Below are 132,958 nucleotides of genomic sequence, written 5' to 3' on the forward strand. Positions count from 1 at the left end.
GTTAATACAGATTTCCCACTCTGTCCCCCCAGATTATTAACAGAAGATCCCACTTACAAAATTAAACCTAAGGATTTTTATATACCCACTTAGATAGGACCTTTTTTTCTAGGCATAAAAACTTCTGTCAAATCTGTGCTCAGAATTCCCCAACCTAAATCTGGGTCATGTTTAATCTACCCTCTGACCCCACACTTAGAGACATTGTTTTTGTTGACTATCTCCTTAAGCTTCACATCTGTTGTTATGTTCTATAGAAACATGTATGTTGAAAAATGATTGTGTGCCAGAAAAGCATGTACTCACTGAAGCTATATAATAAACAAACCCCATGCAATGGCAGGACATTGAGTGATGCCTAAGCACAGGTTTGAGCACTCAGTTGTCTCTCATCTCTTATTCACCTGACCACTACATCTAGTCAGAAGGACCCCCCCATACACACTTTGGTAGACCAGGAGTTCAGCTCTCAAAATAAGGGGTATTGCTTGCAACAGATATTCTCACTAAAGGAAATTATTTTTTTCAAAAATCTTATGGAGTTCAACTGTTGGAGTGATGATGGGGAATATCCAGAGGGGATCAGAAGCTACAGAGCTAGAAACCCAACAGAGTTACTTAACCCCTAGAAATCTGAGACGCATTGTAGTATTCATTGCTTTCCAGGACCTCAGTCTGCAAATATGAGTGTAATTGGAAAGAGAAGCCTCAGAGAAGAAGCAGTGATACACCTAGAAGGGACCTTAAAGAAGAGAGTTACCACAAAGAATGTGAAATAAATTGAAAGAGACTTTAGAAATGAGAATATGAGAGCTGGAAAGGATCTTAGAATAGACAATGCTAGAACATAGAAGACAGAATGTTAGAACTACAAGATCACTCCCAAAATGGATTTCCAGAGCCTTTGAAACAAAAACATAAAATGTTAGAACTAGATATAACATGTTGTTGAACCTAAGGAAAGGAAATAGTAGAATAGAATTATTATTGGTTAGAAGATCCCTTTTCTGATAGTGTTGAAATTATATTAAAAATAAAAAGGAATGTCTAGGGTCTCAAGAGGCTAGATGTTAAAGCCTGCCTAACCCCAAATGGAGCTCGAATACAGCGCTAATAAGGCTGATTTAATCCAAAAAAATAATTATTAAGTGCCTACTGTGGGCAGAGCACTTGTCTAGGAACTAAAGATGCAAAAACAAAACAAAACAAAACATTTTTTTAAGATAGGCCCAACCTAATGATTACTAGTTTGAGTGGGATTAACATTAAGAAAGATAAGTAAAATTCAAGGTTGGGTATGAAGGTGACAAACATTTTCTCTTACAGGGAGGTAGGAAGGAGAGGACCAGAGAGGAGAGAATTCACATGAAAATTGGGCAACAGCTAAAGTACTTTGCCTGGAAGAGAGAATATGTGAAGAAGAGAAATGTGAAGTTCAGAGGAAAGGTTTAACTGACTTTTGAGCACCAAATTGAGGGTTCATATTTTATTCTAGCACTTACAGGGAGTTCCCAAGAGTTGTTGGCTGCTATTGTGGTCCCTGTTTTTGCTGTTTTTAATTTAAGGCCAGTTTTCCAATAGGCTCAACTTGGCGGTTTCTAGTGCCTCCTGTCCCTCTTGCTGCCCCCTCCAAAAAAAAAAAAAAAAACTTCTATTTATTTTATGCATATTTATTTCCATTCTATAGGTACCTGTGGTCCCTTTAAAAGAATGTAAGCCCCTTAAGGACAGGGACTTTCACTTTTGTCTTTGTATCTTCAGGATGCCTGGCTACATAGCAGGGTTAATAAATGCTTATTGATCAGTTGATTGTTTGACTGATATGCAGAAGATGGATCAGAGAAAGGAAAAACTAATCCTAGAAAGCAGAAGACTTCTCTGTGACTGCATTGTAGAATTCTAAATCTATTAATAAAAGGGATATCAGAGGCCATCTAATCCAGTCCTTTTATTTTATGGAGAGGGAGACCAGAGGCCCAAATATCTAGTGACTTGTCCAGAGTCACATAGATAATGCCTGAGGTATCCTTTCCCTTCTTCTTGGATCTTAATTCCCAATCATTCCCAGTCTTTCCTTCATCTTATAATTAAGGGAATATTGCCTTAAATCTCTTTGTATATTCAATAAATAGTAAATATCTGTCATCTTATCTCTGGCCCACATGTAGTAGAACTACATAAAATATATTAATATATTATATATTTAATTATGATATGCATTTTATTATATGATATTATATATTTGACATTTTAATTATTTAATTTCATGTATGGATATATATTTGTGTAAATAAATAGATATATGTATATATAGTGTGTATGTGTATGTATTCTATGTGTGCATATGTACACATATGTTATATATAGAAACCTATTCATATATACACACATACACACATATACATGCACATGCACATACATATACATAAACACTTGGGATCCAAATGGAAATCTTAAGTTAGGAGTTTTGTAAGGACCAGCTCCCTGAAAGAAGATTGCATCCCAGACAGCTCAGTCAGTCCATAGGCCTTTTCTCATACTTTAGCAGTTGTGTGCTAATGGGTGGCTGACAGCCTTGGAGAGTTGAGGGGGCTTTTAACTGGTGTTTGGCTCCTGGCTCTCTGTGGCAAATGCTCTTTGGCAAGAGCGCTTTCCTTCTAACCCTTCATAGCTTCTGAAAGTTCTTGACATCCCTTTCTCAGCTGATGAGACATGTCAGTGGTCTTGGGTCCATCCCACAACCCCCCCAAAGGGAAGGATACCAGCAGGACTGCCCAAGATGAAGAGCAAAAAATCTGTGAGGTTTTGTTGGTCACAGCCCTGTTTCAATACATCACTCTACACATATGAACAGCCCTTTGGGGAGCTTTGTCAGACCCAGGGACTGGGGTGGGGGCAAGGTGAAAACAAGAAGACCAGCCAAAGTCAATTTCACTTTATTAATAGATATTTCAATAAATATTTTTTAAGCAGTTGGCTTGGTTAGCCAATGAGAAGACACATAGGATGCATATTTTGCTTGCATGCAACTTTCAATCTGATATCGGGAGTGACTAACAGAACCTGGAGGAAAGTCAGGAGGGAAGATGAAGATGTTGCCCTTTGTAGGTACTTAAGCGATGGGTGTTGAATTTGAGAGTTGTTTCTCTATATTTGGCAATTGAATCTTTGGTAGTTGGTGATATATCCAAGGAAGTGGATAAAAATACTAGATGGTCTAGACTAGAAACTTTAATGCATGTGAAGAATGAAGACATGAGAATAATCAATCAATCATTCAGTCACTGGACACTTATTAAGCACCAACTGAATGCCGAATACAATGCTAAATGCTATAGATATAAAGAAAAACAAAACAAAATGAAACAGTAACTGACCTAAACCTGTTCTCAAGAAGCTTACTGAGGGAAACAAGACATATATCCAAATAGATACAAAGTCTATACAAAGTAAACACAAGGTATTTTGAAGATGGGGTTAAGGATTAGTAGGAGGAAAGATCTCCTCTAGTTGGTGGCAGGGGCTTGACCTTGGAAGAAAAATAGATTCTAAGAAGCAGAGATGGGAAGCATAATTGAGTCATGAGGAAAAAGATGTATCTACAAAGACATGGAGAGTTGGTAACAAAGGAGAAAGGATTGTAGTACTATAATAATAGTAACAGTAATGACTATCATATAGTATTTATTAATAATGATGTGTTATATATTTATACATAATAAAATGTATGTAATAAATAATTATAATTTAATAATGATATAGAAATAATAACTGATTTATTATTTGGTAATAACATATATGTTCACATAATTTGTAAAATAATGTACATAATAATGTCAGTATCTCATTATAATGATATATAATGGTATAATTATAAATCCTAATATATAATTTATTAGTAATGCTAGCATTTATTATTAAGTACCTACTATATACCAAGCACTCTGCTGGTGCTTTATAAATATTAATGTATTTAATTCTCACAATAATCTTTCAAGGTGGGTATTATTATCTCCATTTTGCAGTTTTGAGGAAACTGAGGCAAACAGACATAAATATTTGCCTAGGTTCACATAGCTAGTCAGTATCTGAGGCCAAATTTGAACTCAGATCTTCCTGAATTTATAGTCACTGTTCTCTTCTTTGTGACATCTGGCATCCCCTCAGATCCCTGCAAAGTACTAAAAAATTTGAGAAAAGGTAGACCATATGAAAGGTTCCATGAAGGAAGTGTTAATTGAATTAGACCTTAAGGAAATAATAAATTAGTAGAATTATTTAATTATAATTTTATTCTAATATATAATGCATATCATATTAATAGATGGTTGACATAATGAATATATGTACATATATAAGTTTTGAAAGAATCATTGCAACTCTGTAATTCTGATATATTATTATTGCTTTTTAAGAGATGGGGAAATAGAGGCTTGGCATCATTTACTAGAAGTGAAAGTTCTAGTAACAGACAGAACCAAGAGTAAGCATTTCCAAGCATGGAAACAGTCTGTACAAAGACAGAAGAAATGGAAGGTCAGGAGATATTTGCAGCAAGTAGAGCAGTAACCCTGGATCACAGAATTAAGGCAATAGGTAAAGAAAGCACTGGATTTGCAGTCAAGAACATGAGTTCAAATCTAGCCTCAAGCACTTCCTCACTGTGTGATCCTGGGCAAGTCACTTAACCCTTTTTGCCTTAGTTTCCTCATCTAAAATGAGCTGGAGAAGGAAATGGCAAACCCCTCCAGTATCTTAGCTATGTGACTCTGGGCAAGCCAACCTTGTTGGCCTCAGTTTTCTGATATGTCAAATTATTTGAAGAAGGAAATGAAAAACCACTGTAGGATCTTTGCTAAGAAAACCCCAAATGGATCAGGAAAAGCACTGAATGTTGTCATTTATTCCTTTCAGTAATGCTGAAGTTTCCATGATGCCATTTGAAGCTTTCCTGAAAGAGATACTGAAATGGTTCACCATTTTTTTTCTCAATGTGATTTTATAAGTGAGGCAAATCAGGTTAAGTGACTTGCCCAAGGTTACACAGTATACATATGAGACCATATTTAAACACATGAAGATGAGTCTTCCTAATTCCAAGCCCAGTGCTCTATCTACTATGCCAACTCGCTATATAACTGGACAAATCACTTAATCTCTGCCTCTGTTTCATTTACTATAAGATGGGGATAATAAGAGCACTTACATCTGGGGATTATTAAAAAAAATCAAATGAGGTATTATTTGTAAAGCACTATACAATACTTAAAGCATTATTTTAATGCTTGCGTTTTATTGTTATATATTTGGAAGGTGATTGATAGGTATCTTTCTAGCCTGTCACCCCTCTTGATTGGAGACTGAAGGAATGTCTAGCCTTGTCTACTTCAGATCTTGACCACTGTAAGAGAGGCACACCACCTACAGCTGGCTGCTGGCAGTCCAGGAACATGTGGCTCTCCTTTTCACAGTGGTGAGCCAGACCTCTCAGTTCAGATCTATTCTTGTCAATCGTGAATTATATCTATACATTAAGGCAACTTGTATGCAATATAAACCAATGTACAGTTTCAGTCTCAAGTCTTTGGGGTTTTAAGCATGTTCAGAAGAATGATGAGACTGGCTTTCCATGAATATCTCCTATTCCAAAGTCTTTCTCTCCTCTCTAGAGATTCCTTCCCTCCACCCAATGTCTGTCCTGAAGAAGGCTCTTCCATTGACACATAGGATCACACTTAACTTTCTAACTGTCCATCAAGACCCAGAGTTCCTTCCCCAGAAGCAGCATCATGGAAGATACCCCAGACCCAGTGAGATCTGGGTTACATAATATCAGATGGGGTGCAGGAATGTACAAGTAGCTGAGGAGGATCAGGAGTGATTTTATGGGAATGGAAGCACATCATGCCAAATCTTAAAAGACAGGATTCTATGGTGCAAAGATGAGAAGGAAGCATATCCCAGGCATGTGGAGTAGTCACTGCAGTGACAAAGAGAGAGAAGATCGATTGTCTTACTCAGTGAAGAACAAAAGGAAGGTCAGTGTAGCTAAACAAGATATTATGGAAGGTGCCTTCACTGAAGTTACAGTATTCACAAACTCTATGAGGTGGCAAAATGGCCGTCATCATCTTTTGAGATACATCTAGTGGTCTCTCAGAGGATGAGGATCCTCTGCCCAAGTGTGATAATCCAGTTGAGTAATGGAGATGAGAAGTGCTATGTCCCACATGTGTAGGCATCACATAGCATTCTGCCATCACACAGAGGCTGGTTTATTATATAGATTGGTGATTACATACTTCTTTGGCACACAATCAATTTTCTACATGTATGTTTCCATAGAATTAACAACAGACATGTAGCCTAAGGAGTTAGCAATGAAACATTGTTGCTATAGATGAATGACATAAACTGGGTGATCAAGAGGTTAGTTCTCCCTGACCTAGGAGAATCATTGTTACTTTTGGTCAGCTTTCACAATCAATTACAACAAAGCATTTCGTAGCTAGGTAAATGGTTAGGGGACAATATAATTTCAGACCAGATTTGGGGTTTTCCTCAATTTACAAGTTCTATTTTTCTTTTGTTACTTAAAAGCACCTGGCAATGTTGCCTGGTGTCTGTCTTGAAGGTCATTGATGTTCTTGGCTTGCCTGGCTTGTAATGGGAGTGAATGTAACTCTGTGGAGAGGGAAAGGAGTGGGGTAATGATCTTTAGGTTTTAATTCTGTGAATTTAATCTTTTAGGGTAATGATCCAGGGGAATTAAGGTGGAATATATGTTTATTCTATAATTCTTTGCTCTTATATTATTTATTTTCTGTTGAAGAGGGAACAATAATCATCCATTAGTGAGGGAAGATAGAGAGAGAAGTCACAGAGGGGTATCAGTGGGGGCCTCATTTTCTGGGGGCTCTCCAAACTGTAACTCTGTCAGAAAACAGAGGTGATGGCTTCACACAATCATCCTAGTTTTACAATCATGAAACCAAAACTCAGAGAAGATGAATCATTTTTTCAAGGTTGCATTACAAGTCAGTAGTTGAATTGACAACTAGACTGGTTTTAGTCATCTCACATTATTCCTTAGCCATCTTCTTAACAGTGACCTTTCTCTTACTCCTGTTTTTCATGCCTCCTCATGAAATCATAATCAAATGAATATTGTCACTACTGATATAAAAATTATTGTATTCCATCCCCCCACCATGTCTCCAGTCATGATCACTGTCATTTTCTAGCCCAAAATTTCCCTTTCTAGCTACCACTTCTCTTCATGTGTGGCATTGTTTATTATAATATAATAAATTCAAGAGTTCTGAGGAAGATCATGGGACCTACTTCCAGAACATCATTCACTGTTGCCCCTCTCATTATTCAGAGAAGCAATTCCTGGGAGAAGGGAGTCAACCATCCCACCCTGCTAAATGCAAAATAACTTCCACTTACAAAACCATCTTAGTGGAAGCATCAAGACCCCCCGAGGAAGAGACACGGGGTGGCATATACCGAGCAAATCAAACAACTTGTAATGGGCGTGAATGTAACTCTGTATGTAACATCATCTCACCCATTACTGTAACTCAGAACTCAACAAAGGTAGCCCAAGACCATGAACTCAAGAGCCTTGGAGAGAGAACTGCCACCTTATAATGCTGGCCCTGCTTGCAGACCAAGTCTTGCAGCTATCATTAATGAACAATCACTGACTGAACTGATGTGACCTACTATCTGCCTATGAGGGTGCTATTGTTTCCTTACAGTCACAGCTAATAAAGATCCAAGAAAGAAGGTTTTCATCATCAAAGGCTTTGGAATTGACAAATGGTTTAACATTAGAAACAGCAATGGTTTTATCAGTTGAAATGGCATTAAAGAAGATATAACACTATCTACTTAGCTGTGGTACCCAAAGGACCATGAGACCTTTCCATCTCATCTACAGTTGACTCTTCTGTATGTGTATTGTCTCCCCTGTTAGAATGAGAACAAAGATTGCCTTGCTATCCTGTATGTGGATACAGCTCTGTACATGTCTTTTGTACATGGAAAGTGCATGATAAATTATTTTCATCCATGTATTCATTCCTTCAATGAACCCTCCTGCTACAGTGCTCTTTTCAGTAGACCACATTGTAGTCACACTTTTATGAAAAAGAAATCAGCAAAACTGGCTCTATCCAATTGATTGTCTTTGGCTGTTAGGCCGAAACAAAGAAAACACGGTCACACATATGAACTCACTTCCTGGGAATTCCAAATGTTGCTCTTTTCAGACTGACTAATGAATTTGCACATCTGTGTTAGATAAACTGGCCAGGCAGCCAGCTTCAGGTATGTGTCACGGTTGGAGGGAGACATCTGCTTACTCTTTCTGGAGAAATGAAAAAAAACTTCCCTTGGACCAATCTTCCTCTTACATAATAATAGAATGTTGAAAGTCTGGAATTGAAGGATCTCCAGTTGGTGCATTTGCGGGATAAATAGCCTTTATGGAAATGGGAGTCTCTGGCTAGGTTTCTTTAAGCTTAAGCAAAAGAAGCTCTTTTTAAGCCCTTACCTTCCATCTTAAAATTAACACTGTATATTGGTTCCAAGGCAGAAGAGAGATAAGGCCTAGGGAAAATGGAGGTGAAATGGGGGATGGGGAAGACTTTTCCAGGGCTACACAGCTAGGAAGTGTCTAAGACCAGATTTGGACACAGGACCTTCCATCTCTAGGCCTGACCCTCCATCCACTGGGCCACCTAGCTGTTCCCCAAAAGAGAGAGCAGGGCTCAGAGCCCAGAAAAAAAATATTTCTTTTAGTTTTCTTTCTTAGCTTGAGCCATTAGACTTGGTTTTACCAGCCCAGTATGATAGAATCAGCAACAGCAATACGTAGGCAGGGCATTAACTATGGAGCCAGATCAAAGATTTGAATGCAGAACTGGAAGATTACTACAAATATATAGCAATAGTTATATAATATATATATATATGTATATATATATATACATATATATATATATATATAATAGAATAGAATAGCAACTGGGTAGTCTGACATACATGGAGAGAAGATTAAAGGTTTGTTAGATGATGGAAGGATTGGGATGATTTTACCAGACCCTAGAGAGAAGAGCCAGGAACAATGAGCAGAAGGAGCAAAGAAGCCAACTTGGACTCTATGTCAGCAAAAATTTATTAATGAATCAAATAGTCCAATAGGCTACCAGTTGAAGTGCAGGCTTCCCCCTCCCTGGAGGGTTTCCAGCAGGGACTGGATGGTCCAGGAATAGGTTGAACTAGATACCCTCTAAAGTGTCTTCCTTCCCTAGTAAATTTTGTGACTCTGATTTAGAGGAAGAATAGTTTTTAAGTGATGATGAAGAGCCATATCTAAAAGTGACAGTGAGGATGAAGTAGATGTCTACTCTTCTTCCTTGTTATTGGGGGCACAGAAGAAGGAGCTTTCAGTATTAGAGGACAGCTGGAGATGCATTTATTTCTAGTTGATGATGGAAGGAAGGAAAACTAATTTTCCCTAAAAAAAAAGATAGAGGGACTACAAGGGAAATAGATCTAAGACAAAAAAAGAAGTTGGTTTACAATAGGGGAGAGGTTCTAGAGGGCATAAATTGCCACTTCCTCTAAGAAACCTCTGACTCCTCCAACTCAAAATTTTCTTTTTTCCCCCCTTAACATCCTCATAGTACTTTGCTTCCTCCTTTGTTGCTTTTCAGGCATCCCTTTGTATTCTTATCTGCTCTGCTCTGTGAGCTGAGCTATTCTTTCCTTTTTTTCTTTTCTCTCATATATACACACCTACCACAGTGATAAGAACATAGAATGATTAATAGATGTTTTTGATCAATTTATTGATTGTGCACCCTGCCCACATTAGAATGTAAACTTCTTTGGGGGCAGGAGGCTGTTGTCACACATATCTTTGTATGGCCAGTGATTATCATGGCTTCTGAAAACTAATAATTAACAAATATATTCCTGTTGAATTGAACACGAGTCACCTCCTAGCCCTATTGATGAAGAAACTAAACCTTTGTTCCTTCTCATTTTGAAGAGAGCCAATGACATCAGAGGGTGATGACTTGCCCATTAAATGGATTTAAATGAGACTGAGTTGCACAATGTCATCAGTCTCACTCTTTCTTCCAGAGTCATCCAAATTTAGTGGCAAGATAAAAGTCAAGGTGGCTGGTGATGGTTTGAGATGCAGTGAGTGACCTTGGCTTCTTCAGTATCTGACTAAGCGCTAAGCACTCCACAATCTCTGCTTCAGTTGCCTTCATAGCCATTGGACAAATTGCTCTTATCTGCCCATTCTAATGGAGAAAGTCTTCACATGTCAGGGATAGGCATCCCCTTAGCTCATCAAGTTTGAGGGTTCTCAATTCCCCTCAACCTGGTTTAGCTCATCGACTGATAAGATGGCTTACCAGATTATGGCTGCTGTGCTCAGACCCCAGGGAAGAGTTGGCTGAAAATCTGACCCCAAAGGTGAATGAGCAGCCCTGAAAAGGGCTCAGTAAGCCCTCATGCCAGAGGTGTCAACACCATAGATCCCCCAAAACTCAACTAAACTAAATTGAAACACAGAACCCAGCTTCCTTGATTGTCAGCCCATCACAGAGCTCAAAGTTAGCTCATCACTGTTCAGAATCAACTCTTAACCTTCTATTCATTACTTGCTCCCATAACTTTGGTATTCAGTCTAGCCTGAAGTTCCACAGCATCTCTGCAGTACAGCACCTCTGTCCTTCATTACTGCAGACATAAAATAGCAATTTGCTGAAGGTATAGCATACTGAAAAGGTCATGGTACTTCTCAGCCCTACTACTATATCACCTAAGAAATATGAAGGACTAAAATCCAAATGCAGGAAATGGTCAGAAATTTAACCCATTCACTCTTCCTCTTACATAAAGAAGCATAATGCCTAAGCGATGATTCTAGGTCACTGGAAAGATGATGGTACCTTTGACAATAATAGGAAAATTAGAAAAAAAAAAGAGGGATTGGGGGAAATATACTTTCCTTCTCACCCCCTCCCTTTTTATTCCCCTCTTATTTTTCTTTAAGGTCTATTCAATTTCCTTCCCCCTCTCCCTTTCCCTCCCTTTTTGATACTCCCTGTCCCTCTTCCTGACCTTGGTTTTTCCCTCTCAACTTCTCTGTAGGGTAAGATAGAATTCTATACCTCAATAGATCTAGCTGCACTTCCCTCTCAGAATTTATTCCACTGAGAGTAAGGTTTAAATATTACCTATTGCCATTCTCTTCTTCTCTTTCTTATAATAGTATTCTTCCCTTCCCCCTCCCATGTGCCTTTTTATGAGGTATCATTATCCTATTTTTCTTCTTCCTTCAAGTTTCTCTTGGTGTCACCTTCTATTCTCACTCCCCCCTTTTTACATAACATCTTAAACCACTTAGTACCCCAAACTCTATCAATGAATAATTCTTCTATCTACTATGATACTGAAAAAAGTTTTTGACAGTTACAAAGATCACTTTTCCATATAGGAATACAGACCTTTAACCTTACTGAATCTCTTATTTTTTTTTCTTCCCCTCTTTCTTGTTTACCTTTTCATGTTTCTCTTGAATTTTTTATTTGAACATCAAATTTTCCATTTAGTGCTGGTCTTTTCTTTAGGAATATATGGAAATCCTCTGTTTTGTTAAATGCCCATACTTTACCCTGGTAGTATATAGTCACTTTTGCAGGGTAGGTTATCTTTGATTGTAGACCCAATTCTCTTGCTCTTCTGAATATCATATTCCAAGCTTTGTGGTTCTTTAGTGTGGAGGCCCCCAGATCTGGTGTAATCCTGAGTGGTGCTCCTTGATATCTGAATTGTTTCTTTCTGGCTTCTTACAATATGGTCTCTTTGGCTTGAAAGCTCTTGAATTTGACAATTACATTCCTGGGAATTGTCTTTTGAGTATTTAATGTAGAGAGTCATCTATAGACTCTTTCAATGTCTATTTTACCCTCTTGCTAAAGAATGTCAGGGCAGTTTTCTTGGATAATTTCTTGTAACATGATGTTAAGGCCTCTATTTTTTCCCAGGTTTCCCAGCAGACCAATTATTCTCAAGTTGTCTCTCCTGGATCTGTTCTCTAGGTCAGTTGTTTTTTTTTCAGTGAGATATTTCACGTTTACTTCTATTTTGTCATTCTCTTGACTTTGCTTTATTAATCCTCCCTGTCTTATGAGATCATTACCTTTTACTTGACCAGTTCTAGTCTTTAAAGACTGGTTTTCAGCTATGATCTTTTGATTTTCCTTTTTGGTTTGGTCCATCCTGCTTTTCATGACCTCCAGCATGTCAAATCTGGTCACAAATTTGCTTATTTATTTCATGAGATTTTTGTGCCTCTTTTTCCAAGTGGGAGATTCTGTCTTTTAAACTGTTGTTTTCCTTTTGAATTATTTTTCTTTCTTTCTCCCATTTTTCTTCCCATTGTGCCTCCACCTTTCTTACTTGGTTCTTGAACCCCTTAAGTTCCTTGAAAACTTCTGACCAATTTCCACTTTCTGGAAACTTTGGATGTGTTTGTTTGTTGTTGCTTTTGGCTATCACCTCTGTACTCTGACATTTTTCACCATAGAAGTTCTCCAGGGACAAAGGCTTTTTTGCCTATTATATCTTTCTTTTCTTTTCTTTTCTTTTCCTTTCTTTTTGTACTTGTGGATTATAGTTCTTGAGTGTTGGCAGCTATTGCTATGTTAGTTTCCTCTTCCTTTCCCAGCCAGAAGTCAGAGTGAGGAGGGCAGGTAGCAAGCCATTTTTGTCCTGAGGCTATTTTCCAGCATCCCTATATCTGCTGTAAGCAGCCTGCCTCTGCCCTATCTCTGTGCCTATGTTCCATGCTCTTCAGTCTCGAGGCTGCCAAGGCTTTATCCTTTTGAGATGCTTTGTATCAGCAGGTTGCAAGGAGAAGAAGTACGTTCCTTCTACTCTTCAGCCATCTTAGACCAGAAAATGATTGGAGGGAAATATGATGAGTGCAATTTGGAGCATGTTTAATTTAACATATCTAAAATATCAATTTTAGATAAATGATCAATAGTCAGTTACAGATAGAGATTGTAGTTTTGGTGAGACCTTTTTCATCCATCCAGGACTAGATAAGGAACTGGAAATCATTAGCATAGATTAATTAATTCATAAGAACATAAAAATCACCAAGAAAAATAGTAGAGGTAGAAGAGAAGAGGTCTCAAGACAGAGTCTTGGAGGACACCCATGGTTAAGGGAGTAACCTGGATGAACATAGAGTAAAGACTAGGATGAAGTGGTCAGAGTTAGGAGGAGAACCAGGCAAAAGTAGTCTCATAAGAAACACCATCTCTTGACTCTCTATTATTTTCTATCTGTCCCCTATGTCTAGGAATCTTTCCCTCTTCATCTCTACCCACTGGCTTCCTTGACTTCATGGAATTCCCAAATAAAATTCAATCTACAAGAAACCTTTCCTGATTCCTCTTAATTCTACAGATTTTCCTCTGCTGATTTTTATCATTCAACATATGTAATGTTTATATTATGTACATAATATAATCATATAAAAGTTGTGTGTGTAGTTGTATTGTTGGCACTGAGTTCACATGTCATCTTCCTCATTAGATTGTGAGTTTGAAAGCAGGGACTGCCTTTTGTCTTTCTTTGTATCTCCAATGTCTGGCATTTAATAAATGTGTATTGACTGGCCACTGACTGGTTAACTGATTGATTGTTCAGTTCTTAGTACAATGCCTGGACCAGAGTAAGTACATTATAAATGTATTTTGAATGAATGAGTGATTGACTAAACCTATCTGGAAGTCAAAAACAACAAAAATGTTGGACTGAATATTAGCTGGTGCCAGAAGTTCTCATTTCAGTCCTCACTTCTCAGCATCTAGCACAGTACCTGCCATATAGGTGGCTCTTAATAAATTCTTGTCAATTGTTGGGTGAATTGTTTTAACCTGCCTTTCTCCTACCCATTTCAGGAATACATCCAGCGAATGCTGGCTCTAAGATCTGTTATCAGTGACCCAAGGCAGGCCACACCACCAATTTGAGTCTCAGTTTATTTTTCTAGATGCCAAATGAAGATAGCATTACTTGTTCTGCCCACCTTAGGGCTTCTCCAACATCAATGCATGACAGAAATATGAGTGGTTATAATTAAAAGTGGGGCCGAGGATCACTGTTTTCATGAAGAACAGCGCATGTTTTCCTATTTATGAAGTCTTTTGAAAGGTTAATTACACTCATGGCTGTGGTTCGAACACAATTCTTGGGAAATGCTTTTGTAACAACAGGTTGGCAGAGTATGGGAACCATCTGCTTCGTACAAATGTTAAGGTAGACGCTCAAACTTGTGAGGTTAACGATTACAGATTGCTCCATCTCTGGGTGGAAAGAAAATCCATGTTGTGTTGATGTAAAGTTTCTGACTCTCCTTGACCCTGGGCCTAGAAGGAAAGCTGAATAACACAAAGGATAGCATTTGAAGGCACTGAAACTCTGAACAGCCGTCATCTTTGTTTGCATAGATTCAGGTTATCCAATGAGGCACAGAACACAGGGGAATATGGTATTTATACGGAATGTCTCCTGAGTAAATTAAGCCTCTCTGTCTGCCTCTGGCCTTGACCCATTAATGGGAGCAAGATCATAGAGGCAAGATTTGTTCCTTGCAGAAATATGTCATTTACTCTACAAAGAAACATAAAATGTTGCTCTGTTGACCCTCCATAACAACAAACCACTCTCAGGGATGGCAGTGGGGGCAGTGAGAGATGTTTGGTCATGGAGAATTTCTCTCTGCTCCCTCCTCCCTTGGTACATAGCTGTTGCTCCCTCCTCTTCCACTCTCAGGGAGTTAGATGAAAAGAGCTGAAGGGATGCTTTGGAAGCCAGAGATGTATTACTATAAAGGGAGCTCAGAAAGGGGTGTGCCACTGGGTGAATCATGTGCCTCCATCCAAGAGGAAACAATGGAGGTGTAAACCTTAAAATTTCTTAGACTTATAAATGTTGCAACATTTATAAGTCTAAGAAATTTTAAGGTTTACAGAGGCCAAGTTTTGAGTTCTAAATGGGAAAATGGAATGGGTATGGATAGAGGCACAACTTACCTTTCATGAGAACACAAAGGCATCTCCTGGAGGAGGTGTATGGTGTGTGCAGGGAAGACTAAAACTCCTAGTGTGAGGCCTACTCATCCACTTTTGGGGTCCATCTTTCAGCCAGCTTTTGCCTCTGCCTCCAAGAAGCTAAATCATGGTCAGAGACCACACTCCAATAAAACTGTCTGGCTAAGTAGGCTAAACCAGGCTGAGGGGAACTAACAGAACTCAAACACATCAGGGAGTTACAGGAATACCTACCCCAAGTATGTGAAGACTTTCCACTTCAGAATGGGCAGATGAGAACAATTTATTAAAACAGCTATAAAGGCAGTTGAAACAGGCACTGTGGAATGCTTGGAGCTTGGTCAGAAGTTGAAGACGCCACAGTCATCAGCCACTGTGTCCTGAGCCATTGCCAGTTACCTTGACTTTTGTCTTGCCACTGGATTTGGATGACTCTGGAATGGAGAGTGTGAGGCCAATGACTTTGTATAGCTGATTCACTTAAATCCAGGTTATGCACAAGCCAAGACATCATCCCCTCATGTCATTGGTGTTGCTCAAAAAGGAAGAATCCTCAAGATCAATGTCAATAACTTGAGGCCATATGGTCACAACTATACAAGGACCCTTTAAAACTTCCATAGGAGTGGCAGGTTCTCCCTGGTAATCAGTGCTCCTTCTATTCTGTTTCTGAACTGAATTCATAAACTAACACTTAAGGTCAAGAGTTGGGATGGGAGTTTAGAAGACAGGAAAATCTGGAAGGGGTAGTCTTGGAGGTAGTGAATTCTCACTTACTTGAGGTCTTCAGGCAAGTGATGGGGCATTAGACTTGGTATAAAGATAACCAGGGTTCAAAACCTACCTCAGATGCTTATCAGCTTTTTCTGATTCTCATTTACTTACCTGAGAAAAGGGAATAAGAGCTTTCTAGCACTTATATGTCAAGGATAGTTGGGTGGTGCAATGGATTGAACAGAGAGCCTGGAGTCAGGAATATCTGAATTTAAATATGGCGGAAGGTATGAAATGCTGTGTGACATTGACCAAGTCACTTAATCCCTCTTTGCCTCCATTACTCTTCTGTAAAATGGAGATACATTAGAGAACAAAATGGAAAACCACTCCACTATCTTTGCCAAAAAAACCTCATAGACAGTCTATGTAGTCATGTCCAGTTTGGGTGAGATATAGAGTCATATGGAAAAAGATGCTACTTTCAAGGGGGATTGGATTAGGTCATCTTTGACATTTTCTGTGGAGCTAACATTTAAGGATTCCAGAACTCTATGATCTGAGATATGGGAGAAGGTGCACTCTCACCCTGCAAGTCTGAAGGAGCCTCTGAAAGGTAATCTGGATTCTATGTCTGGCTTAGAGTCAGAAAAACCAGTTCAGATCCCGCTTCAGTCAATCTACAAACTGGGCCACTTTGGGCAAGTGATTAAGCTCTCTCACCTTCAGTGTCCTCATCTGTAAAATGGAGATTAATCATAGTGTGTAATTAGAATTTTCTCCTCCGAAATCTTTTTCCCAGCATCCCATTTGTGTATTTATGCTAACAAACTAACATAGGGAAGATATAAGTTTTGAGTAGCTCCTCCCTCCCACTCTCTTGCTCCTGGGAAGGCATTTTTGGAGGTTGGGTGAGAGTCAGGCAGGAGAATTTTACCCATGTAGCTTTTATTTAGGCTTTCTAATTTTGTTATTTTATTTCTTCTTCTTCAAGTGATTATTCATCAACTTTATAAAATATAATACTTGGGGTTATTGGATATTAATTTAAATTTAACAATAGCAACTACCACTCTGGGTTATTACAAGGATCAAGAGAGACAACAAATTAATAACAAATGGAACAGATCTGTCAACATTTTAATGACCTTCTTCATTAATACAAATGGAATCTACACATTTGGAATGAAACATTCCAGTTCTTGAAGAGAACAATTATTCTGAAAGAGATGAACAAGTGTAGAGGCTAAACAAATTATTACAGAAGAAACACATGCTAAAGAAAATGCAATTTTAAGAGCATCAATTAATCAATTCTTTTTTCATAATATTTCATTTTTATCCTCTATTACTTATAATAACAATTTTTAATCTCCATTTAAAAAAATTGAGCCAAATTCTCTCCCTCTACCTTTCCTTCCTCCATCCCTTCCTCCCTCCCTCTCCTTTCCCCTTCCTGAGATGGCAAGCAATCTGACATAGATTTTACATGTGCAATAATATAAAATATTTTTCTTTATTTCCATAACATCTTTTCATATTATGGAAGGGAACCAAAAAAATGAAAAAAGTAAAATATAGTATATTTCAGTCTGCATCCAGACTATCAGTTCTTTCTTTGGAGGCAGATGGCATATTTCATCATGAGTCCTTGGGGGTTGTCTTAGATCAATATAGTGTTAAGAATAGCTCAGTCATTCACAATTATTCATCACACAATATTGCTGTAACTGTATACAGTGTTCTTTGGTTCTGATGACTTAACTTTGCATCAGTTCAAATAGATATTTTCAGGGTTTTCGGATATCATCCTCATCATTTTTTTTTAGCACAGTAATATTCCATTGCAATCATCTGCCATTCCCCAGTTAGTAGACTTTCTTTGCAAATACAAAAAAAGCCACTATATCTACATATACATATACATGTACATGTATATGTAGAAATATGTCCTTTTCTCATTTTTTTTAATCTCTTTGGGATATAGCCCTAGTAGTGGTATTGCTGGATCTTTACAGTTTTCAAGCCCTTTGGGCATAGTTGCACATCACTCTCCAAAATGACTGGATCAGTTCCCAACTTCACCAACAGTCCATTAGTGCCTCAATTTCCCCACATCCCTTTGAACATTTGTTATTTTCTTGTTCTGTCACATTAGCCAATCTAATAGATATGAGATAGTATGAGGAATCAATTCTTAAGATGTCTGGAATAGAGGAAACTTCCAAATTTTGAAAAATACTTCAGGTATGGAATAAATAGTGAAAAAAGAACTGAAAATCTTCAATAATCTCTGTCCCATATGCTTATTTTCTCATATCTATAAAAACTTCATGAGAAAATCCTTAGAGTTGTTTGTTTCTTTCATGTCTGACTCTTCATGACTCCATTTGGGATTTTTTGCAATGATGCTGGAGCAGTTTATCATTTCCTTCTTGAACTCAATTTACAGATGAGGAAACTGAAGCAAACAGGATAAAGTCACTTACCCAGTGTCACAAAACTTGGAAGATTACAGCACAATTTGGTCGCCTGGAGAAATTCATCAGTCTTGTATACCAGCTGCATGATGGTCTATTTACATGAATTCTGGGTAATGGATGATGATCCTGCACTTTTCCAGTCATTAGTGGAGTGAAGCAGGGCTGTGGGTACTTATTCCCATGCTTTCTTGCATGATGTGTTCAACAATATTGTCAGCCATCTTCCACAAGGACAAAAATAACATCGAGATCAGCTACTAAACTAACAGGAAAGAATTTAACTTGGAAGGGTGACCAAGGAAGACTAAAGTGGAAGGAGGGCTGGTGCGTGATTTTCTGTTCATGGAGAATCGTGCCCTCAACGGGGTCTCTGAGACTGTGATGCAGTGCAGTATGGATTAATTTGCTGCTGCTTGTACCAATGTTGTGCCTAACAATCAATTACAAGAAAGTGGAGGTCCTCCATCAGTTAGCACTGCACCATCCTTACTGGTGAGTTTGTGTATGTAGAGATGCATATGCATACACATATGTATTTGTGTATGTGTATATATATACACACACGTATATACATATATCTATATTTCTCCACTTGTCATAACATATATGTACATAGCATGACACATATGTACATATAACATATGTTATAGCAAGTGGAGAAATTCTGAAAGCCGTAGTTAAGTTCACTTTTCTTGCCATTGTGCTTTCACGTAGAGAATAAGGTTGGCACACGCATTGCCAAAGTCAGCTAAGTGTTTAGGAGACTTTGAAGGAAAGTGTGGTGGGACATGGGCCTCCTGGGGAAATTCTGGAGACCTCCAAGACCTAAAAGGATATGCAATACACCACTTGGCCCCGGACCTCTGGAATGTGGTTTGGCCAGAGAACTGGCCCTGGTGAGACTTAACCACTGGAGTCTACAAAGCAACATTCTGGGAGTACATTTCACTCTTTCATTCTGGGAACCCTGAATGTCAAAAGCTCAGCTATGAGTCAAACTGTTCTCCAAGCCTTAGAATTCAGATCTAACAGACTGAGGAAGAGTCTTACATGCTGCATCACTCTATCGCCCTACCTCGTTATTGATCAGGTTCACCAGAACTGAACCGAGTCTAAATTGCATGCCCAAATTTTAACAGGGAATGAGCTCAGTACCTTTTAGTATCCTCATTACCATTTGTGCCCAACAGTGGTTTCTCAGTGCTAGGAAGCCAAATTGGAGGTGACCCAAAGGTCAAAAGAAAGACATAAAATGGGTACAAAGAGTTTGTGGCGTATTACCAGTGAAGACTTACAACAAAGGAGTGACAAGAAGTTATCTCCAATATGTATGATCAGAATAGGAGCTAGCCCACTCTGACCAAAAGAGGGAAGGATTCCAGAGAGACAGCCCAGGGCTACACTGGAGTTGATATACTCCGGTTTCTTCAGTTATCAAGCACTGATTTTTCTCTCCTTCCAGCCTCTTTGAGGAAAGAAAAAAAGAAAAAAAAAACAGAACTAACAAATCCAGAGAAACAGTCCCTGCCCTAATAGGGGATACCAGACATTTAAGGAAAGGTATTAAGGTCAGGGAAGGCATGGTGAATAGAATGGGGTGGGGCGCGGGGGGTCAATTTTCAATCCTTTTACCTAAGCCAAGATAACATTGATTTGATTATAGCACTTTAAGAGTAGGTTTGAAGATGGCAAGAGAACAGAAATGTTGGAATAAATAGGAGACTCCCTGGTTCTCAAGGGCATTGGTCTAAATAGTGAAACTCTTCTGATCTTTTATCTTCCTTCTCTCCCTCCTTCACTCTGTCCCTCCCTCTGTCCCATCCTTCCTTCATTCCTCCCTCCCTTTTTTCCTTCCTTTCTTCCTCCCTCCCTTTTTCCTTCCTTCTTTCCTTCCTTCCTTCCTTTCTTCTTTCCTTCCTTCTTTCCTTCCTTCCTTCCTTTCTTTCTTTCTTCCTTCCTTCCTACCTTTTTTTCCTTACTTTCTTTTCCATTTGTCTCTGTCTGTCTCTTCCCTTTTAACAAGCTCAGGCAGAATTTACACTCACATCCAGCAAAGCAATGGAAAATTAACTCTTTAAACAAAGCAATCTTACCAACTTCAAATCTCCACCACAAAGAGGTAGTCTTGCTTTGCAAGATCCATGTATAGGGAATGGACTCTAGAGGAAAGAAGAAGAAAAACAAAAACATCTGTCTCAGCAGATGGAGATAAGATGGGGAAGGGGCAGTCTGGGAGGAGTTTACAACCCTACAAGTTTACTAAAGTATTTTGATAAGTGCTTTGTGAATCAGAGGACCTTGGAAAAATCAATGTAGAGTCAGGAAGACCTGAATTCAAGTCCTGCTTCTGGCCCATACTCATTGTTTGACAGTGGATAAGTCATTTAGATTCTCAAGTTCCTCGGGTGTCTCTCCAAGTCTGTAAATTACAGAACAATAATTGATTTCTACTGGTGAGGGACTTTCCTCATTAAGATTTCTCTATACATTTAAAATCTTCTGAGGGGTAAATAAACAAATCTAAATTTAATATGGCCCTAAACAGGATGTATATAGAAATATGATTGAATCTAGATGTAGATAATATACATTCATTTACATGTATATGGGTATAATATTCATACATATGATGGATTATATGTGTATATGTGTATGCATGTATTTATATGTATTATAGAAATGAAACCAAAGTGACAGGAAAAGTCTGAGAGAAGGAAGGAGGCAGGGAATTACCAGATGTGAGAGGTCACTGAAGAATTTCCAGAGTTATTGTCACTTAACATTATCTTTAAAAATATGTTTTGCAGAGGCAGCTGGTTGGCTCAGTGGATTGAGAGCCAAGGCTAGAGGCAAGAGGTACTGGCAAGGGTTTGAATCTAATCTCAGACATTTCCCAGATGTGTGACCCTGGGCAAGTCACTTAACCCCCATTGCCTAGCCCTTACAGTTCCTCTGTCTTGGAACCAATAGACAATATTGATTCTAAGACAGAAGGTAAGGGTTAAAAAAAAAAAAAAGCTTTGCAAGAGAACGATAAAGCAAGATTTAGAAGTAGAGGATTGGAAAAGAATTGCAGGCATAGCAAACAGAGCAAGCACAAATCTGGATGGGGAAAAGTGGAGGATATTTACAAGGGACGTCTACTCATCCAGTCTGGCTGGTGCAAAACTACAGATCATAAAAGTCTCAATTTATAGAGAGCTAGAAGGGATCTTGTAGCCGTTACATCAACCAATAGTCATGGTACTGAGCATAGTGTCAGGAAGACCAGAATTTAAATCTCTACTTTGACACTTACTGGCTGGGTAACCCTAGTCAAGGTATTTAACCGCTATCTGTCTCAGTTTCTACATCTGAAAATGTAGATAATATTACTACCTTCCTCCCAGTATTGTTGTGAGGATCTAATGAGATAATATTTGTAAAGCACTTTGTCAACTTTAAAGCACTGTATAAATGCTAGCTACTGTTATTATTGTAGACCATCATCATCATCATCATCATCATCATCATCATCTCAGAGCCCCAGACAACTTTCTAGAACTACAAGTTAGAGAAGGGAGCCAATCTTCATTTGTTGAGCACCAGTTCAATAAGCAAATACATGAAAATCATTTGCATCACTTACACTTGAAAGCTTAGGCATTCCCACTTTTGAACAACTAATGTATTTTTAAATGAGTTCAGATTTTTTTAAATGATTCTCTTCCTTGATTTTTTTTCTTTCCTCATAAATTGAAACTGACATTTCCTTTCAAAAATGCTTGGCAAGATAGCTTAGGCAGATCATTGTTCACTCAGGGATTCTGGGAAATGGACTTTCAGAGGGAGTAAAATGCATTACGCAATGTGTATCTCCTCAAACCCTGCTTCCACCATGAGATAAAGGGTGATGGGTTCATTCCCTTGTGTGGCAGAGAACGCCACATGATAGCACAGTAATGGCTGCTTCTGGGGTTTGCACAGGGAATATAATCAACTTCCATTTGACTGACAGCCTCAGAATAATTGGATCAATGAAATGTCTGGCCCTTAAGAAACTTTATTCATTTTTCTCATTATGAGAAAATGGACTTCTTCCTTCTTTCCCCATGACACAATGAGGGGAAATAATCACAGAATCCCAGAACTTGAGAGTTAGAAGGACCCTTAGGGGCCACCTAGTTCAGTTCACACTTGAATCCTTCTACAACTAATCATACAAGTAGTTGTCCTGCCCTTTTCCTAAGGATCTCCCAGTAAGGAAGATCCCATTTCCACCCAAGGAAGCCCATCCTACACCAGGATAGCTCTGATTATTATGCCTAAAATTGTGCCTGGAACACAATTGATGCTTAATAAATGTGTTTCAATTCCTTGATTTTGAGTGACTTCTTGATATCAAATATCAATATGATACTTTTGCCCTTCTAGTCATTTTTCCCATTTCCACCCTGATTCTAAGCAGAACAAATTGAATCCCTTTTCTGGGTCACAAAACACCAAATAATTGAAGACAGCTCTAGTATTCCCCAGAGTCTTCTTTTCTCTAAGTCACACACAATCAATTCTTTCTCTTACAGAATGGTTGCCAATTGGAATCTGCCTTAAGTAGTATTTGGTGGGTAGGGGAGATAGAGCAGAGGCTCTCACCCTTCCCCTGTTCATTGGCATGCCAATACGTAGCCATCACAGAGTTACTATCATTTTGGTATTGGGAATTAAGCAAAGTAAAGAGTATCTGCATCATGGAGGACAAGGCCAAGATATTATGGGGAGATGCCCAAAAGGGGGAGATGATGCATGTTTAAGCTTGTAGGACTTTTGAATTTTGGTTACCAGAGACCCAACTATGGTGAGTGAGGGAACTTGACCCATTAAAATGCCATCATGTTTGTCTTTGGTTAGTCAGCTATAAGCAAATGTTCTTATGAGGTAAATTAAACTCTTACGATGTGCCAGGCACTGTGTTAAATGCTGAAGACATAAAGTAAGGTAAAACCATGTTCCCTCCCCTCCAAAGCCCACATTCTAACAGGAGATATAGACACTGTAAGTCAGAAAGGGAGCCAGTTTGAATTAGTGAGTACCAGGAAAGCTTTCCTACAGAAGGTGAGATTTGAACTTAGTCTTGAAGGAAGCCAGAGGATCTTTGAGGTGAGGGTGAGGAGGGAGATCATTCCAGACATGAGGGACAGCCAGTGAAAACACAGGGATCAGGAGGTAGAGTTCCATGGGTGAAGAATAGCCAAGAGGTCAGTGTTGGCAGAGAGCAAAGAGATGTTAGAGGACTGGGAAGATCTGGGGGAAGGGATCAGGTTATAATGGACTTTGAAGCAAAACAGAGGATTTTTATACTTGATCTAGAAGACAGTGAGGGAACACCACAGGGTATTGGTTATGTCCCATTTGGACCTAAGAGCCATACTGGAAGAATTTCAAAGTCACCAATGACCTCCTGATGCATCTACACCAAGTCATACTTGAACAAGAACCTTACCAAGAGCATTCCTAAGCAATGGACATCCAATCTTTGTCGAAAAGCCGATCAGCTCCCAAGGCAACCTATTCTACTTATACACTCTCATTGTTTGGGCATTTCCCTCACAAATCAAATCTAAATTTATTTCTTTGTAGCTTCCAGATATTGTTCCTGTTTCTGCTTCATGGTCTTAGTGGCCCTCAGCAAGGTTGAAGACTCTCAGTCGCTGGTCTAATTTGTGGATTCTCTCTTTTTTTCTACTCCCTATGATCAGGGGACCAGGGGTCCTTCTTATTCACACTGTTATGGACGGAAGACTGATATTGATTGCTTTTACCAAGACAGGGGTGGGGGGTGGAGGTGATGACATAGTGGGCAGGGCATTTGTTGAATCAGGGACATAATTGAGTTAGGACATAGGAATGCTGGTGGATGTGGCTCCTTAAAACGCCATTGCTTTTCAAGATGCTTTTTCAAGATGCTTATGACTTGCTGGACTCTTTTTTAGCACCTCTCACATTTAATTTAAACTTCACTTCACTCTAATCAGACCTGACTCACAACAAACATTGTGGGTGAAGGATGCTGTCTTTATGACCTTGGCAATGGGAGAGTTTTCCATAGAAAGGTCTCAAGGAGTAGAGTAGAGGTCCTTGACCTTTCTTTCTATATGTGTCATGAATGCCTTTGAAGTTTAGTTTAAACCTTTGAACCTCTAAAATAAAATACAAAATATTACAAATGAAACCAATTTTATTGATGTATGAAAATGGATCCAGATCCCAGCTTAAGGACCCCTAGTAGAAAAAATAATATGGAACTGAAATTCAGAAGGCCCAGGATCTAGTCTTGATCATACTACTTAAACTGCCAAGAGACTTTGAGCAAGTCACTGTTCTCAAGAATGGTGCTTCATTTTTTAGTGAGAGGACTGGACTAAATGAGGTCTTTTGCTGTTCTAAACATCTATGACTCTATGATTTAATTTAGAATAATCTAATTTACATGCAACTTTGCAAAAAGACAAATATCCCATACAGGGGAATATACTTCCAAATATTCAATGTGGTTTTTGCTACTCTTGATGCCTCTATTGAAGCAAAATGGAGTTCATCTAAGCTTTCCAGAACATTCCATCAAACTAAAATGAGGCAGGACTATACAATGAGAAGATGGTTGAATTTGAATTACAGGACCTGGATGAAAATTCTGACTCTATTGGTTACTCTCCATGTGACCAGTCCCTTTAACCTTTCTATGCCTCACTTTCTCCATTTGTGAAATGAAGGACTACTAACTCATAAACTCTGTGTGGTCATGCTTTCTAAATCTAATTTTTAAAAATCCTAAATTTCAGTTAAAATTTTCTGGCTTGCAGTAAAGATCAGATGAACCAAATCATTGTTTAATTTCTCCCTCTACTGGCAGAAGCAAAATTTTCTCTTCTTTCTCCCCTTGTATCCCCCATTTCTAGCCTTCTTTCCCCTGGAATGAGGATTACCAAGGTCCAGTTTCAAGCTAGTGTGACAAAAAGCATTTATTCAGTCCTTCCTGCCAGGAATGATGGTAAACTGGATACATGAATGCCAATAGTTAAATGGTCTTCTTCTCGAGGATTTGAAGCGTCCCTACCTCCCAGGGACTGAGCCCTGTACAATTCCTGTTTGTATCATGGTTGGTACTGTTTTTCTTTGACAGGAAATCTAACATCTTGAAGATGTCATATCAGATTCTATAATACCTTTTTCCTCCATCAGCAGATAATATGCTTTCAAAATGTTTTCTCATTTAAAGAGATACTCAACTTGCATCAAGTCATTCAGCCCAAATCATTTACATGTTCCCTTACAAGAAAAGGAGCACATGATTACAAAATGGCGGGTAGTGAAAAGAGTGCTGGATTTGGCATCAAAGGACCTTGGCTCAAATTTTGACTCTACTACTAACTGTCTAGATAATCTTGGACTTCTCACTTTCCCTCTATGAACTTCAGTTAATTCATCTTTAAGCAAGTTGGTTAGATTAGATTTAGGTTCTTAACTTGAGATCCATGGACCCCAAGTGTTTTGTGACTAGATTTTAAGACTATTCATGGATTTGGGGAGGGGAAGACAACATCTTTATTTTTAGTAACTATATAATTGCAACTTAGCATTTGCTTCCATTACAATAAAAAAGCCTCAACAACATTATTCTAAGAAGGTTTTTATAGGCTAAAATTACTATAAAGGGATCTGGATTTCTCTGCTACTAATGGACTGTATGACCTTGGAGAATTTGTTTTACTTCTCTGAACTTCAGTTTACTCCTCTGTAAAGTGAAAAAGGGAACAGTTCATTTTAAACCATGTATTATTAACCCATTATCTGTGGAAAGATTTCAAGGACTCAGTGAAGTTGGATGTAAAAAAAAAAACCTAATTATTTTTACTAATCTCTAACTGAAATTTAGCTTTTTTTAATTATGGATTTTTAAAAAATATTATTGTGAGAAGGGAACCATAGGCTTCATCAGACTACCAGAGGAGTCTGTTATCCCAAAAGGTTAAAAATCTAGTGAATGGATGATTTCCACATTCTTTTTTAGCTCTAAATCTATGATACACCTATAAAGTTGGCCAGGAGGGAGAGGTGTTTAAGATGAAGATGGAATGTGTGAAAGTGGCTCAGAATGATAATCCATCTTTCAGCTTTGACATTCTCTGGTACAGGTCCCCTTCCAGTTCTGACATTCTTTATTTTTCTAGGGTACCTTAAACCCTAGAATTCTGTATTCTAAAGGATCTATAAGCTTGCAAATATACTGTTCTAAGGTCCTGTCTTTCTCAAATGTTCTATGTTCTGATGCCCCATCTCCACCCCAGATCTAATATTTTATAAGCCTATAGTCTCCATGTTGTCTTTGTATCCTCAAATTTGAATGTTGTACTTGGCATACAATAAGGGCTTAATAAATGCTCATTGAATAATGAATGACTACTCAAAATGACCTCTTGATGTCGCTTAGAGCCCCAGGCATTCCTTCATTCCAGACTTTATTTTCATCCTCAGTCAGTAACTACATGGGAAGGTTTGGATCATCCCTGGGTAATGAGACTCTTAGGTGAATGATACAGGAATTGCAAACTACTTAGAAAAAGACAATTTAGTCAGCCATTAATTTCAGCTTAGGCTGCTCTCTAAAAAGGAAATGATCTCAGTAGTAAACATTCCTAATCTTCATTGTTTGGGGGAAACACATGCCTGGTCCCAGCTGATACATTTTCTTTCACACACTTAAAATCAATTGGGAGATGTTACTTTACTATATAAGCATCACATAGATTTTCATGGACTTAAACCGAGACACAAAGCATGAATGGCATAGGCTAGAGAATAGGATATTTATGGGTCTAGTCCTACCTTGTAAAGATTTGATCAACAGAGATGCCAATTGATACTCCATAATATTTTACAACTGCAGTTGCTTTGGTCTATAAAATTTGTTATAATTCTGCAGGAATTGTTGTTCTGAGTGAGAAAATGTCTATTTTACTGCCTTTGAGTGATCTAAAAAAAAGCCTAAAAGTCTGGCAGCTAGAATTCAGGAGTCAGACTTACTGGTCAGAGAATTTGGGTCACAAGGAAATGACCTTAGAGGTAGACCGATAGTGCTGAAAATAAGGTCTTCAGTCTTCTTTCTCTGTATTTTCTGTCCAAACATCCATCATAGTAGAATAGATGTCCCCTGAGAAGAGATGGTTTCATTCATTGTATCTGAATCTCTAATACCTAGCAAAGTATCTGATAGGTAGTAGTCAGTGTTGACCAATTGACCAAGCTTTTGTATTTTCACCCATTTTCAATCCTGGGGACAAAGAAAAATTTATTCTATTTAACACATGACAAAATCTTTTCAACACTTAAAGTTGCTCTGTTACTTTCTCCAAAGTATCCTTTTATGGCAGGATTGCCAGGCTCTTCATTATGATGGATATCCTACCCCAAATGTTCTTTATCTAGTTGATGTCATCCCCAAAATCTAGTACCCCAGAACTCAATGCAATATCACCCAATGCATAGTTTAATCTGGGCAGAAGGGACTCTGGTCCTGAGGAGCATTTTCTTAATCACTAGTAAAATTCTCTGAAAAAATCAGCTCATCTCCAGTGAACTGAAAGGAAAGGATGGAGGGATATCCTGGCAAGGGCAGAGCAATCAATAAAAGGCTAAACATTCCAATGGTCTTAGAGATCAGAATAAAAATAGGACAGGGATAGCCAGGAAAGGTAGCAATTAAAAAATGAAAAAGGAAGAAGATGGTATCTTATTTGGAAAATCAATTTGTTTCCTGAAATGCATTTTCTCATCCTTGACACCATCAAGAGGAAGGAAGGAAGGAAGGAAGGAAGGAAGGAAGGAAGGAAGGAAGGAAGGAAGGAAGAAGGAAGGAAGGAAGGAAGGAAGGAAGGAAGGAAGGAAGGAAGGAAGGAAGGAAGGAAGGAAGGAAGGAAACAGGCAGCTATTGAGTATTTGTTGAATCATTTCAGTCATGTCAGACTCTTCAAGACTCCATTTATAGTTTTCTTGGCAAAGATCTAGAGTAGTTTGCCATATCCTTCTCTATCTCACTTTACAGAGGAGGAAACTGAGGCCAACAAGGTAATTGACTTCTCCAGGGTCACATAGCTTAGAAATGTCTGAGGCTAGATTTGAACTCAGGAAAATGACTCTTTCTAACTCCAGTCCCAGTGTTCTATCCACTGCAGCACTTGGCTTTCTCAAGTACTTATTATTTACTAATAATAAATATGTTCTATATACTTTACAAATATTAGTAGCAGTTGTCTCTCAGTAACTGAGGATGACTATTGTCTTTGTGTGTTTTTGTGCACAAAGACACTTGTACGTGAAGATTTAAGTGGAAAAGTCGATGCACAGAGACAGTGCCACTCTCTCGGCATTGGAAGCCTGGGTCCAGTGGCACAAAAAGTCATTACATCTGGAGACTTCCTCAGCTGCAATGGATGGCCGTGTTGTCTTTTGTGCTCCAACACGCCCTGAGCACTCCACAGTGCTTTGCTGCGTCACCATCTCAGCCGTTGAAACTTCTTATTGGTTTCTTCCGCCTGTTCCGCCGAAGCAGTCTTCACATGCTGGGTGAGCAAAGCCCTGGTTCACCAGGGGTCCACCGACGACCCGATGGCTTCCCTCAGAAGGTTTAGGCCTGTAGAAGCCGTTGCCCGGGGTGTGGCCGCTTCCACATGCTAGCAGCTACTGGGAGCCACAAGTGAGAACTGGGTGTCAGGTGGGGGTCAGAGGCTGGAGAGCTGCCCTAGGAGGGCACAACAAGCCCTCCATACCAGAGATACTACCCCTCCCTGAGCACCCCATACACCCCTTACAAATATTATGTCATTTTATTCTCATCATAATAACCCCTAGAGAAAGGTGATATGATTATTCCTATTTTTCAGTTAAGGAAATTGAGGCAGATAGAAGTTAAATAACTTCCCCAGAGACACACAGGTCTTCCTAACTATAGCCCCTGATCTCTATACACTGTACCACTTAGCTGATCCTAGGAGCAGAACAGGAGCTTGCCCAAGCTATAACCCTGATCCTGCAGAAAGACTTTGGGGATCTTATGTCATGTGGCACATATGGTATATAATGAATAAGAGTGCTGATCTTAAATGCAGGAAGACTCTAGTTCAAATCTTTCCTCAGGAACTTATTAACTATGTAACCCTGGGAAAGTCACTTCCAGCTCTTTGTTACTCCATCTGTAAAATAGGAATTATTATAGTACCTACTTCACAGGATTATTGTCAGAATCAAATGAAATATTTGTAAGGCAATATGAAACCTTAAAGTGCTATATATTGTAATATTTAAAATGGTTGATAGATACAAATTATGCTAGATATAAGAGAGGGTGAGTAAATTTGACCGCTGAAAATATGTTTCACTACAGTGTCTTGTTTTAAATCAAATATAAGGTGGTCGCCAGGGAATAGATTCCCAATTATGAATATACCCAAGTCAACTGGGTTTTATAGAGATTTTAATTAATAATACAATGAGCAATCAAAGAAGGAGAGAGAGAGAAAAAAGTATAAGTATGAAGGGCCTTAAGCCAACATGGCCTAGACCTGAGTCTTAAGAGAGAAATCAGTCAGTATTTTATCACTCACCACAAGATCTGTGTAAGCAAGGATGTCTGGGGAACAGAGTCTCCCGAGAGGGAGTTCCAGCCAGAGTCAGCCTCCCAAGGGACTTCTTCTCAAGAGATCTTCAAAGGGCCTCCTCCAAAAGGATCTATCTCCAAGGACCTTCCAAAAGGAACTATCTTCAAGCTCCTCTCCAAGGATTCTCTCTCCAAGCCCTCTTGCTCAAGAGATACCTTTTCTTATATAGGGGTTTTTTTCCTATGTCACCTCCCCTAAGTTCTTCCATCTACCAATCACCGTTGATGTTTCCTAAAGGACAGCCCATTTGAATTCCAGCTAAGTCAACTAATCTCCTCAGTAAGTCTGAACCAGAGAAAATGTTGCTGTGTTGACTAATCCCCTCAGTAAATCTGAACCAGAGAAAACACAGCTGAGTCGACTAATCTCATTAAGAGAAAACCTGCCTGACCTTTTTTAGGTACCTAGCATCCCATTGTATCAATTCTAAAAACAGCCATAGCTCAAAGAACTCCTTGCCTTTATAAGTATGGTTTTTTAAGTACTTTCATTGTTTAGCAAGGAGTTTTCTCCCCTAAAGCAGTCTTAAGTATGGGTGGAGTAGAAGTCCTCCCATAGCAAGGAGTTTTCACATCAAAATGGGGAATGTTCCCAGTCCAATGGGGAAATTTTTAACATTCACAAGTCTGAGAAATTTCAAGGTTTATAATATGCATTACTTATTATTGCTATCATAGCAATTATATCCATACACACACACACACACACACACACACACACACACACACACACATATATATATAGACCTTTATCAAAGCTTTTATTATTATTACATTCTGGCATTGGTTCTCTGAAATGTGCAATACAAACACCCATCTACAGGTGAGGGAAGAAGGGCAGTAACCAGTAGGAAGAAGGCAGCTTTCGAAGAATAGGGTAGAAGACAATAAAAAAAGGAGTATAGGAATAGAAGGAAGAAGAAGAATATGGGAATAGAAAGAAGAAGGAGAGAATGAGGAAAAGAAGGAAATGAAGAAGAAAAGAGAGAATAGATGAAGAAGAAACCTTGGAGGAGGAGGGTAGAGAATGAGATCATAGGACTGAACAGAAGGGATCTTAGATGTCAATTAATCCAAACCTAATGTTTTACAGATTAGGAAACTGAGGTCTAGGAAAATAAAATGACCTGCCTAAAGGTCACCAAAGTAGTAATGGCAGAGCTGGTACTTGATCATGGTTCTTCCTGACACCAAACTGGTTGTTTTGTTTTCTTATTAAAAAGGAGCAAGAGGAGGCATTGATAGATTAAGTTTATAGATTTTTAAGAAGGTTCTTTGTAGAAATTTTTTATACATATATGTTTTCTCCAGAAACAGAGTTCCTTGAAGACAGGGACTGCTTCATTTCGGGCACCATGCCTGGCATATTCTGACTTTCCAAACTTTTCTACCATGCTTCAGCTGCACCTAGTGTTCTTCTCGTTATAAATCCTTTCCCCAAAAACATCCTTTTTCTGACTAAGGTGAGATATTCCTGAGGCCTCTATTTTGGTTAGGAATTCAGGTTGGCCAAACTTCATTTCTCTATTGTCTCTGCTTTTGATCCTCTGGGCTTCAGCACCTTATCTGTACATAGTACCTCTCCTCAACATCAGCCTTTCTATAACCACTTTGAGGACAAGATTTGTCTCTCTTTTTGTTGGTATTTATTTTCCCAACACTGAGCAGCACAGTACCTAGCAATAAATAAATACTTATTGCCTTATATTATTGAATTATTGATTGACCTTTGTAAATAAAAGTTTCTTAAAACAGCTAGAGTTTACCATGACAAATTGTTAGGAAAAATTGCCCTATATCATTGCTTCTAGGTAGACACAAAAGGCAGAGGAATGCTACTGCAGAAACAAGCCCATAAGGACATACAATGTGGAGCATAATAGTTGGAAAGTCTTCATATATCCTACTCTCCATCCTGAATTAGTGAAGTTGCATCCACGTTGACATCAACTCTTCCTTGGAAGTGAAAACATTACTTGCCATGGTTTAGAAAAAAGCTCCAAACTAACTCTAAATAGTTTGCATAAGGACACCTACAGCAGCAAACTTGCTAATTAAGTCATTCCAGAGATTCCAAACCCTATCTTTAGTGTTTGAATTTGTTCCCAAGTCACTGACTCTACCAAAGAATCTTTGAAAACTAAGCATATTGTTTTCTCATAACTGTTGCTGTAATTCCTTCATTCTTCCATTTTCCCTAGTTTGTAACTTCAGCATCATCCCCTACTCCTCACTTTCTCTCAGGCCAGATGTTCAGTCAGTTGAAAATTTTAACTGTTTTTACCTCTATAGTATCTCTAGTATACAACCTTTTTTTGTTACTTCTTACAACGGCCTTCTAATTGGTCTTTCTCTCTCTATTCCTGTGTATCCTCCACAAAACTACCAGAGTGATGTTCCTAAAGCACAGATCTGGTATCCATCTCTCCAGGAAATCCCAAAGATTCTCTGTTGCCATTAGCTACTGGTGAGCTTCACAACCTGACCTGAAAATTGTTTCTTTTCTTACTTTTTCAAATTTAATGATTTTGGTGAGAAATAGGGATTTTTCATCCCTTCCACTTCCTCCACTAAACAGTTTTAAATGGCAGAAAAAAGTAAAAAACAAAAATCTCCCATGTCCACAAATATATTTTTCATTTTGTATTTTCATCTACCACTTCTCTGGCAGGTCCAAACCTACATTTCTAGGCTTATTATACATTACTACGATTTTCCTGACAAACTTCAACCTTCCATTTTTTGCCTTTGCACTGTCTATTTCCACATGTATGGAATGTTTTCTCTCCTCACCTCTGCCTCATGGAATTCCTCTTTTGAAGACTCAGCTCAAGCATCACTTTTTTTTTTTCATTGAGGCTTTCCTGATCTTCTTAGCTAGCACTGTGACGCTGCCTCAGATCCTTTCTAGCAGGCCTTCCTGATTGAGGTCAATGCTCTCTCTCAACTAAACCACAAATTCACTCAATGGGAGCCTAAATTGTCACCTAATTATAATGCAAATTTAGAGTGTCCTTCTCTAAACTCCCACACTCACAATCAAGTCCAAGGTGCTATATATTGAGATTTCAGGGCCTGCATGTCACATTTCTTTTGGGGAAAAGGACCGGGGCCTGGGAATTAAGCCATATGGATAATTTCCTGGATATGAAAACTCCCTTCTTCATCAGAGGCCAACACCTAAATTTAGTTTTAGAGAACTGTTTAAAATATTAAGAGAATGGAGAAGAATAAATAGGGACAAAAAAAAGAATACACCTTCTTTTCAGCAGCATATGGTATATTCACAAAAATTGACCCATGAACTAAGGCATAAAAACATGGCAAACAAATACAAAAAAATCAGAAATAATAAATGCAACCTTCTCAGATAATAATGCAATAAAAATAATGATTAAAAATTAAAGGAGAAATTAATAAAATGGAAAGTGAAAGAACTATTGAATTAATAAGTAAGACTAGAAGCTGGTATTTTGAAAAAAATCAAATAGATAAAGTAATGGTTAATATAAAAAAAGGAAAGAAGAAAACCAAATTAATAATATCAAAGATGAAAACGGAGACCTCACCTCTAAAGAAGAGGAAATTAAGGTCATTAAAACTACTTTGCTCAATTATATGGAAATAAATATGGCAAGCTAGGTGATATGGATGAATATTTACAGAAATATAAGTTGCCTAGATTAACAGAAGAAGAAATAGAATTCTTTAATCCTATATCAAAAAAGAAATTGAACAAGCCATCAAAGAACTCCCTAAGAAAAAATCCCCAGGGCCTGAAGGATTCACAAGTGAATTCTATCAAACATTCAAAGAACAACTAATCCCAATATTATACAAACTATTTGACAGAATAAGCAAAGAAGGAGTTCTAATTCCTTTTACGAAACAAAACTGGTACAGATTCCAAAGCCAGGCGGGTCAAAAATAAGGAAACAAAACTACAGATCAATCTCCCTAATTAACAAATAGATGCAAAAATCTTAAATAGAATACTAGCGAAAAAATTCCAGCAAGTGATCATGAGGGTTATTCAATATGATAAGATGGGATTCATACCAGGAATACAAGGATGGTTAAATATTAGGAAAACCATCCACATAATTGACCATATCAGCAAGCAAACCAATAAAATCACATGATTATCTCAATAGATGAAGAAAAAGCCTTTGACAAAATAAAAGACTCATTCCTATTGAAAAGACTAGAAAGTATAGGAATAGAAGAGCCTATTCTAAAAATAATAAACTGTATATATCTCAAAATATCAGCCAGCATCATCTGCAATAGGGATAAATTAGAGGCATTCCCAATAAGATCCAGAGTGAAACAAGGATGCTCATTATCACTTCTATTATTTAATATTGTACTAGAAACACTAGCAGTAACAATTATAGAAGAAAAATAAATTGAAGGTCTTAAAGTTGGAAATGAGGAGACGAGGCTATCACTCTTTGTGGATGATATTATAGTCTACTTAAAGAATCCTAGAGAATCCTCTAAAAGGCTAGTGGAAATAATCAACAACTTTAGCAAAGTTGCAGGATACAAAATAAACCCACATACTACATATTTCCAACACATCCTGGCAGTAAGAGTTAGAAAGAGAATTTCCATTTAAAATTGCCCTAGACAATATAAAATGCTTAGGAATCTACCTACCATGACAAACACAGGAATTATATAAACACAGCTACAAAATACTATCCACACAATTAAAACCAGATCTAAACAACTGGAAAAAACATTAATTGCTCATGGTCAGGAAGAGCTAACATAATAGAAATGGCAATTCTACCCAAACTAATTCACTTATTTAATGTCATACCTATTAAACTACCAAGAAGATTCTTTTACTGAATTAAAAAAAAAACTATAGCAAAGTTAATTTGGTAGAACAAAAGATAAAGAATATCAAGGGAAATAATGAAAAAAAATTTGAAGGCTGGGGGCCTAGGAGTACCAGATCTTAAACTGTACTATAAAGCAGTAATCATCAAAACAATATGGTACTTGTTAAGAAACAGAAGGGAGGGTCAGTGGAATAGACTTGGGGTAAATCACGTCAGCAAGACAGTCTATGATATACACAAAGAGCCCAGCTTTTGGGACCAAAATCCACTATTTGACAAAAACTGCTGGGAAAATTGGAAGACAGTATGGGAGAGATTAGGTTCAGAGCAACATCTCACACCCTACACCAAGAAAAACTCAGAATGAGTGAATGACTTGAATATAAATAGGGAAACTATAAGTAAATTAGGTAAACACAGAATAGTATACTTGTCAGATATTTAAGAAAGGAAAGAGTTTAAGATCAAGCAAGAGATAGAAAATATTACAAAATATAAAATAAATAATTGTGATTACATGGAATTAAAAAGGTTTTGTACAAACAAAACCAATGCAACCAAAATTAGAAGGGAAGAAACAAATTGGGAAAAATCTTTATAACAGACCCACTGAAATCAGTTGTACAAAAATGAAGCCATTCCCCAATTGATAAATGGGCCAGGGACATGAATAGGCAATTTTCAGATAAAGAAATCAAAACTATTAATAAGCACATGAAAAGATGTTCTAAATTGCTTATAATTAGATAAATACAAATTAAAACAACTCTGAGGTACCATCTGACACCTAGCACATTGACTAACATGACAGTAAAGTGATAAATGTTGGAAGGGATATGGCAAAATTGGGACATTAATGCATTGCTGGTGGAGTTGTGAATGGATCCAACCATTCTGGAGGGCAGTTTGGAACTATGTCCAAAGGGTGCTAAAAGACTGTCTGCCCTTTGATCCAGCCATAGCACTGCTGCATTTATACCCCAGAGAAAATAAGGAAAAAGATTTGTACAAAAATATTTATAGCTGTGCTTTTTGTGGTGGCAAAAAATTGGAAAATTATGGGATGCCCTTTGATTGGGAAATGGCTGAATAAAATGTGGTATCTGTTGGTGATAGAATACTATTGTGCTCAAAGGAATAATGAATTGAAGGAATTCCATGTGAATGACCTCTAGGAAGTGGTACAGAGTGAAAGGAGCAGAACCAGGAAAACTTCATACACAGAGACAGACACTGTGGCCCAATTAAATGTAATGGACTTCTCTACTAGCAGCAATGCAATGATCCAGGACAATCCAGAAGAACTTATGAGAAAGTATGCTCTTCACATCCAGAGAATGAACTGGGAGTAGAAACACAGAAGAGAAACAAGTGCTTGATCACATGGGTCGATGAGGATATGAATGGGGACATAGACTCTAAACAATCAGTTTAGTACAAATATTAATAATATGTAAATAGGTTTTGATCAACGACACATGTAAAACCCAGTGGAATTGCTTGTTGGCTACAGGAGGGGGGTAGAAGGAGGGGAAAGAAAGAACATGAATCATATGACTATGGAAAATATTCTAGATCAATTAATTAAATAAAAATTTTCAAATCACTAAAAAAAAAAAAGGATGTATTTCTTCCAAAACTAGGCTCTTGGGAAGAAAGCTATTTGCAATCTGAATTTTAACCTTACTATAAAGGAAGCTAAAATACCCAGTATCTCTCTCTACTCTCTCTTATCTCTTCTCTCATATCTCTCTTATCTCTCTTATCTCTTTCTCTCTACTCTCTCTTATCTCTCTTTCTCTCTTATCTTTTCCTCGATCTCCCTTATCTCTCTTATCTCACTCTTTCTCATATCTCTCCCTTATCTCTTGTATCTGTCTTTCACTCTTATATCTTTCTCTTATATCTTTTATCTTTCTCTGTAATCTCTTTCTCTTAACTCTCCCTTATCTCTCTTTCTCTATTTATCTCTTATCTTTCTCTTATCTCTCTCATCTCTCTCTTATCTCATTCCCTCATCTCTCCTTTATCTATCTTTTATCTCTCTTAATCTCTCTTATCTCTTTCTTTTATCTCTCTCCTTATCCCTCTCTTTCTCTTATATTTTATTTCTCTTATCTCTATTTCTCTTATCTCTCCTTTTCTCTCTTTCCCCTCTCTTTCTCTCCCTCTTCCTTCTCTCTCTGTCTCTTTGTCTCTGTCCTCTCTCCCTACCCTCCCCCCTCTGTCTCTTTCCTTCTTCCTGGATCTCTGTCTCTCCCTCTCTCTCTCTCTCTCTCTCTCCCTCTTTCTCCTTTCTCTCTCTCTTTCCCTGACTCTGTCTGTGTGTGTGTCTGATTCTCCCCTGTCCCTCTCTGTCCTTAACCTTACTGAACATTCTCTCCCTCCTCCCCTCCTACCTTCTCCTTCATTCTTGATGACACTGCTTTCTCCTAGTCTTTTTCCTACTCAGCTGACTGACTGCTTCTTTTCAGTTTCCTTTACTAAATTACTATACATAGTCTACCTTCTAACATTGGTGACTCCTTGTAAACATTCTCAAACCCCTTCTTTTCTCTCTACATAGCATTCTCCATGATCTCATCCTGTCCCTTGGGTTCAATTAGGATCTTTAGGCAGATGCATCACATTACTAAATCTCTCTTCTAAATTTCAGCCCTACATTACCAGGATCTATTGGACAGCTCTTAGTGGATTTGACCTTGGCATCTCAAAGTCAACATAACCAAAATGGAACCCATATTTTCTCCATTTAATCTCCCTTTCTTCCAATGGAAACATTATCCTTCTATTTTTCTGGGTTCATAAACTGTGAGTCATCTCCAGCTCTTTACTTTCTCTTATCAATGAGTTGGGAAGTTATGACTCTTCCTCCACACATCTCTCAAATGAACCCATTTCTCTTTACTCACATAGCTACCACGCTAGGTCAACAAATCAAGTATTTGTTAAGTGCTTACTCTATCCCAGGCATTGTGTCAAGCATTGGAAATACAGATACAAACAAAAAGGAAACAATTCTTGCCCTCAAGGAACTTATATCAGAATGGGAAAAAAAACCAACATATATAAGGGAACTGAAAAAGAGAAAGAAGACAGAGAAAAAGAAAGGAAAAGAAAGGGAGATAAGGAAGGAAGCAAGGAAGGAAGGAAGGAGTGAAAGAAGGAAGGAAAGAGGGGAAGAAGCAATACTATATAAACTATTTAACATAATAAGCAAAGAAGGAGTTCTACCAAATTCTTTTAATGACACAAATATGGTACTGATTCCAAAGCCAGGCAGATGAAAATCAGAGAAAAAAATACAGACCAATCTCCTTCCTGAACATAGATGCAAAAATCTTAAATAGACTATTGGCAAAAAGACTCCAGCAAATGATCATGAGGGTTATTCATTATTATCAGATGGGATTTATACCAGGAATGCAAGGATGGTTCAATATTAGGAAAACCATCCACATAATTGACCATATCAGCAAGCAAACCAACCAAAATCACATGATTATCTCAATAGATTCAAAAAAAGCCTTTGACAAAATAAAACACCCATTCCTATTGAAAACACTAGAAAGCATAGGAATAGATGGGCCTTTCCTAAAAATAAAAAAAGAATATATATCTAAACCATCAGCAAACATTTGCAGTGGGGATAAACTAGAAGCCTTCCCAATAAGATCAGGAGTGAAACAAGGATGCCCATTATCACCTCTACTATTTGACATTGTACTAGAAACACTAGCAGTAGCAATTAGAGAAGAAAAAGAAATTGAAGGCATCAAAATAGGCAAGGAGGAGACCAAGTTATCACTCTTTGCAGATGACATGATGGTTTACTTAAAGAATCCTAGAGATTCAACCAAAAAGCTAGTCAAAATTATCAACAACTTTAGCAAAGTTGCAGGATACAAAATAAACCCACATAAGTCATCAGCATTTCTATATATTTCCAACACATCCCAGCAGCAAGAATTAGAAAGAGAATTCCATTTAAAATCACCCGAGACAATATAAAATACTTAGGAATCGATCTCCCAAGACAAACACAGGAACTATATGAACACAACTACAAAACACTCTCCACACAATTAAAACTAGATCTAAACAATTGGAAAAACATCGATTGCTCATGGGTAGGACGTGCTAACATAATAAAAATGACAATCCTACCCAAACTAATTCATTTATTTAGTGCCGTACCCATGGAACTACCAAGAAACATTTTTATTGAGTTAGAAAAAAATTATAACAAAGCTTATTTGGCAGAACAAAAGATCAAGAATATTAAGGGAAATAGTGAAAAAAATGTGAAGGAGGGGGGCCTAGCAATACCAGATCTTAAACTGTAGATCAGAGTATTCCAAGAAGGAACTCCTATTGCCACCTCAGGATTGTGCTTGTTGGCTATTGTAGCTGAGGGGAGTAACTCTGACTAGACTCACTGTTTCAAAATGGCTACCTCCCACTGTCACACAGGCCTTTCTGTGGTGACTAGGCCTTAGCCACCCACTATCTTTTCTTTCCCAAAGTTTGTATAAATAGGTACAAAATCTGGACGGATTCGCCAACTGTTAAAAGGATAAAAAGACCCCCCTAGAAGTTATTGTTTAAGTCTGGTCAAGATGGATTGACTAGTTGACCTCTGGGGGAAACCCCTTCTTTTTGACAGAGAGACAATGGCTGCTCTCTATCCCCATAGAATAGGGTGGAGGCAAAGGGGAAAGAAGAGGTCTGAATCAGCCTAGAGACACCACAGGAATGAGGACTGACTTTCGGTCAGGACTTTGCTTAACCTGAATTTCCCCGAAAGCCCCTTTCTGGTCAAACCCTGCTAGAGGGGGAACAATAAAAGACACCCCAAAATTTGACTGAATTTGGGGTTAAAGAGCGCTCTCTCTCCCCCTAAGAAACCCTTCACTTTTCAAGTCACTTTCACCCTCTTAAATATTATCTGATTGCATTTGGTTTTCAATTCAAAGGTGGTTTAATAAAAATATATCAAGGAAAGGTTTGGGAGAGAGGAAACAGCAGTGTCCTAGTCTAAAACACAGAGTGGTATAGGGTCCCTTTTGCCCTAGGCCAAAAACCGAAAAGGCACTGGCCTGGAATCTTTCTCTGACTTCTTCCCTTCCCTATGCTGCTAACCTAAGCTAGTAATGACAGATTACAAATGTCTTTAGATGCAGCTGGCACACAGAGAGAAAAGTCTATCTTCAGGCCTGGCTCAGCCTGCCTTTCTAGGCAAAACCCCTCAGGAGACTAAAAGTCCAGTCAATCCACTTAATACTCTGCTGTCCACAAGCAACAGGTATAATTCACAAGTCTTGTGATCAAAGGAAAACGTTGGGGAATCCTCAGGGACTGTTGGGATTCAATCCTGAGGTGGCAAGAGGAGCTTTGTTCAATCCATGGTCCAGGAGCAAACTCCTCCCCCAAGCCCACAAGATAGTTTTTTTCCCAGAATTCTCTGCTCTTCAACCTTCCAGCTGTCCTTAGTTGTCACTCATGGCTCTCCTCAACATTCCATCTCATGTCTGTGCAATATCTCGCTTACACTGTACTATAAAGCAATGATCATCAAAACAATATGGCACTGACTAAGAGACAGAAGGGAGGACCAGTGGAACAGACTTGGGGTAGGTGACCTCAGCAAGACAGTCCATGATAAACCCAAAGATCCCAGCTTTTGGGACAAAAATCCATTATTTGATAAAAACTGCTGGGAAAATTAGAAGACAGTATGGGAGAGATTAGGTTCAGAGCAACAACTCATACCCTACACCAAGATAAACTCAGAATGGGTGAATGACCTGAATATAAAGAAGGAAACTATAAGTAAATTAGGTAAACACAGAATAGTATACTTGTCAGATATTTAAGAAAGGAAAGAGTTTAAGATCAAGCAAGAGATAGAAAATATTACAAAATGTAAAATAAATAATTGTGATTACATGGAATTAAAAAAGTTTTGTACAAACAAAACCAATGCAACCAAAATTAGAAGAGAAGCAACAAATTGGGAAAAAATCTTTATAACAGAACCTCTGAAATCAATTGTACAAAAATGAAGTCATTCCCCAATTGATAAATGGGCCAGGGACATGAATAGGCAATTTTCAGATAAAGAAATCAAAATTATTAATAAGCACATAAAAAGTGTTCTAAATCTCTTTTAATCGGAGAGATGCAAATCAAAACAACTCTGAGGTATCACTTCACACCTAGCAGATTGGCCAACATGACAGCAAAGGAAAGTCATGAAAGCTAGAGGGTGTGTGACAAAATCAGGACATTAATGCATTGCTGGTGGAGTTGTGAATAGATCCAACCATTCTGGAGGGAAATTTGGAACTATGCCCAAAGGGTGATAAAAGACTGTCTGCCTTTTGACCCAGCCATAGCACTGCTGGGTTTATTTCCCGAGAAAATAAAGAAAAAGACTCATCCAAAAATATTTATATCTGTTCTCTTTGTGGTGGCAAAAAATTATAAAATGAGGGGATACCCTTTGATTGGGGAATGGCTAACTAAAATTTGGTATCTGTTGGTGATGGAATACTATTGTGCTAAAAGAAATAATGAAATGGAGCAATTCCATGTGAACTGGAACTCAATCTAGGGATTGATGCAAAGTGAAAAGAGAAGAATCAGGAGAAAATTATACACGGAGACAGATACACTGTGGCACAAACAAATTTAATTGACTTCTCTACATGTAGCAATGCAATGATCCAGGACAATTCAAAGGAACTCATGAGAAAAAAAATTGCTATCCACACCGAGAAAAAGAATTGTGGGAGTAGAAACACAGAAGGAAAACAAGTGCTTGATCACATGGGTTGATGGGGATAGGATTGGGGATGGAGACTCTAAACAATCACTTTATTATAAATATTAATAGTATGGAAATAAGTCTTGATCAATGACACATGTAAAACCCAGTGGAATTGCTTGTTGGGTACAGGAGGGGGGTGGGAGGAGGGGAGGGAAAGAACATGAATCATGTGACCATGGAAAATATTCTAGATCAATTAATTAAATAACATTTTCAATTAAAAAAATAAAGTATTGAGAGACTGTCACAGGGCCACACAGCCAGGACATAGCAGAGATATCACTTAAAGTCATCTCTCATTGGACATAATTATATTGCATTTTCTTTCCACTCTGCCATATTGACTTCCCTGGCCTCACTCATCACTTTAAATGAGAGAGAGACAGAGACAGAGAGAAATAGAGAGGCAGAGAGAGAGAGAGGGACGGAAAGAGAGAGATGGATGGATAGATGAATGGATAGGTAGATACATAGATATATAAATATATAGAGATAGATAGATACAGATATTTAGATTGATAGACATAGTTATGTAGAAATCATTAATTTTTATCCTTCCTTTTGAAGAGGATCGATAGCAGCACAGGTTGTCTTGACTTTCAAGTAAACTGGATTTAAGTGGGGCAGAGTGGCACAAAGTAGTCAACCTCACTTTCTCTTTCAGAGTCCTCCAAGTCTAGTGTTAAGGCAAGCAGAAGGAATAAGACATATCCACAAGCAAGTTGACTCTAAGAGAGAGTAACAGAAAGGCATCCAAGAAAGAAGGGCCAGACCACATGATAGGAACATTCTAAGAGAGATCCTGTGAGATGACAAAATCTCCCCTTTACACTAGTGAGCATGCCAAGGAAGGTCTCCCTCCTGGGCTATGATTTTCATTGTCAGAGCGCAGCTGTGAGGCTCTGAGCATCAGCTGCATCGACAAAGCAGACAGCTCTCAAGAGTGAGCACCAATTTGCTCTTCTCTGGGGAGAATAGGAGGCTGATTACAAAAATAAGTAGGTAGGTTCCTTTCATTATGTATTATGGATAAGGAAACTGTAAACATCACTTCTCTCATTTAGAGGAGGCACACACAGCAGATTGGAAAAGCTCAATCTCTAAGCTAACAGGGCAAAAAACCCTTATCTACATATCATGGCCATGAATATACATACCAACAGCATTTTGAATAGAGTTGACAAGTCAAAGGATACCTTTTATAGATGATGCTTTTCTGGAAGGCCAGGAATCCTTTTGAAAAAGACTGTCCTTGAATCACTGATGAGAATACTAGCATTTATGGAGTACTTTAAGGTTTGCAGAGCAATTTTATCTCATTTAATCCTTGCAACAGTTCTGGGAGGTTCCTTCTCTTATTGTCCTTTTATAGAGAAGAAAACTGAACTAGACAGATTAAGTGACCTCAGAATCACATAGTTTGTAAGAATCTAAAACCAGATTTGAACGTAGGTCTTCTTAATTTCAGGCTCAGTGTTTAACCCACTCTGCCACCTTCCATGTCAGACGAAAAGAATTTAGAACTGATTTTTTTAAAGCATTCACATAGAGGAAATAACCACACAAAGAATACACAGAATCATAGAATTTTCAGTTTTACTGAACCAGAAGGAAAATCAGTAGCCACTAATTCCAACCAGTAACTAAAGAAAAATACTCTCCAAATCATCTCTAGGTAAGTTTTGGGGTAATAGATGAGATATGGTCAGTTCCAACATCACCTCTTTAATGAAACATACCCTCATTCTTCCTAATGAATGGAATTTCTACTGTTTTTTCCTCTATTAGTACTTGGTTCTCCTTCTATGTATCAATCAAAATATCTACGTATCCATGTATATACATATCAAATATGGATTGTTTTGACATAAGCATATACATATCTCTTTTGCTCACCTGTGATGAAATTCCCTAAAGACAAAAAAAGTGATTATTTTCCTTTTTTTCAAATATGATGCCCATTTTCTTTTCAGTTTTTAAAAATTATATATTTAATCACCACCACCACTACCAAAACACATTTAAATAAACAAATGCATTAAAAAAGTATGTGAAGATCTTCAAACATCATGTTGTTTACAATTTCTTTAAAATATGTAAATTACATATGTCTGCTAGTATAAGTGTCTTCTACTTTTGAGTTCCCTTTGGATTTGTTTTACTTTACTACTTTTTTCTCTTGATTTTGTGACTGCTATTTTTTGTGATGCAATCATAGTATGTATTATTCTTATTCTCTTTTCTTCTTTATATTTCCAATAGTTGTCATTTCTAATAATATAATCCAATCCATTATATTCAATTACAATCTATTTATACATTTCTCCTAACATTGCATTTGGGTTATTTCCAGCTATTTTGTCATTAGAAACAAAACTTCCATGAATATTTTTATTCATACACAGCTTTTTACCTTCTTAATAATACCCTTAGGGTCTAATCCTAGTAATTGAATCCCCAAGTCACTGAGTTTGAATAGCTTTATAGCTCTTAATGTATATGTCCATCTTGTCTAAAAAAAAATTAAAGCTGCGCCAGCAATGTAATACTAAGCCTGTTTCTCTATGTTCCTATCAGCATTTAATTTGATCAACATAACTAATCTGGTTCTCAATTATTGTATATTACTAGAGCCATATATAGCTAGATTGGTTTTTAAGCAGTAGACACAATCTATTGTCGGGACCATACTCTTTCCATAAATAAGCCTTTCCAGCTTGGTCATACCCAGTGGAACTTTTGTTCCAATGCCACAACCTCTAAGGAATGTAGTATTACCTCCATAATGTGATGAGTCTTAAAGTAAGACTTTTGCAGAATATTTATGTTTTCTAGACCATTGTTTTCCCACCAGAAACTGTTTGGATTATGAGTCTCCTCAAGCTTAGACCTACTATTAAAGTAGCTTCATTCAGTTGTATGGCGGCTTCCCAGAAATCTGTCATAATTAACTCACCTAAGTTTGTTTTCATCTCTTTAACTTCTTTCTTATTTATTTTTTTGGGGGGTTAGATTTTCTAATTCTGAGAGAGAAAAATTAAAGTCCCCTGCTATTATTATTATTTTTTATTTATTTCCATTTGTATCTTTTTTAGCTTTTCCCTTAAAAACCTGGATGCTACAACTCTTGGTGCATACCAGCCCACTATTGATAATGCTTCATTAGCATAGTACCCCACCCCCAACATAATATAGTTACCCTGTTCAGGTCTTCTAATTATTAACTGTTTTGACCTCAGCTCTGTCAGAGAGCATGACTACTACCCCTTTCTTCTCCAGATTAGCTGATTCGTAGTATATTCTGCTCCAGCCTCTCACCTTCACTCTCTGTGTGCCTCTCATTTTTAGAGTGTTTCTTGAAAACAACATTATCAGATTCTGTTTTTTTATTCTTTTTTTTGCTATCCAATTTCTTCCAGTGGGGCAATTCATTCCATTTACACTCAGTGTCCTAGTTAATAGCTGTGTATTTCCATCTACTATGTTCCTCCTCACTGTTTGTCCAGCTCTTCCATTCTTTGCACTATATCTCTCCTCAGATGTCCAATTTCCTTTGATTAATACCTCTTTAACTCACAGCCCTTCCTCCAAATCCTTCCTTATCTGTTCCTCTTGCCCTCCTACTTCCAAACTGGCTCACCTTTTCAAAGATCCTCCCTTACCCCTTCCCCTTTAACTTTTAATTCCTTATTCTATACATATTTCCAAAAAACCCTTTCTTATTTCCTCAGTCATGACTTCCTAATTCCTGATGTGGGTTTGATTCTAAAAATCCCTTTCTTACCTTGCCCCAAGAGTCCTTTCCTTATCCTGTCACCGTACCCCCCCCCCCCCCAGGTATTCTCTTTCCATTCTTTACTTATCCTTGTGTCCTCATTTCCCTTAACCTACCCTTTATTCTTATTCCCATAATCCCCCAAGGGGGCTCCTAGTCCCTCCTTTATCTCATCCCCTCCCCCCCCCTTTCTTTGATCATTAAGATTTTTGTCCCTTCTAATTGTGTATATTGTTCTCTCTTGGTCTGATGAGAGTTTGGTTCTATTACTAGCAGTCCTCCATCCTCTCCTTCCCTTCTCTTTGGCAGTTCTTCCACTCATTCTTCCTCCACATGAGATAACCATTGTACCTCACCTCCTCCCAGTCTATTCCACTACCATTTTGGCTCATTCCATTCCATTCACCTTGACCTTAACTCTTCCATTCATACATACCTCTTCAAAATAATCAGTCAATGATGACATTCCCAGGGCCCAATAGATGGCATTTTCCCATATAGGAATCAAACAATTTGAAATTTTGGGTTGCTTATGATTAGTCTTCCTTTTCTTTTTTGTGTTTCTTATGGATCAAATTTTCTGCAGAATTCTGGGTTTTTCCCAAAGAATAGTTGGAACTCCTTTAGTTCATTAAATATCCATGTTTTACCTTTTATAATTATTTTTATCTTTATATGATATATTATTCTTGGTTGTAATCCTAGTTCTTTTGCACTACAAAATTCTATTTTCCATGTCCTCCTATATTCTTTTATGTTGTGGCTAATAAGTCTTGTGTTATTCTGACTATAGTTCCACAGTATTTTTTTCTTGTTTGTGGTATTTTCTCCTGAACCTGGAAGCTATAGAACTTAGCAATGATGTTCCTGTGCATTTTCATCTTTGGATCTATTTGAAGTGGTGATTGGTGGATTCTTTTTATTTTAATTTTGCCTTCTGATTCTAGAATTTTCCTTTATTTTTTATAGTGTGGTGTCTAAACTCTAATTTTGATTGTATCTTTCCAGGAGTCCAAACTATTCTTATATTGTCTCTCCTTGATCTATTTTCCAGGTAGTGGAGTTTTTTGTGTGATAAGATGCTTTATATTCTCTTCTGTTGTTTTATTCTTTTGTTTTGCTTCATTATTTATGATTGTCTTAGGAAATCATTAGCTTTCCCTGGTCCAATTTTTCCTTAATCTCTCTAATTTGATTTTTGAGGTCTTTTTTAAGCTCTTCCAAAATGTTTTTTTCTTTTTTATGTTGTGGCCATTTATTGTATTTCTTTGCTGTATTTGAAGTTAGGTATTTTTATTTCACTGTCCTCTGAGTTTAAGCCAGGATCTTCTCTGTCCCCATCATAGCTATAAGTAGTTGTTCAATAGTTCTTTTTCCTTTGCTTACTCATTTATTTATTTATTTATTATTTAATTTTAGCAGTCAGGCCAAGAGACTTAATTATTGACTTTTTTTTTTCTGTAATCTCAGTGTTCCTAGTACATTGCCTCAGACTTCAGGAGATTTTTGCATATTTGTTTTTTTTTTCCAGAGTCCTTTTTAATTATTCCAGTTTTTATAGTCCAATGTCAGATATATTCCTGGTTCCCAGGTCAAACCCTAGTCTTGGAATGGCCTCAGGTGCTCCAGCTAGAGTCCTTAGGCAGTTCTGCTACTGCAACTGAAAGTAGATAGTCCACCTCCCCCTGTGGTGGTAGCCAAGGAGTCCACTGTCCAGGGAGTGACCAAAGCTGATGAGGCCCTAGTCCCTTAGCAGTCATATTCACCAATATGTGCTCCTTCCTCAGTTCTCTCTTACTTACATATCGTGGCAAAGAGTAGGTACCTAGTCTGCACTCCTCAGGTTTCCAAAGTTCCTTATTTGTTAGCAGCAACAGCAAAATTTGAGTTTCTGCTCTTAGAGCCTGGTGCCTGTAGACATTGGGGTGTCCACTTCTTCAGTTCAAGCTGTGGGCCAGCAGGGGCATCCAGAGCTGAGGCCAGAGCAGACACAGCTGCTTGTAATGTGCTCCATAGTAGATTCCAGTGGTATCCTCAGGGATCCAAGTTCCTGCTTCAGTAAATAAGGTGAAGTTGCTAGTTGTTGATTCCATTCTGTTTCCTCTGTTCTTGCCCTCAGGGGTTGTGGTGGTTGGACTGAGGCCAGGGAAGTCAGAAACTTGACTCCCTAGTTGTCTCTGGCTATTCAGCTTCACTCTTGACTCCTGTCTGTTGTTTTTTTTTCCAATTTTAGCATTGGCTCTGTGGAGTTATTTTTGTTTGTTTCTGGTAGGAATTAGGAGGACAAGGAAACTTCATGCCTTACTCTGCCATCTTCCCATAATCCCCCAATAAGATGCTTATCTTAAAATAGACATAATACATAACCAATCAATGGTTGTCCATTAATACATAAATAAATATTATCAATAAATAATCTAGGATTTTTAGAAATCAGAAGGACAATAGAAAGAGAATATCAGCCACTGGATCTTAGAAAATAAGATGTCAAAGCTGGGGGAGGTTTTAATCATGGATTGTTAGAACTTGGAGTAACCTTTGAACAGAAGTTGTCAGAATGGGCAAGTACTGTAAAATAGATTAACATATACAAAGCAATATGGCAGAAAACATCAGATTTGGAATAAGAAGATATGGGCTCAACACTGGACTCTGACATTTCTGCTTCTATGATTGTTGATGACAAGTCACTAAACTTCTACAAAATGGACCACGAATTACTAATCTATCAGATAATGAGCATTATTTTGAAGAATTACTGTTTTTCAGGCAAGACTTGAGAATCATAGAGTTAGAGTTGGAATAGACCTTACTGATAATAGGGGCAGTTAGGTGGAACCATAGTGCATAGAGTGTTGGTCCCGAAGTTAGCAAGATTCATCTTTCTGAGTTCAAATCCAGCCTCAGACATTTACTAACTTCATGAGCCTGGGCTCTTAACCTTATTTGTCTCCATTTTCTCATTTGTAAAATGAGTTGGAGAAGGAAATGGTAATGGTAAGAAAAATAGCATTTTTCCCAAGAAAATATCAAATGGGATCATGAAGTCAGACATGACTGACACAACTAAACAATAACATGGATAATCTAATCAAACCCCCTCATTTTACAGATTGGGAAGATCAAGTGAACAAGAATATGGTGACTTACCTAAGTTCAAATAGAAAGTATCAGTGCTGGGATTTGAACTTCAGTTTTTTTTTTTTTAACCTAGATTCAGAATATTAGAGTAGGAAATGACCTTAGAATATCATCTTTCAGAACAGACTATAGGCTTAATTTGGGCATGATTTGATAAGATAGAATGTTAGTCCATAGAAAATAGAACTTTAAGGTTGAAGGAAATGTAGAGAATAATCTTTGGAATCAGCAAGTTATAATGGAATCAGAGGACTTGGGTAAAATACTAGTTCTCCTATTGGCTACACACATGATGTTAGGTAAGCCATTTAAACTATCTTGGGCCTCAGTTTCTTCATTTTGCATGTAATATAGGTTATAGTAAACAGAATGGGTTCTTAGGTCTCTCAGCTCTGAACCTTTGATTCTCATTTAAGCACCTCATTTTAAAGATGAAGGCTCAGAGAGAGGGAAGTCATTTGTTCAAGGTCACATCTACTTAGTGACTGCTCTTATAGAAGAAGGATCTTAGTTTTAATGATGTTCACTCTGCCATTGTCTATATTACCTCCAATAAGTGTGAGCTCCTGTGTTCTGTTTGAGATGGCTCAGTACAACATCTGGGATGATTCCCACTGGATTTCAGAAGATCTTCCATATTAAATACCTCATTTAAAAATACATCTCACAGATTCTTTATAGCTTCCTATTATTAAAAGCCTTCAGAGCTGACATGATGGATGAAACTTGAATACAGAAGCTGATTGCTTCCCTTTTTTTCAGGTCATGTTTCATAACCGATGTGAAATCTCAATGAGGACAGGGTATATTTCTTTGCCCCTTTATTATTGCACTTAGTTTTATTTTTCTTTTATTTGGAAAACTAATAAACCTCAAGCCCCTTGCTGAGTTGGAGTGATGATTCTGTAGAATCTCTCTCTAGTAGCTTGTAATCTAAAGCTACAGAATGTGATGGAGGCCCCTGTAAATATACGGTTCCATTGAAGCAAAAATGTAGTGTGATGTTTCTAAATTAGGTTTACTAGAAACCAGGAGCAAGAGCTCTCACATATATAAGGCTTTATGACAGATTCCAGAAAATAGGATGCTACAGTTCATTAAGAAAGCTGAAGAATGTCATGAGAGCTCTAGATCAGAGGTCAGAAGACCTGGCTTCAGACCACCTCAAATACTTGAAGGCACCCTCTTTGGGCTTTGGTGTCCTTATTTTCAAAATGAGCTGATTGGACTAAATTGAGTATCCTTAATCTTTTTTTTTTTTTGCCATGGATCCTTTTAACAGTCTAATGAACCCTATGGCCATCTCAGAACACCGTTTTTAATGTTTGAAGGAAAAGCCAAATTTCAGTTAGAGATTAGTGAAAACAGATGATTTCTAAAATTACCTAAGTTTATAGAGATCCTGAAATCTATCCATGAACCTCAGATTAGGAATGCCTGGAATCAATAATCTCGATTTCTTTTATTTCTTCACCCAATGAACACAAGAATGTTAAAACCAACCAATCAAACTATCCAAAATTATTCCATGGAGCTAGAAAAAATAATAACAAAATTCATTTAGAAGAACAAAAGGGCAACTGTATTAGGGGAATTAATGAAGAAAAATGTGCACCAGAACTAAAACTGTATTATAAAACAGCAACAATCAAAACAATTTGGTACTTGCTAAGAGTCAAAGTAGTGGATCAATGAAATAATTTAGGCACACAACACGCAGTGGTAAATGAACATAGTAATCTACTATTTGAAAAACTCAAGGATCTAAGCTTTTGGAAGAAAACCACAGAATTAGACAAAAACTACTGGGAAAATTGGAAAATAGCATGGCAGAAACTAGGGCACAGACCAACACATCATGCCTTGCATCAAAATAAATCAAAATACATACGTGTTTTAAAAACAAACAGTGATACCAAAAATAAATTCGTGTAGCATGGAATAGTTTACCTGTTAGATCTATGCAAAAGAGAAAAAAAAAATATGCCCATATAAGATGTGTATAAAGCAGATAACTTTGACTACATTACATTTTAAAAGTTTTTGCATAAACAAAACCAATGAAGTCAAGATGAGAAGAGAAACAAGAAACTGGGGGAAACTTTTATTCTAAGGATTTCTGACAAAGGCATCATTTGTCAAATACAGTCAAAGGATATGAACAGGCAATTCTCAGATGAAGGAATTTAAACTATTTTTGTTTATATGAAAAAGATGCTTCAAATCACTATTAATTAGAGAAACACAAATTAAAACAACTCTGAGATACCATGATAGAAAAGGAAAAATATAAATGTTTGAGGGATGTATGAAAATCGGGACACTAATACACTGTTGGCAGAGCTGTGAACTGATATAGCTATTCTAGAAAACAATTTGGAACCATGTGTACCATAAAACTGGGAGTACCCTTTAACTCAGCAACCCCACTATTAGGTCTTTATCCCAAAGAGATCAAAGATGGGGAAAGACACACTTGTACAAAATATTTATAGCAGTTCTTTTTGTGGTGGCAAAGAACTGGGCATTGAAGAGATATCCATCAGTTGTGGAACAGCTGAACACATTGTGGTATATGATTGTTATGGGATACTATCACACCCCAAGAAATGAGTGGGAGGAGTTTGAATGTAATCTGTTAAATTTGCTGTCTACTTTTTGAGGAAACAAAAGGAATCTGTACCTAATAAAGACTTACAGTTGTTCTTTTTTTTTTATGCAATCCTCTTTTTTTATTCTACCTTGTATATGGAGATGTCCTTTTACATTTTTACTGGGCAGGGGTATTTATTAAGTTCAGAATAAAATTAATCAAATATTTTCAAAAAATAAAGGGATTGGCTTTGTGGTGGCCAAAAATTGGAAAACAAGGGGATGCTCTTCAATTGGGGAATGGCTGAACAAATTGTGGTATATGCTGGTGATGAATACTATTGTGCTCAAAGGAATAATGAAGTGGAGGGATTCCATGGAGACAGGAACAACCTCCAGGAAGTGATGCAGAGTGAGAGGAGCAGAACCAGGAGAACATTGTACACAGAGACTGATACACTGTGGTATAATTGAACGTAATGGACTTCTCCATTAGTGGCAATGCAATGTCCCTGAACAATCTGCAGGGATCTAAAAAACACTATCCACAAGCAGAGGATAAACTGTGGGAGTAAAAACACCAATGAAAAGCAACTGCTTGACTACAGGGGCTGAGGGGAAATGAGTGAGGAGAGCCTCTAAATGAACACTCTAGTGCAAATACCAACAACACGGAAATGGGTTCGAATCAAGAACACATGTGAAACCCAGTGGAATCACACGTCGGCTATGGGGGGGTGGGGGGGAGGAAAAGAAAACGATCTTTGTCTCTAATGAATAATGCTTGGAAATGATCAAATAAAAATTATTAAAAAATAAAATAGAGGGATTGGAATAAACAATCTCTGATGTGCCTGGCAGATTTAGATTTATGATCCTTCAGTAAATCAATTAATGAGCATTCATTGTGCGAATACTGTTGTTTCAGGCATTGTTCTGGACATGGAAGACACCAAGACAAAATTAAGACACTATATCTGTCAATACTTGCCTTTGAGGAACTTCTTTCTACTGGAGGATTGAAATAGTTCATTCAAAAGAAAATATAGAACAGATGCCAAAAAAAAAAAGAAAAATGCAATGTGACTGGGAGTTGTAAGGGAAGGGATGTCAGACTACTCGTAGGGAAACCAAGGAAGGACCCTTAAAGGAAGCAACATTTAATCTTCGAAGGTAGAAGACAGGAATTCCAGGAGGTGTGAGTCAGGAAAGGAAGCTTTCTAAGAGTAGGAGATAGTACATTTGGGGAAAGACTTTGACAACCCAAACTGGCAGCCATTATGATCCTGATATAGATGAGGATGGGCTATTTTTCAATTTCTGTCTGTAGCCCTGGCTCCTAGCCTACGGCTTGACATATATAATAATGAGTTAGACTGGATTGGGTTAAGTTAGGCTGAGAAAATGCTATTTCTATTCTGCTAGGTTTTCTGGTTTCCTTATTCCACCATTGCAATCAATTAATAGATATTTTTAGCTGACCCTCCCTCTCTCTCTCTCTCTTTCTCTCTCTCTCTCTCTCTCTCTCTCTCTCTCTCTCTCTCTCTCTCTCTCTCTCTCTTTCTTCCTCCCTACCCCCCTCTCTGTCTCTGTCTCTGTCTCTGTCTCTGTGTCTCTCTCTTTGTCTCTCTGTCTCTGTCTCTCTGTCTCTTTCTCTCTCTCTCTGTCTCTCTGTCTCTCTGTCTCTGTGTCTCTCTGTCTCTCTGTCTCTGTCTCTCTCTCTGTCTCTCTGTCTCTCTCTGTGTCTGTCTGTCTGTCTCTGTCTATCTCTGTCTGTCTCTGTTTCTCTCTGTCTCTGTCTCTCTCTCTGTCTCTCTCTCTGTCTCTCTCTCTGTCTCTCTCTCTGTCTCTCTCTCTCTCTCTGTCTCTCTCTCTCTCTCTCTCTCTCTCTCTCTCTCTCTCTCTCTCTCTCTCTCTCTCTCTCTCTCTCTCTCTCTCTCTTTCTCTCCACCACTCTTCCCCCTTGGACCTTGAATAAGGATGACTGTTACCCCTCCCCCCATAGAATGAGGCTTCAGAAAGACAATCTCCTAGTCTCCCACCTGGTCAATAGCCAATATGAGCACAGGCTGCCACCACCTCTTTAATTTTTGCTAACTGGAGGAAATAAATAAGCATCATTAATAATCTGCTGTGTCCAGAAAGTGGCCTAATAATTTCAGGAAATCCTGCTATCCCATCAGAGATTTGTCTGGAAAGTCAGAGCTAAATGACAGCAGTAGAAGTGGCCATCTGAAAAATTAAATTATAATCTTGAATAATAAAAATATTATATTTTATGAGGTTTACTAAGGATCATTAGAAACCAAGGAATAAAGACGATACAAAATAAAAACCACATGCCCGTGACTGATTAGCCATTTCAGCCATCCCCACCTTACCACCATACTTGCTGCATCATTGCAAAGGAAGAGAGAGCGTGGGAAGTGTTCTAGTAGTAATAGTCTCTCGGTAACGGCGGATGATGATTGTCTTTGTGAGCTTTCATCTGTGATAGATGAGTGTGCACAAAAACACTTGTGTGTGAAGGAGATTTAAGTGGAAAAGTTGATGCACAGAGACAGTCCCACTCTCTCGGCATTGGAAGCCTGGGTCCAGTGGCACGAAAAGTCATTACACCTGGAGACTTCCTCAGCTGCGCTGGGTGGCCATGTTGTCTTTTGTGCTCCAACACGCCCTAAGCACTCCACAGTGCTTTGCTGCATCGCCCTCTCAGCCGTTGAACCTTCTTATTGGTTTCTTCCGTCTGTTCAGCCGAAGCTGTCTTCATATGCTGGGTGAGCAAAGCCCTGGTTCACCAGGGATCTCCCAGTTAAATACCAATCGTGATCTCACCAATGTGGAGAAGCAGGAGAGATGATAGGGAATTCTGGGAAATACCAAGGACTTCTGGGAAATTAAGTCTAGGGTTCAAAATCTCCATTTATACATTTCCCCAAGATCCTTGGAAGACTAGTCTCTCCAGCGGGTCTTATTAACATACCAGCTGTGAAATTACAATAATCTGAGGATAAGAAGAAAAGAGAGCAAAACCAATGATTGCTAGGAGTATTGACAAAAATCCAGTTAGGGGGCCATCCCCTTTGGCATAAGAGTATATATACAAAACAAATGCATTCCACCCCATACAGTTCAAATTACCACATCCCAAAGTTCACTCTGGATCTTCTGGTGCAGTGTGGGGTCTGTGCATGCATCTTAATGGTGCCTTCTCTGAAGAGTTCACTTTCTGGATTTGGAGAGGTAGCATGTTTCTTATCCTAAAATTAATCCCCAAAAGAATTTAAACTTTTCAATTTAAAATAATAATATTTATACATTCCCCCCTGAAAACAGTGGCCAGTGCTGAGCACAATACCCTGTTCACTGCATCATTTTAATAAATATTTGTATGATGATGTTGTATGATTACTGCTTAGAGTTTTAATTTGTTTTAATTGTTTAAATTAAATTAATAAATTTATGAAATTATAATAAATTTCTAAAATTATAAATTAAGTTTAAATTGTTTTAATGTGGAATAATGTAGAAAATGTTGGACTTAGTCAGGAAGAAACTGCATTCAAATCCTATTTCTAAAGTTTAGTAACTTAGTGACCATGGACAAATCACTTAAGTCTTCTTGGCCTTGGTTTTCCCATCTGTAAAATGACAACACATGAAATGGAGCTGAGGTTCCTTCTGGTTTTAAGTCTATGATCCTATGAATACTCTTACAAGAGTAATCACCTCTGGGTGATCAATGAACAAGTCAGTGCAATGTAGTAGAAAGTAGTTTGTCTCTAGGAGCTTCCTAACATGTATGTTAAAAGGAGGGGTGCTGAATTTGGAATAAACCCTAGTGGCTCCTCATCACCTCTCAGATAAACAATAAAATCCTCTCTTTGGTCTTCAAAACCCTTCCACTCCTCCCTCCCCAACCCTTCCCAGTCTTCTTACACCGGACTCCCCAGCCTATACTCCAGTGATCCAGTGACACTGACTTCCCAACTGTTACTCTCACAAGACATGGCATCACTAGGCTCTGGCCATTTTCTCTGGTTGTTTCTCATGTCTGGAATTCTCTCCCTCCTCATTCCAATTACTGACTTCCTCAGTTTCCTTCAAGTCCCAGCTAAAACCTTGCCTTCTACCAGAAACATTTCCTAATCTTCCTGAACACTCATGCCTTGTCTCTGTTAATTATTTCCTATTTATTCTGATTATAGGTTATTGATTTTATATATAGATATATTATATATACTCATATAAATATACATGCATACATACATATACATATACATATATGTTGACTTGTCTCCCTGACTAAATTATGAGATCCTTTAGATCAGGGACTGACTTTTGCCTTTCTTTAAACCTCAAGCACTTAGCACAGTGCCTTGCATATAGAAGACACTTAAATGTATATTGACTTCAGTGTCAAAAGACCAGAGTTCAAATCCTGCTCTTCAATTTACTGCTTTGTAACTATCAATAATTTATTTTATCCTAATCTATAAAATGTTCTGGGATATTGGACTAGATGATTATTCAGGTATGTTCTTATTGTAAATTCAACAATTTGAGATCTTAAAGGCCATTGACACCACCCCTCTCATTTTAGAAGGAATACAAACTGGGAACTAATTTGACTTGCCCTCACCCAGATGCTAGGAAGCCATTGCGCAGGATCTGGTCAGAATTCATGATTTGTCTCTTCAAGGTAAATACTTTGTTTGCATCCCAAGGGCACGTAATTTTCTAGCTCCAAATTAATACATCTAAAAAATGTCTTTCTTGGGCTTTTAAACAGTCAGTCTCTCTCTCTCTCTGTCTCTGTCTCTGTCTCTGTCTCTCTCTGTCTCTGTCTCTGTCTCTCTGTCTCTCTGTCTCTGTGTCTCTGTCTCTGTGTCTCTGTCTCTCTCTCTGTCTGTCTCTCTCTCCCTCTCTGTCTGTCTGTCTGTCTGTCTGTCTGTCTGTCTCTCTCTCTCTCTCTGTCTCTCTCTCTCTCTCTCTCTCTCGTTAAAACTATCCATTGCTGACCTATAATGTGAATGGGAGAGGCCCACAGAGATTTTGCAGCTTGCTCAGCCAGAGACCATTTATCCTGTGGAAAGAATGACTGGCTTTCTGAACTCATTGACTCCAGAGAGACCAAAAAATCAGAAGGTGACATAGATAGATAGATAGATAGATAGATAGATAGATAGATAGAAAGAGATGAATGGATGGATGGATGGATGGATGGATGGATGGATGGATGGATAGGTAGGTAGATAAATAGAAAGATAGATGGATAAACAGACAGACATAGATAGGTTGATAGATGATAGATTAAATAGATGATTGATATGCATATGTATGTGAATGTGTTTATACAGTCACAAATATATTTACGTATGGAAGTATATATATATATGAGAGAGACAAGCAGAGAAGCAGTCAGAAACCATACCCCCAGACATAGTTGGACAAGAGCACCCAAGGGAGTAGCCAACTTACTCACACGTGCACCAAGTTTTCCTGGCAAAAGGAAGATACACACCAGGAAAAGGCTATAGGGTGAGAGCTTGACTCTGAGGTAGATAAGAATATCCAAAGAAAATCAAAGCCTAGGGAGAGGGGGAGGGGCCCCAATAGAGTCCCTGAGCCAGGTGGCTATTCTGTAGTTGAAGGTAAGAGAAATCAGGAGGGAAGTTCGGAACCTGTTTGCGCAAAGTCAAAGAGTGGGGAACAGAGTTGGGCTTCGAACTCAGCTCTTCTTCTTCAACCCTCCAGCGCCCCTCCCCCTCCACACTTTCTGGGGTGTCGCTTCCCTCTAACAACCTACAGGCTGTTCTCTACCTCCACGTACAGCTCCCCACTGGGGAGAATCTGAGGTGGCCCAAGACTGTCAGGAGGTGCGGATGCAGAATCTTTGAGGAGCTTCCTAGCTCCACAATAGCCTCTATCTGTGACCATCTCAGGAATGGCTTACGGAAATGGGTCTACGTACCCATCCCCTCCCCCTCACCCTCTTTAAATCCCACCTGTGTCACATACTAGCTGTGTGGCCTCGATCAAGTGGCTTAACGTCTCTGGGTCTCAGTTAGAGCCCAGTGAAATGAAGACTAGCTAGCCTGGACCACCACCACCACCACCACCACCACCCATCCCCGTAAGCAAAGGGTTAACCTTGCGCGGACCTCAAGGGGTGGAGAGAGGGGAGGGGTGGGGTAGCTTTAGCCCAGACCAGCTTTGCTCAGCAACGGCGCCCGCGTCCTTAGCAACCTGGAAATAGGGCGGAACCAGGGGCGGTCGCGGATTCTTCCTCTGAATCTATGCACCATATTAGTCTACGTCTCCCCGCCTACGTTAGCCTCCAGGGATCTAGTCCCAGCTAGCGCACCTTCCTACCGGCCTGCAAACTCTCTAGGGGACGCGGGCGGAGCCCCCTCCCCTGTGAGCATCCTGGGTGCCAAGCCCTGCTTAGGTAAGCGCCTGGAGATTCCTGGTACCCCCTTGATACCGGGAAGGAGCCGAGGCTCTGGGCAGTCTCTGTACTTCACTTTTTCAGCGAAGACACCACTTAGGCCAGAGAGTTAGCCAGGGCTGGGGGAGACCTGAGTGCAGATTCAGCCTCTGCCCATGTTGGCTCTGGGACTTTGAGAAAGCCTCTGAAAGCAGTTAGCTCCTACCAGCTCAATTGCTGAGAGGGTTTTCCCAAGAAGAGCAGAGGTCTGTACCCAGAAAACCTTTGAGGAATGACTGAGAGAGGGTCAGCCTCTGGGCCCAGGAGCTTCCTTCACCCCTCCTCCCCCCCTCCTCCCAGAGCAGCTAATACAGTTCTAAATTCCCCTCCCCCCCTTCCCCCCAGGACTAAAGGCATTCTACTTTAGAAGGCGGGCCTCCTGGATGCCCCAGGAAAGAAATATTCCATCCTGGGATCCAGCAATTTTCCCTGGGCTCTTGCCTCTTGCCCTTCCCCACTCTTCCTACTCAACTTCCTGGCTACTTTTAAATTCCAAATAGAAAATCACCTCCTACAGGAAGCCTTCCCCAAACTCTCTGCTCATTACTTCCTGCTTGTTCTGTATATACTTTATTTATATAGATTTCTTTCATTGCCCCCCCCCCCCCATTACACTGGGAGCTCCGGGAGGGCCAGATCTGTTTGTTGCTCTGTATGCCCAGGGCTTAGACAGTGCCAGGAACACAGTAGGTGCTTAATAAATATTGATTGATTGATATTGGACCAGATACTGAGCAAAAGGGGGAGAAGCCGGGAGGAAGGGTAAAAAGAACACACAAATCTCCTCCTTTTGTAACTTAAACAAACAAAATTTTAAAAGATATTTCAAACCAGCTCGGAGAGTTCTAGGGCTTAAGATTGCCCATCTTGAATCATAAGATTTTTAGATTGAAACTTGTGGTCATCTGGGTGGCTCGGAGTCAGGCCTAGAGATGGGAGGTCCTGGGTTCAAATAGGACCTCAGATATTTCCTAGCTGGGTGACCCTGGGCAAGTCACTTAATTCCCATTGTCTAGCCCTTGCCCTTAGTGTTATTCTGCCTTGGAACCAATACATAGTATTAATTCTAAGATGGAAGGTAAGAGTTCCTCCCCTCTTCCCCCCCAAAAAAAAGAAGATTTAAAGATGGAAGGGCCTTTATAAGTCATCTAGTACATGCCTCGCTCTTCACAGAGGGAAGAAACTAAGACCACAGAGGCTATGACTCAGCAAAGTCAATCAGGTAGTAACTGAGAGAGACAGGATTTGAACTCAGACCTTCTGACTTCCAGTGGAAGGTTCTTACCACTATACTCCACCAAGGGAAGTACTCAGTGAATAATGGATGATTTGAAAAATGGGAGGAGCCATATTCAAAAGGAAATAACGCTATGTTTGGAGTCAAAACAGAGCTCTTTGCTGCTCACTCTTTTTGTGACCTTGGGCAAGACCCTTCCCTTTCAAGACCTCAGTTTACACAAGAATGAGATGACCTCAGTAGTCTTTTCCAATTTTAAATCCTGTGACTCTATGATTCGATGTGAGCAATACCTACCTAGCCACAGCTGATATTAACTTTCCTCTAAAGTTTAATTGGGATCAGACATAGGAGATTGATGCATCTTCCTCTGCCCACTCCCCACCTTTCCTGGGTTACAGTCAAAGAACATTAAAATTGGGAGGGACTCTAAAAGTCTGGAAGGGAGTCCCAGAATAGTTATGTCACTCTAGAATAATCAGGACTAGTAGGCAAGCATCAGAGACAAACATTTGAATTTTGATCCTTCTGCCTCTTAGTTCACCTACTTCTTTATCTCACATCAGGCTGCCACTCTGCCTTTCTCAGAGTAATTTATTCATTCATTTATTTTAAATTAATTAATTATATAATATTTATACAATATATTATATAAATAAATTTAATTAATTAAATGAAATTAATCAGGATCATAAATTTAGAGTTGGAAGGGCCCTAACATTGCATCTAGCCCTAGCCTCTCATTTCACATAGGAGGAAGTTAAGATTGAGAAGGAAGTGATTAGCCCAAGGATGGCCCTTCCTGGATTTGAATCCAGCTCCTCTGACCCAAAATACTGATCCTTCTATTCCTAGAAGCTTTGGATCACCCCTAGGCAAAAGAGAGACAGATCTTTATCTTCTAGTTGTGTGATCAACTCTGCTTCCTTAGTTGCAGTGGAGGGAAAGCAGCCCCAAAGTAGCCCTTGGGAAGCCCTGAAGATCCAGACTGCCAGTTTCCAAGGCCAAGACTGCAGGTGTCTGGTGGGAACATTCAAGAAAGTCATGTCTTCTTCCTGGGACACCCCCTATCGGAGAGCAGCAATGCCTGAGACAGTGGTGAAAATTATCGGGAGTAAACATTACCGATTCCTGGTGGAAAAGCCAAAGATGTAAGTTGGGAGTTTGAAATATGCTTCCATTAGTCCTGGGCTGAAGAATCTAGTAATGAGTTATTAAATACTTTGGGGAGATGGAGAAGAAGGCCTCAAATTAAACAGACAGGTATAGACAGACAAGCAGACAGACAGAAAGACAGATACAAAGATAGACAGATGGATAGATGGATAGATAGATGTATGGATGTATGTATGGATGGATGAGTGGATGGATGGATGGATGGATGGATGGATGGGTTCTTAGGAAGGTAGGGAGGCAGATAGAGACTGGAGCTAGAGTTATAGCACTGTGAATCAACTACAGAAAGATTCTCTGACCTCAGAGGACAGGCTTACAAGTCTCTCACGGATTCTACATTCAAATACTCTCCAGTCTAGATTTGTGTCTCAACCTTTTAGACGGTAAGCCTAACTTGGGCAGGATTTCCAGGAGGGTAATAACTAATTCAGATTATAAACAAATAGAATTATAGAGTTAGAGCTCCAGAGGACATCGGTCCTCTTTCACCCCAGCCTCTTCCTGCTACAAGGGGAAAATGTGGTCAAGAGAAGTTAAATGACTTATCTAAGGGCACACAGCTCATATAAGCTTATGATTATTTTTAACCTACAATGATAACTAAAAAAAGTCCTACAAGTTTCCTTGCTTTGCCAATAGTAATTACCTAATAAACTGATTTGACTTCTCATTTTTAAGGTGCTACAATGAAAAAGTGCACCCATATTTTTATTTTCAAGCAAGTATCCTTGCAGGTCATTCCTTTTTTTTGCATATAAGAAACTAAAGAATTGAATATATATATATATATAGTATTTAAGTAATTTCAGAAACTATGACAGTCACATCAATTTGGTCTTTTCTCAATTCCTGTCTTTAATTTTTTTTTCTACCTTGTCATGTGTGGTGTGGGCTTCAGGGCTACTCTCCCAACTCATAATCGACTGGCAACTGGGTTCCCTAGAAGATAATTATCTAGTTATATCCTAAGGGTATAAAGTACCCTTGGGAGGTTAATAGTTTTCTTGTACTATAATTCATGAGCCCCCATTAATGTATTCTTCAGATAATCAAATTATATCAACTAGCCACATAGATAAATGGACAGAATAAGCCCATATCAAGGACTTGTTGATTAAAAAAATAATGTTCTGTGTAATAGAGATACTTGGGGGTGTCTATTGATTATCCTAGATGACTAATGGATCAAGGCTTTCCTACCCTCCTCCCTTTACCTCCCACTTCTTAAGTCTTTCAGCTTCCCCCTCCCCCTTTCCCTTCAGGTCACTCAGGGTAAACTATGAGATTTCAGAGGAAACACTCTTTTCTCTTGATTTCTCCGGTATTAGCTTCTTCTTCACCATCAGCCACAAGTAGCCAAAAAGCTTCCAGCTTCTCCTCCACTCTGTTAGAAGCCAAGAGGATCCAGTTTAGTTCAGCTTAGCTCCAACTGTTTTTCCCAGAATGGACTGTTACCTTTTGATTGAAGGATGATGTCTTTTGCATGCATGCATATTCTCTCTTTTACATCTGGTAGTAGTTTAGGATTAATACCGATTTTCCCAACATTTCTGCTTTCATCATCATGTCAAGTAATTAGATGAAGGACCCTGAAGCACTTTGATCAAGTCAAGTCAACCAGCCTTTATTAATTACCTACTAGATATCAGGCACTGTCCAAAGTGCTGGATATGGAAAGCAGATGGATGGTTAGATAGATAGATTTGCTATATACACTTACATCTGTATGCATGTAGATAAGTCTATATGCATACAAGTATTTCCTCTTTTAAAGAAAGGATGAATATCTGGATTATTTTTTATCCTATCCAGAATACAAGAAAACAGGATCTCAAAACTGAGAATTAAAAGGAACCCCAGGTTCCATCTATTACAATTCATACTCCAAAATGGAATCTTCACCACAGCATTCTGAGAAATCATCATTTGGCCTTCACTTGAAGACCTCCACTGAGGGAGAACTCTCCATCTCTCCCTTTCTATACTCCCCGTCCCCTTTCTATAACCTTTAATTTCTGAGTACTTTTTCCTGACAAAAGTCCTCATTTCCCCTTTCACAACTTCCACCCATGCCTTTTCACCCTTCCTATATGTTGCAATTCGATCCTAATTCTAAGCTTTGGCAGGAATACCCTACTTACTCCAGAAGGCACTGGGAGCATTCGTGGGGACAGTTGGAAATTGGTGGCATAACTATCTGCCAAGGTTGGCAGTCCTGCAAGGTGGCATCTGGTGACCTTTTTGCTGCCCCCATTTAGACTTTTTCAAGTTTTATCTTCAAAGAGGGGGATGGATACAACCCACACTGCAGAGAGGCTGTACTAAAAAGGCCAATTTGTAGGAAGATTTGAGTCAGGCTCAGTGGGCTGGTGAAGAGTTGGGCAGGTCTCCCCTTCTGAATCATCTGACGTCTACGTCATCCTCCTTCATCACTTTCATCATTGGATGGAAGGAGGCCAAGCGAGCTGTCCGTAACCATGTAAGAGTTGGCTACATCTCTGTTTCCAACAGGTCTTGCTGTTTCTTTTTTCATCTTTTGAAACTGTAATCACTACTTTTCATCAAGTTAGACACGAGCATGCAGGCAGCAGCAGTGAGAACTGTGAGCTTGTGAAGAACACTGTGTGGTGTTCTCAAGCTAGTTGTCTTAATGGAAGACACATGCAGTTTCTCAGATGGGAAGGCTTTTGCATGGCACCAGGGCCTCTGCCCCACCTTTATTTTTTAAGAGTTTTATTGTTTTTAAACAGATTTTTATTCTGAAGGGATAAAGGGGTTAACTTCTCTCTCTCTCTCTCTCTCTCTCTCTCTCTCTCTCTCTCTCTCTCTCTCTCTCTCTCTCTCTGTGTGTGTGTGTGGTATTTGAATCACTAAACAGTTCTTTTTTAATTAACATTTAAAAAATTAATTAAGTTAGAATATTTTTCCATGGTTTCATGATTCATGTTCTTTCCTTCCCCTCTTCCAAACCCCTCCCTATAGCCATTGTGCAATTCCACTGGGTTTTACATGTGCCATTTATCAAGACCTATTTCCATAGTATTGACAATTGCAACTAGGGTGATCACTTAGAGTCTACACCCCCAGTCATATCCCCATCAACCCATGTGTAAATAGCTCTCTTTTGGCAGATGGGCCAAATTCTGGCCCATCTATGTCTCAAATTCTGGAGACTAACTTCTCTCCTGAGAGTCTTATTGAGAAATCTTGTTCTGAGGGTGAGAAAAGGTGATAGGACCAAAGATAGTACTTCCATCTCCTTTATTTGACCTGCTGAATTCATGGGCCCTTTACTATGAAAAAAGGAAGTAAAGATGTAAAGCCTTCACACAATTATGACTGGTTTACCATATACGCTCTCTCTACCTCAGAGGGGTTGGAAGGGTATTTCTCTAATGTTAATTAGAGAATTATTAGATAATTAATTAACCCCATTCTGATTTTTTGGGATCTGATATAAACTGCCCATAATTAGTGCCTCAGTTTTATTTAATTAATTAAAAATCAATTTAGGTTTACAAAGGGATATGTAGATACAGCAATGAGAATACTTACATAGGATGTGGAGTCTGGGGACTGGTATTGATCTAAATTATGTCTATGATATTTTCCTATCTAAATGACCTTGGGCAAGAATTTTAACTTCTACTGAGCTAATTTCTTTATATTTAAAAAATGAAAAGACTAAACTAAGTGCCTCTGAAGTCTCTTCTAATTCTTCATCTGTTATGCTGTGACCTGCTAGGCAGAAGGCACTCAAGGCACAATACAACTTAGACAGAATCGCTCTTTCAAAGATCTTTCTGTTCAATAGCCAGGAGAAGACATCCGCATGATTAATGACAACAAGGTTTCTTAAGCTTCCACTCTGTGGCAGGCATTCAAGGTGGAGGAAAAAAAAGCAAAATGAAATCTTCCTGCCCTCAGAGATCTTCCTTTCTGTTGAGGGAGCCAACAGGTACACAAACAAGGGAATATGAAAGAAAAGCCAGATAATGGGAGAGGAGGGATGGATTACTATCTGGTGGGATCAGAAAAGACCTTATTTAGGAAATGTCGTTTGAGCTGTGCTTTGAAGGAAACTGAGAATATTGGCCAGAATGGAGAGGTGAAGAGGGAGGACATTTCTGGCACAAATAACTAGAATAAATATTGGAACCTGAAAGGTATCCTGAAGAGGTCTAGACAATAAAGGAAAAGAAAGTTTGAGATTTGAGAAGAGAGAGATCTCTCCCTACTGTGGGGAGTCAAAGAAAGCCTCTCAGAGGAGGCACCATTGGAGACAGAGCTTGAAGGACAGGTAGAATGTCAATAAGTGGAGTTGGAAGATGAGCTTTCCAGGGGCAGGAAACAACATGGGCAAGCTGTCAACTGTGATCATGCTGAGTAGTGGAGTCACAAAGATGCATAAGACAGGATCCCTTTCAAGAAATTTTACTGATTGAAAAGCAATAATAATAATAATAATAATAATAATAATAGCTAGCACTCATATAGCACCTACTATATACTCTGTACTGTGCTAACAACTTTACAAGTATTTCATTGGACAATCAAAACTACCTTGGGAAGGAAGCTCTATGATTATCCCCATTTTACAGAGGGGGAAACTGAAGCAGTTAGTCAAGTGACTTATTCAGCATTACATATCTAATGTATATATATGAGGCTAGATTTGAACCAGGTCTTCCTTATTTAAATCCCACATTCTAACCTGGGCATCACTTAGCTCCTTATACAAATAACTATTAAACAAATCACATCTGGAAAGCTAATGAGACAGATACTAACCAAGACTGTAGAAAATTTGAGGAGGGAAAGATAGCTTCTATCTGGGAGTAAAGGATGCCTTTATAGATAATCATGAGATTAGTAATTGATTGATAAAATTAGATTAAAATCTTAGAATTTGACAAAACCATAGAGGTGGTTGAGTTCAGCCTCTTTGTTTTATAGGTGGGGAAATAGAGGCTGAGAAAAAAAAGGAGATTATGCTGTTACTAAACAGTGTAGTTAAGATTTGAATCCAGGTTCTTCAACTTCAAATCGAGGGTTCTTACCAATGGACCATACCCTGAATGAGCCTTGAAGGAACAACAGGCTTTAAAAAGTGGAAATGTACAACCTATGTCATATTATCTGCTTTCTTATGAGCCCGGGAAGGGGTGGGAATAATAAGAAAAAATTAAATATAGATTTTGAACATAATCAAGGTGAGAATTTATTTCTCTTATATAATCATCTATATTATAATTTAGTACAGATTTATAACAAATCTTAATTGTTAAATTAACAATTTTAATTTAATTTAAATTAATTTAATTTAATTTTTATTTTAATAATTTTAATAAATTAAAATAATTAAATTTAAAAATTAATAATAATACAATTAACCAAAAAAACCAAAAAAATTGTTATATCGTTAGGTTGCATATTGTTCTATTATGCCATATAGTTAAAAATAAAAATCAATGGTGACAAAAAAAAATAAGCAAAAGGTAAAATGGGTGGATGGAGTCCATTCCAGATAAAAAATAATACATGGGCAAAGTCAAGGAGAGAGCAGGAAGAGAAAAGAGGATCTAAGGATGGCTGTTTCCACCCTGGGTTATTCTGCAGACAAAATAATTATAAGGACTTCAGTGGAGGATGAGCAGGAGGTGGGAGAGGTGACACCTGCAGCTTCCCCAGCTTGAACTGGATTTCCAGGCTTGTGAGAACAGCAATGCAGAAGCAGAGAACAGGGTGAGAAAAGGCAGAAGTGAGCAGAGAGAATGATGGGGGAAGCGGTCCAGCTTGGCTCACATTCACAATATAGGATGCATTAAAAGAGACAGTCTTGAAAGTTTGTAAACTAATGCTGAAATGCAGCAGGCACATATGTGATAAGGCTGGAAAGGTCACATTAATGACAGCAACACTTATATAAGGCACTTTATGGCTTGTAAAGCTCTTTCCGTAATCTCATGTGATGCCTAAAACAGAGAAGGAAGCTTGGTGATTATCCCTATTTTTCAAATGAGGAAATCAAGACTCAGAGAGGTTAAGGGATAAGCCTAGGGTCAAACAACAGGATTCTAATAATAATAACTAGCATTTTTACATGGCACTTTAAGGTGTACAAAGCACTTTACGAATATCATCTAATTTTTATCATTACAATAATCCTGAGAAATTGGCACCATTATTAGCCCTATTTTACAGATGTAGAAACTGAGACAGATAAAGGCAAAGTGACTCGGCCAAGTTCAACAATTAAGTCTGTGGGTCTGGATTGGGCTTCAAGTTTTCCTGACTTGGATTTTTTTTCTCCATGGCACTAAGCTGATCTCCCTGGGTTCAAGACCATTACTCCATCTGTTGTGTCTCTGATCCTGAATATCCTTGAATACTAATTTAGACTTTATTCAATAAGTGACTGCAAGCCAGTGGGATTTTCTGTAAAGAGGAATACCAGACTTCATTCTATATAGAAGGAAAATTAGCCTCACAAAGAAAAAATAGATCTCTCCTGAATCTAGTCCTAACTGAGCTTAAAATTAAAAAAAAAAAGAACACTTGCTGATTGATTAATTGATTTAAAGGTATTCTATTTCTTTTCTTGGGATTTTAAGTTTCACTGCAACAATTCCACTGACATTTAAAATAAACTTTTAAAGTCTGAAAGTGATACTTTTGTTATTTTTAAAGGTTAGCTTCTGTATTTAAATATGCTTTAAAAATATCTTGGGACCGAGGTATTATTATGAGAATATACCTTTGACTTTTTAGTAGGTAACTGTTACATTCAATTTATAGAAATTCATTTCATAATCAATTTTCCCAGAATACACTTTTTATGAAAAGAGGAGTGTTCTGTATTGGTTTACTCATACAGCTTCTGAATCTGATATTGAAAGCACTATAAACAGTAGTTAATAAGAATAAGAATGATTATTATTCTAATAGTTCACATTTATGTAGTACCTAATAGTTTATAAGTCAAAGGTTTGCTTAAGTGAGTTATCTGAACACAGCCCGGTGAATTATTATTATTGGAAGGTAGAATTCCTTTTAAAGAAGGATAAATCCTAACATTTACTTACATTGGTCTTCATAATCAAAAGGTACCTCTGGTCCTAAGGGCTACTCTAGTTTCTCATTTCAACTTGGCAGGAGGAAGACTTGGGAAATGCCTGGCTTGGAAAGTAATAAAGGAAAGACTGGGAAAGGGTCAAGCACCAGTCATCTCTCTTAACTTTTCCCCTTCTCTCATTACAAAAATTGCAAATAACTTCTAGGCTTCTTATGGAGAAATATGATTCCTCTTTAGAAATCTATGTTGTCTGACACCTTACTGGAAGTGACAAGAAACAGGTAACAAGGCTCTCTTCTTTCTTTCTTTCTTCCTTTCTTCCTTTCTTTCTTCCTTCCTTTCTTTCTTTCTTTCTTTCTTTCTTTCTTTCTTTCTTTCTTTCTTTCTTTCTTTCTTTCTTTCTTTCTTTCTTTCTTTCTTTCTTTCTTTCTTTCTTTCTTTCTTTCTTTCTTTCTTTCTTTCTTTCTTTCTTTCTTTCTTTCTTTCTTTCTTTCTTTCTTTCCTTCCTTCATCCCTCCCTTCCTTCATCCCTCCCTTCCTTCATCCCTCCCTCCTTCCCTTCCTTCATCCCTCCCTTCCTTCATCCCTCCCTCCCTTCCTCCCTTCCTTCCTTCCTTCCTTCCTTCCTTCCTTCCTTCCTTCCTTCCTTCCTTCCTTCCTTCCTTCCTTCCTCTTTCCATTTTTCTTTCTTGCTTTCTCTCTTCCTTCCTTCTCTCTTTCCTTTTAATGAACAGAATAGTCCACTATGAGAAGACAGAATTGCAACCACTCTCCAAGTTAAATTGTCCACAGAGTAAATGACAAGAATTGGTTTCCAGAGCTTTCCCCCTCTTCCCTGCCACCAATAACTGCTTCTCCTAGATACTGATATTTCCATTGTCTTCTTCTGGCCAGTGAATACTTTGTGTTTACTTCCTTTTTCAACACTCAATGTCATTGTTGTATTTTCTCAGGCAGGTGAAGGAGAACATAACAGCCAAAGCTCAGCCTGATCTGGGGCCATTGGTTCCCCGTCATGGAAGGCAGTTGGGGGAAAATCCACTAGCTCTCAACAGCTTTGCTGAACCCAAAGTCAAGTTCAACCCTGATTTCAGAGAGCAGAACAAAGTTGGAAACAAAGAAGACAAATCCATCTCTATAGGAGCGGGCAACTCCAGCAGGCTTTTGGGCAGTGGTGTGAGTAATCAGAACAATGATTGCCCTTTTTTACAAAACATTTTCTTCCATCATAGAATCAATACTGCGTATCAGTTCCAAGGCAGAAGAGAGGTAAGGAAGGGCTAGGCAATAGGGGTTAAGTGACTTGCCTAGGGTCACACAGTTAGGAAGAGTCTGAGGCTAGATTTGATCCCAGGACCCCCCTCTCTAGTTCTGGCTTTTAATACACTGAGCCACCCAGCTGTGCCACAATGGTTACCTTTTGACTTGTTTTGGGGCCTTTGACAGGAGAAGAGAAGAGGAAAATGGCAAGATGGCCACAGAAACAAATGTATTCAGATACAGTCATGAGATCACAGGGTTTAAAGCTGGGGAATCTTAGGGAAAATACAAAGACCCTTTATTTTGGAGGTATAAGGAAGTCAAGTGACTTGCACTAGACCAAAAGGTCCTAAATTCAGAGAAAACGAGCTGAGACCCCAACACATCATTTTCTACACAAAGAAGCTGAGACTCAGAGACAAAGGCTGCCTCCCCAAGATCATACTGGAAGGAGTCCAGGCTCACAGATCAAGGGCTGAAAGGGACCTCAAGGGCCAACTAGCTCAGCCTCTCATTTTACAGAGGAGGAAACTGAGACCCATGTAGGATAAGTCATCCAGGTGGTATGGGGAAGAGATTCAATTAGAACCCAGACCTGACTCCAGAGGCAGGACTCTATGGAACATAGCTGGCACATCACTGAAGTCTGGAGAGAGGAGTTGATGTGCTAGATGATGGACAGGTATTTCTCTTCTCTATGATGACCTTCCCAGTACTCAAAGCTTTGGGCTTTGTGCTCAGGTTCTCGGATGCCAAATTTAGCTACTGCCTCACCCTGTCAGGTAGATGATGCTTAACAGAGCTGGGGCTGGAACTCGTATCTTCGAATTCCAAGTTCATCATTCTCTCCCCTAGCCTTCCTTACCAATCGTTCATGGGCATCATCAAAAGAGTTAGTGAGAATGAAAATGTAAAATTGAAAATGAGTTTCTGAGCTATACGGGTCGTCAGGCAACAAGAACTTATTAAGTGTTTACTCTGTGCCAGGCATTGTCCTAAGGGCTAATGATACAAAGAAAGACAAAAAATACGATCGCTGCCCTCAAGGAGTGTATGTTCTAATGGGCAAGTCTCTGTCTCTCAGGGTCACGGATTTTTATCTTGAAATTGGGGGGATGAGACAAATGAGGATATCCTGGAGTTCCCTTCCAGCCTTGAACTCTAGAATTCTAGAATTCTGCATCTCAGGACTGCCCTAAAGATAGGACTAATCAACTTTTAAGTCATTTTTCAAAGACATTTAAGTCATTGTAAGCTTGTCCAACTCTGTGACTCTATTTGGGCTTTTCTTGGCAAAGATTCGGAAGTGGTTTGCCATTTTCTTCTCTAACTTATTTTAATTCATGTGGATGCAGTGGTTAGAGTGCCTGGACTTAGGAAGATTTGAGTTCAAATCTAGCCTTGAATACTGTCTAGTGTGTGAACCTGGGTAAACCACATATCCCTATTTGCATCAGTTTCCTCATCTATCAAATGAGCTGAAGGAAATGGCAGACCACTCCAGTATCTTTGCCAAGAACAGCCCAACTGGGGTCATAAAGAGTTAGATATGGCTAATTGACTAAAAAGCAATCTGCTGACTCCAGGCCTGGAATTCTATCCATTGTGCCAACAAGCAGCACCCTTTCTCTCATTAAGAGATCCTGCACCAATGAAACCTCGGGGCCAGAACCAAAGATAGAGGGGGATGTGTGTGCTTGGTGCCTGGAAACCAGCTTTGGAACCCAGATATCTTGACCCCAAATCTTTTGTTTTAGGTTATAGAGAGTAGGAAAGTTGTGGGGACACCATTGAAATTTGGATCTCTTGCCTTTTGCTACCTGGCATATTCCTTGGCTGTCCCGTATGCCTACATTTTCTCCCTCCTCATCTCTGCCAGCTGGTTTCTCTGGTTTCCTTGAGTCCTAGATAAAATGTCCCTTTCTTTTTCTATATCCCTAGCGCCTTGTCTCTCTTAATTATTTCCTATTTCTCCTGTATTTAGCTTATTTTTATAAATCTATTTGCTTGTTGTCTCCCTTATGGGTATTGGAAACTCCTTGAGAGGAGGGACTCTCTTTTGTATTTTTTTATATTTTCAGGGCTTAGCAGAGTGCCCAGCAAACAGCAAGTGCTTAATAAAGGCTTGATGATTGTTGACTTCCCTATTAGAATGTAAGTTCTTTGAGGGCAGGGATAGAGTCTTGACATCTTTTTTGAACCACCCTACCACCAATGCTTAACACAATGCCCAGCATATAGGAGGTGCTTAATAAATATTTGTTGACTGACTGACCTTTAAGACTTTGGATCAATATTTTAATCTCATCTGAACTTAGTTTTGTCATCTGTAAAATGGGATGGTTGAACTAAATGACCTCAAGGTCCCTCCTAATCATCTGAGCCCATGACTCCAAGAACAGAGGGTCATAGAATCATAGATTTACATTTGAAAAAGTCTAACCCCTATTTAACATGAAGGGAAACTGAGGCTGTGAGAAGTGACTTGTGTAAGGTCACAGAAGTTAGTAATAAAGTCAAGTCCTCTGACTGTTAATTAGACTGGGGGATGACAGTTTTGTAACATTCCAGACAAGGATGAAAAAATACCTAATAGGAGTAAAGATTTTAGGAAATAAGGAATTCCAGAAATATTCCAGATGAGTAGGACTAATCATATGTCTAAACACAGAACCCTGCCAGTCTTCTCCCTCCTGTTCTCCTTAAGACTCTTCTGAAAGATAGCCGGGGGTCAGGTAAGTGACTGACCCATCCTCACACATCTAGAAAGTATCAGTGCATGTCCAGAACCCAGATCTCCTGACTGTGAGGTCCAGAGCTCTCTCTGGGATGCCCTCCTTGTCATTTCGTTTTGTGGACTGAGACAGAGGCTTCTTGCCTCCTCCCACAGAGCCCAGCATGTTTTTGAGCTACAGGGGTCCTTGCACAAGGCTTGGCAGGGCTGACACCAGGCCCTCAGACAAAGCCAGCCTCAGTGTGATGCAGGAGGAACTCACTAATTAGCTTTGTCTGTGGGCAAGCCTGGTGACGGTCCACCAGATGGCAGGCACAGTTGTCTGGGACAGGAGGTGAAGGTATCGGGTGTGGGGCCCTCATTACCAGCACAGGGAAGCAGGAGAAGGCATCCTGCTGTAGTTAGAGATGTGATGAAATCACAGAAAAGCATTCCAAACCAGCTTCCTTCTTGCTTTCTAAATCAGCATCTCCTCTGATGGGATGAGAGTGCTGGGCTCAACCCCTGAATGCTTCAAATAAGGATTATAGATGATGGCTGATCTTCTTTGAAAGGTGGTACCTTGTGAGGCTTTCTGGGATTGAGGAAGGCACTCTGAAGATTCATCGTTACATGGGAAAGCATCATTAGAAATATGCAAAATGATTCATAGGATGTTAAAGCTGGAGGGCATCTTAGAACAGAGGATGTCATAGCTGGGAGCTGAGAGACTTTGGACAGGAAACTCAAAACACAAAATGGAACAGTCATGCTGCTGAAGAAGTTTGCAATTCATTGAGGAGCTGGAGACTCATGACCACAAAATCCCTTCCAATTCCAAATCTCTGATCCTTATGACCTGTAAGATTTGGTGTTTCCCTTGTTTGTACTCCATGCCCCCAATTCCCACAGCCCTCTGCCGGAATGACTAAGGTAAGAAACACAACTGGCATGAAGCTCAGTGCCAAGACTTGTAGGTTGGCAGACAGGAATGTGCATTAAAAAAAAAAAACTCACCTTTTCTCTTCTTCTGTTGTCTTTTCTCTGTCAGATGCTAAAATGGGCAGATGCTCAGTGTAGCTCTGTGCCCTCCGGAGACCAGTCGCTGTCTTTCCTCCATGGCCTCCCCAAACCCAGCCCAATAGACTGGTCTTTGGAACACATGTCTAGAAATGGTCCATGTGGGCTCGAGGTATCTACACTGGAGTGGGCTTATTTTATGGGTATGCAGTGGGAAAGAAAAGACCGAATCCAAGTAAAAATACGTAGAATGATATCTTTTAGACCTGAGAAGCCATCATTTCCTCATTTCTTGCTTGCTTTTGTTATTAAAGTGAGCTTTTATATCATGATCAATTATAGATGGACCCCTTCCTCTCCACTAACCATGACCTTTTTGCTGTTTCTCGGAAAAAAGATGCTCTGTCTCCCAAATCCCTTCATTTTCTCTAAGTGTCCTCCATTCCTGAAATGGCCCCTATCCTTGTATCCTTTGCGAGGCTTCATTCAAGTCTCAGCTCATGTCTAACCTTGTCTTAATGGCCTTTTCCATTTCTTCTCAATGCTTGTGTATATAAAAAACCATGAATTGATGTACTTGTTTCCTAGTTATCTTTTCCATTAGACCGGGAGCTCTTTAAGGACAGGGACTGGCTTTGCCTTCCTTTTTATCGCCAGTATTTAGCAGATTGTTTGGCATGTAGTAAATGCTCAATAATTGGTGACTGACTTGACCCTTCCCTCCCAGAATAGCCTTGTCTTTCCAAACAAACCAACAAAATATTTGAGCAAAACCAACTGATACAGATATGGCAACATTTCGCTTCCTCTATCTCCATCCATTTACACAAGCTCCCTCCTCCCCTGGGAGTCCTACATGCCTAGGATGCCTTCTCCCCTCTTCTTGGAATCACTAGCTTCCTTCAAAGCTCCGCTTAAGTACCTCATCTTCATCTGAGGCTTTTCTTGATCTCTCTAGCTACCAACAGTCCTTACTTTCATCCCCCAAGAAATTGTCTCATATGTCTTTGTTATATATCAAGGATCTCTTTCCCCATTTAAGCAAATCATCCATCCATCAAAAAGTATTGATGAAGTGCTTCCTATTTGCCAGGCTAATTACTGGGTGTACATGCACACATACAAAAGGCAATATTGTCTCCTGCCCTCAAGCAGCTCAGTGTCTGTTCTATTTGCTCAATGGAATGTAAGATCCTTGAGGGCAGCATCTTTATCTTTGTATTCCCAGTACCTAGCATCATGCCCAACACATAATAGGGACTTGACGAATGTGCATTAATTGACTAATTGGTCTTAAGAGTCCATAAACTTCCCCAACTTTCAAATTATGGGCCCAAAGTACTGATAAATATTGCTGCTCAGGTAGATTCTGGTTATTCTCTTTGTAACTGATCAATAAACATTCATTAGCACCTACTGTATACCAGACAGTGTGCTAAATAAGTGCTGTGGATACAAAAAGAGGCATATGATAGCCCCGTTCTTCAAGGAGCTCACCTTCTAGTGGGAGAGACATCATGCAAATAAATATATACAAAGCAAATTTTATTCAGGATGAAGAGGAAATAAAAGAGAGTAGACTAGAATTAAGGCATCGGAGAAGGCTTCCAATAGGATGTTGGGTTTTAGCTGGGGCTTGAAGGAAGCTAAGGAGGCTTACAGTTGAAGCAGAGGAGCGAGAGCAGTCCAGGCATGTGGGGCAGCCAGAGAACACCCAGAGCCGACAGATAAAGTGTGTCTTAACAGAAATAGCCATGAGTCACTGGATCCAAGAGTTGGGGAGTAAGATGTCTGAAGATTGTCTCTGAGTTAGGTGGGTATCAGTGAGCTGTAGACCTGCCTGTATTAGCCAATTGCATGGCTACAGAAAGCACTTGCAATATCCACTCACCAGGCATTCAAGAGTAGGATGCAATCGTATGAGAGCTCGCAAAACTTGGGCTTTCTGGGACTGAGTGTTTTAAAAATTGATGTTCTGTTTTGTTTTTGTCTTACTCAGAGCCTTGGTCTGAGGTCAAGTGAAGATGAGTCTCTTCTGGCCATGGTTGGAAGAGAATTTAAAGTGCACCCCCCAGGTCCCAATTTGCTAGAGATGCTGGAGAAAGAGTTGAAAGTTTTGGATCCCATCTCCTCTGGGCTTCTTCTTCAATCCCAGCTGAGTCGACTGCTAATAAAGCACGAGCTCCCTCTTCAGTTACCCACTGTCAAGTTGCTTTTCCAGAGGTTCACTCAGACCAGATACTCAGAATTGGTATGACTAGCTGCATCTGATGGTGGGACGGGGAAGAAAGGAGTCTTCTTTCACTTCTTAAAGGAAGGGTGCAGTGAACTGTCCTTTCAAAACCTTTTTCAGTTTTTAATTCCAGAGTTTTTCCCTTTAAACCAACCCCAATTTATCTTGTGTAGACCTTGTTTGTATCTACTTGTTTGACTGTTGTCTCTACTATTAGATAGTAAGCTTCTTGAGGGCAGGAAGCATATTTTCCCCTTTCTTTCTATCTCCAGCCTAAGCAGAGTATAAGAAAAGCTCATTGACTCATGAACTACCTGATTTTCTTCCCCTATTATTCCAGTGGAACTGTAGTGTGGACTCAGGTGACTTGCATTCGAATCCTGTACAATACATCCATAGTTCTATAGAGTTAGAGGTAGAAGGAATCTCAGAGGTCATCCTGCCGAAACCCCTTCATTTTAACAGATAATGAAGACAGTGAAGTTAAAGAGTTTCTTTAAGGCAGGGCTTCTTCACCCTTTTTATGACTTGGGACCCTTTGGCAGTTTGGTGGAGCCCCTGGAAGCTTTACCAGAATCAGAGTTTGACTACATAAATTCATATCTCAGTCTCTCTCTGTTTCTGACTCTTTCTGTCTCTCATTGTCTTTCTCTGTGTGTCTGTCTCTGTTTCTCTCTGTGTGTCTCTGTCTCTCTCTCTGTGTCTCTCTTTGTCTCCGTTTCTCTCTCTGTGTCTGTCTCTATCTCTGTTTCTCTGATTCTTTGTGTGTCTCTGTCTCTGTCTCTCTCTGTGTGTCTGTCTCTGTTTCTCTCTCTATCTGTCTCTCTTTGTCTCTCTGACTCTCTCTGTGTCTCTGTCTCTTTGTCTTTCTCTGTGCGTGTGTCTCTGTCTCTGTCTCTCTTTCTGTGTCTCTTTGTCTGCCTCTTTCTATCTATCTCTCTGTCTCTCTGATTCTTTGTGTGTCTCTGTCTCTTTCTGTCTCTCTCTGTCTCTCCCATCTTTAGTAAATACATATATAGATATAGATATCTCTGTCTACGTACACATATAAAATATAAAGGAAACACTGAAAAATAGTCATCAAAATAGCCGGAGAAGTAAGCATTCAGACTGCAGGTTTAGGATATCAAGTTCCATATCTAGTAACAGAGCTAGGATTTCCCACTATCCCCTCTGTTTCCCCAGGATCCCTTCTTAGTTGTGTGACTATGGGCAAGATACTTAATCAGATTACATAAGCATTAGTCTTGGCCTGGAGGAGCTTGGCCATCTACTCCAATGACTTTAGTTAACTGGAGAGGAAAGTAAGATTCTAAGACTTTGTTAAATGAAGAGCTCTAGGTTAAATGGGAGCAGTTTAGAGTCAAGAAGTCATTTAATATTTATTAGGCACATATTATGTGCCAGGTACTCTGCTAAGCTCTAAATGATCATGAGGTAAGATTTGAATTCAGGTCCTCTGGATCTACTGAACCACATTACCTGTGATAACTAACTAATTGTGTTACAATTAGTAACCAATTGTGTTACAATTAGTAACCAATACAAAAAGATACAACCTTAAAGTGCCTATTATATACAAAGGTACATACCAGGCACTGAAGGCCAAGGGGTTCCTTGCCTTTAAGAGCTCATGGTCTACTAGGAGGCCAAGAAAGCTATTAGATGTGCTCTTACATGATAAGTACAAGACAAATTGTAATGGAAAGTCGTCACCAACTGCGGGAAATCAGGGAAGACTTTCTGTAGAAGGTGGCATTTGAGTACACTATTAAAAGGACATTCAAAATTCAGAAAAGCAACTCAAATTCCTGCAGCCCCACTCTTCCCATCTATGAAATGTGGCTTATGATCTACATCTTATTTTCCTTACACGGTTGGAGAAATGAATTTTGTAAGCCTTAATCATATTATGAGTATTTTCTTTAATGATAACAATTGAAAGGCATGAGAAAGATGAAGTCTCCCTGGGAAATGACTTTTGTCATAGGATCATAGATTTAGGGCTGAGGGGGACAGTGGAGGCCATCTAGGTCAACCCCCTGATTTTGTGGATGTTCACAATACTGAAGGATTTGCCCAGGATTTCATAGCTAGCAAGTGTCTGCGCCAGGATTTGAATACAGGTCTTCCTGGCTTGAAATCAGGGCTCTCTGCATTAATCTGTACTGCCTTATTCATCTAGATGCTTGGACCAGTTGCTTTGAGATAGTGTTGCACAAAGATAAGTGGGGACTTGGGGTTCATTTTTGGTTTAGTCCTGGAACTGTCAATGTGGGAAGTCCTGAAAGAAGAACTCAGAACATAATCCTTACACTTAAGGACTTGGGGAACTTGGAGAAATCACAACCTTTCTTTCATTTTCTAATTTTTAAATTCTAAATTCTAGATTTTTCTAGATTCTAATTTCTAAATTCTAGATTCTCTAAAGACATTTTTCCAGTCTCTGAGCCTCTGTCTTCTGCCTGTAACTGAAATGTATATTCATTTTTAGGTCAATTATAAAAAGCTGCTGTGGTTTTTAAGGTTAGCAGTGTCCAGAGAAACTCAAAGGAGTGATCCCCCTGCTGATGACATCCCTGGAAAAAAAGAGAACAGCAACAATCTTGGCCCAAGGTGATACTTTGCTCTCCTTCTTTTGTGCATATGGTCATGTATTCAAGGGATTTCAGAGTTAAATGGAAGCTCAGGGGACTGAGTAGACATTATACCTCTCCTCCAAAGTAGAAGTTCCCTCTAGACTGTCCCCAATGGATGGTCATTCAGCCAAGCTTCTGTACCTCCACTGAGGGGTAAGTCAGTGGGTGTGATTATAGGATTGTGAGCTCATCATTTTTGGAAAAGCCATAGAGGGCACCTCAGGGCATCTCCTGTCCTCTGCAGGAATCTCTTGGCTATTTGGGGGTTGTTTTTTTTCCTTGCTATGCTTTCCTTTATTTTCCTGGGAGGATTTTTGGATAAGCTCTGTCTGTCTGTCTGTCTATCTCCCCTCTTTCTCTTATTCTCTCTTGGTCTTTCAGACTCTCTGTCTATTTTTCCATCTCTGTCCTCTCTCTCTTCTCTTGCTTCTTTCTTTCTTGCTCCCCATCCCTCTCTCTCCTCTCTCTCTGTCTGTCTGTCTGTCTGTCTGCCTGCCTCTTGCCTATGAAGCTGACATAGGGGAAACAAGTGAAACTGATGAGAGTCTATTAAGAGGGATGTTAAGTGCTCCCGAGTTCACGCTGACACTCAGTGAGTGTGAAGAGGGAGGGGCACACCTACGCTGCTGGAGAAGGATGTCAGGTAAACAACAAAACAGGCAGAAAGCAAAGAACATTTAGGGCTTAGCTTGGTTATTTTTCCTTTAAGCAATTTGGGGATTTGAAAGAGATATCAGCTTAGCACAAGACCCAACACATACGATGTAGCTATTAAATGCCTTTAAAATTCGCACACTGAAAACTGAGGCTTTCTAGTCTGGTACAGCAGAGGACTGTATTTTCTACAAGTTTTCTTTGTAGTCCCTCTGTCCAGAGGACACAGGCTTTAGTCTGTCTTGTCAGTACAAAGAGTAGCTTTAATAACTAAAGCACTGCTTAGGACCATCATAGAACCTAGGATCGAATGCATTTCACACTGGAAGGGCCCTCACAGGGTAAACAGTCCAATCCCTCATCTCCTCACTCCACCAAGAGCCAGTTTCTTCATGGAGCGAGTTCATGTCTCTTGAAGAAGCGGCTCCTAGGAAAAGGGTCCTGGAGTTTTCAGAAAAGCTGCTGCCTCTAAAGCCTTCCTGCCAACAGGCAGGATAGTACAGGGACCCACCTCGCACAATACCTGGGGCTTTTGGTTGGTTCATGTATTAATTCCAGAAGACAGACGTCTCTTGGTGTTCAGTTTGGGGAGCCTTCAGTTCAGGAGACCCAGATGTGCTTGACGCTCGCAGCATTGCCATTGGTAGCCAGGTTGGAAGTAGCTCCGCCATCTAAGTTAGACCAGATGGAGCCAGCATCCGGACCTGAGCTTTCTAAGAAAATGCCACAAGCTATAGGAAGTGGGTATGCTTCATATATCCGCCTCTTATTCCCTTGCTGCTGCTGCTGCTGCTGCTGGTGGTCTCAGAGTTGTTCAGAATTCATTGGGGACTGCCTGGTCGCAGACCTAATTCATAAATGGTTAGTGTCAGACTCGGAATCAGGGAGGCTCTTATTTGAACCCTAGCTCAGACATTGGTTATATTAGTAGAGAGAAGAAGACCATTTTGAGAAATATCAAGGAGATAGAATTGATAAGATTCGGGAATGGATTGGATGGATATGGTTGGGAGGTGGAGCTAGAAGAGTTGAAAGTAACATATTGATGGCAAACTGAGGGGCCTGAAAGAATGGTGGGGTGTTTGATGGAAATGGAGGAGCCAATAAGAAAGGAGTTACTAATTCCATGACCATGGGCAAGTCACTTAACATCAGTTACTTCATCAATAAAATGGGGAGTATAATGGCACAAGCTTTATGGAATTGTCATGAAAATCAAATGACAACCTTAAAAAGTTCAATAAATGCCAGATAGTTTTATCATTGTTATTGTTCTTAATCTTACCTGTTTAATGACTGGTTCTTATAAGGATCGTTCCCTAGGGCTGTGCCCCAGATTCCTCCCCTCCTCTTTCTCTCTCCTTTCTCTTGCTTAGTAGTCTTGTTTGCTCCCATGGGTCCAAACAGAATGTCCATGCAGATTGCCAACACCTCTCTATGTTCAACCCTATTATCTCTCCAGAACATACCATTTCTGCATAATCATCTGCCCAATGACCATCCTGTAAGCATCTCAAACTCTACAAGTTCCAAATGGAAAACTAAACTCATGTCCATCCTGCTAACATTCCTATTTCTCTTGAGGAGACCCAAGTTTATTACCCTGGACTCTATGTTTCAACTTTTCCCTCTTTGCCTCATAACCAAACAGCTGCCAAATCTCATAAATGTTATCTCCACCACATTTCTCCCATCCAGTCCCTTCTCTCCATTCTAGTTTAGCCCTCCTCCTCCTCTTGTCTTGTAATTAATTCAGAGCTTCCTGAATCCAAGGCAGCTTTTATACCCCCAAACTATTTAATCTTCAAACACTTTACAAACTTCAGATATGACTATGATACATCAGATGGTTTAGAATTGGTTCACAAAACATGATCCATTAAGATATGTCAAATACACAGTGCTATTCCCATTTCACAGATAAAGAAAGAAGACTCAGAGTGGGAAAGTCATTTTCCATTGAGTGTCAGAAATGGGCCCCCAACTCCACGTTCAGGACTCAATCACATCTCTCTGCCCTTCATTCTCATCCCTCAATTCTACAGCTCATCTTCTGAAGCCACTGATAACATAATCGAGCTTCTCAGGAGTGCCCTGAAGACATCCAAGGATGAACTCAACCTTGAAAACCTTCACCTGAGTTTTCAAAAGGAAGACCAACCATTTTCTGGGCACCTGCCACCCTCCAAGGTAACCAAAGAGTCTCATTCAGATTCTTAGATTTATTTCAATTTGTATCGATGAACTGGTAGGTAGAAAGGAGATCCTGGGGGTAATTTTCTCTTTGGGGTTCCTTCTGTGGATTCCATTATGTAAATAAAAATTCCTGTTATCAGTAGGCAGGTAGATGGCACAGTAGGCAGAATAATGAATGAACCTCGAGTCAAGAAAACTGAGTTCAAATCTGGCTGCGAGTTTCCTAGCTGTGTAACCCAGGACAAGATACATGACCTCTACTTGTCTCAGTTTCTCATCTAGAAAATAGGGCTGATAATAGCACCTGCCTCCCAGAGTCATTGTGAGGAACAGATGACATGATCATTGTAAAGCTCTTAGCCCAGTATCTGGCACGTAGTGAGCACTATATACGTGTTAACTATCATTAGCCATTCTTAGTCTCTAGGAGTTTGGGGAGGGGCAAAAGAGAAAGGATTATAAAACTATTAGAATTAGACTGGAAATATGTCATGTACGACTCTCTCATTAATGTAACAATAAAAAGCTTAATATTATCAAATTAATATTTCCCAGCAGAAAACAAACTTTAGTTCAGAGCACAAATCCCAGTTTCTAAAACTCTCGACTAGCTTCCTCTGAAATTGTGGGAGATTGTTCGATTCCCTCCACTCAGACTAAATGTTTAAAAATGCAACAACAAAAGGATCAAAGACTGAGAGTGACAAGGTGCCACAGAACGTGGGGTATGAGATCTGAGAAGGACCACAGATTATAATAGAGCAGAAAAAAGTCTGACTGTCAGAATTGAGCTGGACATTAGAACATAAAGTGGAGAATGATCAGAGAGAGAAGGGAGCTCAGGATGGAATGCTGGAACATAGAACAAGTAATGTTCAAATTAGAAGGAACATTAGAACTTTAGAATGTTATAGCTAAAAGGTATCTCAGGATATAGAATGTCAGAACATGGAACATGGAATGTCATAGCTCAAAATAACTTAGAACATAATTTTAGAGTAGATCTCTATCTGAAATATTGAACCTAATCATTGGAAAGGATGTTAGAATGTAGAACATTAGCTCTAGGATGAACCTAATCTGTGAGGCAATGTTAGAACTATAAGGAACCTTAGGACATAAGACCTGGAAAAGAATGTAGAACATAGATGTAAGAGCCAACAAAAACCATAGGGCACAGAATCTTAAAATATAAAATGGCAGAATTCGTGGTAGAATCAACTAGTATTTTGTGTTAAAAAATGAGGAAACTGGGAGCAGCTGGGTAGCTTGGTGGATAGAAAGCCAGGCCTAGAGATGGGAGGTCCTGGGTTCAAATCTGGCCTCAGACACTTCCCATCTGTGTGACCCTGGACAAGTCACTTAACCCCAATTGTCTAACCCTAACCGCTCTTCTGCCTTGAAACCAATACTGTATTGATTCCAAGATGGAAGGTAAGGGTTTTATTAAAAAAATAAGGAAACTGAAGTTCAAGAAAGTTAAATGACTTGCCAAAAGCCTCACAATTAGTAGATGGAAAAGCTGAGATTCGAACCTAAGCATTCTGATTCCAAGACCAATCTATATTTCATTATGCCACAGGAATAAATGATGATGTGATGTGATATAATAATGATATGATGATGACAGTGATAATAACTCATATTCATACAGTGCTTTGGAGTTTTCAAATTACTTTGCATACATTATTTCATCTTTTCTCATAATGTCTATATAAGGCTGGGTTTTAATTGTTCCCATTTTACAGATAAGGACCCAGAGGATCAGAGAGTTTTAATAAATCATAGAGGATTCCATAGCTAGTAAGCATTTGCAGCAAGATTCTATTTAGGCTCTTCCCTCTTGCAAGCCCAGTGTTCTATCTATGCCTTCAAAACTCCTGGAATTAAATAGAATGGAAGCCAGCAGGGGACAGGGCTTAGGAAAATCATGTTTGCCTTCATAAAATAGCCTAGAAGAGAAATCTGACCACAGATGTGAGGAGTGAAAGGAGCCCATTCCATAGAGGGAGCAGTTGGTACAGACATGTGTATTTTTATTTTATGTGGTTTTTAGTTTTTAGAAGAAAAGACTTAAGGGGCCAGTGGAGGAAGCATCAGACCTCTGTTCAAATATTTGATGGGCTGTCAGGTGGATGGGGGATTTGCTTTGTTCTCCTTAGTCTCAGAAGGCAGAGTTAGGAATAGTAGGTTGGAGTTGCAAGAAGAAAGATTTAGTTTGGATGTCAGGAAGAACTGCCTCATGTGAGAGCTATCCTAAATTGGGCTGGGCTGGCTGGCTCCAAGTGTCATGCAATTCCCTCCTCCTCCTCTAGATTCTGTTAACCAGATAGCCACTTATGGAGCATGATATAGCGTTGATTCTTGGTTAGCCACAGGTTGAACTCGGTCATTGGTATCCCTTACAACTGGGAGATTCTATGATTAAATGATTCTGTCTGAAGGGTCCAAAACTGAAAACCAACTCCATAATCCTTTATTAAGTGATGATTTATTATATTCCAGGCACATGGTCAGTCTGATAGTCATGGAAAATGGTGCCGAACTTGCCATGAAAACATAGGTTGAGTTCATAGGAAGGAAAATGGGCCATATCAATCAAGAAAGTTCATAAATCATTCAGGTCCAGTCCTGGCAAGGCCACTAAGGTAAGAAGGGTCTAGGCAGGTAGGGTTTAGCATCTAGGAGGCCAATGGAAAAAATATTTGATCTGGAATAGGATGATGTGTTTTCAAATCCTGACTGATAGTTATTACCTATTTGAATGAATCCCTTAACATCTTTAGACTTCAATTTCCCTCTACTCTAGTGCCATTCCTTTTGGATTTTATTGTTGTTGATCAATCATTAATCATTTCAGTTTTGTCCAAATCTTCATGACCTCATTTGGGGTTTTGTTGGCAAAGATACTAAAGTAGTTTGACATTTCCTTTTTTAGCTCATTTTACAGATGAGGAAACTGAAGGAAACAGGGTAACGTGACTTGACAAGGGTCACATGGCTAGGAAGTGTCCGAGTCCAAATTTGATTTCAGAAAGATGAATCTTCAGATGAATCTTCCTGACTCCAGGATCCCAAACTCTATCCATTGTGTCCTCCAGGAGCCTCCTTTCTCTGGTTACCTTATATCTACAGTATACACATCTTGAATATGACTATTCATTTACATGTCATCTCTCCCATCAGATTGTAAGCTCCATGAAGGCAGGAACTCTTTAATTTTGGGCTTTGTGTTTAGCATAGTGCCTGGAACATTATAAAGGTTTAATAAATATTTGTGGATTGATTGATCAGTTGATGGATGACAGTGGTAGACAGAACCTTCTAAGATCTCTTCTAGATTGAAGTCCATGACTCTCCATTGCCATATGCAGAATGCTTCTCTTTTTAGAGTAGCTTGATCTATGCCCATTTATCATCTATGTACCTAGATATTTCTCCTCCATTAAAATATGCTTTCCTTACCATTCATAAAGCAGATTAGTGAAGGGCTAGAATTGGAGTCAGAAAGTGCTGGATTCTTATCTTTCCTTAGACACATTTTCCTTAGAGGGCTATAGAGGGAGGGATGATCAAAAACAAATAATCATAGCTGTGTCCCAGGATTCCCATGCACATGTCTCCAGTTGTAAAAATTGTGTCCAGGGAAAGGAAATTGCTGGCAGGCAGTCACAACAAAGACCCACATGGCTTCCAGGGTGTGTGGAATGACCTGAGGTTGTGAAGGAGCTACTCAGAGAAATTCAAGTGGATCTGCCCAGGTGGAATGATTTATCATGCTTGTTTGAAAACTGAATGCTGAATCTTGACAAAGCTTCTAGTATTCATGTATGATGCATGGAAGTAGGCTTGGAAATGAAGCACCTCAGGAAAGATCCAGGTTCAGCCCCCAGTCAAGTCTCTGCAGGGTCCGAGGAAGGACAACTCACTCCCATCAACAAATAAGAATAAAAATTATCAGTGGCCAGATTGAGAATGGGTGGCAAGCCCCTGTGAAGTTTAGATGGGGCATCCAATAATATTCACAACAACAATGAGATTTATATATCGCTTTAAGGTTTCCAAAGCACTTTATATATCTTATCTCATTTGAGGTACTCTTATTATTACTATTTCATAGATGAGGGAATTGAGGCACACAGAGGTTGAATGACTTACTCAGGGCTACTAGTCCAGCTAGTACATGTCTGAGACTGAATTTGAAGTCCAGATTTCTTGACTCCAAGCCTAGTGCTCAATCCACTGTACCACCTAGCACCTTTCACCTGCCTATGCCTTCTTCAGGTTGGTCTAATAATAATAATTTGGTCTAAGGAATTTTAAGGTTTACACCTTTTAAATAGAATAACATTCAGTTTTGTTCAATTGGAATGAATTCTGACTCCATGATTAAGATGAATGTAAAATCAACCTAGAAAGACAGATTGGAGCCAGTTGATCAATTAAACATTTATGAAGTGCCTACTATGTGCTAAGAGTTTTCTGCTAAAGAGTTTAAGAGGGAGCCTTTGGAAATTCCTGAACAACAGTAAACTGGTGCTTTTTGAGGGAGTGCTCATTTGACTTCTGTATGGAGGATGGTAATTCCAGATTTGTGTTCCATGTCTATGGGAAAACCAGCTAGGCTGGCAAGCCACTTGTTAGCTATCTGGAATCTCTTAAGTGCCTTGGAATGCATTCAAACTACAGTTACTATCTGAAGGGAGGAAAATGATAGGAATTGGGTTCCCTCAGAGTTATAGAAAATTAATGTTCTGAGACATTGTACTGAGAGGACTAGAGCAGCCATACTAAGGACTTTCCTTATTCTGGGATTCCAAGCCTCAAGATGGTGTCAGAAAAAGCTTAAATTACACTAGACAGATACATCCTATATGGGTCAAACATTGGGTCTCCTCGGTAGACTCACATAGGTTTTGGATATTGGAAAATTATTGGAAGAAATCAGAGAGAAAGCTAGTCCTCATTGATATGTAAATTTCAAATGATAGAGAGATGCAAGGGATTTGATTATCATTTTTGTATCATCTTCATCCTTATCATCATCCTCATCTTCACCATTGAACATCATCAGGAAAGATATATTGGACAGACCTAAACTTTCAGACGTAAAACCTTTCACATGTCCAAGTGTTATTTTATTGCTTTTTGATTAAAATCTTTCCCACATGCCTACCTTAGCAAACAGCTAGATTAGTAAAGGTTTTAAAAGTCAAACGTGAGCATCCTCATTTTATTCCTAAAGCCATAAAAAACCACTGAACATAATTTTACTTTTTCTGGATGACTCAGAGTCCTCATTCCTTAAATATGTGTCAACATTTTGGGATCTTCAATCTCACTGATGTTAGTACTCCTCCCATTAGTGAATCAACTTATCACTTTAATACTTTAGAATAAAATAATCAGTGTTAAAGAGATATGGTGGCTAGAGGGTCACACTTCAAGGCAGGAAAACCTGGTTTCAAATCCTATCTCTGACACATATTGACAGACAAGTCACTTTGCCGCTCCAAACATCTCTCTAATAGTTTAATTTAAAGACCAATTCCCATACTAGGAATTCTCTACTTTAAAGACAATGTAAGTTGGGGCCATCATCCCCCCCTCAAGAAAACCAAACTCACAAGTAGATAATACTTAAACATTTATGGAGCCCTTTTCTCACAATTACCCTATAAACAGGTACTGCAAGTACTCTTATACCTATTTTATAGAAAAGGAAACTAAAACTCCAGTAAGGTAAATGCATATAACTTGCTAGTGCCAAAGAGAAGATATACACTTATCCCAGAACCTGAATTCCATGTCCAGAATTCATCTCGCTAAAACATGCTTCCTCTTAAACACTTGTACAATTCTATTTTAGGGGAAATGTCACTTGCTAACACATATAACATGACTCTATGTCTTTCAGTGGTTTACCATGAAGATCTCTTCCATAGATATCTCCTTCCATTTTTCTCTAGATCCCTTCTCATACACTTACCATGATTTCCCTTGTCAGAGGGAAATGCTTATGGTGTATAATTTGGGAGACAAATCAAACAGAAAAGCTTTATTTCTAATGTGGGCTGAGGCAAGGAGAGATTGGTTGGTTGATAGCATCCTTCTATCAGTCAAGGAAACTCAAACTGTACTTTCTTACTGAAAGAGATAGAGATAGATAGATGGATGGATGGATAGATGGATGGATGGATAGATAGATAGATAGATAGATAGATAGATAGATAGATAGATAGATAGATAGATACATGGATGGATAGATATAAGGATGGATGGATGGATAGATAGGTAGATAGATGATAGATGGATGGATAGATAGATAGATAGATAGATGATAGATAGATGGATGGATAGAGGGATAGATAGATAGATAGATAGATAGATAGTAATATGAAAGGAAAATGGAAAACCATTTTCCTGAGTTGACTGGAGAAGGGCAAAAGCTCACTAATCTTGTTTAAAAGAACAGGTTAAAGCAACTTTGTTTTGATTCAGGGTTAGCAATACATGGGCCTAAGGGAAGAGCAAAAATATAAATTTAGGGATGGAGTGGCTCCTCCCTCTTCTGTGACCACATGCCTGTAATTATAATAATTTATATTCATTTTGTATTGCTTCTTGAGATCAGGGACTATATCACATCCATCTTTGAACTTCTAGTATCTAGTAAAATGTCTTGCCCAGAATAGGCATTCAAAAAGTGGTTAATGGATAAATATATGAATTAATTAACATAATATGTGGGGCTTATCTATATAGGTAATATACCACTATATGTTGCAAAGTCTTTAAAATTCTGTCAACTAAATTTTCATAGTTCTTCTTTTATACCCACAGTCCTCAGAGCTATGGTTTTCCCATTCATTTCAGTCAGTGTGGTGACCTGATGGTGACTGTAGAAATGCAAACATCTTAATCAAAGACTGAATTCCTCACTCTGTTCTAGGGACTCCCATTGTAAATGGTGTCCTGATGACTTCTGGGGTGTGCACAGAAACATTATTTGAGGGGAGACAGTAGCCACTCTGGAGCATCTCCTCACTTTGTCAACATTGGACTATTGGGAGAGGGTATAGAGGAAGAGAATGGTTTGTGTTTGCCCTGGACAAACTTGAAATACTTTTTTGATTTTCAGATCAAACCTATTTGTGAGAAACATGGATTGATTTTGTCCCCTTCACTAATGGAGGCTATGGCTAGCCATCAGGATTTGAATATACAAGATGAAATCAAGTAAGTTGAAGACAGAGCCCTATGTTTCTCACCCAGTTTTTCTCTCCAGACTAAGCATCCCCCCTTTTATAAACGATTCTCAATTGGCATAAACATCCTTCACAATAAAGGCCATCCTCTTCTGAATCTTGAGTTTATCAATATCCTTCCTAAATTGTGACCTAGAGAAATAAACCTAAAATGAAATAATTTCTGCCCTTAGGAAGCACAGAGTAGACCAGATGTGGTATGACTAAAAGAGAGGACAGTGGTGATATCTTCTCCCTTGTCTTTAACATTCCAATTTTTACCTTTTTTTCTGTATTTATAGTGCTCAGCCATGTGTGACACATAGTTGGTCCTTAATAGATGCCAAGTCCTGTATCACATTATTGACTCTCATTGAGCTTGGAGTTCACTCGGATCTCCTGATCCTTTATGTGGGTTTGCCCCTATTGGAATGAGCTCTTTGAATATAATATGTTTTATGTATTTTATATTTATGTTATAACTCAGCACATAGTAAATGCTTAGTAAATATCTTTCATTTATTCATTCATCTTCATTTTTTAAATGAAAGAAATCCAGATCCTGCAAATCTTCCCTTCCCTCATCTTATATTTGTGATGCTGAGTTTTTGAACCCAACCATATGGTTTTGCCTTCATCCTTCCTAAATTACATCTGATTAGGGTAAGCTCAAACATGGATTGAATCAAAGGAATCTGGTTTTGTCTCAGAATATTTATGATGGTTTTGAGAAACAAAGATATGGGAGTGAGAATGTTGATAGAAGGTAAAGGCGAGAATCTAAGAATAATCTCTAAAAACCACTCCCTAATGGGGAATCAAGGGGTTGAGATCACCCTGCCTTTCCTAACTACCCTGCACTTTAAAGTTGGCAAGAACAAGATCAATCATTTTTTTCCTGAGTTGTTTCCACACTTCCTCTGTTCCTTAGGAGGGTAAAGCAGTCCTGAGAGTCAGTGAGACTAGCCTCACACCTGAATCTAATATCTCTTTGAAATCAAGGTTATTTTAGCTCTTCTCTTTCATCTGCTTCCCCTCCCTTCTTTTGATGTGTCCACATCAATTTTGCAGGTGGAAGGAGGGAGAGCTAGGTGATGGAATAAGTTCGTATACCTCTTCCCCGACACCTGAAAAATAGGGTCGGTTGCCCATTCAAATAAGCCTTTGATGGAAGGGAAAGTGAAGAAGAGATTTAGTTTTCTGCTGAAGGGTAGGAACTCAGAAAGTAATATGGGAGGTAGGCTTCCAGTACATTTTGAAGTGATTGTATCCTTCTACCTCCTACTTTTTTTTAATCCAGAGAGCTGGGTAAGGCATCGAATTCTAGATTTCTCTGTCCTTCCCCTCTAGGATAGCCAAGGACATCACAACAGTGACCTTCAGCAGGGAATTACTCCCCTATGAGATAAATCTCTTCCACCCTCATCCAGCCACTGGCTAAAGCTTCATCTATTGACATAAACCCATTTTGTTAAGGGCTTTATATTCAGACTTATGTCTTTAAGAGATTAAAAATACAATATAGACACACATGTCAGCAGTGAGATGCATGAATCCCTATTTTAGGGCATATTTTCCATTAATCCTCTGTCCAATCAGGCATCTGTTTGGAAAGCGGCTGCTGGGTAATTAGCAGGATTCCAGCTTGGAGCTACTTCCTGATTAAATATCCTTAAAATCAATAAGACATCAGGAAGGATTAGAGTGATGTGAGATTAGCCCCCATCTCACCAAATAGAAGGAGCTTTCTCCTTCCCCCCATCCAAAACTGTCACTGGGGGAACTAGAGAAGGAAACAACATTCTCTGCCCCATTACTGCTGGATTTTTAACTATGAGCTCTTTTGTTCTTCACATCCTTACAAATGAGGAGAGAATTGAGTGAGTGGCTGCCACAGTGGGGGACTTTACAAGAGACAGAGTGATTTGGACTCATCAGGTCTCCCACTCAGAATTGCCTTTCTGTAAGATGAATTCAGATTGGGTGGATTTGAGTCAAAATTAGATTTCTATTTATCTGTTTCCAATCCCCAATAACTTCATACTTTGATTCCCTATTATAAAAATGTGACCCCAAATTGTTCTTTAAAATAATAAATAAAATATAATACAAGAGTCAGTAATAATTATTTTTAATATCTTTCATTATTATATCACCTTAGTTTCCAAATATACCACTTTTCTCCCCCTCTCCACTTCCCATTGAGAAATAACCCCTCTAATAAAAATTTAGAAAGAGAAAAAATGGTGTTTTGGCAAAATTAATCAACATATCAACTAAAACTTATAGGATTTGCAATGTTATATTGTAATTCCCCACCTCTGCAAAAAGGGGAAGGATATGTTTTTTCTCATTTTTTCTTTGTGACCAAGCTAGCTAATTATACTGATGCTTGGTTTAGTATTTTTGTAGTATTTATTTTATTTTCATTTACATTGTTTTCATCATTGTGCGTATTTTCCCCCTGGTTTTGCTTACTTTGCTTTGTATAGGGTCATGTAAGGCTTCCCATGCTTCCTTATATTCATCGTATCAGATACTATAATTATTAATAAATTATAAGTACATCACCAACTCCAACAATTGTTGGGAGGATAAAATGAGAAAAATATTTTAAAGCACTTTGCAAACTTTAAAGTGCTATACAAATGCTTACCTATTATTATTATCCATATTTTCTTTTTAAAATAGGTTTCATGATATTAACCACAATGTTTAGCAATTCCATAAGCAATAGCTTTATATTCCTTATGTCCATTTTTCACCAAAAATATGTACTGCTATGAATATTTTGGTATATTTGAGAATTATCTTTCTGGCAAGGAGTATATGCCTAATTTTGGCATCTCTGGGTCAAGATTTATAGATGTCTGAGTCACATTCCTTGCAAAATTCCAAATTGCTTTCCATCTTAGACCATTCCATAGACCATTCTACAGATTCACCAACAGAATATCGCTCTCCAACATTGACTGTTTCTATATTTATCCTCTCCTCCTCCTCCTCCTTTTTTTTTTTTTTGAGAATTTCTTGGTTGAGAAGACCCTCTGCTGTTGTTCCTTTGGGGAAAAAAAAAACCTTTACCTTCCATCTTGGAATCAATACTACGTATTGGTTCTAAGGCTATTGATTCCAAGGCAGAAGAGCAGTAAGGAGTAGGAAATGTGAGTTAATGACTTGTCCAAGCTCACACAACTAGGAAGTATCTGAGGTTAGATTTGAACCCAGGACCTCTTGTCTCTAGGCCTGGCTCTTAATCCACTGAGTCACCTAGTTGCCCCACCCCACCAGATCTTCAGTTGTTAAAATATTATGTCTATGGACACACTTTCTGCTGGGTCTTTCGAAACTGGAAATTCTTTAAATACAGATGTTTAGAAGACTGAGTGGGTGTTGGAAGAACCATCTAACTAGTTTAGGGAGTCTAATTACCAGGATGATGACCACCATGTGATAAATGAGGCATAGGGGATCAAGACCTGAGTTTGAAACTCAGCTCTGAGACTTAATGTATGGCTTCTTTTCTCTGGGGACTCAGTTTCCCCATCTTCAAAATGAGGATGTTGGACTAGATGACCTTCCTGTTATAGATCCATGAGCTATGATTATTTTTAGACATGGAAACTCAAGAAAGGGACCCATGCCATAAATAAGTGACATACCACTAGATTCCCAATTCTTGGGAAGGAGGAAGTATTGTTTTGCAGTAAATAGAAGTTTAGGGAATAAGGGAAAGGAGGACATAATGATATAAACCAATAATTTCTTGGGAGGAAATAAAGGCTACAGATAAATGTCACAACCTGAAAGCCAGAGTATATGGGGATGGAGCAAGAGATGCAAAGGAAGAAACGAAGAGTTTGAAGAGTAAAACTGATGTGCTGACATCTTTAACATTTCAGAGCAATGAGTGCAGTTGCCTGGCAGCCACAAGTAGGATTTTGCAGGCACATCTGGCCTCTTATTCTGAATGTGATGGGTAGGAAATTCCTGTTATTCTAATGCCAAGAGCAAGTGGGATGATTTTTGAAGGCAGAGGAAATATTAGGTGCTTAGATTAGCAAATCTCTGATGGAATCAGATGTGGGTTGGCTTAGGTGGAAACCTGGAATAAGGGATTAAAAGACATGTTATGGAATGTCAAGATATTGAAGAAACAGAGAGACAACATGGCTTTAGGAAGAACAAATCTTCTCAGACTAACACATTTCCATTTTTATGCAGTTGCTAAATGATAGATAAGGAGTTCTGCAGATAAATGGAATTGCTCTTAACAAAAACATCACAGTTTAAAGGGACCCAAGACTGTACCAAATAATAGTGCTTTATAATTGTTCGATGAGTGAATATTTTTCTCTAGTAAATTCTTTGATTTGGATTGTTTTCTCCAGTTTTAAATGTTTTCCTCTGGTAATATTATTGGCCACGACTTCAGGTCTTCCTTTCAGTTTTATAATCACTCTGTTTCTATTCTCACATAGGTGGCAAAAGTTGATGGAGTTCTTGGTCAAAGCTTCCTCGGATGGGTCTTCTTCTTTGCCCCAACCTTCAGGTTAGTGCCCTGGTTTTGTTATCCCCATCATACTTGGAAGACATGACAAGCCAGTCCCCTACCCAGCTCCCAGTGTAATCATGCCTGAAAAAGAAAAGGAAGTGATCAGAAAACCCATGGAAACCTGGCTTTGATTCTGATCAGCAAGGAGAACCTAGCTGCGACAGTATAAATGATGTGCAATATGGTCCCAGTGGACTTGTGTTCTGTTCTTATTTCTTCCCTTACCAGTGTGACCTTGGGCAATCCTCCCCCTCTCTCCAAGTCTAAATTTTCTCATCTTTCAATCAAGGCATTGGATAATAGCTTCAGGTTTGAAATCTATGGGCCAAAGAACCTGAAATTCATGTTAAAGGAGAAAAAAGCTGAGCATGCCATGCCACGCCACACACCCATAATCTGGAGAGAGTAGATTTCAGAGGGTTGAGAAGGGGAATAGGTAGGTATCATCTCCTAGACAAAAATTCTTCAGGAAGGTCAGATCATGGAGGAGGGGAACCAGTCAAGAATGGAATTTTGAGGTCACAGAGAGAAATGATTCCATTGAATAGAAAAAAGGGCAAGTTGTCTAGAGAGATGAATATGGATGCTCAGGGAATTCACTAACCAACTTAGGTTTTTAAAAGACTTGCAGAAGCTGAAAGCAAGGGCAGGTAATGGGGGATAAAGGTGCAAGTGTCACATGAAACTGAAAAACAGCGTGAACTGAGCCTTGTAAGAAATGCTAACCACAACATTAAGGGTTATATTAGGGGAAAAGATCAGGATCCAAAAAAGAGAGACATCTACTGCTCAGATTGAATAGAGTGATGAAACTGAAGGGGAACAAGGAGATATAATCAATCATTCTAGCAACATGAATTTATTAAGCACCTACAATGTATCAAGTCAAAAACACCTATTAATCACCTACTATGTGCCAGGCATTCTCTCCTGGGAGAGGGGAGGTGGCAAGGAGGGAGGCTGACAATGAATTCTCCTTTAGACATGTTAAGTCTGAGATTTCTCTGGGACATATAGCCTGAAATTTTCAATAGGCAATTCGTGATGTAGGATTAAAACTCAAGGGAGGGGCTAGGGTTGGATAGATTGGTCTATGCTTCACCTATAGAAAGATAATGGCTAAATTCATGAGAATGGATGAAATCACAAAGAACTAGAGATAAAGAATGGAAGGAGGGAGGGAAGGGAAGTGAATTCTTAGCTTTATTTATATTGGATCATAAATCCAGTGAGTTTGAAGGGGTTTCAGAGGCTATCTAGTTCAACCAATACCCTGTCATCTATTTTACAGAGGAGGAAACTCAGGCCCCCCAAAGTTAAGTGACTTACCCAAGAGCACCCAAATAAAAAAGAACTATAGGTGGGATTTGAACTTATGTCTTTTTACTCTAGACCCATTATTTTTTCTGCTACATGATGCTGTGTGGAGGTTATGCTCCCTGATCTCATATTATTGCCTTTTAATGTCATCACTTCATGCCTGGACTATTGTAATAGTCTGCAAGTTGGTCCCCCAGCCTCAATTCCTCTTCTCATTCCAGTGCATCATCCACTCACTGGCCAAAGTAATCTTCCCTAGCAGATCTGATCTCCCTCCTCAATAAGCTTCCATGGCTTCCTATTACTTCTGGTTCATCAGAACCTAGCATCTTCCTGCCTTTTCAATCTAATTGTGACTTTACTGACCTCCATGTACTCTGTAATCTAATGTCACTGGCTTCCTTGATATTCTTTAAACCTCTCACACAGCCTTTTATGGGCTGCCCCCAAACCCAGAATGCCCTTCATCCTTGACTCTATTTCCTATTTTCCCTTCAGTGCTCAGCTCAGATGACCCCTTCCTCAGGAGACCTTTCCTAGTCTCTACCTGGTACCACCATCACCACCAGCTAGTGCCTTCCCTTGGAGACTCCTTTCCATTTGCTCTGTCTACCTCTTGTCTATTCATCGTTGCTTGCATGTTGTGTCCCCCTCCATTAGAATATGAGCTCCTTGAGGGTAGGAGCAATATTTTTTTAAAAAAACATTTCTGGATATTTCCAACCTTTAGCAGCATACAAGGTGCCTAGTAAGTTGACTCCCTGATTGACTCTTATGGCTAGTCTCTGAGGCTCTTAATAATTCCAGGCATTATGCTTTGGGGAGCAAGTCAGGCAACATGAGACAGTTTGGCTCTGCCCAGAAATGCTCACTAGCTCATTTCCCAGAAAATCTCCTCTCTGATGATTGCAGTCACACTGCCGCAGTGATCACTTTATCACAGCTACAAGAGAGTCAGCCGAGCCAGGCTCCTTCTCATGGTCAGTTGAAAGGGGGCCAGCCAGAGCCCCCAGTGCAGGAGGAGACAAAGAAAGAATAAGGCTTCATAGGAGCCAGGAGAACCCCCATTAGTGCCTGCTCCTCAGGCAATCATGGGCACATTCAAGGATTTTATAAATGAGTGTGATCACACACACACACACACACACACACACACACACACACAACTGGTAATTTTCACACACTGGCAAACTTTTAACCAGTGGAGGTTAAAAAGGGCTATTTAGAGCATTTGGTCCAGGAATTCTGAGCCTTTTTCATGTCCTGGGCCCCTTTGGCAGGTTGGTAAGGTCTGTGGACCCCTTCTGAGATCAATGTTTTAAAATGCATGAAATAAAGGACAAAGAATTACAAAGGAAAACAATTAGGTTGAAGTCTAGCTATCAAAAGAATAGTAAACAGAAGGTCACAGATGACCCCCTCATGGACCCATGTTATAAACCCCTGAGCTGGCCCAGTCTCTCATTTTACAGAGGGAGAAAACGGCATCTAGTGGAAGGAACATTGAATTCAATCAGCCAAATACGAGTTGGAATCCTCCCTCTGCTGCCTCCATCATCATCTTCATCATCATAGATCAGAAACTGTAGTTATAGATATTATTATTATTATTATTATTATTATTATTATGCTGCGGTTGATTTACTCTGAAGTTGAAAAGAACTTTACAGGCATAGCTCATTATGTCCATTCAACAGTCTTATGACAGAGGTGGCCCAGCTATGATTAACCCACTTGAAAGAAGAGAAGACTGAGGTTCAGAGTAGTGGAATGTCTTGCAACTAACAAATATCTATGACAAGATGAACCCAAGCTGCCCTGTCTCAGAGCTTCTTATTTTCTTCCAGGTAGCATATCTGTTATGGCCCCTTAAAGTTTTAAGTAAGTGGTCCCATGCTTTGCTCAAGGTCTCATTTTTTTGTTGATGATAATGATGATGATAATGAGAATTTATACAGGACTTTAAGGTTTGCACCATGCTCTACATTTTTGTCTTGCACAATTATTAAGTGTCTGGGTCTGGGTTTGAACTTAATTCTTCAGGACTCCAGTTCTCTGAACATATGTTGTCCCTTAACAGCTTGTGACTCCACTCTGATCTCCCAAACAAAGGTGTGTAACTTATCCTCCCTCTTAAGCTGATGAATTCTTCATGAGCCCACATTCTTCAAGGCAGTTTCTGACATCTGGGTCAGATTGGTCAGCCCCATTGGAACCTTTGAGTATTATTAGTCACCTCTGGGAAAACATCTGTGTTTGTGAAGTGGTAAGAAATAAAATAAAGAGGGAAAATTTTTGTTTGGCTTCCCACATATTTTAGCATGTCCAAAAATTAGGGTGATCAGGATGGCAGGAGAAAGGGGGACCATGTAATAGGAGAAATTGATTGCAGGAAGTAGGGAAGAACTAACTTGTAGAAAAGAAAAATTGGCATGGGGGGAGAGGTGAGAATGACAGATTTCTTCAAATGAGATATTGGGCTTAACACATATTCCAGTTACTGTTATGATTCATTCAGTCAATAGATGTTTGTCAGACACCCACTCTGTGCTTGTCACTGAAGATAAAAAATTTCCCCCAAAATGAAATAATGAACCTATGTTATACCAAGGGAGACAAAGACATCAAGAACTAGATAGCATCAATATAAAGTCAAACTATCTATACATACAGTGTGTTTGGGAGAGAGGACACTAGCAGTCTGAGAGAAGAATCAGGGCAGGCTTCATCTGCTGTTTGTTATTGCTATTATTCTTAACAGGAATTCAATGGACTTAAGATAAAATGTAGGGACTCTCCTACTACTCTTCTGTCCAACTAGAGCACTGAACCTGAAGTTAGGAAGAGGAGTTCAAATCTGATCTCAGACACTTACTAGCTGTGTGACTGGGCAAGTCACTTAAGCTCTGCTGCCTCAGTTTCCTAATCTGTAAAATGAAGATAATAACAGTACTTACCTCTCAGGGTTGTTTTGGCTATCAAATGAGATATAATTGCAAAGTTACTTAGTAGAGTGCTTGGGACATAGTAGTCCCTATATAAATTCTTATTCTCTTCCCTCATAAAGTATTTTTCAAACCTTAAAGAGCTACTATACATGCTGGCTTTTTTGAGTACATGAGGATATTTTTCCTCTTCCAATGATTTCTTCGGGGTATCTGCCTAGCAATGTGTTATTATTGGGTCAAAGAGTATGCATAGTTTTGTAAATTTGGTGGAATAGTTCAAATTGCTTCCCAGAATGACTGTGCCAATGCCCAGCTCCAATGATAGTACATTAATGTATCTGTTTTCCAATAGCCTCTCCAATATTTTTATTTCTCCTGTTTTGGTCCTTTTTACCAATCAGATGGATATGAGATAGAAACTCGAAATTGTTTTAAATGTGAATTCTTCTAATTTTAGTTACTTTGTGGTTATTGATAGCATGGATTTTGTCCTCTGAGAAGTGTTTGTTCATATTCTTTGACATCAGATTATTTGTCTATTGGGGAATGACTCCTATACTTGTGCATTTGAATCTGTTCCTTTCATGTCTTAGATATGATCCCTTTATTAGAGAAATTTGCTGCAAGGAATCCCCCCCATAACTAGATGTTTCCTTGTTTCTGAAAAGTGTGATACCTTTTCTGCATTTACTGATATGTCATACCTGACCTGAGGATTCTAAATGATAGCCTGATACTTGATCCCCTCAGATCTCTGTAAAAAAAAAGGTGGGGGGAAGAATGCTATAAACATTTGCATTATGGTTTATTGGGAGCAGCTGTTTGGGGTTACACCTTTTCTCCTGACCACACAAGCAGTTAACAAGAGATGTTAGGAGAGATTTGGACCAAGGTGTAACCAGACCTTCTTGAGACAGTGATCCATGGCAGAGCAAAGACAGATGGGGGAGGGAGAGTTTGATATTCACACAGTTGACAAAGTTGGAGTTGGCCATGACCAAGGTCCAACATCCAGGCATGTTTGGGATTCCAAGTCTGGACTTGAACCTCTCACCATCTGGTTGGAGACAAACCAGCTGTCTACTGAACTATAAACATCCTTCATTCATGCTGATTATTCATTTATCTTCCATTGAAAATGTAGACTGCAATCTGTCTTGCTGGCATAAATTACAGGATAACCCTCCTGACAGACATAACAAATCGAAGGCCATTAGGAGGGAGTGAATAAGAATATGCCTTTTGACTGAGGATGAATAGGGGGCAGGATTCCTGGGGTTTTAACCTGTGACAGGTAAAACAATAGAGGGAAGACCTATATTTTAGACACTAGTCTTCTGAGAGGGGAGGGAGAATTATGTCCTAAAATTCTTTCCATTAGTCAACTTACATTATATTGCAAATCCCTTGATGGCAAGGAACTCTTTTGGCTTTTCTTTGCATTCCCAGTGCCTATGATAGTGCTTAGTACATAGTAGTGAATTAATAATTACTTTTTGATTGAAGGATGTGTGGTGGCTAGAACTTTGGGTAAATCCCTTTATCTCCATAGGTCACAGTTTCCTTATTTGTAAAGTGAAGGGGTGAGGGGAGTTAAGAAGTATTACATCATCCTTAAGATATCTTCCCTGGCCTAAATTTATGTCACTATTTTCTAGAGAATATTCTGAAACAAAAATCAAAATTCAACTCAGAAACCCTGAATTTTATCCAGTATAATCAGTTAGATGACAGTGGATAAAGCACAGGGTTTGAAGTCAAGAAGATTTGAATTCAAATCCAGACTTAGATATTTACTAGCTTTGTGACCATGGATAAGTCACTTGCCCTGTTTGCCTTAATCCACTGAAGAAGGGAATGGCAAACCACTCCAGTAACTTTGCCAAGAAAACCTCATGGACTCTATGGTCTATATGGTCCCTCAGAATGAGTGGCTTAACCACTCAGTGTCTTAGGCAGTTCTCTAAAATTCTGTAATTCCCCCAAAAGAAGGTCCTTGTACCAGTGAAATCAAAGTTTCTGGAAACAAATGTATATCTTAAAGGGCTCTAAATGTTAATTCTTATTTATTTTTATTATTAGGAACAGAGAAAGAGGAAGTTCCATTCAGTGTTGCAGCTACTAAAGGTTCAGAGGCAGTTCAAAGCTTGACTGAAGATCTTGTAAGTGTCCATGGGAGTCAGGACCAAGGCCAGGGGTTGGTAATTCTATCTTTCCAAAATCACAATAATAATGATGTGTCACAATTCCATGCCTTTTATTATCTAAACCTTTTAATGCTCCTATTACATGTGATCTTTGCAACATCCCTCAATAGAATGGAAGCACTCTGATGTTAGGGACTATTTGTATTTTGGTCAATGTCCCTAGAGGCTAGCAGAATTCCTTGAATAGAAGGTTCTTAGTAAAAGCTTTTTAGTTAAAGTTGTTTACTATTACTATGGGAATAAAGAGGGCTGGGATTATTATTCTCATTTTATGAGAGGAAACAGGGTGGGGGAAGGAAAAAGTGGAGAGATGAGATTTCACATAGAAGAGGACTTGAGCTAAGTTCTGAAGGAAGCAGAAGAATTCAAAGAGAGAAAGATGAGGAAGAAGGCATGCTTTCAAAGTAAAGCAGACTAGCAGTACAAAGGCATGGAGGTGGGAAAGGCATCATTTATTTGAAAATGCAATAAGACCATTCTGGATAGAGTGTAAAGGGAACAAAAGGGTCAAATATGTGCCAGATCAAGCTGGAAAGGGAAGTCAACCAGAGCTCTACGACCCAAACTGAGAAGCACTGACCTCACAGGGCTGTTATCTGGTTCCACTGAGATAATGGATGGACTAACCTACAAACCTTCAAGCACCATATAACGGGTACTATGAACTTTTTCATCACCATTATTATTACTTACTACCATCATTACTACAACTAATATGATGACAATAACTACCAGTACTTACTACGACTACCATCACCACTACTACCATGACCACTACTATGTTCCAGGCACTATGCTAAGTTCTAAGGATACAAAAAGAGGCAAAATATAATCTGCTCCTCATCTTCCTCCTCCTTCTCTTCCTCCTCTTCTTTCTCCTCTTATTACTGTATAATCACTCCCACCATCACAATCATTATTAATATAACTCTGATTCAAGGTCATAGAGCAATCTGCAGAAATTAAATAAAATCCAGATATTTTGAATCTGGTCCTTTGCTTTTTTCTTTCCAATATTATATGGAACTAGTGCCTAAAACTTAGAAGGGACTTTAGCCATCTACATTTTAGGAATGAGGATATGCAAACTAAAAGAGCTTAACTAAAGTGATCCAAAGCCACACTGCCGAACAAAGCTGTGTCAGGCTTTTAGCCTGGAATTTCATACTACAAATTTGGTGTTTTTAGGAGTACTCGAGGCACTCCACTTCCAGCACCCAAATCCTTTTGCCTCAGTAGTTTCCAAGCTCAATATTGGAGACAAGGAACAGAGCTTCGGAGTCTGAATTCCTTTGGGGTATAACGTGTAGGTAAAGGTTTGTCATTAGCTTGCTTTATTGCAATGAAAAATCTCAGGCCATTCTAACCCCACTCCACATACCCCCCATGCAGACCCTCCCCAAGGGACCTAGACCTATTCTCTAGCTTTGGAGTTTGTCTGCCTTCTGTGGAAGTGTATGAATAATACACAGACTCCTGTCAAAATAAAAAGTGGTTATGAGGTCTCTTTTAACACCGGAAGTCCATCTTCCTAAGGAGCAAGGAGACCTTTTTCACCCACATGTCACCTTTAAGAATGTAATGGGCCTTTTGATGAAGGACCAAAGTTTCTGGCCAGCATTTAAAAGCTCCTCTAATATCTAGAGCTACTTTGTCCTGGGGAGAGGAATGCAAACAGAGGCAAAGAAAAGACTGAGTGTGACTGGTGTGTTTAATACCTCCAGATTAGAAGACTATCATTCATCCTAAAGGGACGGGAGGGCTCTTTACACACTTTACACATTAAAATATCTCAGAAGAAGATAGTACCCATTTTGGCACAGCTCTCTCTCCCTCCCTCCCTCCCTCCCTCCCTCCCTCCCTCCCTCCTCTCTCTCTCTCTCTCTCTCTCTCTCTCTCTCTTCTCTCTCTCTCTCTCTCTCTCTCTCTCTCTCTTCCCCCCCTCTCTCCCTCTCTCTCTTTCCCTCTCTCTCTCTCTGTCTCTCTATGTCTCTCTGTCTCTCTCTCCCTCTTTCTGTCTGTCTCTCTCTGTCTCTCTGTCTCTCTCTCTGTCTCTCTTTCTCTCTCTGTATTTCTCTCTCTCTCTCTCTCCCTCTCTCTGTCTCTCTGTCTCTCTGCCTCTCTTTCTCTCTCTGTCCCTCTCTCTGTCCCTCTCTCTCTCTCTCTCTCTCTCTCTCTCTCTCTCTCTCTCTCTCTCTCTCTCTCTCTCTGTCTTTCTCTCTCTCTCTCTTCTCTCTCTGTGTCTCTCTCTCCCTCTCTGTCTCTGTCTCTCTCTGTCTCTGTCTCTCCCTCTCTCTCTGTCTCTCTCTGTCTCTCTCTCTCTGTCTCTCTCTCTCTTCCCTTCTGTCTCTGTTTCTCTCACTCTGTTTCTGCCTCTTTCTATATGTCTCTGTCTTTGTGTGTGTCTTTTTCTCCCTGTTCCTGTCTCTGCCTCCATCTCTACGTCTGGCTCTGATTCTCCCAGAAACAACAACAAATGCTTTTGAAAGGGAGTCTTAAGTTTGTTTGGGAAACATGTGTGTGTGTGTGTGTGTGTGTGTGTGTTTTTTCTTTCCAGTCTCAGAAAGGCTCTCATCCCCCTTCTTTAGAGAAAGAGAAGATGAGGCAAGCAATTGGGGATTGGCCTTTCTCCCTGTCTCTTAGGAAATGCTTAGTTGAGCACACAAATCCTTGGCTTTTTCTCACTGGTGGATTGAAACAGAGCTGGAAGAGACCCCAGAGGCCATTGATAAGTCCTTGTTTTACATGCAACCCCTCAATCCATCCACACATGCATAGATCATAAGGAGTATTTACCCCTGCTATGTTCCAGGCACTGTGCTGGCACTAGCCATACAGACAGACAAACAAAAGAAACAATTCCTACTTGGAAAGTAACAGAAGCCCAGAGATGTACAGTGAGTCATCACCCAAGGTCAAGCAGGTATTAATTAGCAGATCCAGGATTTCATCACAGGTCCTCTGACTGCACTCATTCTAATGTCATAGATATAGAACTCAAAGAGATCTCAGAGGTCAGTTAGTTACAGAATCAATGGAATTTCAGGGTTGGAAGAGACCCGTCTAGTACAACCTTTACATGAACATCACTTCCCTTGAGAACATTCCTGATGAGTGGTTATCCATTTTCCACTTAAAGATATTCAATGATGACCTAATTTCCTTTTCTTACTGATGAGGAAACTGATGCTCAGACACACTACAGTTTGCAGAAACCCATTCTAACTAACATACTCCTCCTTTTTGGAGTTGATATAACTGAGCCTCAGACCCCCTGCCTCTCTGTGCAACACGTCTCACTTTGGAAAAATCTCCATTTTTTTAGAAATTAAATCTTATTTTGATTCATTGCAACTTCTCCCCATTGTCCCTCCTTCCCTTTAGAGCTAAAAAAAACAAGTATCCTACACTACCTGTGCACCTTTAAACAAGTATAATAACCTCCCTGTGCCTCAAATTTCCCATTGATAAAGTGATAGTATTGAACCAGACAACCTCTAAGGACCCCCTTTTATGCCTTAAGTTTTGAAACTAAGTCAGTTAATGTCTTTAGGTACCTTCCTCATCATCTATAAAAGGAGAGCATTGCATTAGATAATCTCTAATGCCTCTTCCATCTCTAAGTCTATTCTAAGTCATTTCTTCTCCTTGGGCCTCAGTTTCCTCACATTTGTAATAAGGAAGTTGAAGTATATTGCCTCTGTGGTACCTTCCAGATCTAAACTGATGCTCTTAAGTGATTTGCCAAAAATTAAAGAGCAAGAGAGGGACAGAGATGGAATGAATATTAAGAACTGAAATCAGTATTGAGGACTCTAATTCCATCACGCTTTACAATATACCTAGTGGGTAAAGTATACTGGGACAGATATTCGGGTCAAGAAAGGTAACCACATCATGTAGCTTGAAGCCTGAGGAGAAATCAGAGCAGGCATCCTAGAGGTCCTTTGAAGTGATCACTGAAGGCTGTTTTAATTCATTAGTGAAAGACAAGGAAGGAAACACATTGCAGTCACAGAAATCCTCATTAAATTAAGGCAAAAAATACTGTATTTATTAAACCCTTATTATTTGCCAGACATTGTGTTAAGTGCTGGGTATAAATAAAGCAGAAGGAATGGTAGTGGCAGGTAGAAAGTATGGATGAGCCTTCAGGGAGTTTACATTCTGATGGAGAAAAGAGTATTGGAAAGAAATGGAAGGAGCTTGGCAGAACATGGACAGAAAGTGAAGAATTCATACTGGAGATGAATAAAGGATTTGGGCATCCTCTTTGAAAGGGAGGTCCTGGGGGAACCAGCCAATCAGGGATGGAGTTCACCGAGAAGACTGAAGGCATAGTTACAAGGCCATTTTGTTAGGAACAGGGAATTCACAGAAGGGGGCAATATGAGAACAAACTCCAAAGGTCATTACACACCATGCAAACAAATATAAATAAACCAGCTATAAACAAGATAAATTGGAGATAGATAGCAGAAAGAAGGCACTAATAATAAAGGGGACTGGGAAGTCATTTATTATTTTAAATCCCTTCCTCCCTAAGGCTACCTTCCATCTACTTTGTTTTTTTTTCTTCTCTAAATCAATTTATATGCTTCTTGTTTCCCACATTTGTAAAGAAGCTTCTTGAGGGCAGGGACTATTTTCACTAAGTAGGGGAGGAAAATAAAACAAACAAACAAAAAATTCTTTCCTATCATCATAACTGTCTCACGAGGGAAAAGGGCTGCTTGGGAAGGTTAGAGGTTCCCCATAGGACCTCAGTATCCAGAAAGTCCACACTATATCAAACAATGATTCTCACCATAATATATCCAACAAATGGTCTCTCCAACCAACCTCTTACTCAAATGCTCCCCCATAAAAGTGTTGAATCAGAAACTCAGGAACCACTTCTCAGGGATTCCAAAAATTCCTTTCTTAGGTAGGAGTTGTATTTGGAGATCTCCAAGGTTCTAGTTCTGAAAGTCTATGATCTTTTCAGGAAAAGACTTTTGAAATTCTCAACCACCATTTATTATGCACCCACTATGTGCTGAGCACTATGCTAAGAACTCTAGACAGCCACCTCAGCCTCTTAACTCTGCAGTCTTCCTTCAAGAAGCTCAAATCCCACCTTCTGCCAAAGTCCTTTCCTCATCATCTTCACTATTATATTAGTGTCTTTCCTACAAGATTACCTACCATGTACATAAAAAAATAGAAAGATACACTACATATGCATAAGTACATGTAAATATATTTATTTATGATATATTGTATATATATAATATATAATTGTATATATTGTATATATATGTATATATATGTATATAATTGTATATATGTATATATAATGATATATTGTATATATACAATTTTCTGGGCATATAAATGTTTTTGGAATTAAATAATTATTTGCCTATTATCCCCCGCCACCATTATGATGTGAGCTCTTTGAGGGAAAGTGCTGTTTTTGGTTTTGGTTTTTCCTTTTTCTTTATTTCTTTAGAACTTAACAGAGTGCCTGGGATAGAGTTGAGGTACTTGTGAAATTTTTGTTGACTGACTGAAGGAAATGTGAATCTTTAACAGTCTCAGATCATAGGATTTGAGCTAGGAGGGGCCTGATAAATCATCTCTGGTTTCAATTTCTGGTTTCTAAGTCAGACCTCCATTTAATAGGAGAATTGTAAGCTCTTTGAGGGCAGGCAACCATTGATCCTTCTCCCTTCTATCCTCAATGCCTAGCCCTTAGGTTTATTTTTAATTATTTTTTATTTTAATAACAAATTTGCACATGAGTTTTCTAGAGTGATATGATCCATCTTGTCTCACTCCATTCTTCCCTCCTCTGCACCTGGACCTGACAAGCAATTCAATCTGGGTCATACATGTATTTTCACACAAAACATATTTCCATATTATGCATTTTTGTTAGCAAATAAAACCCCAAACATATACCCAAATAAACAAATGATAAATCATATGTTTCTATCTGCATTCCAACTCCAACATTTCTTTCTCTGGAGGTGGAGAACATTCTTTGTCATAAGTCCTCAGAATTATCTTGGATCATTATATTGTTGGTAGTAGCAAGGTCTATTGTATTTGATCACTCCACAATATTGCAGTGATTGAGCACAATGTTGTCCTGGTTCTGCTCGTTTCACTCTGCATCAGTTCATGTTGATCTTCCCAGCTCTTTTTGAAAGCCTCCAGTTCATCATTCCTTACAGCATAATAGTATTCCATCGCCATCACATACCACAATTTGTTCAGCCATTCCCCAACTGAGGGACATCCTCTCAGTTTCCAGTTCTTTGCCACCACAAAAAGAACAGCTGAAAATATTTTTGTACAAAAAGGTCCTTTCCCATTTTTATCTCTTTGGGACACAGATCCAGTAGTGGTCATACTGGATCAAAAGATATGCATTCTTTTGGAGCCCTTTGGCCATAATTCCAAATTGCCCTCCAGAATGGTTGGATCAGTTCACAATTCCATCAGCAATCATTCCTAGCACTTAGTAATCCTTTAATAATAGTTTGTTGCTTTCTTTCCTGACTGACTCTGAGAGTAGGGAGTCCTAGACAGTCTTGAGAGAAGAGCAAGCCACTCCGATGGGCATGTGGGGCCCCAACATTGCCCTGGGGCTTCCCAAAAATGTCAGCTGGAGCCTGTCAGCCCCAGCAAAGAAACACCATCACAGCAACATAAGCGTTCACAAGTGACAGTTCACACCAGCCTCCATTTTTGCCACTGGCAACATTAATTTTTAACTTTTTTCCCACTTAGCCTTTTGTGAAAAATTGGTTTGCAGTTTAGTATCGCACATCCTGGTTAACAAGGAGCTCATCACATTATAAAGTTAGGAAGTTTTTCTCCCTTTTTTCCAGCCAAAATCTGCTACAGTGTGATATTCTCCTAGTTCTCTTGCCCCCTAGGGTCAGGCAGAACAAATCCAATGTGGCTTTCTTCCACATATTAGCTTTTCCAATATTTGAAGACAGTTATCATGAGCCCCCCCCCCCCCCAAAGTGTTCTCTTCTCCAGGCTAACCCTTCCAAGTTCTTTTAGTTCATCTCAGAGGCTGTGGTTTCATAGGGTCATGGGATTTGGAACTGGAAGGGATCTTGGGTATCATTTATCCTAGCCCCCTCATTGTATGGAGGAGGAAACCCAGACCAAATGAAAGGAAATGACTTCCCCAGTGTCATGCAGGTATAAGGAGCAGAGTTTCAATTTAAACCCAGAACCACTGACTCTAAAACCTCCTTTCCCCACTACATCGTAATGTGTCTCTTTAGGGAGGGGGGTTCTTGACATTTCTGTGTATCCTCGATTCCTCTTGCTCCTTGGGGCCATGGCCAACTGGCCACTGTTCGTGCATTAAGACTATCTTCAGGGTACTCCCCCTTCTCCTGTGGACCCAACAGGTACATCTCTGCAAAGTGATTCCTAGAGGCCACATTGAAGGCTTCCCAATTTCTGAAATGACTTTTTAAAAATGTTCTTCAGAAAACCCCCCATGAGACCGAGCTTAAGACAGGATGATGTCCTTCCCTGTTTAATTTAATTTTGAAAAGCCTTCATCTGAGCCGTTCCCATCCAGCAAGAATTGGCAGGCACAATCCTGCAGAGCTGAGGAATTGCAACGTGGTCTCCCTGGCTTTGAGAAACATCGACTTCTCCCTGTTCCTGCTGTCTGGGTGGTCCATCCTTCTGCCAAGGAACCTTGGGATTGTCTGGGTTGCTATCTCATTGTCAAAAAGCTGTTTGGTTTTTGTTGATAGAAGCAGACAGAAGATGGGGAGCCACCACCTGCGAACCCAGCTTTGGAGACAAGGGCCAGCAGGCAGATCCGACCAGCCTCACAGCCATACCTGAGCCAACTTGGGAATGAGGAGACCCAGCGTGAGACATGGATGGACCGGTTCCGAAAGCTAGAAAATGCCCTCTACTTGTGTGATGTGAACCATACAGGTGAAAGTTTAGGCTTGAAACAAGCCCCCTCTCACTGGGCAGCCTGGCAGGCTCCTTGGTGACATCTAGCAAAATCCAGAATGGGGTGGGGGAGAAGAGTCCCTTATTCATTATATTGTTTGTTTATAATTTATGATATTTATTCATTATTCATTTAATTTTATATTTATATTACTTATGCAAATAATCAATATAAATAAATAAAACTTATTTTATTTATTTAAAATTTATTTATATAAATATATAATATATATTTATATAAAATAAATTAAAACTATAAATATTTATTATTATTTATATAGCACTTTAATAATTGCAAAGTTTTTTATATATATTTTCTCTACGATCCTCACAATATTCCTGTGAGGTAGGAATTATTATTCTACCCATTTTCGAGATGAGAAAACTGAACCCAAGTAAGACTAAATGGCTTGCTTGGGGTCTAACAGCTAGGAAGTAGCTGAGGCAGATTTAGCTTTCAGTTCTTGTTGATTCCAAGTCCATGCTCTACCCATTACAACACCTGGCTGCCTTCTCTTTGTTCAAATGCAGGAGTATTTTGAAAAGTACAAGCCATTATTCAAATGCAAGGGGCAATTCCTGCAGGTAAAATTAAATAAACAGAAATGCCATTACAAAAGCAAACTTTATTGAAGTGGAACCATTACAAGATTCCCAAGCTTTAGCTGAGGCTCAGGTATTGAAAGCCATATTTTATAAAACCATATAAATGGTAGAAAACAAAAAGGTGTAGCTGCAGGGGACTCTTAGAATGTAGAAGTAGGGGAGGCCAATCCTTGAGGCAGCCCTTTGGAAACTCCAATGTTATACCTCTTAAGAGTCTTGAGAACCAAGTCTTAGAGCCAATAGAGGGCTAGGTCAGAGATATTAGGTCTGGGGGCACCTTACAATACAGAATATTAGGTCATGGAATTATGGATCTGAAAAGGACTTTAGAACATAGGATGGTAGAACATAGAAGGCTAAAAGCTAGAATCGACTTTGGTACGTAGAATGTTAGAATAGAGAATGTAGACCATTGGAGCTGTATTAGGGCATTAGAACGTAAAACATTAGAATAGAGAGTGTAGGGAATTGGAGCTTGAAGGGGCTTTAGAGTATAGAATATAGAATAGAATGCTGTAACTGGAAGGGGCCGTAGAACATCAAATGGTAGAATATAGAACGCTGGAGCTGGAATGAACCTTAGGACATGGAATGTCAGAATAGAGAACAGTAGAATGATAGAACATAGAATACTAGAACTGTAAATAGCCTTTAGGACATAGAGGCCTCTATAAAATGAGAGTATTAGCTTGGACAGCAATTCTTCTGGAGGAAGCATTGGAGGCGGGAAGAATTATTGCCTCAGATTTTTTCCTGATCTGTAAAAGAAGGAGATTGGACTATACAGACTCTAAGATCCTTTCCAATTCTAGATTTTTTTAGCCCAAGATCTAGAATCCTTTCTTCCTTTTTTTCTGATCTCCATCTCCACAGATCTACCCAAAAAAAGAGGTGGGAGAGAGAGAGAGAAACAGAGACAGTGACAGAGAGACAGAGACAGAGATAGGCAGAGAGACAGAGGGTTAAAAAAGCATCAGAAGAAAATATCAGGAAATGATTCCAGAGGAGGAAGAGATAATTGAGCTGGGCCTTGGAAGAGAATAAAAATTCTGAGAAATGGTGTTGATATCATACATGCCAATTCTGAGATCTAGTTTGTGGAAGTACTTGGGAGCAGGAGATGGAGCACTTAATTTGGAGAAGAGCTGGCACTCCCAGTTTGGGGATAAAGTAGGGTGGTTAAGTTCAAAGGATAAATTAGAACCAAATGGCAGGAGGTGTTCAATGCCAGCTACACACTAATTTCTTTTTAGGAAGATGTTGATAAAAGGGGGAAAACCAGGATGACAAAGATACTTTGAGATCAGACCAAGGGGCAAGAGACTGAAGAAGAGGAGTTAGGGAGATTTCTTCCTATAAGGGGCAATGGTAGGTAGGAAAGAGAAATTTGCCTTGTTCTGCCTGACTCAGGTGACAGAGGGGGACATTGCTAAAGGGTGAATTTAGTCTTGCTGTAGGGTAATAAAGCTATCCACATGTAATTAGAGCTCATGCAAATCGTAGATCTAGGGCTGAAAGAGACCTCAGAGTTCTTTTAGCTCAACCCACTCAAACTAGATATAAGAAAAGGAGGACCAAGGAAAGTTAGTGACTTGCTAAAGGTCACATGTGAAGCCAATCTGAAGCACGTTGGGATTCAGGTTCTCTAACTACAGATCTCAGAGCCTTCCATGCGCCATCTTTGTTTTCCCCTTCCTGGAGGTGATTAAGCAAAGCTGGAAGACTACTCACCAGGCATGTTTTAGAGGAAATTCTTTTCCAAGTATAGACCAACCACCTTGGCCCCCGAGATCCCTCCCAACTCTGAGTTTGTGTGTTTCATTGAATAAGTTCATAGGATAGATGACAAAGGCATAAACAATGGTAATAGCCTTGTAAATGGAAAGAAGGGAAAATAAACAGAAACTAATTGGATCTGATGGGCAAGTAAGAGGAACAAATCAAAAATGACGATTATATTTTCTTCCTGGGTGGTTCACATATTTAGAGTTAGAAAAGTACCTAAGTTGTCTTTTTGAGGCCAAACCCCTCCTTTTTACAGATGAGGGAAGTGAGTGATGGGGTTGTTGGTTTTTTGTTTTTAAGTGATTTGACCAGGGTCAGAGACATTATACAAATATATTGTTGTTATTCAGCATTTCAGTCTTGTTCAACTTTTTGTGATGCCATTTGGGGTTTTCTTGACAAGGGTTGAAGTGGTTTTACATTTCCTTTTCCAGCTCTTGTTATAAATGAGGAAACTGAGGTAAACAGTACTAAGTGACTTGCCCAAAGTCACATGGCTAGTAAGTGTCTGAAGCTGAATTTGAACTCATCTCTTCACTCTAAGCCCAGTGCTCTATCAACTGACCCACCTGGCTGTCCTTGTAATTATCTGAAGCAAGATGGAAACCTAGATCTTCCTAACCCCAAATCCAAGGCCCCATAGACTACCTCACAATAATAAGGAGGATAGGATACATTTAGTACAAGAAGGTGCTGAGTAGAGCTTTGGATGTACCAGGTTTTATGCACTGGTGGGGCACGTGGGGGGAAATACACAATAGGCAGTTTCAGGATGTAAACTAAATCTCAGAAGAGATTAGAAAATGGAATGACTTCAGGAGTCATCTGTCTAGAGGTGATCATAGAACCTGTCAGAGTAGACAAGACATATAGATCAAGCTAGAAGGCACTTGAGAGATGATCTTTCTTACAATTCAAACCCAGATCAGCATAGAGTCCTAGATTTCAATCTGGAAGGGGACCTTGAAGGATATCTAGCTCAATTTCATCATTTTACAAATAAAGAAACTGAGGGCCACTCAAATTAAGAGACTTGTCCAGGGTCACACAGGCAACAAGAAACAGAGAAGGAATTTGAGCCAAGGTGTTCAACCTGTATTTTTGTACTGTACCACACTCCCACAGAAGAGATTGTTACAAGGACCAGGAGAGGGTTTTAGAATAATAATGGCAGAAGGCATTTACTTTCAAAGTTCTTTGTATATGTTGGACCTCACATACAATATGAAGTTGACAACATTGTTATTCCTAACTGAAAAGGAAATGGAGTGTGACCTACCAAAGTCATCAAATGAATAAATATTTGGGTCAGGATTCAAACCCAAGGCTTTGTGACTCAGAGGTCAGATCTCTGTATTTGGGAGGAAGAGGGGGAAGAGGAAGCAAATGAGTGAGTCCTTTCAGGAGACCAAGAAGGAACAGTCTAAGGAGGTCAGAGGAGTGTATGATGAAGTACAGAAAAGTCAAGGAGAAGGAGGCCTGAAGAGGGGCCCATTGGATTTAGCACTTTCTCTGTCATGAGTGACCTTTGTGAGAAAGCCTTACTTGAGTGGTGAAGTCAGAAGCCAGATTGTCTGAGCTTGAAGAGAGCGTGGGTGGAGAGATAGTTGAGAGAGCCTTTTCCAGTGTGTCTCATTTTAATTCTCAGCCCCAATAAACATTTTTAAAGTCTCTGGTCACACATAAAAAATAGGGTAGGGTCAGGTTCATGTCCAAGTTTCACCATTCATTTTGACAGCTTTCCAAGGTGATTTAGATCAGGGAAATGATATGGACAGGATAGACCGGGATTTCTGCAAGGCTTTTGTCCCAGAATTTCAACATATCTTTATGAACTAGCCTGGGCCTCAGAAGACCTTCTAATCCCAATTCTGTCTCTGTCTACCTTTGTGATGGCACAGATCACCACACCTGGAATGAGGAAGACCTGAGTTCAAATCCAGTGTCAATCACTTATTAGCTGTATGATCCTTGGCAAATCATTTAATTCAGTATGCTGCAGTTTACTCATCTATAAAATGAGCTGGAGAAGGAAATGGCAAATCATGCTATTATCTTTGCCAGGAAAACTCCAAATGGAGTCACAAAAAAATCAGACATGAAACAACTGAACAATACCAGCTTTGTGACACTCCCCATGTATGTGTGTGTATATATATATATATGTATGTATTTAAATATTTGACTACATCTATGAATATAACAAATAAATACTATATAATACAACATTTAGATAATATAACTAAAATACATTTACATATTTATATAATTTATATACATATTTATTATATATTTATATTTTATATATTGTATATTTATTATATGTTTGGTATTATATATTTTACTATATTTCTATATTATATATTTTATTATATTTTCTATATTTATATTTTAGTTATTATATATTATAAATTATATTAATTCATATAAATGTGTATATTAATTAGACAATTTATATAATATAATAAAACACATTTATATAATATGTGTATTTCTGCATAGGCATATATACATATACACACACACAGGTACTGTGTACAGAGTACTGGAAGATAGATCCAGCTAGAATAGAGAGCAGTAGAGATCTGTAGAAGGTTTTTGAACTAGGAAGTGGCATGGCAAAGGGTGTACTTTGGGAAGATTGCATGATTGCCATGAGCAAATGGATTGGGAAGGGGCAAGATTAAGTGTATCGGGATTATTAGGAAGCTCACGTAGTTTAGAAGGAAGAGGGGGAGAAATGAGAATTAGGCATGTTCAAGAGGTTGTGACTCACAAGTGAGGTTGTTTCTGAGTTGGAGACAAAAGCTGGAGAATCATACAATGTTCGATCTGAATGGGGACCTTAGATTAGACTGTGTGCCCCATCCTGGTCATTTGATAGAATAATACACTTTGTGGCCCAGAGAAAATGCAGGATTTGCCCCTGGGTGTTTGTGGTAGGACCCAGAGGAGCACCTGAGCTCCCTTTGCTTCCCTGCCCATGCTCATTCCACGCTCAGCATTGTCTTTGAAGGAACTAAACACAATATCATGAGAGGATCAGTTGAATTAAATGGAAACTTACCTGGAGAAGAGGGAGCTCCCAGAAGAAGTCAATAAATACATCTAGTTAGCAAGCATTTATCAAGCATCTACTCTGTGCTAGGCACTGTTCTAATCATTGAAGATATATATATAAAAGGGTAAAAAACAAAGTCCTGCCCTCAAGGAGCTCACAGCCCAAGGGAGGAGACGACATGCAAACATCTAGGTAAAACAAGATGTATAGAGTGGAAATGGTAGGCTGTGTCAGAGAGGAAGGCTCTAGAATTGAAGGACTCCAGGAAAGGCTTCATGTTAATAGAGACTTGAAGGAGACCAGGAAAGGGAAGTGAGGATGGAAAGGATTACAAGTAGACTTAATAACTGGTGGAAATGACTAGAATCAGGAGAAGAGAAGGTTCAATCCTGTTCTGCATGGCCCAGCGAGACAGAACTATCAACAATGGACTTGAAAGAGAACAGATTTCCCTGAAATTAGTGGAACAAGGTCATAATAGAGTGACATGAATGTTCAATAGGTTGACCATGGCAAAAGAATAGAAAGTAGTTTAGAAGGTTCTGGATGCTGATTTTGTGGGAGAAGATTCTAAGTAGAGTTCATCATCTGGGCTGGTATTGGATAACCGGTGAGTCCTCTTTCCAAGCTGAGATTCTGTGATACCATTGTAATGACCTGGTTCTGAGGTGAAGAAGCTTGGGATCTCTCAAGCTTGGGACTGGAAAAATAGTCCCCAAAGAAGAGTAATAAACATAACAGAACTGTTAGGCTTTCTCATGCCACAACCTTGTGAGTTAGGACATGCAAGTAATTCTCCCAATTTGACAGATAAGGAAACTGGGGCACCAAGAGGTCACATGATAGCATGTCATAGCTAGTAAACCCCAGAGCCAACCTTTGAGCCCTGCTTTCTGGACTCTGACCTCAGTGCTGTTTCCTTTCTAGCATGTTCTTTCCAACATAAGAGATAGGTTAGAAAAAACAACCCTCAAAATGCAGTGACTATTGATGGCTACAGCCTCAGTCACTGATCTATGCCTCCCCAAGCTTGGACCTCATTCTTGTGGAGTTTCTGAAGAAACAAGTTCTCTATGGAGTTTTGTTGACCTTGGTAGATGATGGATGTAAATAAATTAAAAGGGCAGATTTGAAATACTTTCCCCATGACTTCTTCATTATTTATTTCTGTTTTTCCCGTTTCCATGAAATGTGTAGAACCACTACAGCCAAAGAATAGGTCAGCAAGAGATGGGAATGTCTGAGGCAAGTTTTAATGAAAAATTAAGATTGTCCAAGGTCAGCATGTTGGCTGACTCATTGGCCACAAACTTAGGAAGGAACCACAGCCTCATAGCAGAAAGAGGACCTACATTATAGAATCACAGAACAGGACTAAATCCTCTCTGACTCTGGCTATTTCTACTGGCTAGTACCTGTACTTATAATCTTCTCCTTCCTCATCTTCCCCTCCTTCAAGGCTAGCTAAACAATTACTTTTTATGTAAAGTCTTTCCTGAATTCCCTCAATTCTAGAGCTTTCCTCTCTGAAATTACTTTCCCTTTACACTCTACACCTCTTGCTTTATATGGATGACCTTAGAACATGGAATATGAGCAGAATAATCTCTAGTTTTAATGATGAAAGAGAACTTAGAAATCATAACATTAATGTTTAGATGGACATTAGAATGGTTGACCTAGAGAGAAGTCTAGATCATAAATATTAAAACTGAAAGAGACCTTGAAACATAGAATATCAGAGGTGGAAGGGATGTAAAGAATTTAATGTCGGAACTTAGAGCATCAACCATGAGAACTTTGGAAAGACATTAGTTCATAAGATGGATCAGAGAAAGACCCCAGAACATAAAAATGTTAGAACAAGGACATGGAATATAGAATGCTAGAGTATGAATATACATAGTCTTGAAAACAGAATGTCAGAGCTGGAAGTGGCCTTAGAACTGAGAATTTCAGAGGCTAAAGGTTAATCTTGGAACATAGATTAGAGCTGGAAGATATCTTTGGACATAGAATGTTAGAACTGGAAGGGACCTTAGAATATAGAATGTCAGAGCTAAGAGGAGACTTTGAACATAGAATATTGGAGATGGGAAGGACCTGAAGTCATCAGTTATTTGGAGCTGGAAAGCACTCTAGATCATAACATCTTAGAACCCAGAGCTGGAAGAAACAGTGTTTAAGTTGGAAGGATCCTTACCACATAGAATGTTAGTGCTTAAAGGTATCAACACGTGCTGTTGAAGCTAGAAGAGAGATTAACATTTACTGAGTCCAATGACTTTGTTTTTACAAATCAGGAATGGTAGTGATATTTCCAAGGTTAGTCAGCTAGTGAATGTAACAACAAGAATTTGGAACCAAGCATCCCTATCTCTAGCTCAAAGGCCCCTGCCCCACACTGTACCAGACTCATATTTCTCCCTTTTGGAAATAGCTATGCTCTCCAATGTTCTGAAAATAGATGAGCCTGGCCATGCTTGATTGGAGATGTAGGCTGTTCACTGCATAAATATTTATTTGGCTTTTCCCATGTACAAGTACATACTGGGATGAACATAGAGTGCATGGAAGGGTCAAAGGACTGATGTGAGGGATTGCCTCAATCAACCAAGGATGGAAAATGATATTTAACAGACAGATTATTTTTTCCTTTGAGGAGGTGGTGGGTTTGTTGCCCTGGTCAGCTCTCTGAAGGAGGGATGGAAAAGTCCTCCCAGCTCCCTACTTCTTGCCTCTGCATGTGTATGTATGGGGTATATATTTGAGTTTTCACAAGAGCAAAAGAGGATGGACTTTAGCACATGATGAGAGATTGAAGGATTGTGGTGAGCAGCTGTTTGGGGAGTCCACTAATGACATGATAGATTAGAATGGGCACACATTTCAACTGATGGAATTTTTAGTTTGACATCAGGATGAATTTCCCAAGCAGTAAAGTTGGGAAGCTTTTAAATCATAGAACACAGAATACTACAGCTGTAAGGGGACTCCGAATCTAGACTATTAGAGCACATATTGTAAGAAATGGTCCAGGGACCTACACAAATAAAATATCCAGGATCGTATGTGGATGAGAAGGTAAAATGTTGGAGCTGGAAGGGACTTTAGGAGATAGGATGTTAAAATGTAGGATATCAGCTTGGCAAGGGACTCCAGAACAAAGAATGTGAGGATTGGGAGGGTCCTAAGGATATGGGATGATAGAGCTTGGAGGGACCTTACAAGAGAAAATGTCAGAGCTGGGAAGAATCTTAAAAGGGGGAATATCAGAGCTGAGAAGGAGCTTAGAACAGGGGGTGTCAGAGCAAGAAGGGGTCTTGGAAGAGAGAAAGTCAGATCAGGAAGGAAGCTTAGAACACAGAACTGGAAGGGTCATTATTACAAAGAATGTTAAAGCAGTGAATGTCAGAGGTGACAGAGGCTCTGGAACATAGAATGTTACAAATTTTTAAAAGTCATAGAATAGACACCTGAAAGGAATCCTAAAACAGAATGAGAGCTTAGCACACAGAATCAGTAGAGACCTCAAAACACTGAAAGCTCAAACAAACAAGAGAATCTTAAAAAATTAAACATAGGGTATTGGAGGAACCTGAGACTAAAAGATGGGAACTCATCTGCAGTGAGATGAGAAGGCAACAGAGTCTGGTCTGGGTATTGCAGTGGTTAAAGCATTGGATTGGCTATGAGGAAGATTTGCATTTGAATCCTGCCTCAGATACTTACTGTGTTACCTTGAGCAAGTTGCTCATCTTCAATCCCAGCTTCTAGGAGATCACTAGGGCTTCCTTTCACCTCCAGATGAGTGATGCCAGAACGTAGGTTTGAATCTAGCCATTTACTAACTTGGGAAAGTTTTTGTGCCTCAATTTCTCATCTATCAAATAAAGATAATAACAGCACCTACCTTAAAGAGTTGTTACAAGAATCAAATAAGATAATATATGCCAAGTACTTTGCAAACCTTAAAATGTTAATTAAATATGTTTATATTATTCTAGAGTTTGATGAGAATGCAGGCTAGGGAATCCAGATACAATGCTTTATGCATATTTGAGAAGGAAAAGGTCAGATATAAGTGAATTCATTTATGAAATCTCTATTAAGCACCTTTGTATGTCCAGTGGGCTACATCAGGTGATGGAGAAGGAAGAAAGAAGACATTGGCCTCCCCTCTCCAGAATCCCAGAATCTCAGTATCTCCCAGACAAAAGGGACTTTTAGGAGACATTGAGTCTAATTCCTAACTGAACCAGCCTCTACTCTATCATGTATCCATTGAGTGGTTGGATCTTCAGGAAGCTTACCATCTGGAAGGGAAGATAAGATGCCAAAAAAGAATACAAAATACATCATGGAGGATAGTGCCATGGGAGGACAGAGGGTAGATAGATGAGTAGGAGAAACTTAGTGACAAAGGAATAATTGAATTCAATCACTTCTAGGTGACCTCAAGTGAATGAGTCTCAGTTTTCTCCGAAGCAGAAAAAAGCATTGGACTTAAAGATACTAAGAGGCTCATTTTGCTCTAGGGTTCTATGAGTCTACAACTTTGGGTAATGACCTTTGGAACCAGGAGCATTTCAATTTAAACCCCACCCTTCTCTAGAACTAGTTTCAGAAAGTTGTCATAGCTACATGAAGCATATCCTTGAACTTCGCCTAGAATTTAGCTGTGGGTTGCAGTAGGAGACGCCTCATAAAGCATGTGTCCACATCTTAGTATTGGCTTTGGTCAGGACTAAGGATTCTTGTGAAGGACCAGTCTTGACAAGACATAGAGAATCCTCTTCTGGAATCCCATTCAATTCAACAAACATTTATTAAACCATTACTATGTGTAAGACATTGCAGAGAGATTAATCTTGTAAATAAGTATCTTTTTATTCTTTCTCTGTTTCTCCATCTCTCTCATTCTGTGTATCTCTTTTCTTTCCCTGTCCATCTGTTTCCTATTCTGCATCTTTCTGTCTTTGTCCATCTGTCTTCTCTTTTTCCTGTTTTCTGTATCTTTTTTTCTTTCAAACTCTATTTCCTTTTTGCCTATTTCTCCATTTGTCTTTTATGTGTCTCTCTGTCTTGATGTGTCTGTCTCTTCCTCTTTCCCTTTCTCTTTCACTATCCCTCTGTTGCTCTGTCTCTGCTCCCATTCTTTCTATCTTTATCTTTCTGTCTGTCTTCCTGCCTCTGAATCTGTCTGTGTTTCCAAATGTCTTTCTGGCTCTGACTGTGTCTGTCTACCTGCCTGTGTCTTTCTTCCTCTCTCCCTCCCTCACTCTCTCTTCCCCTCTCTCCTCTTTTTTCCATGCCCCCTCCCCCCCAAACCTAGGTGTACTGGAGAAGGAGCGAGCCAGGCGTCTCATGCACAACTACAATCTCATTTACAACCTTGCCCTCAGCCCTCTGAAAATTGATCAGGCAGTCCGGAGGTTCCGTGTAGGAGAGAACCTGCTCTTGGAGCCAACACTACGGTACCTGAAGGAGCTGTGACACGTGCCCAGATCATCATGCTAACAGCTGTTGCTGTGTCTCCCTTCTTGTACCCAGGGACACGTTTTTCAGAGTCTGAGGATGGGAGAGATGAAGTGTTCCCAGGGAGGTGCAGTCGGCGTAAGCATCCTGGGCGTACTTCTCATGGCCTTCCTGGCTCAGACCAACCCCCTTTTACCGAATGACATGAAGGCGGGGAGGCTTTATTTGGTTTGGGTGAGAATGTAATCAGGACTGTCACCAACCAGTCCAGCCACTCCCTCAAAGTATGACTTTTAACCTCTTGGCCTCAGTTTTCTCCTTTATAAATGGTGGTGGTGATGATTATGGGAATGTAGACTAGGTAATCTCTTAAAGCACCTTTTATCTATTACACTGTTTATTCAGGATTCCAATTGGCTGGTCCAGGTTCTGACATTCTGTAATATAAATTTCTATGCTCTAACATTCCTTGTTCTAAGTCTCCAATGTTCTCTGTTATAAGTTCTCTCTCAGCTCTGATGTAATATGTTCTAAGGACCCTCCTAGCTCTGACATTCTTTGTTCTAAGGTCTCTGCCAACTCTAACACTTCTATGACTTGAAGCCCCCCCCCCCAGCTCTAACATTCTTTCTTCTGTGTTCTAGTCATCCATATTCAAAGGAGCAGCCAATCTCTCGCTTTTTGTGTCTTAAGATCTCTTTCCCCTCTAACATTCTATGATTTGTTTACCTTCATTCTAAGTTCTAAGGCTCAGTGCAGCTCTAACATGCAGTGCTCTAATATATTTTGTCCTGTGCCCTGTCATTCTAAGGACCCTACCTAACAGTTCAGACACTTTGATTTTGTAGGGGATTTGATGCATTTTCCCAGAATTAGTATATTACCTGACACGCATTAGGTTCTTAATAAATGCTAATTGGTTGATTGATTTATCCTAAGATCCCTTGCAGCTCTGACATGCAATACTCTGTATTCTAAGCATTCTAAGGTCCATATTCTCTTTTTCTGTGAACTTTCCTGCCACTGGACTCAATAGCTATGTCCCTGTGGGCAAGTTATTTCATCTCTCTAAGGATCTATTTCCTCATAAAATGTCCATGATAACATCCGGAGTAGCCCAACTCACAGAGTTGTTAGGCGACTCCAGTGGGATAATGGCCATAAAGTGCTTTGTAAGTTGAAAACCCTCAAGATATGGCTCGAGATATGTTATGATCAGGATGGGGATGCTCTGATATTCTATGTTCTAAGCTTCACTTGAGCTCTCACATTCTGTCTGTGACTTGGTAAGGATCATCAGGGCTTTTGGCCACTTGAGGAATCTCTAGGAGCCAGCTGAGGTCCTATTATGATTAATGGCATTTATTTCTAATTATTATGGATTAAATTATATTATAGGAATCATAGCAATGGGAGAGAGAGGGAGAAAGAAAATTTTTAAGAACTTAGCCTATAAGAGAAAGATGACTTCCATCAGAAAATTAGTCTCCAAGTTGGACAGTTCTTAAGAAACCATCTAATCCAACATACCCCAGCTCAGCCCATGACTCCAATCCTATCACTGTGGAAAGATAAAGTATACCTTAGATGGATGGATATGTATGATTTTACTGGAGAAGTAGGTGGTGTAGTATATAGAGGAACTCAGCTTCTAAGTTACTAGTTGGGTGGCCTAGTCATCCTTGAACCTTTGTTTCCTTAACTTTAAAATGGAGATATCAAGAGCCTATACCTACTCACTGGGTTGTGACAAAGCTCAAATGAAATAAACCATGAGAAGTATTTCATAAGTATTAAAGCAAACAGGAGCTATAATTTCTCCTCATAAAGAGATGGGAGTTATCTATTGTTTGTCCCCTTGTTGGCAGAATAATGAAAGCAAGGGGACTGGAGTTCACCCAAGAATGGAAAGACCAAGTTTCATGCCATCATACTCAATATATTAAAAACATACCCAATAGACATGTCACACTTCACTCTGTCTAAAGCCCCCAAATCTAGTGCCTGCTATGTCCACCAACTCCATCTATTTCAATTCCGGGTGCATTTAAAGGGATTAAATGTTTGTCGAATTTAGAACTAGAAGGGGCCAGTCCAACTCCATCATTTTACAAATGAGCATCCTGAAACCCAAGGGGAGATGTCCTGCCTTAGGTTACAGCTAGCAAATAAGTATGGCAGGGATTGGAAGCCATCTTCCTGGTTACAATATTACCCAGCTGAAAGAAAAATAAAATAAACCATAATTAGTGCTATGTCCTTCTCACCTCCCAAGTTGCCAATCCACTGGTTAAAGCTTCAAGGATCAAGATATTTGAGACCAAAGAGTTCTCATGATTGGTGCAATCTCTGTTACCATGAATTAAGAGGAAGGTAACATGCAGATGCTGGCCATATTCCCATTTTATCTTAACATCTTACTATTCATTCATTAATTCATTCACCAAACACTTTTATATATTTGTATGAGTAACTGTGTTAAAACTAAGGTGAATGATTCTGAACTTAGAGAGCCTGTTTCAAATCCTGTCTCTTATGCATACTGTCTGGCTGACTTTGGACCAGTCACTTAATTTCTATGGGTCCCAATATTCTCATCTTTAAAATAGTTAAGCTAACTATCCTTTGAGGTCCTTTCCAGTGATTAATCTATTTTCATGAGTTACCCATGATTTATTTAGATATTAATTTATTTTACTCTGAATAGACTGCAATAATTTGACTTGTAGAAGAAAAATTAAAATTTGAAAATTCTACTTCAATAATAAAAGAAATGGTCTGCCATTATCCCAGTTTTGGGCCATAATTGTAGAAGGGATCCAACAATCACTGATGTTTGTGGTGTCAATGTAATAAGAGTATTAAGCTTTTGATTGATCTAAAAATCCTCTCCCTTTTTCTTTGTCAATGTTGAGATTTCCTTTCTGAGTATCTCTGGGCACATCTAGTATCTCATGATGGTTTATAGTTGCTGTGAAACCTGAATAAAAACTTGCTAACTCATCATCCCTGGTGTGTGATGTGATTTCATCCAAGATCCCATTTTGGAATGCATTTCTCCCAGCTTGGGACTGGTTGGTTGCCTTCAAAGACTCCTCAAAGTGGGACTGATTATTATGGAGCCTTATTTACAATGGGTGCCATCAATTTGACTTGGACAAGACCACAATCAACTTCTGACTGGATTGCTCATGAAAGCTGGGTATGTTGTGTTGTGATCACCAAGAAGTATCCTTTGTCTTGGGACCTGGATAGGTGTATTTGAGTCCCAACACTTTTATTTACCATCTGTGTGCTGTGGGGGAAATTCCCCAGGCTCAGTTTGCCTCTCTGTAAAGTGGAGATAAGAACATTAGCTCTACTTACTTCTCAGTGTGATTCTGAGTAGTTATAGAAGTGAAAATGTTCTGTGACCTGAAAATGTTGGACAAATGGTGAGTGTTAGAAGTGATGTTCTTACAATGTTAGAACCAATATAAGCGAGATATCTTTTAGGAAGTAGCTATGGGAAAAGACAGTGGAAGTCAAGAGTGGCATAGTGGAAAGGATTCAAAATTGGGGCTACAAAGATATAGATCCAAATTTCACTTATTGCTCACGTGAACTGTGATCAAATTACATTGACTCTGGACCTCAGCGATTTTCTTTGTAGAAAGGGTTAGAAAATTAATTAATTAAATTAAATATTTTTTTTTAAGGGGTAATAATAATAGATGGTTTCTGAGGATCTTTTCAGTTCTTGTCTGAAACTATGAACCAGAGGTTGAAACCTAGGTCAGACAGTTGCTGTATACCAAAACAGCTAATCTCTCTGGGGCTCAGTTTTATTATCTGTTAAATGGGGATAATAATATTTTTGCTGCCTACTTCATACAATTGGGAGGAAAGTACCTTTGAAACCTTTAGGGACTTTGAAAATGTGAGCTGGTTGCCTGAAGTACTTCCACCCAGTCCCAAATCTTTATCATATAAACCCCCCCAAAATCTTTAGCATCACTGCCATCTTCATTTTAAAATTATTAATCATCACTTATTTTCCTTACATAACCCACACTTCCTAGCATTTTTCTCTTGCTCCTGCATCCCAATTTTTAATTATCAGTATGGTGAAGGTGGGGGAGCTATTTTGCAGTTTGATAAACTGACTAACAAAGACATCAGCTAAGTTGGGCATTACATGAAATCACTGATATTTTCTCATTACCCACAACCCCCCCCTCCCCACCAGGGGAAGGAGAAAGTGATATAAATGGAATGGAGAATTTCCAGTTAGGAAAATCTCTCAACTGATGCAGGTTGGTATCTACTCATTGACTTATTCAGAGGCATTGAGAGATTAACTTGTCCAAGGTTAGATGGCTATGACTGAGCGAGATTAGAACCCAGGACATAACACCCCAGAATCATAGATTGAATACTGGAGAGAAGCTTGGGAATTTGAGTCCAAGAACCTCATTTTTACAGATGAAGAATCTGAATCCTAGAAATATAAACATATTATTGCTCCTCATGAATGCTAGATTCCAGCCAAACTTGACCACTTGTTTTTCCCCATACACAATGCTTCATCTCCTGCTCCAAGTTTTTGCCTGGTCTGTCCCTCATGCCTAGAAGACTCTGCCTCCTCATCTCCACTTATTGGAGCCCTCGGACCCTATCAAGGTTCATCTCTAACTCTATCTACTACAGGAAGCCTTCCCTGATTCTCTAATTGTTTTCATTACCCCTCCAGGGTTACTTCCTTTATGCAGCATTTTGTATATATGCTGCATCTACTTCTCTATAACATACCCTATTCTCTCAGTAATATGTAAGCTCTTTGAGGGTAGAGGCCATTTCTTTTTTTTTACTATTTATAGCTTCATCTCCTAGCCTAGCACATAGTGCAAAGTTGGGATATTACAAATGTTTGTTGATTGATTGATTAATATAATAGCAGTTATGCAATTGTGAGCAAAGCACTTAATCTTCAAGCCTTGGTTTCCTCATCAGTAAAATGGGGGGAAAGACAATAGCTCTGTGACTACAGTCAAATCACTTAACTTATCTGGGCTTCCATTTACACATCTGTAAAATGGGCATGATAACCATTGTGGGATATATCTAGCAGGGTTTTTATGAGGATCAATGTCATTCTCATGTAAGATGCTTTTATTGAGACACTATAGAAATGATCTGTAAAATTTAAATGAATCATAATATAAGCTGCTCATCCCAGACAGGATAGAACCAAGTCTTCAAATCCCAGGTACAGTATTCTTCCCACTACTGGGCTGGCTCCAAAAGCTAAGGGGTCAATTTTTCTGCAATATTTCCTGGTGTTTCCCTCTCCATTTTCTCTCCTATTTCTTTCTGAACCAGTGTCTTCAACTTGCTTAGAATTTCCTGTCTTGATTATATAGCAGGTTTTTTTTCCCTGCCTAGTATTTTTGCCCTCCTTGGAAAAATTGATCCCCCTTCACCTTCCTTTCAAGTTAATTTTTTTTTAATTTTTTATGGAGTTTAGGATAAAGAGTGCTCCATTCTGCTACAGCCTGGCACCTCAACACTCCAAGGAACAAAGAATATCCATCCCTTGAGGCAGGGGTTGTCTCATTCTCTGTCTTTGTATTCCTGATGTCCAGCATAGTAGCTAAAATATAGCAGGTGCCTAATCAATGCTTGATGATAGATAGACTAAAGAGTTGGTTAATGAGCAGAGGTGGCACTAGTTAATGGTTAGTTTTACCCCACACTCACTGACTCAAGGAAGGAATTTCCCAAGATCTTTGAAAGGAGAAGAATCTTAGAGGCTGATATTGAACTTGAGATTAAAAAAATTCCTGGAGCTGTCATTGTATAAAGAACAGTGATGTTGGGTAAACTGACCTTTATCTGTCCTTTTCTTCCTTCAAGCATCTTTCAGCTGGGATTCCCCATTCTCTTAGCAACAAATGCAGACAGAGGGGTCTAAGGATGAAGGATGGTTCATTAACCCGCAGGAGTTGCCCAGTGGCTCCTGGAGTTGACTGGGGATGTTGGAACACTGGAAGGCAGCATTGGAATGCATGGCAGCAGTTAGCTGGAGCTAATTGGTGAGGGAAAAGCCTTGGAGGAAGAGTTTCCAAACACAAAGCATCAATATTATTGGAGGAGTGATCGGGATGCCTGGGGCACAATATGGCTTCAGTTGGACCAACTGCTTACTCTCTGGGTTCCTCTTTCACAGTAGCAAGCAAATCCCTTAATTGAAGCTTTTCCCCACTCCATACCCTCTTCCCAGCTCCTTACACATGACTCCTGGGACGAGTGTCTTCCCTGACTTCATATATCTATCTAAATAATGGGTAGACTCCATAGCAACCACTTCAGGGGAAAAGGGTTGAGGTGCAAGGTGTATGGTCAGATGGTAATACAGTCCCTAGCAGATGGTGAGGCTGGGAATGGATCCTGAATACATTCATAGACAGACTGAGCTCTGACAAAAGGCTCTTGAGACTTCTCTGGGGGACAGCAGTGGGCTTTGTACCAGTCTCTAGCCTGGAGCAACTCTCCCCCTACCGTCCATGAATTTTCTGGGATACTGAGTTCACCATGGCAGGCAAATTAGTGCTTCCTGGAATGTCCTTGCATCTTTGGCTACAAGGATGATAACATTGAAGCTGGCAGCACTTTGGAAATCATTTAGTCTAATATGTCATTTTACAGGTGAAGAAATTGAGGCTTATGCCTTACCCAAGCCAATATTCTACCATAGGTCCTCTGCCTCAGAAACCTATGCTCTTTTTACTAGATCAGCTTGGTCTCATAGTGAATAGAGGCAATCCTGCCTCAGACTATTCCTAGGTATGGGACCCTGAGAAGTTACTAACTTTTCTGAGCCTTAATTTCCTCATTTGTAAAATGGAAATACTAATAGAACTTCTAAGAAATCAAATAACTTGTCCAAAGTAACAACAATAACAATAATAATGATAATATTATTATAGCTTTGACTATGTGCTAGCTATTTGCTAGGCACTTTGCAATTATTATTTCATTTGATTCTCACAACAAATCTGGGAAATGGATGCTGCCATGATCTCTATTTTACAGATGAAGAAACTCAGTCTTAGGAGGTTAAGTGACCTGCTTGGGGTCATACAGTTAATAGGAGTTTGAGGTTAGATTTCTATTCAGATCTTCCTGACTCTACATTCAGGACTCTATCCACTGCACCACCTTGCTATCTCTAGATAACCCAGACAATAAAGATAAAAGCCAGAATTTAAATTTAGTTCATGAAGAATGGAAAGCCCTCTAATCTCGCTTATTGTCATCATGCGTTTGCCCTAAGAACTTTAATGAAAGATAAAACACTCCATCCCAAATCAGTGCATTCCATTTGTTGGTAACTAATTATGAAGAAGCATTTGTGTGTATAGGTGTGTGTATGTGTGTGTGTGTGTTTTCCTCCTGACATCAAGCTAAAATGTTCCTCTGCCATGTCTTCCCTATGTGGAGAGTTTTGCCTCTGGGGCTAAATTGAACAAATCTAATATTACTTCTACAAGACAGCTTTGTAATTACTTGTAAAAAAGCATCTCTTGCTCCCAAGCTCAATTCCCCTTCCATTATGCCAGAGCAAGAATCTAATTGTTGGAAGTATGCAGTAGGTGGTTAATACATATAGAAGTGGAGTGAATTATCAGACAATATCAGAACAGAACTAGCAGCAAATTTAACTAAAATTTCTGAACTAATAATTTGGGTCTCTTTATACTCTCTCTAGCCAAGCCTTTGTTTGTTCTCACTTCATTCATTCATCAAGCATTTATTAAGCATCCACTATATAATAGGGACTGTATATGGTGCTGAGATTACAAAGACCAAAAAAAAAAAGAAAGAAAGAAAGAAAGAAAGAAAAATGGTTCTTTCCCTCTAAGAGGATTTGGATTTTGAAAGGTGAAAAGGGAGGCAAAAGGAAGCCCCTTGAATCTACTGGTTAGATATACACTTACATAAAGTCATTTTGGTACCAATGCCCAGAGATATCTTAGGAGTAAAGAGATCAAAGAACAAGCCATTGTAATCATCCAAAATAAAGGAGATGAGAGCATGAGCTGTGTAGGCTGTGTGAGTGGTGAGAAGAGGACAGATCTGAAAAATGTAGACAGATAGTCAAGAAAATTGGCAACTGATTGGATAAAGGAATTAGAGAAAGGAAAGAAATAGATGGATGTCACTGGGATTACAAGCTTGGGCATAGATACATATATGTATTTATAATAGAAAATATTATATGTATTATATTATATATACACAAATATTATACATGTGCATACATTGCACATACTACATCTATGTGTTATGACATGTATTTTATTACATGTTTGTATATACATACTGCATATGTATATATATACACACACATAAAATATTTATAAGTGATGCATTTTACAAAGTTCCTAGTATATAGTCCAGGTGCTAAATAAATGCATATTTCCTTCCTTCCTTCTCCCTGAAATAGAATGCCAAACTGGTCTTCTCTATGTTCTTCACACCTAAAAGACAGTTCTTTTTCAGTGACTGTGTATTTACACTGACCATCTACCCTGTCTGTTGAAATGTATCACCTCTGCCTCATAGAATCTCTCTCTTCCTTCAGAAACCTTTTCTGTGAAACCTTTCCTGATTCCCAAACTTCTGGTGGCCTCTGACTCACTTCCTCGATTCCCTTTTCCCTCAATAAATTCTTATTGTTTTGGGGGGGTTTCAGCCCCATTTGCAAGGAAATTTGGACATCTGAATTTATCCAAACTTCAATTTCTGTCAGTTTAAAATGGAGATAATGATATTTTGTATTATTAATCACAAGATTCTTACAAGAAAAGCATTTCTGGATTTATTATTTTCACTATTAACGATGTGTCATCATTGTTATTTTCATCTACTAGAAGGAGTTCTAGTTAAGTTTCAAAAGCTCTGGGTTCAAATTCCAGCTCTATTATTTACTATCTATGTGACCTTGGAGAAGTGAGAGCCTCTATATGCTTCTTTTTCACAGAATCATTAAATGTGAAGTCTTGATGGGTGAAGGGACAGTAGCCATCTGGTCCAACTCATACACAAAGGAATTCCCCCTATAACATTTCCAATGGGAGGCCTTCCAGCTTCCATTTAAAAACCTCCCAATAGGGGGAAAATCCTCCTCCCCGTTGAGGCAGTCCATGTCACCTTGGACAGCTCTCACTGTGACAGGTTTTCCTACTATAAAGTCTAAATTGTTTCCTTTGCAACTTCTATGCATTGATCTGGGTTCTACCCTCTAGAGGCAAACAGAACAAGTCTCATTTCTAATCAATAAATTTCTTATCAACAAAAAGAGGCAGTGGGTGTAGTTATGTCTAATGTCTTGTCCAACTCTTAATCTATGTTTAACAGCAAAACAATTTTAAGGGTGATAAATTAGAAATAGTGAGATGACTATGATGATGACAGTCACAAGAAAAACCAAACACTGACAATGTGAGAGGTTGGTCAATTATAGATTTGGTGACAACATTCTTGAACTCTTAGAGTCCAAGGAGGAAGCAGTTGCCCTCTCTGAGAGTGGAAAGAACATGGCAGCCTTCCTCTAGACTGGGGCCTTCCTCTTTTTTCCCTCAAACCTACCAGCTGATTCATTCTTTTTGGCTTACCTCTGGACTGACTCATTTGTTTCAAGCTCAAGAAACTCAAACTGGCTGTTGATAACCATAATACCTGTGTGTGTCCTGTTTTGTTGTGTTCAAAGCCTCATCACAATCTCATGAAATAACAAAAAGAGCTTGGAATTTGTATTATTATTATTATATCATATATATGTGTAATAATACGTAGTGTTTACATATCACTTCTAGTTCTATGATTCCTTAAGCTAAGGTAGTCAGTATTACTTTTCCCCTTTTATTGAAGGTAAAATTAATTCTCTGAAAATGACTTGCCCTCAGTCACACCTGGGAATCATCTGAGAATGAAATCTGGATGAGTTCAACTGGAATTAAAGAGAAGATAAGGCTGGCCAAGAAAATAAATGTGAGGTTTATCTCCATTTACATAAAGAGGGGAATGGTTTCTTGGAATGCAAAGAAAAGTATTGCCTTCTCTCTGTCCATCACCTCTGGCCTGGACAAGTGCAATAGTCACTCTTTGGTAAGCCTTCCTCAAGGCTCATTCTTGACTCCAGTCCCTCTTCCACTCCTCTGACAACATGATTTCACTAAAACTCACTTTTGTCCATTATCACTCCCTTAATTGCTAAACTCCAGGGTGTCCTAATTATTTCCAGCATCTTTTTTGATTCTACAACCTGTCTTCTTCTCATCCTTCCAATTTTCTTGTTCTTTATTCTCTTCTACATACCATACAATGGTCTTCTTACATGGCACTCATCTCAGTTTCTTTGTTTTTACCTTGACAGTCCCACCCATGCCTGGAATGTCCTGACTCCATGCCTCCACATCTTAATTTTCCTGGCTTCAAGATTTCCTTCAAATTAAGTTCCCCAAGATGCTACACTACAGAGGTTTTAACCTGCTTTGGGGGGGATTTTTTATTTTCATTTTTTGTCAAGAAATCTTTTGGCAATCTGGTGAACTCATAGACCCTCCCTTGCCTGAATGATATTTGAAATTCATGGAATAAAACATTGTATTACAAAAGAAAATAAGAGTACCATTTTCCCCATTCAATCCCCTCCTGAAATCTACTCATGGAGCTTTTCTGTCCAGTTTGTACATATCTTTCAAATATTATTTATTTTACACAGTGTCTCCATCCCCAGCTAAAATGTATGCTCCTTGAGAACAAAAATTTGTTTTAGATTGTTTTGTTCTGTTTGTGTCATCCATATTTAGCACAATGCCTGGCACAGCACTTAAGCAATGTCTGTTTTTTCATCAGTTGCTTGCTTGCTTGGTCACTCTTTCCTCTATTCTTTGCCCTAGTGAGACTATATATGTCGTTTTTGATGATTTCTTCCTCTCTTAATACACTTACTCTGTAATATTATATATTGGACTTTTCTGTAATTCCATCTTCTCTCCCTGCTAGACTAGAAGCTCCCTGAGTGCAGGGACTACTCTTTTATTTCTTAAATGTACTTTGTTTCTTCCCCAGAACCTCACCCAGTGTCCTGCTCACAGGAAACCCTAAATAAATGTTTGTTGAATGAACGAACAAATTCAATATATAATCCAGCAGGGAAAAAGAACTTTTTTTCATTAAATCAGACCTAATCAATGGAAGCTAGTGATGCAGCTTCAGCCCCGCCCTGAGCTCTGGGGAACAGATGGAGAATGGGCCAAGCAGATGGAAAAACTCTGTCTTCCAACAGAAATTATTTGTAAAGTTGGAACCAGTAAGAGTGAATATTTTGAATTAGGAAAATGAAATATTGCAAGATTCACAACAAGGCCATAAAATTAACTAATGCACTGCAAATATCCACGTCACTGGGACCCAGGGAGTCAGGAGGAAGAGCAGGGGGCTCAAACATAGAAATTATTTATACATTCCTTCAAGAGCCCAGTTCCCTTACAGCTGTTCTGGTCCATGGCATCATCATGCACCCACTTCCTCAGAGCAGCTGTCCCCATGGCAGAATTTTGTTTCTTTATGGTCATACTTTGTCCCCTCCAAGCCATGAACTAAACCTTCTCTCCTGGCCCCAAAATTTACCTCTCTTCCCCTGTCACATCCAGCCCCCCTAAAAAAAGAAAAAGAAACAAAATTGCCCTATTTTACAGGAAGTCTGTCTTGGTCCCCCAAGGGACCTTTCTAGATCTTTCCCTTTGAAATGATTTTCCTTTTATTCTGTGTTTGTCTTGGGTATAAATAATTATTTGCATAGTGTTTTCTTCCATTAGACTGTGATCTTCCCAGGACAGAAACTCTGGGTTTTATCTTTCTTTGTATTCCTAGCATTCAGTATCATTAAGGCAGTGATGTGTCACAGTGTATAGAGCTTGGGTCTTGGAGTCAGGAAGACCTGAATTCAAATTTGTTCTCAGATAAATATTAACTGTGTCATTTAGCCTGTATGCTTCATCTGTAAAATGGGAAAAATAATAGCACCTACCTCAGAGGGTTGTGATAATCAAATGAGAAAATGTATGCAAAGTATTTTTCAAATTTTAAAGAATTATACAAGTGTGAATAATTAATGCTATTTTTATACTATTTTTATTAACTTAGTGCCTGGCACATGGTAAACAGTTTCTAAAATACTTGTTGACTGAATGATTTATCAGAAATTATCATTTGCCACTATCTGTAATCTAGTTGGGGCTCATCTCAAAGGTGAAGAACTTGGCCTGTAAAGCATTCTTCTTCCCCAGCATTCACTTTTGATTTTAGATCAAATGAATAAAAAAAAAAACTACATTGATTGAGATCAGTCAAGAGTGGTTGGATATGAGACTCCATAGATCATCATCCTTATCATCACCATTCTCCTTCTCAGCCTGATTATCATTATCATCATCATCATCATCATCATCATCATCATCATCATCATCACCATTATCAGCACCATCATTGTCCTCATCTTCATCAACATCACCATCCTCATCCTCTTCCTCCTTGTCATCACTGTCATCATGATCATTTAATTAGCTACCATTCACACAGTCTGCCCCACACAACAACCCTAAGGTAGGTATTTCTTACAGTACTGTGAGAGAAAGTTTAAAAGGGGAAAGGGAAGAGAGCAGGGGAGAGGACTAAGCATTTGTCTAATTCCTACTATGTGCCAGATGCTGTATGAAGCACTTTACAAATACTCCATTCATTCCTTACAAGGACCCCGTGGGGTAAACACTTTTGCTATCCCCATTTTATAATTAAGTAAACTGAATCAGGTAGAGAGAGATTAGGTGATGTGGCCAGAATCATATAGCCAGTAAGTGTCTGAGGCCATGTTTGAACTCGGGTCTTCTGAATGCCAGGCCCATTGATTTATTCATGATCAGATTTGGGGTGATTTTGGGTGATGAGCTTATCCTGGTAGAAACCTCATGTTCATAGATACCAAACCAAACAAAGCTTCAGATGAAAGATAGAATTAACCCTTTGACTTTAAACCCAGGGCCCTTACCACTAGGAAGGGAGGAAAGAAAGGGAATAAGCATTTATTTAGCACCTACTATGTGCTAGGTACTGTGAGGATACAAATATAAGCAAAAAAGAAAGCAAAAAAGTCTTTGTCATAAAAAAATTTACATTCTAATGGAGGATGATACACACAAAGGACCTGAAAGCAGAGAGTCAGGAAGAAGACAGAAGGGAGAAACCTGAGGGGGAAGCCTGATTTTAAAATCTATAGAGTAAAGATGAGGGCTGGGAAGGGAATGATGGCAGGCTGGCCTGGGAGTATTAACTAAATTTGGGCTCTAGGAAGAACTCACTAGTGAGAAAGGGGAAGGGTCTTGCAGGGGGAAATTCCTTGATAAGGATCATGCAGGGGGAGGAGGAAATCTCAGGACCAGCAATCCCTGGACCCTGGGGAAGTTCCACAATGATACAGAAATAGAGGCATGATTTTGAAACCCAGAAGATCAGAAACATACAAGTAGGGAACTCATGCTTAGCTACTAAAGGGCAGGTACCTGGTCTCAGGCATCTGAGTACCACCCACAGTATCTTTATAGGGCCTTGAATGTAGTCAGAACCTAATAAATGTCATTAGTGAAATCAAAACAGTTATAATAAAAACAGAAATAAATCACAGTGACCTTAGCATAGAGGAGCAGAGAGGGCTGGTCTTGGAAGGGATGTGCACCTGAGTTAGTTAATTAATCAATTAATTAATCAATCATTTACTCAATTAATTGATTAATTAATTAATCACAAGTGCTGTGCTGGACTTAGCTGTGTGACAAAGGCCAAGTCAAATGGCAGGGGCGTACAACTTCATATCACCATTGGTTTTCATTGTTTCAAAGTTTTACCACTAGTAAGAGACCTCAGAAGAAATAAAAGAATCCAGAAATAAGTTCATAGGATCATGGTACATGGGGTCATAGATCTCAGATCTCAGAGGTCATTATGCCAAAAGAATTAAAGTGATTTCCAAAAAGTTACAAAGCTCACAAGTGTCACAAGGGAGATAGAAATCCAGGTCCTCTTAACTCTACAGCCAGTTGGAAAAGACTTTTAAAACAGAGAAGATCAGAATGGAAAGGGATCCCAGAAAACACTTTCATAATTATTTTAGACTTGATGTTTTGGAAGAGACTTTATTGGACATCTAACATGAACCCATCATTTTACAGGGAAGGAAACTGAGGACCAAGGAGATTTAATTGTATGAATAATGAGGATCAGAGGCTAGATTTGATTCCAGGACTTCTGGCTCCAGGAACAGAAAGAAGAGAGCTCTTTCCATTATACTAACTTGTCTTCCATGTGGTATCTAGATCAGATAAGAATTTAGTAGAAGCCTAGGACTTGATCCCAAATCTTCCTGGTCTGAGCTCAGTATTCTTTTCCACTGCACCTTGTAATGGGGATTATATTTTACATGTGAGGAAATGGAGACTCAGAAAGGGTAAGCCTATTGCCTGGGGTCAGACAGCTATAATGTGGCTGAGCTGGGTTCAAACCAGTCTTCCCTTTCCAAGTACAGATCTCTTTCCATTTTGCCCCCCTAATATCTTATTGCTGAATCTCTATTTCCCCCTTTAGCCTATTAGAGGAGGCAAAAGAGGTCCCTTTGGTGTGGCTTTCTTGAAGAGGGGGCTTTCCCTAAATGCAGCAGCCCATAAAACCATTTTCCATACCTTGATTTTTCTAGTCTTGTGCTGCCATGTTTATTATGGGGTAACAGCATCCTCTGCTGTTTGGTGCTGAAAACAGCAGCCCCAGGCTCACTCGCTGTCCTGCAAGCTCCCTTAATACATAATCCTTTTTTGTAAACCTCCTTCACTCCTTAAAATTTAGCTTCTCCAGCCTGACGAAATTGCTGCAATATACTAATATCTTCAGTGAGGCATTTCCTCTGGCTGACTCATGACTTTTTTTTTTTTTGCCAAAATGAACCATCTTTCTAGATCGTTAGCATTTGAATGGCTAAATCTTCTGTAAGACCCATTAGGAGCAGCCATCAGCTCTCAATAGTAACTGAAGAGTGTGTTTCTTTCCCTAGCAAAGCAACCAAATTGTAGCATTATAACAAATAGTCCCCATCAGCCAATCGCTTTGTAATGTGTCTCTTCTCAAGGTAAACTCATTTGTCTTGTAGAGCAGATGGGAAAAAACAAACCACAACCCCCCCCCCAACACACACATATCTATCTATCTATCTATCTATCTATCTATCTATCTATCTATCTATCTATCTATCTATCTATCTGTCTGTCTGTCTGTCCGTCTGTCCGTCCATCCATCTATGAATCTATCTCTATATGGAGTCATTACTTTCCTTGACTAATTCCTCCCAGAAATGAAGTGTAGATGCCAAAGGCCCTGAGGGGAGCCCAAGGGTCCAGCCCTGTCCTGAGACACAGGCAAGTAGGCTTTGACTTCTAGAGGAAAGGCACAGATGTTCTGGGCAGAGAACTCTAGGCTGTGGACTGGTGGGGGGATATAAAAAAAATGAAGGCAGGTGGGGATGGATTGGAACTCATCTTGTGCTGGCAACATATGGGATAGTGTAGCATCCCTTGGCTTAGTACACTGCCCTGGCACATTGTAGTTGCTTAATAAGCATTCCTCCCTTCTTTCCCCCATGGAGCTTTGTGAAGCAGAGTGCTTTGTAACTCTTGAAATATTCTAGAATCATAAGTTATTACTGCAATGGGCCCAACATAGGTGAGGTGGGCCTTATAGG

The 132,958-nt window shown here is 39.2% G+C and overlaps 1 protein-coding gene across 2 annotated transcripts; it reads left to right on the plus strand.

Moving 5' to 3' along the window:
* Positions 1 to 57,464: 57,464 nt before the first annotated feature.
* On the plus strand, positions 57,465 to 120,135 carry C2H1orf87 (chromosome 2 C1orf87 homolog). 2 transcript variants are annotated; one of them, XM_007480488.2, is made up of 12 exons: positions 57,465 to 57,691; positions 59,899 to 60,118; positions 68,172 to 68,394; positions 72,243 to 72,383; positions 74,211 to 74,462; positions 76,939 to 77,060; positions 79,783 to 79,927; positions 87,075 to 87,172; positions 91,662 to 91,732; positions 98,086 to 98,165; positions 105,989 to 106,178; positions 116,987 to 120,135. In XM_007480488.2, exons 2-12 carry the CDS (start codon positions 60,012 to 60,014, stop codon positions 117,145 to 117,147), a joined length of 1,590 nt encoding a protein of 529 aa, XP_007480550.1. In that variant the 5' UTR covers positions 57,465 to 57,691; positions 59,899 to 60,011; the 3' UTR covers positions 117,148 to 120,135. The 2 variants fall into 2 exon arrangements, with proteins under 2 accessions (XP_007480550.1, XP_007480552.1); XM_007480490.2 differs by lacking the exon at positions 72,243 to 72,383 and having other exon boundaries at positions 57,510 to 57,691.
* Positions 120,136 to 132,958: the final 12,823 nt, after the last annotated feature.

The sequence above is a fragment of the Monodelphis domestica genome, chromosome 2 (genome assembly GCF_027887165.1).
Source record: "Monodelphis domestica isolate mMonDom1 chromosome 2, mMonDom1.pri, whole genome shotgun sequence".
NCBI classification, from domain to species: Eukaryota; Metazoa; Chordata; class Mammalia; order Didelphimorphia; family Didelphidae; genus Monodelphis; species Monodelphis domestica.

What these genes read in the sequence shown, in the direction of transcription:
- C2H1orf87 (XM_007480488.2), top strand. Translation starts at nt 60,012, where the DNA reads ATGTCTTCTTCCTGGGACACCCCCTATCGGAGAGCAGCAATGCCTGAG. An exon ending in AAAGCTTGACTGAAGATCTT is followed by an intron (nt 98,166 to 105,988) that starts GTAAGTGTCCAT and finishes TTTTGTTGATAG; the next exon opens with AAGCAGACAGAAGATGGGGA. An exon ending in GTGTGATGTGAACCATACAG is followed by an intron (nt 106,179 to 116,986) that starts GTGAAAGTTTAG and finishes CCCCAAACCTAG; the next exon opens with GTGTACTGGAGAAGGAGCGA.